Source organism: Doryrhamphus excisus, chromosome 6, assembly GCF_030265055.1.
Source record: "Doryrhamphus excisus isolate RoL2022-K1 chromosome 6, RoL_Dexc_1.0, whole genome shotgun sequence".
In the NCBI taxonomy this organism is placed as follows: domain Eukaryota; kingdom Metazoa; phylum Chordata; class Actinopteri; order Syngnathiformes; family Syngnathidae; genus Doryrhamphus; species Doryrhamphus excisus.
The window spans coordinates 13012257-13156435 of NC_080471.1; the positions used below are offsets into that span (position 1 = coordinate 13012257).

A 144179-nucleotide genomic window follows, 5' to 3' on the forward strand; every position below is an offset into this window, starting at 1 on the left:
AGTACCCGGAGAAAACCCACGCATGCACGGGGAGAAAGAACATGCAAACTCCACAGCTAGAGTTCCTAGCTGTGTGGCCTGCACGCTAACCACTGCTCCACTGTGCAGCCAGTTCAGTGTCAAAAATAGTTAATTTTTTTTAATACATAGTAAATACATGTTTAAAAATATTGAAAAAGTAGTTTATCAAGTTAAAATTCATTTTTTTAAGATCTAGAAGCTTTACTCTTGCATGATAAAAATCTTACTTACAAAACTGCCTTTTCAGTTGCTCCATGCATACTTTGTGGTTTTTGAGCTGACTGGACTAAATGAGGATATAGTAGGTGACATTAGTGTGTGACAGACCTGTGCAGATGAACGGTGGTAGGCGGAGTAGTGTAGCGGTGCTGGGATGGTGGTCTCATGGGCAAGGCCCGGGTACTGGCTTTGTATGGCGTGAGGATGCTGGTTGGCGTAACTGCCATAATTATAGCTCCCAGTGTATCTAAAACACACAAGTACATTTGAAACCGGCTCCCATAATGTCATAGAAATGTACAAGTAGAGATTTACGTCCTAATTACCCGTGTTCCTCTCTGTGGGTGTAGACAGGCATCCGATGGGCGGAAGGCGGCGGCGGTGGCGTGCCCGCAGAGCTGCTCCTCATGCAGGACAACTGCTGGCCGGCGTCGGGAGCGGAACCTCCAGCTGTTGTCACTGTGTATGTAAGGGACCAGGTATATGACTGAACGGCGCCTGCCAGACACATACACGACAGCACGGTAACCAAATGTCACGCTGGCCCTCAAAATCGACCTAAGAGGGCGTGACTGAGCAAACTGTGTGACCTCTCACCTGTGGTAGAGGGATACTCCGGCGATGTGTCAGCTGTGGGGGAGGCTGACGACACGGCGGTAGAGTGGACGGACCTGGCGGGCGAGTAGGACCCAGGGGAAGGTGAGGAGGTGGCGGTTATTTCTGTGAGAGTGAACTCCTCGTCTCGCTCTGTAGGAGGTGACAAGATTATTTATTATTATTATTATTATTATATATTGTCATTCCACCCTCGGCCATCTCTGTGTGGAGTTTGCATGTTCTCCCCGTGCATGCGTGGGTTTTCTCCGGGTACTCCGGTTTCCTCCCACATTTCCAAAAACATGCTAGGTTAATTGGCGACTCTAAATTGTCCATAGGTATGAATGTGAGTGTGAATGGTTGTTTGTCTATATGTGCCCTGTGATTGGCTGGCGACCAGTCCAAGGCGTACCCCGCCTTTCGCCCGAAGACAGCTGGGATAGGCTCCAGCACCCCCGCGACCCTCGTGAGGAAAAAGCGGTAGAAAATGAATGAATGAATATATTGTCATTTAAAAGGTTTTCCACAAAAACAAAATCATGTGATATCACAGAATAATGTAGAATAATTTAACGAGGACTAAAATTATAAAGAAGACCGCAAAATTATTAGCCAACAAATAGCAACATTCCAAGAAAATAAGTCTGACTATTGAGAGGATGGATCATTGACAAAACTTTCATCCAGAATTTCACACACCTAATTTTTTTTTGTTTATTTTTTTCTTAGAAAACAGGCAGTTTAAATCTATTCACCCTAAATATAATAATAGAGGAAAAATATATAGCTTACATGTACCACTGTTACATTCTTCTTACACATTTATGCTTAACTGAAAATGTTTTTCGTCAAGCGTTACAAAATCGTAATTTGTTCAGCGGCCTTCGAACGCACCATAACCAAGTATCACCAATTTGCAGGGATGTTCTGAGCAGGGTTTATGCTGCCGATACCAATCCCGATAATCCAAGTGAAATCGTCCAATACCAACACCAATACAGATCACATACATGCATGTAATGTTTAAATGTACTACTAGCTATTTTAGGGGTCACCAGGGGTCTCCTGACTGTGTGGCCTACATGCTAACCACTTCCTAACCACCGCTTATCTACATTAGGGTCGCGGGGGTATGCTGGAGCCTATCCCATCTGACTATTGGGAGAGGCGGGGTACACCCTGGACTGGTTGACTCCATGCAGCGTGAAGGTAATGTAATGTAAAGTAATTTCTCATCATTGTAAGATTAGTGACCAGAATACTACATAGAACTTGATTTTCAATATTTTTAGCCGAATAATTGTCAACCATGAAACATCAGCCATTTATTACATTTCAAAACTCAACAATGTATGAACCGCAATGTATTTTAGATAGAATATATAAAATTACGGTATAAAGCAGCAATATTATGAGATGCAATATTTTCTGGAGAAAAACATTGTAAAATTACATCTAAAATGTAATACTATGAGATGTAATGTAATGTTACGTGATTAAAGCCATTTTTTTTAAAACAAGAAGTAAAGCCAGGTAAAAAAAAATTATTATGATTTTTAAAAAGTTATAAAAGTCATAAAAGTTCTAAAAGTTATAATATAAGTAATATATTACAACAAAAAAGCTGTGATATATGTTGTAATATCAAAAGAAAAAAATCAAAAATCAACAAAATGTGTACAATTAAGAGAATATATGTAAAAATATATAACAATATTACACAATTTAAGTTTGATCTTTGGTGAAAAAATGGTAAAATTACAAAAAAAAAGTTGGAAAATATTAGAAGACAAAAGTTTTGACTGTTTTGATATTGGGAGAAAAGGTTATAAGGAAAAAAACATTTTCCTGATGAACATAAACGCAACAGCCAAATCAAATCATCACCTATCAAGCCATAAATATCCATGGATTGCTATAATATGCTGTGATGTACATACCGGTGCTGCCTTCACCCTTCATGGCTCTCAAGAGATCGTTGGCCCTCTCCTGGCAGTGCAGCGACTCCAGCAGGTAAAGGACGTAGTCATCAAACATGAGATGAATCAGGTGGAAGGAGCCTTCAAGGACAACAAGCGTGTGTTATCATTATTATCATCATCATCATCACCATGGCGATGACATTACATCCTCCCAACTCTAAACGGAATGTACTCCTGACTTTTCCAGTGCCAGAAATAGGTCTGTTGACCTCTGGGTCCGGGTCAAATAGAATTGAGGGTCACAATTGTGTCACTGTGGCTGCGTGATAAACACTTGCGGCTATTCAGCGGAGAGCTGTCATAAAATGGAAAAGACGGACAAACACGTTGAGGGGGAGTCTTTTGTTAATTAGCTGTTTGTGCACATAAAGCTGCTTTATCGGAACACAGCGACCAGCTGTGTCTTTGATATTCAAACACAGAGCCCAAAAGAGGTCGTTTTCCCCTTTTGCTTTTATAGCGCCTCTATTAACATAGCCGCGGCCACTTCACCTGCACACCCGCTTCCATCATATCACCTTCTAAAAACATATTTCATTGATTTTCTTCACCTTCAGTAACATGACCAAGTGTAGGAATTATCGTCCATTTGTAACAGGTCAGAAGTCGTTCGGAGATTCTGCAGCCAATGAAACAAAGGCTCCTTCTAGTTTGCAGCGTAGGATATAAATCAGAATGCCAATCACTTGAGCTCTGTTGAAGTTAATTCCAAAGGTATTTGATGGGGTTCTTCCACAGAAGATTAATGGTAATGGTAATGGTTTTATTTCATTTGAACATGCATCAGATTACAATTGAATGCATCACATAATCAGTTCACAGTTCCACATGTCCAAAAGGAGTAGGAAGAAGCAAAGCTTATTAAATCCTACTCCTCCATCTGGTACTTTTACAATCAGTAACTGTTACATTTGTTCACTTCCTGCTTTCCATAATACATTTTAATCTACGCATAACTTCATGGACTGTTTTTTGCATTGGGAAACAAGAAAAAGGCCTTCTCCAAATTCTTTTCAGAGAGCATTGAATTATTAAAAAAATGTATTGGTAAGACAGGTAAGTAGAAATAAGAATTAAGAAACAGGGATCCTAAACTTAAGACTTGAAGGACAATTAATTAAATTTAAAATGTAAAAAAAAATAATTAAATTAGATTTTAAATAGATTTTTAAAATTAATTTGTAACTTTTTTTTAGATGTTTAGATTTTCGACCTGAAGAAGAATTTCATTTTTATTATTATTTTTTTTAATTATTTTTAGGTACCATTCATCTGTCATATTTTTGGTGGTATAAAATTGTACAATTTGAATCAAATGTATACTTTTGAGAAAAATTTTGTTAAATAATGAGTCAGAAAAAATAACCATTGCCAGAAATGTTTTTTTTAGGAAAAGGAAAAAAGAGAAAGAAAAAACGTAATATTGGTAATATGGTAATATTACGAATTAAGGACATTATTACAAATTAATACACATATTACTTAAACGTGGTAGTATAATATTATATATATAATAATATAATATAATATTAATATAAGAGGAAAATATAATGTCAAATTTTAATATTATGAGAATAGAGTAAAACATTTTATAATAATAATAATACATCCCTTTTTTCATTTTTCTTGCTGTCATTCAGCTGTTTGAACAAGGTCACATGGTCAACACAAACTCTGAAATTCAATCAGCTGGGAGGGAGTGGATAACCTAATTAGTGGTCACGTTTGTCAAGCCATTGGTGAGACGGGGTATCTCTCAGCTGGACCATTGTGTCGCCGTGTAGGGCCCGTGCTGTGAGGGATGCCATGGCAACCCTTAACTGCACTTCAAATCTCCCATCTGATCCGACAGGTGGTGTTTTTTTTTTTTCCTCCGTGTTACGGCTCTATAGGTGTAGCATGCAACATCGGCTCACCAAAGCTGGGGGCGCTGTGGAGAGTCATATCCCGGATTACTCTGGTCCCAAAGCAGGACCACATGAGAAGGAACTGTTGAGCCACCTTCTTCAGGCAGCCGGGCCTCTTCCCTGACACCTACAAGAAGAAGAAGATTTCCATGAGAAAAGAGGGTGGGAGGGCTCAGGATGCCAGCATTAACCCCTCGGCCTGTGTTTGGGGCTTAACCCTCTGGGACCAGAAAACATGTCAACAAGTCAACTATTTAATTTGCCCCTGTGGACACGCCTTCCTATTGACCCATTGTCTGGCCCGTCCAAGACGTTGCCGGGGAAACCACATTTTACAAGGCCCATATCGGGCGCATAATGGGCGCAAATGGGACGCTTGTAGACATCATTAACTGGGAGGATTGCTGCATGAGTGAGAGAGCAGCTAGCTCTGAGCCACAGGTGTCTTTTTATGAGGAGAGAGCTTCTGCTTTGCAAACGCTTCCTCAATGATTTGACATATTTCCACCAACACAGCACTTTTCAGCATGCAATTTGTATGTTTTTCCCTGCGCTTGTGTAGACTATGGCCCTACTCCAGCTCTCCTCCCACAGTGCAAAAATTTTTGTGTTGGTTTAAGAAAAAGAGTCAGAAGTGCAGAATGGCTATAGTTTTCAAGATACAGTATTGGGTCAAAACAGGGAATTTATGCAAAATAAGGCAAAAAGGATAGTTTACCAGAACGTACAGTGTTTCTACAAGCAACCAGTTCGATCTGAAAGCCTGGTCGCACATTCCAATACATTCATTTTAATATGTCTAGAATCGACATAAAATTATTTTATTTGCAGAAATCTCTCTTTTGGAAGTGTATACAATGTAATTTCATGAATGGTAGTAAAAATTGACTTATGCATTCTGCATGCAGATCGAGTCCAGAAATGTGTAGACCAGTGTTGTCACTGGTGTGAATTTCGTCGACACCTACCAGATTAGCTATCAACATAAACAATTGTCAACGTAAGTGGAAATAGCCAGCGCTTGCACATGGACTTGGACCATAATAAAGGATTCTTGAACATAGGACAGTTTGTTGACATGGTTTTCCTCTATTTGTGCAAAATAAAAAACTTTTAAGGTAAGTGTCAATTCCTTTTTATCGATTTTGACATTAACACAAAACTGCTATGGCAAAAACACCGAGCTATAATGATGAAGTGAACAATATTGTAACATACGTTTACATTGACAGCTATTTTTCGTAGAAATTACCCCTTTGTTTGTTGACATAAACATTTTGTTTGTGGCTGAGGAGACTGAGGGCATCAAGAAAACCACACCCTGGAGACGGTGGAGTAAATACTACGGAGTAGATACCATGCATTGGAAAAGGAGCACAAGTCACCCTGAAAATGTGATGTTCTGTCTGACCTTGACGACGCAGCGGTCCACCATGGAGTCCAGCCACTCGATGTATGCCTCAATGGGTGACTGCTCTTCCAAGAGGCGATCAAACTCCTGGTACACTGAAACAGAAGAGCGACAGTTTGTTACTTTTTTAAACACACCCCCCCCCACCACCACCACCACCACCACCACCACCACCACCAAGTGAGCTTACAGTGGATGATGAGCTGCCGGTGCTCGTCCTGTGAGTCCTCCATGGTGTAAAGCGTCTGCTTGGTGATGCTGTTCAGGTCCACATTCCTCCAGTCTTCTAACATTTGGAATGTGATGTCAGCGCTGTTTATCACAGTCCGCGATGCCTGAGGACATGGACACTATGAGCACACGGGCATGCAAGTTGGCCGTTTGCTCATCAGGATTTTATTGAAATGCTCCCAGGCCGCACCTGACACAGATGGTTTAACGATGTCTGCCGCTTTAGAATCTGTGCAAATCTCCTGGACACTAAAAAAAAAAAATACACAGATACAAAAATGTGTCAAGATAATATCTGTAAGAAATGTAGACTTTGTATTTTGTGAAGATGTGATCTAAAATGATGACATACACTCAAATTTGATGTTCCTCAAGTTCTCAGGCAGGTCGTGCAGGGCGATTTTGAGCCACTCTTCTAATTGTTTGGCAAATTTTCGGATGACCTGAGTCAAACTGTGTCAATGAAGAAAACAATTGTAAGACCACAAACAAAATGGACCTTTTAAAAGTTAAATATTATTATTAACAGTTTATTTAATTCAATTAAATAATTTCTGCTCTTTTATAATATACTATATTGATGAAAAAGAAAATAAAATCTTAGTTACTTTACATTAATTCATATAAATCAGGAATAATTATTTGAATTATAGAAATATTATCTGAAAACCAAATTACAATTTTCAAAAGATCACACTGGATTATTTAATATAGTTAATTTTCACACCAAAAAAGTGAATGAATCTGGCTCTTTTTATTTCTTTCAAATTCATACCATTGTAATTAATTAATTGCAATGTCATTGTAAAGCATGTACTGTATGTCCATATAATTAAAAAAAACAAATTTTGCCAAAATGTTCTGATTTTTCAAAAAAAAAAAATCCAAAATAAAGTATATGTTTCTAATTATTTTATTATTTAAAATTATTAACACATTTTGGCACCAATCTGAGCCAAATTCATGTATGGCCACATTTTAAACATTTTGGGAAATTGTTTTTTAAATGCTTGTCTTAATTTCAAAATCAAATTTGAAAAATTTATACAAAGAAAATATTGACAAAATCTGACAACAAAAAAAACTCACAAAATGTGAGATACATGCTTTACATTGGATATTTACATAAATTGTGGAATATAACATTATTGTCCTATGTACATTCTGAACCAAATTTATGAAAATTCCGCAAATAGTCCGCTTATAGTTGTCATAAAGTCCATAAAAATCTGTTTTCTCAGGTATGCCTGTACAATCCAATGACTATTTTTTCATCAGCTTTTACATAGATAAGAATATTACTTGATTATTGGATATTGTGTTGTATTGTGCTATTGAGAGCTGGTCCTTATTCCACTGCATGGCAGTGTCCAAATACTCTATAGAGATCTCACTATGGTGCACTGCAGCTGTACACCACTGGCAAGTTCTCACCTGTCAGGCAGCGCTTGGAGAACGGTGGGCATGAGAACCCCCGAGATGGCCTTGTAGAGTATGGAGTCGCACACGCCGACGATGTTGACCACGGTGGGGGAGCTGAGGACGGGTAGCATGTGGGGTGGCATGCCTTGCCAAAAGTGCAGCAGGAAGCTTTGGACCTGCACACAAACACAAAAAAAAAATTCTAGAGAGATGCCTGATGATATGTTAGGTTTAGTCGGTTAAAAACAAAGCCTCGCCTCGTCAAAGTTGGCTCGGATAACCGTGTCCAGGATCCTCTGGCAGTGTGTTCTGTACATCATGATGAAGGTTGACACCTGTGGGTGACAACGCAGTATTGATTGAACTGCATCACCCCCCCCCCCCTCTCTCTTCCCGGTCCCCACCCCCCACCCTGAAAGGAAATGTGCTAGCAAAACAAGAATATAAATCCAGCAACAAGCATGGGAACCACTGAATTCATGTTCCTGCAGCAAAGTCATATAAAGCAAGCTTTAGAGATCAGAAACACAAAACATTTAAAATCACAGCCCCCCCCTGTGTAAAAAGGCGGACAGCTAGTAGATGGCCTTTGTCCACGGCCAGATCTTATTATCTCCCCCAAAAGATTAAGAGTTAGTGAGGAGCCAGCGTATAAATCCTCAAGGTCTTTAGTCTTAAGGTCCAGGGCTAGATAAAAGGCTGGAGTGGCCGGGGGGGCGGGGGGGGGAGACACAGGGATGTGACATGGCAGCAGTGGAGTGGCGGGGGTGGGGGTGTTGTACATGTAGAACTAAGGATGGACATATAAAAGTGCTGTTTACCCTCTCTTCTGGCAAGCTAGCGGGCAAATTTAGGTCTTTGACATTTGGGAACTCTGGCAGCAGCGTCCCCAGCTTGGAGCGCGGTGAATACGCCACTGTCTGCTTGGTGACCTCCTTCTTGCCCGCCTCGTTTACCCACGCCGCACCCTTCTTGGAGTACATCACGTCGTAGTACTGAGATGACTCCTTCACCGCGATGCCATAGTAGTGATATCTGCAACCACACGTTCAGAAATACTCTATATTAGCGGTCACACACACATATTATTACACTTGAATAACATTTATAGCCAATGTATTACTTTATTTCCTTCTGATTGCATTTTACACTTTATGTGGCACTTAAAAAAATAGCAATAGAGACACAAAATTAGTAATGCTCAGTTTTGATTGACACAGTCAGAGAGATTAATTTATTATAATAGTTGAGTGATTTGTACATTTAATTTGCAGTGGTGTTAAAATATGAATAAACCATGTAAAAACATTATGTACATCATTGATTGATTGATATCATTGATTGATTGATACATTATTCTAAAAAAAATGAATAAAATATATGTAAAAATAAACTATATACATAATATGTGGGTCACTGGTTACTGTTTTAATAATTGAAAAATAGTCAAACATATATAATATATATATATAAACATATATAAATATGTGCATCAATTGTTTGTTTTAATTGCTGTATTTTAAATATTAAAAATGAAATGCGTAAATATGTACAGTATTTGTTTCCATTGTAATTATTATTGTAATTATTATTTTAATAAATTGTATGCAAAAAACATAAAACATCCAAATATGTGGATCAATTATTTTTATTTTAATGTCTATAAATAATAATAAAACAAAAAAATAAAAAAGTGATATAAAATACATAAATATGAGCATCAATGTTTTCTGTTGTTTAAAAACATTAATAAATGTATCTAAAAATATAGTAAATATATAAATATTATGTGCATTATTGGCTTTGTTTTACATTATTCTACACTATGAATGAAATATATGGAAAACTATCTACAAAATATACATATGTGCATAATATGCTTGTTCTGTTTTGTTTAAAATGTATGTTATTGTTCCACAATATGTTTTAACATGCAACTCACTTGGACTGGCCTCTAGTTCCAAGTCGTCTGGTGGTTAATGCTGGAAATTGTTGCCTTATAATCTGTAGAGTAAAAAATAAAAGATTCAAAATGACAGCGAAAAGAGTTATTCCATACATTTCTTTTATTTTTCTTTATTTTTCCAAACAAATCTCTCCCCCCACATCTTCTTCTCTCTCCTCATCCTTTCTTTTTTTTGTCTCCCGGGTCGAGTTCCTGGTGCAGGAACTTTAGCAAACAGTGTCGCTCTCTATTGTGTGCCATGAAAATAGAGGCCAAGCTGTGAAGTTTCTGTCAGGCCCCCGCATGATAAATGAGCAGACAGGGAGGCAGTGCGGGCCCGCTCTCCTTTTTTTTGTCCTGAATCAATGAAGCCTTCCTAAAGGACACCCCACACCGCTCCAGCCACTGATCTAACATTCCGCAACATCTCACCCTTCCAAATTTTCTTTAATTACACATTAATCCCGGCCCCTTCTCTTTTTCAATATCTTCCGACAGGAGCAGGCGAGAAGGGGGAAAAGCGGGGAGGGTGTGTTTTTTTGGGCTGGGACAGCCGGGGGTAGGCCGGCTGAGGAGCTTTCTCAGGGTTGTGGGAACTCAGCAAAGTCTGTCTCTTGTTGGCTGGATTGGATTCTGTGCTCATGGCTTCACACTGAGGTGGGGCTAAAGCTGCAAAAGGGAATTATTACTGTCGCCATTTAACGCAAAAAACTAATAAAGCATGAAGTTTTACGTCTTGTTGGCAATGGGCCAGGGAAAAACACATTTTAGTTTAGTGCGGATCTGAATAAAAGATACTGATTCTGAATGTTAACTCGTTCTACTGAGTAATGTTCTAGTTTAGAGTCACACTTAAACAAGGAGGAAGCCATGATAATTTGGTAAAGATCTGGATGTTTTGGCCTTTTTGTTTGTTTTTTTCGGCTTTTTCCTGATTATGGAGTCTTTTTGATCCGCATACTGATTTTGGGCTTGGGCCTTTTAAATTCCGGATGCCATTCCTGGCGAATACCGATAATGCTTACCGATAGTGGAGATTCAAACCTGTGGAGATTCAAACCTGAGACGCCCAGCCTATTCATTTTTAAAAATTAATTTATATCTATTTATCAAGCAAAAATGTGAAAAATTGAGCAAAAAGACACAATGCAAAGAGAAAAACATAAAATGTTGATATTGGCATATTACTTTTTGTTTTGTCTTTTTTTTTAGCAATTTTACAAAATAAAAAAATACAGAGTGACTTTTCATTACCTGACATAAATGTTTTAAAATATTTTTCTAAAATTTTTAAAATTTCTAAAATAAACTGCAGCAACAATCATTAGACATGAACCTGGACATACACAGAAGGTGCTTTTCTAAGAATATGTAAATGATTAGGAATTCAGAAGAGTGAATCCACCCCCGAAAAAAATCAATTCCCTTATTAATCATTGATTTTGTCAATGTTCAATCAAGGAAATGTAGTCAAATGTTCATCCTTAGTGATGACCCAACTGGTTTGACCTTGGCAGAGGTCTGCTCTCTGCTCAATAATCACATATCAGCATATTTCCAGTTTATTTTTTCTTACAAATAATTGGAGATGTGAGTCTTTGGAAATGTGACCATTAGTTTGTATTTCTTACGGAAAAAAACAAAACATTCCAAAGAAACTATTATGTTTTGGTGCAAATCTGGATAAAGATGCAGATGTGTGATTATTCCACCCTCCCCTGCTACTGTTGTTAATGTTGGTGCTGTCCAATGAAAAGCATGTATTGTTTTGTATTTTCATTCATATTGTGAATAGAAATCAATGTACTTTTTCTGATTAATAAATGCTTTTAAGTGAACGTAAATGTTATGTAGGAGCCAAGGAGGAAGCTATTACACTAAAGGTGCTGATACAGAATACAATATTTATATATTTATATTATATTTATAATAATTATAAATATATATAAATATATAAATTTATAATAATTATAAATATATAAACATATTTATAATAATATTTATATTATATTTATACAATATTTTATTTATTTATATTTAATGTTTCCCTTTAGTTGTCAGTGAATAACTAATGCTAATGAGAACATTCAAGCCAATACAGGATGTGTGTATCTATAGGGTGCATAATTTGGTACAGATCCATCTTTCCGTCCATCTGCTCTCTACCCAGCGCTATTCTATTTTTTTGTGTGTCTGTGTGTGACAGTACCTTCCCAAAGCTGGCTGCATTGACAGGCTGTGTATCGTGCTTCTCGCTGAAGTCCAGGTAGTGCATGTAGAGGGCGCTTCTTGGGATGCACACACCTTCTGCTATCTCGTAGTTCTCCTCCAGCCTATACAAAGACAGCCATGTTCATTCAAATAATTGACATGGATGGAAATTAGACACAGAAGTTTTTGGAGGCAGAAATTAAGCAAAATATCTGATGATGACCAATTAATAACCATATATAAATAATTTGAAATTAAACATTTGAAAAAAATGACATTTTTCGTTAAGCCATCCATTCAGCTTTTATGATGCGTATCCTCACTAGAGTGGTGCATATGATGACTTCGGGTGAGAGGCGGGGTACACCCTGGACTGGTCGCCAGCCAATCATAGGGCACATATAGACAAACAACCATTCACACTCACAATTTAGAGTCTCCAATTAACCTAACATGCATATGTTAGGTACTCCACAAATCGTTAATATGTACTTTTTTGTGCACAGTTTAAGATTTCAATTGTGAAATTAATTAAGAAATTCTTAATTTCAGGTGTATTTTATTCAGGGACATTAAAAAAAGGTAATGTTGACAATTGTTCATACCCTATGTTTACTAAATCCAGTGTCTCTCTTTAAGAGTCAATAGCATAGCATAGCACCTAGCAGACCTCACAGCTAGGAGACCAGGGTTCAATTCCACCCTCGGCCATCTCTGTGTGGAGTTTGCATGTTCTCCCCGTGCATGCGTGGGTTTTCTCCGGGTACTCCGGTTTCCTCCCACATTCCAAAAACATGCTAGGTTAATTGGTGACTCCAAATTGTCCATAGGTATGAATGTGAGTGTGAATGGTTGTTTGTCTATATGTGCCCTGTGATTGGCTGGCGACCAGTCCAGGGTGAAGCCTGCCTCTCGCCTGAAGACAGCTGGGATAGGCTCCAGCACCCCCGCGACCCTTGTGAGGATAAGCGGTAGAAAATGAATGAATGAATGAATGAATGAGCATAGCATTTATTGCTAATGGCTGCCTCTGGATGAATCTTGTAGGTGGCCACAAGCTTTCTGTATGTTTCCTTTGGGATCTTGGCCCGTTCTTCTTTGGCGAAAACCTCAAGCTGGGTCAGGTTGGTTGGTTTCTCTGCCATCACTCTGGTGTTCAAGTCTTGCCACAAGTTCTCAATAGGTTTCAGGTCAGAACTCTGACTAGGCCATTCTAGAATGTTGATTCTAGACGGTATGTTTGGATCATTGTCTTGCTGGTACTTCCAGTTGTGGCCAAGCTGAAGTTTCTCAGCAGATTACTTCATGTTTTCATTAAAGGACCACAACCAAGGCTCTATTTGAAACGCCTGACCGGGCAAAGATGAAGGTGCAGCAGTCCACCATCGAGCAAGTCTTTCACAGAGGAGGTCTCCATGGCGCTGCTAAAGAAAAAACATATGGAGGCTAAATCTGCTAAATCTGCTAAATCTGCTAAACGTCATCTGAAGCAAGATCTCAGCTTTTGGTCAACCATCCTGTGGTCTGATGAGATGAAGTTGGAGTTATTTGGCCAAATAGATGTTAATACATCTGGAGAAAGAAACGAGAAGCATACAATCCAAAGAACCCGGTGCCCACCGTCATGCATTGTGGTGGAAACATATTGCCACGTCTCTTCCAGATCGGCCTCAACTGAAGTAGCAGCAAGACAATGATCCAAAACATATCACCATGGAACTAAAGGAATGGTCAAGGACAATGATGTCAATGTCCGACAATGGCAAAGTCAGAGTCCTGACCTGAATCCAATCGAGAATTTGTGGCGAGACTTGAGGGCCAAAGTGATGGCGAGGAAACCCATCAACCTGACCCAGCTTGAGGCTTTTGCCGAAGAATGAGCCAAAATCCCACAAGAGACATGCAGGAAGTTTGTGGCCATGCACGAGAATCATCTAGAAGCAGTCATCAAGAAGGACACTACCAGCAACCTTAGTGAGGACAAGCGGTACACAGAATGGATGGAGGAGAGATTAGCCGTACTGTGCTGTGGGTGGGTTCTTATGAGCAAATCAAGTGCTCCTTTTTGGTGACATGCTGCAAATGTACTTGTAAATTAACACGTGTCCGTTGTATGGGACGTCTCACCGTTTCAGAGGAAGACATTTCAACAAATGCTCTCCAAACATTCCACGATTAGGGAATAAAAAACATTTGAGTTTCAACACATGAAACCCTATCAGCCACCTTACAATGCCCAGGGCTTGTTCTTATCGCTAAAACGATCTGTGAGGGCTAAAGCGATCTGTGATTTCATCATGGAAATGATGGCACTGGACAACCAGGTCTTCACCATTGTTGAAGATATTGGCTTTGTCAGCTAGTAAACAGCCTGGGGGGCCATAATTTGTGCTTTTGAGCTGCCACTATTATTTTTCTGTTTGTTAATAGTAATGATATCATAATACAAATCTAATACAAATAGGACAAATCTACAGGTACAGTTTAGCAAATCCAACTTCGTTTGAGTCATTCTTACATCCAAGTGTACACAAACTACAGTTCAATCAAAATAAAATATATAATAATATATATAAAAATGTATTAGCATCGTTTTTTGGAAGCAGGAAGTGATCTGTATTGCTTTGGAAAAAAAACGTACACCCCTAGTTAAAATGCATAGAAATGATTAAGCATGTCTGATAATATCAGCATTTGTTATATAAAAATAAGACATTGGATCATATCGATTTAGGGTTTTCTGCCGATAAAGATATCACTGCGCTAGTGACACCTCACCAAACTGAACCGTGTCCACAGAGCAACAAGTTAGCTTTTGAGAAACCGAATAAGGCCCTGTGATTGGCTGGCGACCAGTCCAGGATGGACCCCGCCTCTCACCCACAGACAGCTGGGATAGGCTCCAGCACCCCCGCGACCCTCGTGAGGATAAGCGGTAGAAAATGAATGAATGAATGAAACCGAATAAGAGCACAAAACAGGAAACAATGTTAAAACTATGGAAATGAAAAGCTAAAGACCAACCTGTAATACGGAACATGACATAAAAGCGCTGATTAAGAGTGGCACAATGAGTGGCACTTTTTCTATAACTTATATTGCATATTGAAGTATTCGTCTCAAATTAAGGAAGTGGATTTTTACCTTTGCAAGGTACCCAAAGGGTTTCACAGTGAAGTGAACCCAATATTCATCCACTCCTGAGTCCCACACTGGTGGTGGTAAACTACATCCGTAGTCACAGCTGCCCTGGGGTAGCCTGACAGAGACGTGGCTGCCAATTTGCGCCTACAGCCTCTCCGACCATCACCAAATATTCAATATTCAATATGCACCAAAGTGTTTTTTGCCATAATAGTAATAATAGTGAATGGTTTTATTGTGTGCAATACAGTACACAGCATGTACACAACATTTGTTTGAGGAAAGAGCGTCTGCCAATCTCGGTATGGTTAATTAATGTACAAATACATTGTTGTTGTGCGTCATGCTACATTTGTTCAGGTCAGCAAAACCTGCAAAGAAACTGGTACTAATGTAAAACTAAACCTAACTTTTTGGCATCTAATTTGAGTCACAATTAAGTGGGAAATACTTGCATTAATGACCACTTTCAGACATGTAAAAAAAAAAAAAAAAAGGAACTGGACTAATTCCAAAACCCCCGTGGTGAGCTAAAATGAAGCCAAGTCTTCAGCATTGCTTATGATAATAATGACAATAGACAACCTTTTATTCATCATATAAAGAAATGACATTTTCACACATTCACACACAAAATAAGACAAAAACGTACCATTCAAGTGTCGCTGGTGTAGAATGTGGCTTAGAGGCTCTGTTGTTTTCTTTTTCTTCATCTGAAACAATCAATGCAATGTTGTTAAAACACAATAATATTTACATTTACATCTTAAGTCAGTGTATTATGGGATATGATGCCAATAAAGTGTACAATACATTTTTGGAGTGTTGCTTACGTTCGTCGGTGGACATGTTGCCCAGAGACATATGGCTGGAGAAACGTTTGCTCTCGCTCTCATTGAGGCATCGCTCAATCCAGCTCTCTGTGCAAAGAAAAAGACAACAAAAATCACCTTAAATATGACAAAAATATTGAATTTGTTGGGATAAAATGCTAATTAAGCATCAGCATAACTTTTATCACCAGTTTTGCTCGTGTGCATATACGCACACATTGCACATGTGAAAAAAGTATCAGGGCCACTGGATTGTGTGGGCAGTGGTGCGGCCATGGCTCTATTTGAGGGGGTCTTTCAGCCGCACGGCAGGAATCCGGCCAGTACCCCCCCTAAAAAAAGCTTCACAACACACGCACCCTCCCCCGGGATAGACAACGACGAGGGTGCACCCCGGCTTAAAAGAGCATGTGCACATTTAGTAGTGAGGTGGCCATTGTGCCTGTTTTAATTTCGCCCCCCCCCCCCAAAAAAAGAGCTGGCGTGTAAAGTATTAAACCAACTGGAGACTTCTTGTTGATGTGCAACGAGCATTCTAATGAGACGCAAATGTTGCAAAAGTCCCTTTTCTCTCATGTTGATGCGATGTGACAAGCAAAGCAGCTATTGGCAGAGTGGGAGGTGGGAAGGAGGGGGGGGGGCACTCGGAGGGTCAGTTTTCTAGGTGGCGTGAGGAAATGTAAATATCCATAAATGGCACGTGCACCAGCAGCCAAGAAGGAGGCAATTAGTATTTTTCTTATTATTGTTATCACCCATTAGCACAGTTTTGGGACACATTAGGTACACACGCACCCAATCCAATACAAGAGGTGCATCAAAACACCTGTTATAAGCACAAAATGCATGAATGCAGAGGACCACAATGTATCCCCCTGGGTATTTTGCAATATTTCTCAGTACATGTACCACAAAATGTATTCTATGAGTCATTTAAGTTATTTGTCATAGAGATATTAATTTAACAATATGTTGTGCACAAGTATTCTGCATTTCTTGGTAGTCAAAATATTAATAGATATCAGTATGATGTCATGCAGTTATACATATATATAATAAGCGTTATCGTCTTTATAAAGGTGCTGTCTTATATTGGATCTTACTGGTACGCACTGTTCACCACCAAAAAAAACACATATACTGTATGTACTGTAATACTGGATACCGTAATGCACAATGTGACACAATGCATTGGAAATTCTGAGTTCTAAAAATAACAATGCGCTATATTTGATTGACAGTTGTCACAGTGATATTCATTTAACAGTGTGTTCATTTTGTGTTTGTCATTTCTAGATAGCCCAAATATTATATATATATATATATATATATATATATAGTTTTTGATAGAAGTCTTGTATTGGATCTTATTAGTGTGCAAGTGGCCTTCCACATGCTAATATGCTAATTGCAGTTTTCCGCCCACACAACCCGTGTTTTTCCATTGAAGCGTTCACCAACAAACAAACAGCTGTATGAAACTGTGACATTGTATCTTATCATTATTTCCATTAAGCTGTAATAATTTTTTTTTAAGTCTAGAGGCTAAACAACAACAACAATAAAAAAAAGAAGCCTCTGAAGTGAAGCCAATTCTCCACAGAGGCTCTCAAGCTTCATTTACCACGGGGGAGGAAGATACAGTGAAGAAAATAAGTATTTGAACACCCTGCTATTTTGCTATTTCTCCCACTTAGAAATCATGGAGGGGTCTGAAATTTTCATCGTAGGTGCATGTCCACTGTGAGAGAGATAAACTAAAAAGAAAAATCCAGAAATCACAATGCATGATTTTTTTAACAATTTATTTGTGTGATACAGCTGCAAATAAGTATTTGAACACCTGAGAAAATGAATGTTAATATTTGGTACAGTAGCCTTTGTTTGCTATTACAGAGGTCAAACGTTTCCTGTAGTTTTTCACCAGGTTTGCACACACTGCAGGAGGGATCTTGGCCCACTCCTCCACACAGATCTTCTCTAGATCAGTCAGGTTTCTGGGCTGTCGCTGAGAAACACTGAGTTTGAGCTCCCTCCAAAGATTTTCGATTGGGTTCAGGTCTGGAGACTGGCTGGGCCATGCTAGAACCTTGATATGCTTCTTACGGAGCCACTCCTTGGTTTTCCTGGCTGTGTGCTTCGGGTCGTTGTCGTGTTGGAAGACCCAGCCACGACCCATCTTCAATGCTCTGACAGAGGGAAGGAGGTTGTTCCCCAAAATCTCACAATACACGGCCCCAGTCATCCTCTCTTTAATGCAGTGCACTCGTCCTGTCCCATGTGCAGAAAAACACCCCCAAAGCATGATGCTACCACCCCCATGCTTCACAGTAGGGATGGTGTTCTTCGGATTGTACTCTTCATTCTTCTTCCTCCAAACACGCTTATTGGAATTATGACCAAAAAGTTCTATTTTGGTCTCATCTGACCATAAAACTTTCTCCCATGACTCCTCTGTATCATCCAAATGGTCATATGCAAACTTAAGACGGGCCTTGACATGTGCTGGTTTAAGCAGGGGAACCTTTCGTGCCATGCATGATTTCACATCATGACGTCTTAGTGTATTACCTACAGTAACCTTGGAAACGGTGGTCCCAGCTCTTTTCAGGTCATTGACCAAGTCCTGTCGTGTAGTTCTGGGCTGATTCCTCACCTTTCTTAGAATCATTGAGACCCCACGAGGTGATATCTTGCATGGGGCTCCACTCCGATTGAGATTGACCGTCATGTTTAGCTTCTTCCATTTTCTAATGATAGCTCCAACAGTGGACCTTTTTTCACCAAGCTGCTTGGTAATTGCTCCGTAGCCCTTTCCAGCCTTGTGGAGGTGTACAATTTTGTCTCTGGTGTCTTTGGACAGCTCTTTGGTCTTCGCCATGTTACAAGTTAAAGTCTTACTGATTGTATGGGGTGGACAGGTGTCTTTATGCAGCTAACGACCTCAAACAGGTGCATCTGATTCAGGATGATACATGGAGTGCAGGTGGACTTCTAATGGGCAGACTAACAGGTCTTTCAGGGTCAGAATTCTAGATGATACACAGGTGTTCAAATACTTATTTGCAGCTGTATCACACAAATAAATTGTTAAAAAATCATGCATTGTGATTTCTGGATTTTTCTTTTTAGTTTATCTCTCTCACAGTGGACATGCACCTACGATGAAAATTTCAGACCCCTCCATGATTTCTAAGTGGGAGAAATAGCAAAATAGCAGGGTGTTCAAATACTTATTTTCTTCACTGTAAGTACGGGACGGAAATAATTGGATTAAAGTCGATCAACAAGTGGCACGGATGTTCGCACATTTATGAACACACACTGTGAGCTAAGTGAACCCCGCACTGCAATGCACCTGCATGTTGAATACATGTGAGTGGATGGCCACTATACTACTTCGACACATAATTACACTAAAACGCACTACAGAAAACAATTATCCTCATTGGAAACATATGAAGTGATAAAAAGAAGAACTAGAAGTAGAATTTTATAAAACATGTGCCTCCTTTTTGGTCTACACTTTTGGTCATTTGTCACATCCTACTTTGAATTTTTTGGGGGGTATATTTTTCACTCTAGTTTTAAACTTTCCCATTAATAAATTAAAGTAATGGACACCTACTTCAATTTTTTCATAAAAAGTCACTAATAAATTTTGACCTTTGGGGGTAATTCCTTCCCATCAATTTAACAATATAAAGAAAAAATCCACAAATAATAATTTAGCTAAAAAATAGTAGTGACACATTTTTTTTTAAAAACTTACTCTTAAAAAGAAACTAACTCTATCTAATAGATATCTACTTCAAGAAAAAAATATTTTTTTACTTTCACAAACTGAATTTTTCCAACAAAAGTACTGAAATAGTACAAAGTAGGATAGGATATTTCTGAGTATTTTTCCAGAATTTTAAACTGAAATTATAACATTTTAAATTACAAACTTACAATAAACAGTTGCACCCCACTCTGTAAACGCATTAGCTACACGGACAGCTAATTAAACAATAAATCAATCAGGTTTTACATACATAAAAAGGTACGAAAAAAAATCTGTGATGAATTTAGATTTAAATTTAGCTTAAAACAGGATCACCCTACTCGTTATGTAAAAACAGCTACTAAGAAAAAAAAATCTCTTTCTCTATATATATATATTTATCTACACAAAATAACAGACAAATTTAAATATTTTTGCTTTTTTGTAATTCTAAACTTTTAAAATAATTATTTAGCTGAAAACAACAGAACTAGAAAAAACATAACTAGATGTAACTACCAGTTATATGTAGCTAACATTTACATTTACTAGCAAAAAATATATTTAAAAAAAAATACGAATTTAACTGAAAACAGCACTACTCCACTCTTTAAGAACATACAAAAGTCAAATACCATCCATTTAGCTTGGCTACTTCAAGAAAACTATTTATAAAATTTAACTGACAAACAAGACTTTTTTGGGGGGGGGGATTTTTGAGGCTATTCCAATTTCCAGAAAAGTAAAACTACTTTGCAAATAAACTGCAAATGAAAAGGCCAACACCCTCAACTTTGGTTGAGTGGTGCTAAAGTGCCTCCTGCTCATCCTTTGGGGAATGCTGCATCCCTCCAACTTCCCAACTCCACAAGAGGACCGAGGCCCAGCATTCCAGGCAGGACTGACCTGTTGAATCCATGTCCGGCTCCTCCAGCAGCCCGCAGTGCATCCTCTTCCCATCAACTACGCCGAGCGGCTCCTTCCAAGAAAATAGCTCTATGTTCCCGTCCTCCTCCTCCTCCTCCTCCTCCTCCACCACCTTCTTCACCACCTCTTTGGCGGTGTTCGTATCCTCGACTCGCTCGCCGTCTCCGCGACCACTGGCCGTCAAACGGGAGATGCTGAGGGTGTGAGTGGAGGAGAGAGAGGGTGTGTGTGTGGGCGGGTGGGAGTAAAAGAGAATGGTGGGATGGTTGTGGTGTGGGTGGGGAGGGGGGTTAGAGAGTCCTCCAGAAATCCAGCGGGGGCAAAGCCAGAGCCGTCAAAATGTTTGCTGATGTTTCATGGGAAAGGGGGCTGATTTTATAGGAGCCCTGATGGGGACATGTCATTGATAGGCTTGGAAGGCTGATGAATGGCCCCAAGTCAGATGGGGATGTGGCAAGGCTCACTGGAAGTCTTTTGTGGGCCTCTTTTAAATAAGAAAAGCTCCCCTCCCAAGAAAAAAGAGGAGGAGGGAGGGGGGGTAGAGCTAGGAACCCTAACATTGAGGCCTCCTCATGCTCCATGATGGCATTTCATATGTTCTTACACCTCCAGAAACACTTGTTGGCTCCATCTCTTTACTGAGCCTGGAGGGTGATGCACACTATTCCTGTTGGGTTTTAGCACCTTTTTTGTGTGTGTGTGTGGTGCCCCTATTCTTACTTTGGGGGAGCAATCACAAAAGAAGAGAAAGTGAGAGTGAGAAAGGAGAGGAGGGAAGTAAAAAAAAAAAAAAAAAGTGCAAAGCCCGAGGCTGCTCTGATGGAGTGCCTGAGAGTTGGAGAAGGGAAAGCTGTGATTAGAATATGAATGGAACCACAGGAGAGAGGGGGAGAAGGAGGAGAAGAAGAAGAAGAAGAGGAGAAAGGAAGGAGGATTATGGCTGAATTACTCACTGCACTGACGAGTGGGACTTTTGCTGGACGTCGCCGCCGCCGCCATACAGAAACCACCAGACAGGCTGTAACACATACCAGCAAACAGTTAAAAGTGCATTTTCTCGACTTTAACACAAGCAAAAAAAAAAAAAAAATAGAGAAAAGAGGATCTAATTAATGGTAGCCAATTAACAAGAACAGGTGCAGTCTTCCTCTTATATACATGTGCAACCACACAAACGGATGTCCTATTGTCCTATTGCAAAAGTCCCCAATTATGTGTGCGTGTGTGTGTTGGGTGGGTGGGGTGGGGGGTGTTGAATGGGGGGGGGGGTGTATTGAGGCTTTGATGGGAGGAAATCATACGTCTCAAAAGGGATTTACGCGACTTGACACGGAATGATGCTGAATACCAAGAAGGTTATGACATCATCAGGGTGAAAAAAAGGGCTTGGCTTACGAAATGAAAACAAACATTTGCCTGAAAATGAGGGATTTAAAAGAAATATTTGTCATATATAGTGTATATAGAAAGTGTATTTTTTAATTATTAACTTAAAAAAACAGTTGAAAAACAAAAACCATACTCTTAAAAAATTAAGTACTGTATACTGAACCAATGGACAGCTATATAAAAAAAAAATTCTTCTGGAAAACTTCACTGAAAAATTGAGTTTTTTTTGTGATCATTTTCCCACCAATTAATTTTTTTTCAAAAAAAGATAAATGATACAAAAGTATAAAAATTACTAAATATACCAAAATACATTGTTAATTTGTATTTTGTCATTTTAAATGAAAAAAATAGCACAAAATTAGCACCCTAATTCAAAAAAAATAATAATAATAAAAACAGCAACAAAACCATAATCTTTTAAGAATAAGAAAAAGTAATTACGCAACTATAAATGACTATTAGAGAAAAACACCCAATAACAAATATTTTTAAAAATCTAATAATTGCAATTAAAAAAAAAAACACTAACGTGAGATAAGAAGGTCAGAAACCTCATTTCAGATTTTTCCACAAGATCTTTTTTTATGACTGTGGAAAACTAATGAGCAGCTTTAGGTACAAGGGGGGAAATTATACAACACAAGAGTTGAGAGAGAGCGAGAGATATCATTCTGAGAGTTTATTATTTACACAAACTGAGAGCACAATGGTGACAAACTCAAGATGGAGAAAATAACCAAAAAGGAGAGCATGTGGAAAAAAGAATTGTTCATCTTTTGAACGCTTTTACTCATGTTTTAACAGTGTATAAACAAATTAATGTTGTATTTTAATGTATCTTTTACTCTTTACTTGTTTTTATTTAACTCAAATTTTCTGTAAAGTGTCTTTGAGTATTTTGAACAGTGCTATACAAATAAAATGTATTATTATTATTATTATTATTTTGCCTGTTTGATGCAAAGGAGAGGCGGGTCACTCGTTGTAGCGTGACAGTTTGAGTCGGGGGATGATGTTCATGGACTGCAGCTCCTGGAAGAGCAGCTTGCAGGCGTACGGGATACGCAGCGAGGACACATGACATGATGACTTGCAGTAGTGACACCTGCAGGATGAAAAAAAAAATCATGGTCAGACTCACCAATGAAAACATTCATAGTGACAACTCATCCTTGGCAAAAAAAAAATGGCAACAATCCAGTTCTACGTACCAACAATTCAAACTCAAAAGGAATGACAAAAATAGAAAGTGTGAACTTCAGCCACACAAGACAAGACTGCTGGGCTGGGATTTTAGTTTCAAAAACCTATGTTGTAGGTGTGGACAAAAGGCCAAAACGCATAGAAAAATGTATATTAAAATATCAGTGCATGTGGCTATTGCCTAAGTTACCATTGTAGACGTTTATTATACGAGGATATAGTAGATATCCATCCTACCAGCCTGAGTATCCCAGCAGACCACACTGCCCGCACACATCCACCTCAAAGGCGTCACTGGAGATCATGAGGCGCTCCAGTAGCAACATGCTGGCGCCGTAACCGATCAGACAGTCACGTTCCATCTCGCCCAGACGCAGACCTCCGTCTCTAGAGCGACCTTCTGTCGGCTGCCTAAGACGCAGGGAAATCAAAACTTTTCAGTGGACATGTCTTCTTCCGGCTCTAAAGCAGGAATGGGAATTTTTTGACTTGCATTGAGATAACAAAATAAAATTTATATATTTGATACATGCACACTAATTTCATGTTATAAACTTTTGTATATGTGCTTGTGTGCACTTTAAACATCAGACCACAGCAAATGTGTGATATACAATATGAACTAAGTAAGCTAAAAAAATGACTATTAAAGAGTATGTGATCATCCCTCCTTTTTTAATTCCCAGACAATGAGTGAAGTGAGTAGGTCAAGTTGTGGTGACATACATGTATATGTTGACTTGTGTTTCTTTGGCACCGTGGGTAAGGTGGTTGTTTGGATGGCTGCATGTGAAAAACTACTTACACTCTGACTACTTGCAAGTCATTTTGTCAGTTTGTATGTTCATTCATTCATTCATTCATTTTCTATCGCTTTTCCTCACGAGGGTCGCGGGGGTGCTGGAGCCTATCCCAGCTGTCTTTGGGCGAGAGGCGGGGCACACCCTGGACTGGTCGCCAGCCAATCACAGGGCACATATAGACAAACAACCATTCACACTCACATTCATACCTATGGACAATTTGGAGTCATCAATTAACCTAGCATGTTTTTGGAATGTGGGAGGAAACCGGAGTACCCGGAGAAAAACATGGGGAGAACATGCAAACTCCACACAGAGAGATGGCCGAGGGGGGAATTGAACCCTGGTCTCTTAGCTGTGAGGTCTGCGCGCTAACCACTAGACCGCCGTGCCGCCCCAGTTTGTATGTTAAAAGTTTAAATTAAAAACTCCAGAAGCAAATGGTGGGCCGGATTCAAACTCTTGGCGGGTCAGATGTGGCCCCTGTTTCCTGTCTAATTACAGGAAGATGCTACCTGGTGAGAACAGCTCGGGGTCCCCGCGCCCTGGCGTGCATCTTGTCCAAGACCATGTGCTTCAGTTTTTGGTAGTACACTGGTCCAAAGTAGATGTAAGCCTCCAGAGGTTCTCTGATGGGGAAACAACATTAATGTGAGATTGCTGTAACAAAACAATGCCTTGAAGTTGTCATGTCTTCAGCCCAGTGAGCACCTCAAGCTTTTTTATGACACTTACCACAGAATGATGCCAGACAGAGCAGAAGGGTGAATTTGTGATGATTATCACAGAAGCAACCATATGTACAGTATGTTATTTTTCTTAATTAATATCAGCAATACCTATAAAAGTCCACTGGGTGACAATATTTTGTGTCTTTAAAAAGGTGAGTAGTTGTAATTGAATTTTTAATTAAATTTTTGTTTCATAATCCAGTGGCTTTTTAAACTGCATATTTACTGTACTATATGACCGGGATAAAAAAAAAGGAATATAAGGCTGACAACAGTAAAACATATTTGAAAACATAAAAAAACCAACAAAAAAAACAAAGCAAACAAAAATTTCAAGATTCTAGAACAGGGGTCTCAAACTCAATTTACTTGGGGGCCCCTGGAGCTAGGGTCTGGGTGAGACTGGGCCGCATCAGGTTTTCCAAAAAAAAAAAAGCGCATTTATTAAAAATAAAAAAATTAAAAAAACTTCACTTTGGTTCCAATTTTCTACCATAAAAGCTCTGATAAAACATTCCACTGTTCTCAAATATCTTACTTTTTATTTTTCTACACAAAATAAGATGAAAAATAAATAAACAAATCAAGAATAAAGAAAATCAGTAATAAATAAATAAATATAATAATAATAAAACTGCAAATAATAAAAACTTAAGAAACCACATATAGTTGGTGGGTAGACAAATTAATTTTTTCAGATTAAAATTAAAGCATTATTAGAGCCCTGTAGACATGACAAAACACGACTATAGTCACATTTATACTTTTTTTATTTACAACATATTGCGCAACTGCAGGGTCTTGAGACACATGCTAACTCGCAAACTAGAGAGCTAGCGACCTAAACGGTAGCCTTCAAGTTATTTCCTTTAAACTTAAATAGCCAAAAACGTACCACTTCCACACGGATAGGGAGGATAACTATTAACAGTTATTTAACCTTTAACATGAACATTAATCAAACGTAATAATTTTTCTGGGTACATGATACCATACAGCATCCATATCAAACTTGCACGGGCCGCACTAATATTAAACTTTCATATCAAGGCGGGGGCCTCAAACTACTGTCCTGCGGGCCACATTTGGCCTGCGGGCCGCATGTTTGAGACCCCTGTTCTAGAAGGAAGCTTTCTGCGCTGTTGTATAGGAGTCCACATCTCCTATACAAAATTAGCATAATAGATCCCCTTTAAATTATTGGCTGGCCAGTTAAAGGTTTTGATGGCCACAGTTTAACCCTGGAACAGATTTCTAATTACCGGTACATGACTTCCAAGGGGAACATTTGTGCAGTACTGCAGGGCATCATACTGTGATCTGGTGCTAATATATTACATATTTTGTCAAGTGTCTTGTAGCTAAATAAAGACAAAATATGCATGCAAAGTATATTAACTATGATAAAACATATTCATCATCATGGTGCATTACCCAGTGATGCCAGAGGTGACATAGTCCTTTCCCTGGTAGTTGTATCCATAGCGGATCAGGTCCTCACACACATCCTTCACCTTGCTGCCCCCAAAGGCCGTCCCATAGTGAAAGCGTCCGTCCAGGACTCCCGCCTTCCCAGCCAGCAGCTCGATGAGCTTCCCCACCTGAGGGGCAGGGCGGCACATTAAAAGGTTCATAAGCACCCTGTGTGTGATTTATGCTCTGTCCACATTAGATAACACATGTAGGCCTGGCGCTGACACCGGCCGTGTAAGGATGACTGATTCCAACCATTCCAAATAAGAGGTCACACCCGGGCGACCCCTGACCCCCACCCTGGCCACATAAAAGGCCAACACCTACTTTCTTTGCTGGGCTCCTCGGCCGCAGACAAACATTGCTGAGTGTTTGCTATGGCGACGGCGGATAGCAGGCAACCACGCTGGCACCGGGAACTTGAGCAGTAAAGATCACTTGTGATTTTTTTTTACTGGCAGAGACGCTGGGCTCCTTTTGGAGTCTTCTGTGCATGTTTGATAAAACTTCAGCACCCGTCTCCGTGGCAACAGCTATCTGTTTGTGCTGCGCTGTCAGATTGTCGTTTAGTCAAAAGGACAAGCGCTCTGGGAGCCAATGATAACCTCAGGAGGAGATAATGAGGGGCTTGTCACTATAGTTAACTGTCTAACTCCTCACCAGGCGGGAGGGGTTTCAGTGGTGGGAGAATGAGGGAAGATGAAAGATGAGGAGGAACACTAAGCATGGCAATGCTGTAGTACATTTCATTTATTACATTCACCTCATACTATACCTAATTACAGTATGTGATGGATAGAAACAGGGGGGAAAACATCATACCGTCATTCTGGAGGGGTAGCCGTGTGGGTTCATGATGATGTCAGGACAGATGCCCGTGTCACAGAAAGGCATGTCCTCCTGTGGGACGATGAGGCCACAAACACCTGAAACACAGACAGTTACATAGGTAGAGTTCAGAGGTCAACACATCATTCCAATTAAAGCAATTTTAAACAAAAAGAAGTAAATGAGGGTTTATCCGTCTCTAGAGCTCCGCCCACAGGACAAAGGTGTAAATTACTTTGGAGCCGCAGTGTTTATACTCATATAAGTGGTTTTGATAATGCTGTTCTACTATTTACTGTTGTAATAAGGCTAAAGGATATCATCTAGGTGAGTGTTTTCATGACATCCATTGGTGGAAATGTGCTCTATGACAAACAAATTAGCGGTAAACTGGTGGGTGGACATCCCACGCTCATGTGGATCGACAGAATCCCTCTTTTTTTGACTCATCAAGCCCGGTAGCTGAGAGTTTAAGTGCAAGTGCAAATGTTTGCTGAGGGGACCACAGCACTCTTGCCTGGCTAGGGCAAACAGATTGTAAGGCCATTTGCAATTGAAAAAAAAATAGAGAAAAAGAAAGCGAGCAGGAAGCGGAGAAAGGTGCTTAAAGCTCGACAACGAGAGCAGGATTACACATGGCCGACTCCCAGCTCAGAGGAAGTGGAGCGGTGGGGGTGGTGAGATTATTTGGAGAGGAGATATTGAAACCTTTGCACATGGGGAGAAAAAAAGAGACCACCACCACCCCCTAAGTCGGCCTGGTCCATGCCCCTGACTGCTAATGTCGGACAGGATGTTGACAACAACAAGCGGTGGCCAGGTTTGGGAAAGCGTTCCAACAGCAAGCGGGATACTGAATGGACGAAACCAGGATGAATGTGGGGCGGGGGAAATAAACAGCGGAATTAAAACATAAGGTGGGATAAATTTGTGAAGTCAGTGAGTGAAGACGAGGCTTGGGCAGTGGTTCCCAGGGCAGACGTGCTTGGTGTTGTTTGTTTTGTGTGAAAGTTGATGATAAAAGAGGCATGAAATCAGCAAAGAAAGGCAGGACAACAGCCAGGGTCCAGTGCCCTCCATCACAGCTCTTACAGCTCCATGCTGGCGGTTTGCACAATGAACGACCCCCCTTGGACACGCCCTCCTTCCTACCTCCACACACACATCTGTGGTGTGTGTGTGTGTGTGCGAGCGGTAAATAATTAACTTATTCTGCTCTGCTGACCAGGACTTATGGGACCAGTCATGAGAAGCTCACACTCACTTTCTACATAAATCACCGAACGTTGAGGATCCTACGTTCTACCTTAAAAAGCACCATCATAGAATATCAATAAGATTCATGCATTATTTGCTGAGAAATAATTCAAAAATTATGTGCAATTGGTTGTACAAATTACAATGCCTTTAGTGGTTAATGCTGCAAACTATCAGAAAGTGAGTGTTGTTTCTCTACTGACCAGCCCCCCCCCCAACTCTCCAGTGCTCGCTCCGTCACAACATGTTACAGAAGGCATTGTCCTGTTCTGAGCTGACCTCCCTGTGTCCAGTGCCTTTAATGAAGAGAGTAAATTATGCACGGCGCCAGTTAGCTTTTTGATTAAAACATCATAGCAGCCCTCCATAGGGGAGGGTGACGGACAACAATGGAGGTTGTAAACACTCCTTTTTTTTAACCCAGCAGATTACTGCTGGAGTGTAATAAATTTGCATAGTCTGGCACAGGACAAAGAGCCAATTAATTGAAAAGAGCTCTTGGAAGATGACGTGGAAGGGAGGAGGGAGCGGGGGGGCCGCTAAGAGACGTGACTCAACAACCTGTTGTCAGGATGACGCAGAGCTTGATATTACGCCGTCACCTTTCTGTCCGTGCCGACTGCTGAACTTGTCCCCGATCTCGGGCCTCCTGGTTTGTCTCAGCAGGATCTTGATGAGGAAAGCGTCTTCGGCATTGGATGAGATCATGACCTTCTCGATGTAAGAGTCTGTTGAGCCCTTGTAGCTGCAGAGCAAGAGGCAAAGTGTTTTAAGTTCCACCTATTGTGCAAAATTGAGTTTTGATATTATAACAGTAATGAGTATCGTATAAGCACCAAATGTCTGAAACATAATCACCAATATCATCTCCCTCACATCTTTGGTCCACTTTTGAGAGAAATGTACAGTGTTCTATCATTTATTGTGAGAGATAGAGAGATTTCCAAAATTTCCTAAATGAATTTTAATGATCAACCTACAGGTTGGAGACAAGAAATTAAGTAATTTGCGCATTACTTCACTCTTGTAACGATGCCTTTTCATCCTGGGACTGTTCTGCTGCACTGTAGTGTTTTTGTATCCTTGTTAAAAGATACCATTGCAGTCCACCTTCAAACCGAAGATGCATTCACAGTAAAAAGTATTCCATAATGGTGCCATATAGCCACCAGAAGTTTGTGTAATGGTTAGCATCCACATCTACCTTTTGAGCGCAGGACATTTTGTCAGGGAGAATATTGCAATCATACAAAAACTGCAAGCTATTAAGCCAACAAGACACAGCAGTCGGCAGGGCAGCCCAAAGGAGATTGACAATGGTCTACAACCAATCAGAAGGCATAAGACAATGGGCGGTGCAGACAGATCGAGAGAGAGACTCAATGTCCCACAATGCAATTATTCTTAAAGGGCCAGGCTCAGCCTGTAACAGCGTTCATATGCTGTAATAAAAAAATAATTGAAAAAATCTGCAAAAGAGCAAATCCGCAAAAGGTGAACCGCGATAGAGCGAGGGAACAATGTATGCATCTTAAAATAAATACCAATAAAGTCAGTCAGCTACAGACATGGGTGGAATATGTTTGATCATTCAGCAAACAGGCTAACTTGGCATGATGTTGTAAAATTTGAGTATAATGTAAGCACTGTAGCTCACATAGCTATGCTATTGTTGCTAATGTTTATGTCCTCCTGTTTCCGTCCACGGTGTGTACTTATGTGTGAATGTACACACTCCCTATACATTATTGTGGGCTCTCTGAGAGTTACATTTTTTCAAAAATTGAAAATGTTATATAACACAGTCGTTTGCAGGTTATGCAGGTGTTATCACAGTGAACCAACCTGATGGGCACATCTCTGTACTGCGGCTGGCCTGGCTGGGTGCTGCCCTCCAGTGGCGTCTGAGTGACAGTTGGCATATACTTGTTCACCAGAACCTGCTTGTTCTCCACTCGCTCACCTGCAGCATGTGACACAGTTCAGCTCTGTTTACATGCAAATTACTGGGGAGTTGAGATGTTGACACACAGAACTGAAACACTGACACACTGAAAGGCACTATCATCATCTCGCATTTACACCCTGTACACCCTGGACTGGTCGCCAGCCAATCACAGGGCACATATAGACAAACAACCATTCACACTCACATTCATACCTATGGACAATTTGGAGTCGCCAATTAACCTAGCATGTTTTTGGAATGTGGGAGGAAACCGGAGTACGCATGCACGGGGAGAACATGCAAACTACACACAGAGATGGCCGAGGGTGGAATTGAACCCTCGTCTCCTAGCTGTGAGGTCTGCGTGCTAACCACTAGACCGCCATGCCGCCCTTTGTACAGATTCATGAAAAGATTTTGGTGACATCCAAAATACTCACCAGGCGAACAGATACCGTCAGAATCCAGAATGTTGTGTCTCCAAATGGGCTCTCTTGTAGTGGCGTCCAGCATGGGGCCCAACACCTTGTCAAATGTTTGATTAGTGTAACGCTTCAGCGTGCACTTGGCGTTTTTGTACACCAGACAACGACCAAAACCTGGGATGGACAGTCAAGAGCAGAGTTGTCTAGTGCCAAGACCACTATATACCAAACCACCACATTTTCAACACACTAGTTGAGCTTCCGCTCACCTCTGTCAAGGGAGGCCTTGTTGAGTACAAGAGCGTCTTCAATGTCGTAGCCGCTGTAGCTCATCACAGCCACGGTGGCGTTCTGTCCAGCGGGCAGCTTCTCAAAGTCGATCAGCTCGATAGTTTTAGTTTTGACCATGGGCTTCTGTGGGTACGCCAACAGGTACATCAGCGTGTCGATGCGGTTCCTTTGGTTGTAGCCAATTGTACCTGGAGGCCACAAGATCATTAATAATGAGTTCCAATACAAAAGATATACCAAAATTCTGTCTCTAAGTTGCAATGAGGTACAACTTGCAAGGCATTACAGAAAAATGTTATTTGTTCAAATATTTTGGTTACTTGATTTGGCTCAATTAGAAGAAAAAATATAAAAAAATGCTTCTAAGTAGTGCAAACTAGAGGTCAACTAGTTACTACCTCAATCATATTTTTTTATTTAACAACCCATTACAATACACTCATATGTGACTTTACTCATCTGTATACACCAGTCATTATTTGCACTATGACCCATTTATCATTGCACTAAAATTAATATATCTGCTCCTGCATATGCTCCTGTGCAATACTATGTGTATATTGTGGATATCTTGTTAAATTGTCTTTTTTACTCTAGTTTTATATACTTTTTTTTTGTTTGTTTTTTTAAACTTGACTACTGCACTGGAAGGAGAAGCTCTCCAATCTCGTTGTACATCTTGTATAATGACAATAAAGGCCATTCCATTCCATTCCATACATGGCTGTGCTTTTCCTTGGCCGCCCCGCCCCACAGCCGTGGCACGACAGCCACAGCCGTCCACAGCCGTGGTGAGATTTGAGCGGCCAGCCGTCAGCCGGCCGAACAAGCGCAAAAATTAAATTACCTCTTTTCAGCTCAAGATAGTATAAATTGTGTGAAAAAAAGATGATTTAAGGAAGGATTATGGACAATATAGGTGACCTTTCAAGAAACAAATGAGGCTATCAATATTTTTTTATATTAGTTTTCCATAGCTTGAGATTTCTTCAGCCCGCCCCGCCCCGTTAGCCGAGGAGTCCGGCCAGCCGTTGGGCCAACCGCTCCGTGTAAACCTCTATTGCAAACTACAACAATAATAAAGACATTGTTAAATCAATGCCACCGGATGTCAATCAAAACTAAGCATTGCTACCCCTGCCATTGTTTTGCCAGCATTTGTATATACTGTATGGAATAAAATAAGTATAATAAGTTATAGACAAGATCCATTATTGTGAAAATCCTGATACATAAAAGACAAGCATTATTACCTCCTAAGGTACACTGGTATCTTTTGTGTGTATCAATAACTTGCTCAAAACGTTTTAGAGCATCATATGCTCTAAAAGCATCACTTTCATTGCTGTTATATATATTATGCATAAGTCACCTCCAAATTGCTGATTTGGGGGATTTTGGGTGTTTACTCCTTCAGTGAGGCGGAACAGGCAGAATTATGGCATAATGAATGGCCTCCCTGGGAGCCTGTGACATTTGTCACATGCTATTACTTGACAATCAGGCTACAAGCGCAGAGGCTGTGATAATGGGCTTGGGCCGCACAAACAGATTTGCACATGTATAGGCTTGTCCACACAAAACAGACAAGGCAGAGGATATTGGGCCAAATATAGTTCCAGTCTGTGTTTTTGTAAAGATGGGGGGGGGGGGGGGGGGGTAAAGAGTTTTGGGGGGGTGAGCGGTGGGGGAACACGGGCTCGTACAAATGTTAGCAGGGCCGTTTGGGGAAGTTGTGGTTACCTAGGAGCTGCGGGCACACACTCTGTGGTCTTTCGCAGCTGAGCACACTGACCCCCCCTGAACACAGCCTGCGCAGACACAATGAATTGCTAATGACACTCTGGGTGACTGGCAGGGAAAGGGCCACCGCACACACACGGCACAATGAAGGACCTACGCAAGCACCCCATGTTTGATGTCCGTGCGCAACCACACAAGCACACACATACACAGCATGCATGTGTGATTGAGTGTTTTTTTTTTCTTGTGTCACTATCTGTCATTCAAATGTGCGACTGACGGGATTCTTTTTTTTTTTGTTGGATTTCAATTTGTGTTAAGATTTCACTGTGTAAAAAAGAAGATTTTGGGGTTAACAAAGGTGTTAAGATTTAAATCATGAGATTAAATTGATTGTAAGTGTAGGAGCCATGAATGAATTTGGATTGATTTTTGCAGGCGGGCTGCACGGCGGTCTAGTGGTTAGCGTGCAGACCTCACAGCTAGGAGACCAGGGTTCAATTCCACCCACGGCCATATCTGTGTGGAGTTTGCATGTTCTCCCCGTGCATGCGTGGGTTTTCTCCAGATACTCCGGTTTCCTCCCACATTCCAAAAACATGCTAGGTTAATTGGCGACTCCAAATTGTCCATAGGTATGAATGTGAGTGTGAATGGTTGTTTGTCTATATGTGCCCTGTGATTGGCTGGCGACCAGTCCAGGGTGTACCCCGCCTCTCGCCCGAAGACAGCTGGGATAGGCTCCAGCACCCCCGCGAGCGACCCTTGTGAGGAAAAAGCGGTAGAAAATGAATGAATGAATGATTTTTGCAGGTGCATGATAGTTTACATTTGAATAGTGGTGTTTGTTATTGTTTATGATATTATTTAGATTTGTCGTGATCACGTGGATAAGGGAAGTAGGTCAAACGGTTATGGGCGGTGACGTTTCATTAATATAGGCACCTGTTCAGGTGTGCAGGGTTGCCGTATTTTTTGTTGACCGCTAATTCCTTTCATCTCTGTGATTACTTTGATTATGAGTTTGTACACGGTATCATAAGTTGATTATTATTTTTCTTCAATAAAAGGTTAAACTCATTTTTTGTATCTCATAGATTTTTTATGTGCAGCGCGTCAGACAAAGTAAAGGCCCGGCTTCAGCCTCTCCGTTGCGGCTCCGGCTTGCCGCAAAGTGCCATTCACACCGACTCTGGTAGGCACTGCAGCTAGCCTCTGCTTTGGCTGTGGAAACTACGCTCATAAGATGTTCACGTGAAAATCGCCTTGTATACAGGAAGTTCTTGTAAACAATAGCCGCTGTGTCGTACATTTTTGTGTTGTTGTTGTTGGTGTGTGTTCGTGCCTTATGACTTAATGCAACGAGTAAGTACATAACTCATAGCTTCGAACCTGGGGAGACAGAGCCTTCTCCATCGCTGCCCCCACCCACTGGAACTCTTTGCCCCATTCACTCTGTGCTTGCCCTGACCTTACCAGTTTCAAAAAACAACTAAAAACCCACCTCTTTAAATCTGTTTTTAATGTCTAACTTTTTATATCCGACTCCTGTGCCCCGCCCCGCTTTTACTCATGTTTTAACTGTGTATTAACAAATGAATGTTGTATTTCGGTGTGTCTTCTACTCTGTTTACTTGCTTTTATTCAACTCCATTCTTCTGTAAAGTGTATTTGAGGATTATTATTATTATAACCGTATCAGTTTCTTGTATTGATATGATGATGATATGAGAGTCTACGATGTCTGCAGCATCCGAAAAAACTGCCCGGGGTCAGTTGAAGCCAATAGGCTACCACGTTTGCGGTGGAAGAAGTCGAGAAGGAATAAGCAGTAACTCGGTAATATGGAGGTACTTTGAATTCAGAGCATTAAAGAAAAAATTTTACCACCTTAAAACTTGACACAAACTCCAATATGAGGAATGTGTGCGATGTCCGCCGCGCTCCTGTTGTTTCCCTCATGAAAAGAAAAGCAACCTATTCCATTGCTTACAGTATATAGTCCCAGTTGCAACAGTGGAAAAAACGGCTTCAAAAACCTGCTGAAAACAATGGACTCGCCATGTCCAGGCAGGTTTTCAAGTCACAATTATTTACTCTAAAACAAATGTACAAGGAAGTTAGACAGCTGCTAAGCCTGATGCAGTTGACAGGTCGTTATCCCTGTATACCGATATTCAACCTAAATAAATGCGGATACGAGTTTTTGGTTCATATCGCCAAGCCCTACCTACCACGTGAGTAAAGCTACACGCTCAGCTCAGGCTTTCTTACCCATGGCCTGCTTGCCCATAGCGCACTGGTATGTGTTCCTGGGTGACTGGTTGTGGTGGGGGTAGGGAATGAGGCCAGCGCACACACCCAGCAGTGTGAAGGGCTCAATCTCCAAGTGCGTTGTATCTCTGCAAAGGTAAAATAAACAACATTAATATTAACAACACTGCAGGTATAATCTTTTATGAATTGGCTCTCCTGTGAAAAAGTATTTTGATGCAGTAGAACAAATGTCCCTGAAGGTGTCCATATCGGAATTCGGACAAAAAGGCTTCCTGAGAGTCACACACAACATGGGAATTCCTTGTGTAGCTATGTCATGCCACATGTAGTGTTTCCCAGAGTTTCCCAGACTGCAGTTTGTGGCGGTTGCAAAGATGCCATTGACTAATTTGCATAATTGTCCATAATGCATTAAAAAAAGACTGAAAAGCAAAGCAAATAGGTTTATAAATACAAATGAACTTCTGTACCTTCTTTTTGTCATATTTATTAATGTCCCAAATGAGATTTTTGATCATTTTAAATGGGGGAGGGGCCTGTAGCAAGACTTACTGCTCATTGAGCAATTTGTGCTTTCATGTCAGTCTCCAAAAGTGTTTAATAAAACCAGAAAAAGTCCCTAGATTTGTCGGTAGTCGGCTTTTCAGGTAAAGGGCAGTATGATATTTAGACGTACTCGCTGATCAGCAAGCATCAAATCATCTTTGAGTCAAAACTTGCTTTTCTGTTTACATTATTTCCTGTAGGAAATAGACTGAAAACAAGAAGAACCACTCACTTGTTTATCATGTGCTCATAGAGGGCGATTTGACAGTCGTTCTCTTCATTGACATCCAGGTACTCCACCAGACCCTCATGCAGAAAGTCCTCAAAGGTTCTGGAGACAATAAAAAAAGTTAATAGCTAAATAAGCGCCATCAAAGTGATATTTAAAATCTGTTGGCCCTCACCTGTAGCCCTGGGACAGATCCTCAATGTGTTTGTTTTTCACCATGGGCTGACCCTTTTTCACAATAATGTACGGCCTACGAGGAGACCCAACAAGCATTGTCAACCCGCTAATTAATACTACAAGGAATACGAAGTATGCATGACGCCGAACGTCCTACCTGCAGAGGCGTCCTCCATCCGATGAAATGTAAACGCAACGGTCAGCCATGTTGGTGGAGATGGAAACAAACTCGTTGATAAAACCTGCACGGCGCATCAACCTGAAGGTGCTGATCAGCTTTTGATGGTCTCGAATGACACCAAGAATGTTTCCTGTGGATGCATTACCGAAATTAATTTGCTTCAAACTTTTGACAGTGATCCAAATTTGGGTTTGTAGATGCTTCAAAGCTCTCACTATGGTTCTTGAAGTGGAATTAAGCCACTGGGGCAACAACATGTATTTGTTCCAAGTGCACAATAAGACCATGTTCTGAAATAAACACATTATTAGTGTGCAACAAAGTTTGCACAATATTGAATTGGAACATTAGTGCTAAGAGGTGGTGCGTCATTATCAAGGACCGCTACTATGGGTCAGCTAATGTCGCCATGGCAACAAAGGAGAGTCTATCCTATTTTTTTAACGAGCCAGTACATTATTTTTCTAATAATGCTTTGTTAATTTTAATCTGAAAAAAATAATTTGTCTACCCACCAACTATATGTGGTTTCTTAAGTTTTTATTATTCGCTGTTTTATTATTATTATTATATTTATTTATTACTGATTGATTGATTTCCTTTATTCTTGATTTGTTTATTTATTTTTCGTCTTATTTTGTGCAGAAAAAATAAGATATTTGAGAACAGTGGAATGTTTTATCAGAGCTTTTATTGTAGAAAATCGCTGGAAAAGCACTGAAAAAGTTTGTATATTTTTCTGCTTTTAATAAATGCGTTTGTTTTTTTTGGAAAACCTGATGCGGCCCAGCCTTGCCCAGACCCTAGCTCCAGTGGCCCCCAGGTAAATTGAGTTTGAAACCCCTGCTTTAAATCATCCCTTTTCTGTCGAATCAGGTTGTGTAATGCTTGTCGAATACACCCAGAGGCAAAAGCAGTCTATTGATAAAGTGTACCATGTGAATATTTCACTTCCAAAAAGTAAAAAAATGAAAAGAAAAGCATATATAGTGGCCAAGTACGCTCCACTCTCGGAGTGCCTGCTGAGGTTCTCTTCATATCACGTCAAACATGTGAGTGAGTGTACAACAGAGGAAGCTGTGTGTGCACTGAAAACACTCTTAAGGGCTTTGACACCTGCTGCTTGCCGCTAATTAAATATGACGCCAGCTAATGTCATGTGACACTTATCAGTGGTCACACACACGTTTAGTAATTAAAGAATGCTACTGGCATGAAATTACAGACTTATCAGCCCTATTGGCCCTATGCAAAAACTGTCTTTTGGGTTTACGTGTTTATGAGCAAAGCATTAACATACAGAGGATTAGTGTTTGCTTTTGTGGGATCTTAAACAAATAAAAAAAACATGTGATGTTATTTCCATGGGAGTTATGAAGCTCTGAGGGAATGTTTACCGTTCAGGAAGACGAGGAAGACGCTTGGGTAGGCGAGCTCCTCTCCACACAACAAGTTGACGTCTTCCACGCCAAGGTTAAAAGCCAGCTTGATGATGGGACTGTCTTCCATGTCAGTGGTGATGTGGGTCATTAGGGCCAAGTTCTTCACCAGTCCGCAGGCCTACGCCAACACAAACAACGGGGTATTGTGTTATTGTTCATAACTTGTATTAACGATAATATCCCCTCAACTCACCTCGCCCTCAGGTGTGTCAGATGGGCACAGCATGCCCCACTGGGACGGCTGCAACGAGCGAGGACCACTGACCTTCCTGGTCTTCTCAAATTGGGAGGAGATTCTAGTCATCATGCCGAGAGCAGAAATATAGGAAAGACGAGACAAGACCTGCGTAACCCCCTGACGGTCCATCTTGAATCTCTTTAGAGACCAGTTGCCCTGACAAAAACAAAACAATAGATGTGACTGTCAAACAAGAGGTGTGCTTTAACATCAATAATAATAATAATACATTTTATTTGTATAGCGCTTTTCAAAATACTCACACTTTACAGAAGAATAGAGTTGAATAAAGCAAGTAAACAGAGTAAAAGATACATTAAAATACAACATTTATTCGTTAATACACAGTTAAAACATGAGTAGAAGCGGGGCGGGGCACAGCAGTCAAATATAAAAAAAGTTAGACTAAAAAGATTAAAAACAGATTTAAAGAGGTGGGTTTTTAGTTAATAATGTTCTTGCTCTGACATGTAGTGTCACATAACATGTCACATCTTGTGTGATGTGTCACATAGCGCTCAAAATCATCTCTCGGGATTACAGGATATTCAGCACAGAAAATTGTGAGTGATGGGCGACGATAGCTTCAAAAAATCATTAGGGCGCTTGCTTACATACAAGACAATTAATTAGGAGCACTTGACAAAATGCAAAATCAGACACCTTGGCAATCTGCCAAGGTAGTTATAATTAAAATCAACAAGTTTCAAATTTCCCCACTGAGGGACGAATAAAGGCATATCTTTCTTGAGCGCTTGTGTGTGTGTGGCCCTGCATGTGTAGAGACAGCTATATTCTCTGATATTCTTTTTGCGACCAATAGTAGCTTGTTTTGTTCAGTGACGCAATTGCCGAGTGACCACTTCACTGGTATTGAAGTAGTATGGGTATCTGCAGATTCAGCTATTGGGATTGTCTCTGTAATAAAAACTGTGGATCCAGGCATCCCTACTACATATCACTACCACAGTCTAAAATGTATGTTATTTTCCTGCAGTTCATTTAAAGGGGACCTATTATGCTCATATTTCGACCCCTTTGTGTTGAGTTGTGGACTCCTGTAGAGCAGCTACACACAATAACCCGCACAGAAAACCTTTTAGATCTTCCAGAATCTGCACCTATTCCAGCTGTATTTCCTGGGATTTGGGCTTCCCACCAAAACTGTCTGTTTTAATTTATTCCACCCACGGCCCGCCTCCAGGCACAACCCACTCCGCTATGATTGGTCACACACCCAAAGTACTTCTTAACTAATATCTAATATGGTGGGTATAGGAGTTAATAATAAATGAATAAAGTATTTGGAGAGCTAATTGAAAAGGGTTTAGGACCAACTGGTAGCTCATGATTTACTGGCAGGAGACTCATGGCTTACCATGTAGGAACTAAGAACGGTAACGTAGCATCGCTGGTGCGGTGGAGCTCAAGCGAAAGAGAGTGCACCGCTTCTGGCTCCAGCAACAATTTGGCAAATTATTATTTATTAAATTATTTTTTATCTTGCTGCAAATCACCAATTACAATAACTTTTGCCTAAGCTTGTTTCGTAAACAGAGTAGTAGAGCTTGGGGGGAGGGCAGTGAACTTATCTGGCTTACATCCACGCCTATGTAAGGAAGTCGGTCCCTCTGTGATATCACAAAGAGGCAGTTTTACCATGGTTTTTGAAAGCAAGCGTTTTGAGCCATCCCAAACTTCTTTCAGCTCACTTCCAAATGCGCAAACCTCATTATCTGAAACTGGCATTGTTTAACATGAGAATAAAACATTCTAACTACATTTATAGGTCAGAAAAGTGGAAAAAAGCATAATAGGTTCCCTGAACTGAAAAAGGAAGTTGAATCTGTAAATTAATTCATCATTATGTTTTAAATATGACAAAACCAATTATTCATGGTCGCCATGATAGTATTATACACTCACAGTGGAAATGGCATTGATCATGCCGTTTGTGATCTGGTCCTGCCTCATGTGCTTGACCACATCAAACTGAGCCGCTCGCTGCTTGGGAATGATCTGGTCAGCGATCTTCTTCAGCTCTGAGTTGAACTTCTTGAAAAGGTCTTCAAAGAGCAGAGACAGGAGCTGCAAAAGTACGTAAAAGTCAAATCAATGTGATCCAAGGTTATGTTTCATAAGCAGGGGTGCCTTAGTTTCCGGTTGTGGTCCTGCCCCACTAGGCGGCTGCCTCCCAAACATCCCCCACCATCAGCCTGAGCATTAACATACAGTACATCACAACATAGAAGGCGGCGCTGTTTGAAATTAATTAAATTACAGGCCAGGCCAATTAGTTGAATGTCAGGAACGCATAATTGGAGAATGAGAAGATTGCTGTTGTGGTAAGCTCCTATTGAAGGAGCACTCCCCCACCTCCTCCCATCTCCTGCTCCTTGTACGGAGCAGGTCGGGGCGGTTAGGGTGGGGGAAATTAAAGGCCTTAAGACAGCAGTAATTACATTATCAGAGCCGGGGGCCAGCGGATTAGCTCAATCGCTCCAGTCAAGGCACAGAGTCTATTGTCAGTGCACTGAAAAAAAACCCATGCTTCCACAGCTTTGGGATTTTGGTGCCACACCGCCATATCTCTGTCCTGACAAAGCCAGGCTGGAATACAAGAAGGGGATGGGGAAGCGCTGAAGAAAACAAGACAAGGAAAAACAAAGCGGCGGGGAAACAATGAGTCTTAGTAAATGGAGCAAGCGGAAACAAAGATGCAGGTGATGGATCAAGGCTTGGTTCTGATGCTGTGATCTAGTGCATGCGACTTAGTGGGGCCTCTTTATAGAGAAGGCATTATTTGGTCTCTGGTGGTTTTAGAAGCTTCTCGTCAGTCTGAAAATGAACAACAAGTTGCAAAGTCTCTTTTATCATCAGATGATTTATAACACAACCGATCGTAATCTCTTCCACAACTCTGATCGTCTTATGATTTGTTCAAATTGGAGACATTTTTCCGAAGGAGATAAAGGAAATACAAAGTCGGGTTAAAATGTCCCCATAATATTAATAATGTTACTTAATGTTTAAAATTTCATACAGTAAGTTAACTTGCTGACACCCCATCCATCCAATTTCTACACTGCTTATTTTCTATGAGTAATAAGAAAATAATAACATTTGAATTAAGATTGACAGGAAGATTATGTCAATATGTACAGGGAAGCAGATAGGGAGGTCAACAGGATAAAGACTTCCGAGGTTACACTTTTTAACATTATTGACAGCTATACAAGTGTCAAAATATGTTAATTGTTGGGGTGTCACAAGATCTTGCAAGATTAAAACGTGCCGATATTTTCATTTTGAGAAAACAGGGAAAACTTGAGAACAGGGCAGCTAGAAGGCAATCAGACCGAACTATGGTATCACTACTGTGATTGATAATACATGAAATATGGAAGTTTGTCCCAGCTGGGGGGGGGGGGATCTGGACCTTCCTGCGATTGGCAGCAACGGCTTGGATATGAAGAACACATAAGTGCTGAAATGCACGCTGAAAGAGGGAAATCCACAGAGACTAAAATACAGGCAGTTTATACTGGCATAGAGTGACGCCATTGTTGTTGTTCGTCTATAACACACTAAACGCTACACAGCCCCCTCCCTACCTAAACAGGTTGATATAGCAAAAACACCAGGAAAAGCTGGTGGAATCTTTTCTTACAGGGCGTGAATGGAAGCTAGTGGGGGTTAGCTTAGTTTAGCACACACGAGTGGTTGTGCTTGCGTGACTTGGCATGGTTGAGTATATTTTAACCACGTTGCGTTTTACGGCTTTAGTGTAAAGAACATTTTACAATGCCCGATGAAGACGTGCAAAATATAAATTCTGTACATTTTTCAAATTTTCAGGAGTGTCATGGCACAGAAGGGTACCATGTATGGCTTAGTTCCTGTATTTCGGATGCTCTTCTTTGACAACGGCAACACAAACATTGGACTCCATGACAATAAAGTCAGGCTTACCTGCCCAGCCAACTCTAAACGTTTGTTGCCATAGTAATCTCTGTCGTCCACCTTATTGTCCCCTTGAGCCAGGATAACCCTGCGCACCATCACTGCCAGGTAAATACACTTGGCCCTGAAGTTAAACTCTTTGACCTGAGGATCAACAATAACATAATTACTGTATTGAATAAGATTGTAAGGGAGCAGTCAAAAGTGTCAGGTATAAAAAAAACTCTGATCTGTAATAAGAACTGTATAAGAACCTCATTGGACTATAATTACTGTATTATCATGTAGTTACTGCATTAAGAAACAAGTTTACGTACGGGCACGTGAGTGAGAATAAGTGATGCCAGCAGCTCTCTGGCCTCCTCCATCTTGGTCTTCTTGGGTCCTCCCCACATACGCTGCCTGCGGACTTTATTCCCAAGATATCGCAGAGCCTGAGAACAATAACAAAGACCACCACAAGGATTTTGATTAAGCATATAACCTGACTGAATACATTAAATTAAGTATAATAATCTCATAAGTTGTAAGTATTATTAAATAAGCATTATCTGCCTTTAATTACTGTATATAGTTTAAGGCCTCATTGTGCATCATACAATGGACACAATCAATACCATGAAAAGACATGGTGAAGGCAGCAATACAAGCGCTGCTGTAGGCTGTTGCTAGGAACAACAACAACAACAGGACTTAACAGGCTAGTGGAGACAAAAACAAGTGTCTCCATTTTTGTTTTGTTTTTTGCATCATCTTATTCAGTTCATTATCCTCTTTTAAAAGAAGAAGATCCTCTATCCTCTTTTTAAGAATTCTGGAGTGCCTGAGAAAGTGGTAATAGCTCTCTTTAAGGATATGGTCATTCAATAAGTATATGGCACAACACAACCAATGTTGTAATAGCTTTAAGGAGTAAACTGCTCAGTCTGCATTAATAAAACAAATAAGTTGATTGTTTTGCACCAACAGTCGTAGCCCCAATACACCTTTATTGTGCATACAGAGGCAGCTAAAGATGCTACTGTGATCTTGTGAAGTTGATAAGGAAACCATCAGGGAGTTTCCTATAGCCACAACTGTTTTTTACAGGGAACGAATTAGAAACCTATGAGCAGACCACTCACCTATGCGACTAAATGAAAATTGTCTATTAATTAATTCAGTGTTTTTGTTTTTAACTAAGACTTGGGAGCAGTGGGCGACACCTGCGTCTGTGTGAAGATTTGAGCTTTTTGACACTCCTCCAGACTCGGGGCGAAGCTGGCCATGACGTGCTCCTCCGTGCCGATCATCTGCACAATCTCCTGGTCGCTCTCCACACCCATACCCTGTGTAAAAGACAAGTGGGTGCATACACATAACAAGCACCCTATGGTACAGTGAAGAGGCGGGTACACCCTGGATTGGTCGCCAGTCAGTCAAAATCAAAGGGCACATATAGACAAACAACCATTCACACTCACATTCATACAATTTAGAGTAGTCAATTAACCTAACATGATTTTGGAATGCGGGAGGAAACTGAGTATGCACGCACAGGGAGAACATGCAAATTTCACACAGAGATGCCCAACAGACATTTGAACCCAGGTCTAACAGACATGACTATGTGGCCAACATGATAACCACTCAACCATTGTGCAGCCCCTGGTATATTACATACTACAATACAAACACATGCGGTCAAAGAGATAGACAAGATACTATATGCTACTATTTAACCTTTAAAAAAAGCAACATTATGGTTAAAGTTTTCCAACATTTTAAGCACCTGCAGGAGAATCTTAGGCCTGAATGAATGAAAACCATTTGCTGGCCATTGTGCGTGTGTGTGGGCGTGAGTCTTGACACAGAGTGTCTTGACATTTGCTTATGGAAATGCAAGGTTGTGGGAAACTGATGTGCTTCTCCCGCACTGGAGCCAAGGTAGTTTTGGGCCACCGCCACCGCCAAATCCAATAGGATTCAGTTGGGACAGAGAGGAGCACATGCAAACAAAGCGAGTACACATCAGTGCCTCCTCCAGATAATGACTTTTACCCGAAAAAAACACTCGGTGTTCAAACTGGGACGTGAGATTTGTACTCTGAGGGTAAATAACTTAATAATGATGCCAGCTGGCTAACTGACATTTTCTTTTGCATTCAACATTTGCAGTATAAATTCAGAGTCCAGGGTTATGGCAGCACTACTTTGACACAAATAAAGAAGAGGTGAGCTATTGACAGCCAACATTGAAATTGCACTTTTGCACTTCTTCACTCAGTGTTCTCATTTGTCAGTAAAGGGGAACTGCACTTTTTTGGACTTTTGTCCATCATTCACAATCCTGAGCAGGCAACAACGGACGTAATGGGAAATACCTATTTTGACGCTGTCGCTCTTCAGCGTTCTTTAAACGACTCAAATACTTTAATTGCTGTCATCAGCCTTGTTCGTGGTTTACATTAGACTTTGAGACTATGTTGCATTCATGACCACTGGAAAAATAGCACACTTTGTGAGAATTCAAGCATTAATTAAATAAAGTGATAATTTGACAGTAGTTCTGACGAGAAACTTCACGTTAATCTTAAATTTAGCATAACACAAATAAGATTTCTCCACGTCTCAGTGGGCGCCGCCATTGCTGTTTGAGAAACACATCTGGTTGTGTATTTGCGCCATCTAGTGGACATCTCAAGTACATACCTTGAATATAATGGCTATGGGGGCATCCTCTGTCAGTGTGTTGTGTTTCAAGTAGAATCTGCCTTGTTTCACAATCATGTTTGTCCTGCTTTTCTTCTCATGGGTGGAGCTGGGTTTTAAATAATAAAGTGGGAGTGGGATAAGAAACAAGATAAGCAAAGGAAAATGTGTGGTAGCGGGGTAGTGATGGTTTTATGCCGGTGGTGTACCTGGTTACTGAGGCTCCTACTGCACCTTTCCTGTCCTGCTCCACAATGATTCTGTTCTTGGACAGCTGCTCCTGAATCAGAATCACTTTTTCTTGACCTTTGACAATGAAATAGCCCCCTGCATGCCAAAAAGGTGAAATCCAACCACTATTGTGAATAAACAATGACACATTTTTCCCCTCACAATCACTGTAATTATGTAAGATGCTTATTACCTGGATCCAGGGGACATTCATTGAGTTTTGAGAACTCCAAGGGTGTCTTTCCTGAGAGGACACAGTTGGAACTTCGTAACATAATGGGCATCCTGACAAGACAAAAAAACAAAATAAGATGATTTATGATTAATAATGTTGTATCAGTAATCTATGATTTCCCTCAACTGTTCGCTGAAATGATGCTCTCGGGTGGCTTGCTGTTTTTGACGCTCCTAGTAGGCTTCGCTACATTTCCTAAAATAAAGCCTGGAGCTCTGCCAACTACGTGTCAGTCAGCTACAGACGTGGGAGCTGAAAGTTTGATCATTTTGGTTTTATGCAGCCAGTAGGCTTACCTAGCATGATGTTGCTGTTAAAATGTAGGTGTAATGTCAGTACTGGATATGTATAAAGTGGATGGTAATCTCCTTGGAGACAGACTCGTTAGCATTAAAGCTACAGACACAAAGCAGTGTGTTCCCAGTGGGGTTTTACATAAAAGCAAATTCTAGCATCAAGATTAGATTTCATTCAATAAGGTAGGTAGGTACCTTCCAATAGGCAGGGCATTGCGGATGATTCTCTGACTCCCACGGGTGTACTCAATGTCCACGGTGATGGGCGCAGAGTAGGTCATGTCTCTGAGACGACACTGGTACAAAAACAAAAGAATATTGTTTCTTGAGTTTCTTTTTAGACATCACACAATAACAGACACCAAACAGGAGGTGTAAAACTTAAAAATAAAGTCAGTATTGTCACATTTCCATATGGTTCCAACCATAACTTAACACCATGTTCGAACATAGGGATGTCCACAAGTGCACGTAGAACCACAACACGTCTGCATATTCGAGAAACGTGATGAGGGGCTGAGCTGTCAACTGATCACCAACTGGTTATAAGTTGGATTAGATGGCGGGGGAGGATCCAGACAGACCTGGGAGACCCAAACATGTAGTGAAGGTGTGCTAGGAATGTCTGACAGTCTCCTGTGATACACATCTGGTGTGGATTGCACCCGGCTTGTGTATCATCAAACTCTATCACTCCTTTTTGGAATACAGCTGTATTTTACTCTTTTGTCTTCTACAACAAAACCAGATAAACGTAGCATTGGGTACTTGTGCTAGTGAAACAAAAGGACACATGATTATGTGTAATTAACTTGCCGTCAATATCTAAAGTTGGTAATGTGGGGGGTCTTTCAAGCTTTAAAAAAAAGTTTATTTTGACACTTAATAGTATGCTGCTGAATTTACGTGTAAACGCATCAAAATAAACTTGAAGTCCAAGTTCTCAACTCAATGTCCAAATAATGTAAGTGATGATGTAAAACTATGTTTGAAAACTACCACAACCAAGCCCTCAGAGGTGACCCAAGCCCCTTAGTACAGTATAATATAACACCTAGTGTGTTGTAGTATGACTTTGTCCAACAATTTTATATTACTTGTATGTAAACAGCAAATTAACCCACCGTGCAGACCAAAACAAATGTTGTGCTGCGTGATTTGTGGGTGTCAGAAAGATATTAAATGTATTTAATTATTTTGTATGTGGAAAAATTGATTCAGTTTACGATGGACTGTTTGTAAAAGCTAAATACCAAAAACCAACTTATCATTGGATATATTTTTATATATATTTTGTTCCGCACAGACTGCCCCATGAATAGCCAATAAAATGCCGTCCACCCCCGACCCCCAAAATCGGATTACTGTAAAAGTAAAACAGAGGGCTCGTCCGGGATTTGAACCCGGGACCTCTCGCACCCTAAGCGAGAATCATACCCCTAGACCAACGAGCCATATGTTCTTCAAACTACGAGTAGCCTGAGAAAAGATTGGTGATGTGGCAAGTCTCTGTGGACGCAATCTGGTATTGCGAAACAGCGACCCCAAATGGTCTCAACTATATAATGCACCTTTCAAAGCCCTTGGCACTTTCCATTCACTCCTACATGTATTGAAACCGACCTTTTAATTAATTACACCCACTTTATTAAAACTGATACTTTACTAGTCCCGGCTACAAAGTTACAATATCCTCACCTCATGAGGAGAGACTGGTCGAGTCACATTGAAGCTCTCTTCCACATCAGGCATCCCTATGTAGATATTGAGGTATCTGCAACAACACAAATGATTTGCGATGGACTATAAATGTTATAAGTCTCAGCAATTTTATGACTTACTTGATGTACCACATAGGATCTGCGTCACTTGTTATCTTTTCGTTTGCGCTCATGATTTTCTTTATCTGTGGAGCGGGATTTGTTTTACATACACCATAAACAAACACACAAACTAGTCACAAACTAGTGCCTTACCTCCACGTTGATGAAGTAGTTGAACGAGTCGATGTGCTGCTTCACCAAGCCTTTCACCTTTAAAAGCAATAAAGGAACGATTTGGAAATGTTAGGTTGAAATAATTGTTATACACAAAGCTAGACCCATTGGTTTGTTACCTTTAAGAAGGCAGGCAATAGTTTCCATTTTTCCTGTTAAATTAAACGGAAAGGAGGTAAGAAGTTATTGGAGAATATAAAATTAAAATGTGCTTTTTTGTAGCGGTGCTACTTAAATAGAGAGTGAACTTATTTCAAATACCACTACCGGAAGTCGGCGTTAATTACTGTGACACTAGTCATAGCGTGTAAACACACCAGATCATTTACACATAAAATCAATTGAATACTGCATTAAAAGCCCACACGAAAGAGAATATCGATGGTATTACACAGTGGTTATTTTAATACATATTTTATATGAGGTCTTGGTATGACCATGTCGGCGTTCGACTTACTGCGATTGTGTTGACAGGAGCTGCCAGTTCCTGCGGAGACATGTTACAAAACTCGCCTCCAACCACCTCCATCCTTATTTTACTATTATTTAGTCTTATTTTTAAGTATTAACATTAAACTCTGGTCATTATACGAGAGTTGATTTGCTGTCGGCAGTCGCAGCAACATGCGACTATCAATGTGTTTCACACTAAGAGTTCCGGGTACATAGGAACAAAAAAATCCTGTTCTTCGTTTGATATTTATTGGCGGTTGACAAGCAACTAATGGTGTACGTTACCGCCACCTTCTGAAGTGGAGTTATTTACTACCATTATTTAATATCATTTTGATATTCACTGCCTCCAATTTCTTCTGCATGTGCTTTCTTTCATTATTATATCTTTCAAGCTCAATGTTCGTGTTTATTTTCACAAACACTGTATCTGTGTGTTTTGAATATGTTGTGATAGTTACATATTGTTATGTGTTTTCAAACATAGGGAAGTCTTTGGACACGGGAGGGTTTGCTGACTCATTTGTTAGTAAACGGGGGGGGGACAACTGAATGAATAATTAATGTTAAACATTTCCCTGTGCTGATAGTTAAAAAGGGTGAGATTCAGGCTAACACAACATTCTAACACTCTGCTAGCTTATTTCATTGGCAACGTTAAGCTAACAGGTTCGTTTCCACGGCACGCAGAAAAAATGGTCACTTTCCCTTTCTTCGCTTACCATTCTTTCTTTCCCTTTATCAATCTCAAACATTATTTTAGTGGGCACCGGTAGCATAGTTTCTTTATGCTCTGCTGCAACTGCCGAATGACTTGCAACACCTTGCGGCTACGACTCAACGTGAAGACTGTAGTGGACCAAACCATTTCATGTAGTTATGGGGTGTGCTCAGTGAATACACAAGTATAATTTTGATCAATGTGGATATTTAACTACCAAATACAAAATATAGCTTTAATGTTTCTCTGACTCTATAAAAAAACATCACAACCAGATAGCAAAATTATTTACCCATTGACTGTCATGGGCCCTCTGAATTGTCCTAACATTTCCCCCCCTTTACGGCGCCCCTGTACTGGACACCACTCAAAGCTAGTCAGACAAGAATAGGACAGCCTTTACCATCAAGAGTCAGTTTACCTCCTCTTCCAGTCAAGAAAAATAGTCTGACCCCATTATATTACACAGCTTATTAAAAAAAAAACGAAAAAAAAAATAATATTTTTAAAATTTCAACTGTTACAACATGCATATAGGGAGTTTTCCTGCAGAAACAAGTCTGGTAAGAATAAAAATGAAAGCACATATTGTTCTGTGGTTGATGCCAAGAATGCAACTGCAATTGCCTCTTTTGATGGTAAACGTTGCCTACCCCTGTGCTAGGACCGCCCCCTTTGGATATGGTGCAACCGTACTTCCAGGTTTCAGGTGAATTAAAAAAAAACTGATCTGGTCTGTACAAGACATGATATGGTGCCACCATGCAGCTGTGGTTCCAATATTTTGGAGAATTAGCATTTGGAAAAGTTATGCTTGACAAAAAGCATTTTGCATAAAGAAAATGATATTACGAAACAACATAAACTGAAAGTTGTCGGCAAGCCTTGGTACTTGTTGTGGAATGGTAAACTTTCAAAATATTCTAATAAATCGAGGTGTGCTCTGGGAGGCAATGTTTGAATTCCTCCTCTTGCTCACGCACAGTTGCCAAATCATCAGCTTTGTATGCTGCACACAAATATATTCCTTTCTGTCTGGCAAAGTAATTCGCCATCTTCCACCCAGTACCGTCAGCTTCTTTAGCTTTTCCATGGCGTTTTTATAGCCAAGATATAAGTTGGGTTTTCAACAGAACAAAGCTCACCATTCCTGCCTGACAAAGGAATAACCTCACACTTTCGGGCCAACCTGCACCCTGGACTGGTCGCCAGCCAATTACAGGGCACATATAGGCAAACAACCATTCACACTCACATTCATACCTATGGACAATTTGGAGTCGCCAATTAACCTAGCATGTTTTTGGAATGTGGGAGGGAACCGGAGAAAACCGGGTACACGCAACAGGGAGAACATGCAAACTCTATCAGAGATGCCCGAGCAGGGAATTAAACCTGGGACTCCTAGCTGTGTGACCTGCGTGCTAACCACTCGAAACTGTGAAGCCGGAAGTAGGATTTCTCGTTTATTTAGAAACCTGTTTAGAGCCTTCTAGACATGAAACAACACCCAAAAAATTACCTTTACATCCGTATTACCCGATATAGTGCACCAGGGGTCTCAAACTCGCGGCCAAATGCGGCCCGCGAGACGCTAGTTTGAGGCCCCCACCTTGATACCAAAGTTTAATGTTGAAATGACAGCTTAAAGCTGTGTGCACACCGGACACAATTAACATGATTTTGCCCCGCCCATACTGTTACCCTACCCTGTTACCCCGCCCTGTTTTGCTTTGGATTAGCAATGAAGCTAAAGGCTTATGACGCTGGGTACAAATAAATGCAGGAAATGATTTGGAATAAAAGGGAAAATACACGTCAAGAAAAAGCATCTCATCAAACATGTTGTTAAAGTTACGACTCTGTTCCCAGATGGAACTGAGTACGATGCTAACTTGCTAATTGGGTAAAATTATTAAGTTTCATTAATGTTCATGTTAAAGGTTAAATAACTGTTAATACTGTACATTTGAATCTGAAAAAAATAATTTCTCTACCAACTGTATGTGGTTTCTTACGTTTTTCTTATTTGCTGTTTTATTATTTTACTTATTACTGATTGATTTATTGTCTTTATTCTTAATTTGTTTATTTATTTATTTTATCTTATTTTGTGCATAGAAAAATAAAAATTAAGATATTTGAGAACAGTGGAATGTTTTATCAGATATTTTGGTGTGGAAAACAAGAACCGAAGTACTGAAAAAGTGTAGGGTATAGCAGAAGCAAAAGCATTGAAGATAGTTTTTTTATTGATGTTTTTTTCATTTTTTAATAAATGCGTTTTTTTTTTTTCTGAAAACCTGATGCCGGTGGCCCCCAGGTAAATTGAGTTTGAGACCCCTGTAGTACACATAATAGAGACACACACTGTTCCTTGTTTTTGTACTTTCCGTAATTTCCGTACAGTACATTCTGTGGTGGATCAGTGTAACATCACTGAACTGACACCTGTGACCAGGTTAGGAAACTGTACATCATCACATCTTTGAATGCGTCTCCTGAATGCCTTGTATTTGTATTTTAGTGCATTTAGCCATTTTTATGCTTGAAAATATTTCATTTAATCCACAAATATGTAAAATGTCACTGTGTGGTTTATTAATTTTGAATAACCGTGACAGAGTGAAGCCATTATGAACATATCTAATACAATGTGCTGGAAGATCAGAGTGTGTCCATGATAATTTAAACTGTAGGTTGACTGTTTGATGTTATTCAACATTCATTCCTATTGTCCTTTCAGTATACTTTACCTGCCTCTTGTTGGTCTTCATTGCTGAGATTGTAGCTGGTGCCCTCGTCTACCTCCACAAGGGTGTGTTCAGGAACATGTGATTATTTGGTGTCCACACCCGTTGCAGAAACAACAGGGATTCAATCATTCATTCATTCATTCATTTTCTACCGCTTTTTCCTCACGAGGGTCGCGGGGGGTGCTGGAGCCTATCCCAGCTGTCTTCGGGCGAGAGGCGGGGTACACCCTGGACTGGTCGCCAGCCAATCACAGGGGATTCAATCAGCCAGACAATTTTGAGCCGCCGTGTCGTGAAACAGCCTACGCCTCAGTGAGATAGGTGCCATAAACATTGTAGAAACCTAGGCAGAGCATCTATAAATAACCAATTCATTAAATACAGTACATTCTTGCAAGATAGGAATTATTCAGGACATGTTAAATAGATTTTCTGCATGTATTAGTTAAGTTAATTTGTCGAATTATTATTTGTTGCTAATTGCTTGTTGCTACAACTTTGGGTGCCTCCGCAGGGCAGTGGTCAAGGTTGTACAATTTGTTCAACATGCGTGGCTGATTTACTCCAATTCCTTTTCTATGTTACCAGTTGTTGGTCATGGTCCAGGGAAAAAGGTGGAGTGCCATCTCCGGGTGTGGGGGATGAAATGCTGCCCCAGGTGAAGGCGTCTTGTTCCGGAGTGAGGGGAAGTGATGGAACGCGATATTGACATGCAGATTGGTGTGGCATTTGCAATGATGCAGACCCTGCATGGTGAAGAGGGACCTGAACCCTTAGGGTAGGGGTCTCAAAAACGCGACCCGCGGGCCAAATTTGGCCCGCAAGACGCTAGTTTAGGCCCCCGCCTTGATGAAGTTTAATGTTTGTGTGGCCCGCGCAAGTTTGATATGGATGCTGTATGGTATCATTTACCCAGAAAAAATTATTACATTTGATTAATGTTCATGTTAAAGGTTAAATAACTGTTAATAGTTATCCTCCCTATCCGTGTGGAAGTGGTAAGTTTTTGGCTTTTTAAGTTTAAAGGAAATAACTTGGAGGCTACCGTTTAGTTCGCTAGCTCTCTAGTTTGCGAGTTAGCATGTGTCTCAAGACCCTGCAGTTGCGCAATATGTTGTAAATAAAAAGAGTATAAATGTGACTATAGTCGTGTTTTGTCATGTCTACAGGGCTCTAATAATGCTTTGTTAATTTTAATCCGAAAAAAATAATTTGTCTACCCACCAACTATATGTGGTTTCTTAATTTTTAATTATTTGCTGTTTTATTATTATTATATTTATTTATTACTGATTGATTGATTTTCTTTATTCTTGATCTTATTTTGTGTAGAAAAATTAAAATGAAGATATTTGAGAACAGTGGAATGTTTTATCAGAGCCTTTCTTGTAGAAAATCGGAATCAAAGCAAAGTTTATTCATTTTTCTGTTTTTAATAAATGCGTTTTTTTCTTTTTTTTTGGAAAACCTGATGCAGCCCAGTCTCACCCACACCCTAGCTCCAGTGGCCCCCAAGTAAATTGAGTTTGAGACCCCTACCTACCCCTACCAAAGCTCTCAATTTACCAGTCCATCTGTGTTCCTTTGGGTAGTGATAATTAGGGATGTCCTGATCCGATCTTTAGGATCGGAGTCCAATCTGCGGTATTTTTGAAGATCGGATCATATCAAGAATGGGCCGACTCTGTTGCCGTATCACGTTCGTGACTTTGGGCCACACACCAACATGCTGGGTGTGGTAATGCACCTCAAAGAAGAAAATCCAACATTACCATGCCGATATGTCCATGGTGTACATCACGTTCTGTCAATATTTTTCACAGGAAATTGCGACCTTGATCAGTATGCACAGTTTTAGGTAGACCAAAGGTCGAGAAGAATTTTGTCAAGGCCTTCACCACAGGTTTGACCTTTAAACTAAGGAGAGGAATGGCCTTAAGGTAGCGCGTTGTGGCACACATGATGGTCGGTATGTATTGATGTCCAGATTTTGTTTTTGTTAATGGACCTATACAGTCTAAGACTGTGGTTCTCCAACTACAGGAATTTGGTACAAAGGTGATTGAATGGGTTGGTTTGGCTTACATACTTGTTCTTTACCTTCCAAAGAGCCATTTTGCCTCCTCTTCCAATGCAGAACAGTCATTCAAACATTACAGAGCTCATATACCTTTAAGGGTTTTAACCTTTATAACAATAGAACACAACAAACAGTGCAGAGTGCATTTGTAGGGCCATTCAGAATTAAAATCTCTATTTTTAGGGATATATTCATTGTTATGGATTACTTACATGGAGGGTAGGTAGCACACTCAACAATGTGCCCTCACCGAATGCAATTAAATTCATTCAGCATGCATCGTCTTCTTAAACCTGTATTAATTATGCTCAATTAAACTATTGTCTCTATTGAAATGTTTTCTTTGTTGATTTAAAGAGACGCGCCCTGTGATCAGTACGTCATGTCTATATACTTTTGTTTTTGTTTCTTTTGGTTTTTTCCAGTGTTTGGCTCCTTCCTGGTGTCCATTTTATTTTGCATGTCTGTCAAACTTAAATGTTACAGATCGTCAAAAAAATATTAATATTAGTCAGTGCCAGCATAACTGTACACAAAATACTGTTTTTCAATGATTGTTTTTATATTCTCCTTCAGGATTTGTTGGTAGACAGTAGAATTCATGGTTCATTTATCACAGCAAGTCTTCCGGGTCCTGAAGCAGCGACACAGCCCCAGACCATTACACTACCACCACCATATTTTACTGTTGGTATGACGGTGTTACTTTTACTCCTGATGTAATGGGACAAACCCCTTACAAAATGTTCAACCTCTGTCTCGTTAGACCACCTCGTATTTTTCTAAAGGTCCTGGGCATCATCAAGAGGTTTTCCTGAAAATAATGAGATAATTTTTCTACTTTTGTGACCTATAAATGTAGTTAGAATGTTGTATTCTGGTGTTAAACGATGCCAAAGTTTCCGATAATGAGGTTTTCACATTTGGAAGTGAGCCCTGAAAATAGTTTGGCATGGCTCAAAACGCTTGGTTTCAAAAGGTGTGGTAAAACCACAGCGGAAATACAGAAGAAATACAGCTGAATGGGTGCAGATTCTGGAAGAACTAGAAGACGTTCTGTGCTGGTTATTGTGTGTAGCTGCTCTATAGGAGTCCACAACTCAATACAAAGGGTTGAAAAATGAGCAGAATAGGTCCCCTTTAAGGCTCTTTCTTTCTCAGTGGTTCTTAAACCTAACCAAGGGATTTTAGTTGACTACCCCTGATGTAAATCCTTGGTGGCCTGTGAGGGGGCCCTCAAAAAGCGAAGGGGTTCAGGAGTCACAAATTTAACGGACTGTTTCCACTCTTCCTTTGTTGTTCTGTGGTAGGATTTAATAAGCTTTGCTTCTTCCTGCTCCTTTTTGGACATGTGTAGTAATGAGGTGTTGTGTATGTATGTATGTATGTGTGTGTATATGTGTGTATGTATATGTGTATGTATGCTGCATGTATATATATATATATTCATTAATTCATTCATTTTCTACCGCTTTTTCCTCACAAGGGTCGCGGGGGTGCTGGAGCCTATCCCAGCCGGTGAGAGGCGGGGTACACCCTGGACTGGACAGCCAATCACAGGGGACAAATATAGACATATAGACAAACAACCATTCACACTCACATTCATACCTATGGACAATTTGGAGTCGCCAATTTTTGGAATGTGGGAGGAAACCAGAGTACCCGGAGAAAACCCACGCATGCACGGGGGGAACATGCAAACTCCACACAGAGATGGCCGAGGGTGGAATTGAACCCTGGTCTCCTAACTGTGAGGTCTGCGCGCTATCCGCCCGTATATATATATGTGTGTATATGTGTGTATATATATGTAAGTATATAATCAGATATTGTAAGTGTATTGTATTGTAAGTGTATATGTGAGATACATTAATGTAACATAGTATGCATGTCTGAAATAAATTAAGAAGAAGAAGACTGATTGATTACTCGGTGGTATGGGCCGTATTGTTAAGGATCAAACACAATTAATTAATTATTAATGAATTATTAATTAATAAAGTATTCTGTCTGTCAAACAGAAGTGACACGTAAGACGTTGAAACATGTTCGACTGTATATACCAATTAACACATGACAGTTTATTGATGCAACATTAAAAAAATCCATTATTGGCCTGAAACACACACTTATCGAAATTATTTGAACATCCATCCATGTTCTATTCCGCTTATCCTCATTAGAGTTGTGGGAGTGTGCCGGAGCCTATCCCAGCTGTCTTCGGGCGAGAGTTGGGGTCGACAGCCAATCCCAGGGCACATATAGACAAACAACCATTCACACTCACAATCATACCTATATGGACAATTTGGAGTCGCCAATTAAACTAACATGTTTTTGGAATGTGGGAGGAAACCAGAATGCTTGCAGTGATGTGTCAACGACTGACTCATTAAAACACCAGTTGTTATGCAAATTCAGGGGGCGTGTTTTTGTTGATGGCCCAAGGGTTAAACATCTGCAATTATCCGCAATTAAAATGTTTAATGCCTAAATGCTTTCTCTGGTGATTGAAGCACGTCAGCACGTTGTTATTCTATATAAAGGCTGCTCTTTGCTGCTTCGAGGCGTAGTCTCATCATCAGACAGAACAGCAGAAAGGTAAGTAACATTGCGCACAGTTTAGATCCTACTTTTTAAAAACATGTGGCATTTGCAACCTTGATTTCATTTCCTTGTACAACTTTTCAATAAATGGCCACTTGTAATCCATTTTTGTGGCACTGCAGAGATGGCATTTGCTCCTCGCTTGTTGTTGCTCCTGTGTGGCATCAGTGGGCTGCTGACAGGAAGTGTAAGTATAATCATTTTTATATATAGCTTTCAGCTTCTCTTTTTTTGCCATTAGAATAACTCATTTCTTTTCTTCTCCACAGTGGCCTTTTCCATCAGAGAAAGGTTCAGTAGTCCTACTTATTTGTTGTTTCAAATTTCAGAGCAATTTCATGACTGAAAAAAAAAAATCAATTCTTCTATTAAAAAAGTGACATTTGTTTTGCAGATGATTGCTGTCCTAAGGGCTGGACTCAGTTGGACAATCGCTGTTTCTTCTTCCAAAATGTGGTTGTTAACTTTTATACCGCAGAGGTACGGGAAGAATTTCACTCTGATGGTTTGTTGACTATAGAATCAAACTCAGCTGGAATATTCTCACTGAAGACGCCCTGATGGGCGCCCTGATTAATATATGAGAAACTTGAGTGGTATTTTTGGCAGTGAGAAATCATGTGGAAGGGTTATGTGGGGACACACTGCGTTTAGCGATGTCACCGTGGTAACATCATTCATTCATTATTTGTGTGTTGCTTTTGGCGTTTACAAATAAAATTCATTATTATTAATAATATTAATAATAATATTGTTAATAATAATTATTGTATAATAATAACAATAATTATTATTATTCATATTGTTATTATTAATATTAATAATAATGATGAATTTTATTATTATTATTTTATTATATTATTATTATTTGACCTGTACCGGTCCAGAGACCCCTCACACCCCAGACACAAACTGTAACCACAAACTGTACGCCAAAGCTTAACCTCTGAATGTAAATCTTCTTTTACATTTTAATGTACTGTCTTTTTGTATAAATGCAGTTAATGTCCCGATTTATGAAACGCACACCCACTTACTTTATTTTTCCTTTCTACATCTCAATAATACGATTTAATTACTACTTAACTATCTATATATATATATATATATTTAACCTTGTTTGTGTAAGAATACTTGGCCAATAAAGTTGATTCTAATTCTGAAAAAACACATGCTGTTGTCCACCCTCGCTCTATTGGCAGCAACAGTGTTTTTAACTTCTAATAATGCGCTATTGTAATTACTTACTATGGGATCGCTTTCTTTTGAAGCAGAATAATATGACCTCTAATGCCTCCATTTATGTGAACACCCGATTTGACAAAGTCCGTTGATAACGACTGTTGGAGTACCGTTGAATTCTGTTTGTGTCATTTAGGATTTACTGAGCTGCATATTAAGCCTGTGTTTGTTAAGCCACTTTGGCAGAATAGCCCCTTAGTCATGGCCTAAGTACCCTTAGGACAAGAAATAAAAACATGTTCCAATATTCTTTCCATTTTTTTGTGCTCATTAGACCATCTGCAATATTCTTGGCGGGAACCTGGCCTCCATTCACAGTAATCTGGAAAATGAAGTCATCAGACAAGTGATATTGCAAGGAGCTGGCTTTACTAGACATACCTGGATTGGATTCAGTGATGCGATACAGGTAAGATATTTCCATCCATCCATCTTCTGTGCTGCTGATCCTCACTCGGGTCACGGGTATGCTGGAGCCTATGTAAAATATTTACAGAAAAAAGTTTTGATCGCAATGAAAGACATTATACCCCAAAGGTGGCATCAAACAACTTCTCTCCAAGGATGCAAGAGCTTTTCTTCTTGTTCCACACACATACACCACAAGCTAAAAAATATGATATAACTGAATGTAATGTGGCCGAGTGGCCACAATGCTAAGAGACCCAAGTTCAATTCCACCCTCGACTCCAAATTGTCCATAGGTATGAATGTGAGTGTGAATGGTTGTTTGTCTATATGTGCCCTGTGATTGGCTGGTGACCAGTCCAGGGTGTACCCCGCCTCTCGCACGAAGACAGCTGGGGTAGGCTCCATCACGCCCGCGACCCTCATGAGGATAAGCGGTAGAAAATGAATGAATGAATGTAATGTCCACCAGTCCAGGGTGTACCCCCCCCCCCCCCTTGCCTGAAGACAGCTGGGGTAGGCTCCAGCATACCCGTGACCCTCGCGGCATGGATGGATGAATGTTTTTTTTTAATTTATTTTTGTGGCTTAGTTTTTTTTTGTTTTTTTGTTTTTTTTTTTTCAAAAAAAGGATCCTCTAACTCGAAAAATATTGACTTTATATATAAGGAATCCTACTTCACATATACTCATTTATCTTGGTCGGATCTGGAACCAGTTAACTGCGAAAAACGAGGCATTGTATTTGTCTCCTGCAGGTTAAATAAACGATTAACACTGAGCAGCAAATGGCAACTCAGAGTTATTGTGATTAAAATCTACCTGGGTCTTCTAGGAGGGAAACTTTGTTTGGACTGATGGCTCAGAGGTAGATTACACCGACTGGGAAAATGGCCGCCCAAACAATAGAAATGGAAACCAACACTGTGCAGTGGTCAACTTCAACAACGGTATGAATTCAGCTTCTTTACATTGTTATATCCTACAATTAACACTTTTTTTGTATTTTCTTACAGTTGATAACTGGAATGATATCCGATGCCGGCAGAGGAGACCTTTTATTTGTGCCAAAGAATTGAAATATTAAGATGTGTTTTCCACAGTCTAGGTTACACCTCGTAGTCAATATCTTTCTATCCTTTAACATTGCATACATATTCATGTAATATGTTTCATTTGCTTGGAAATGTGTTAGCTATTTGGGTTTCAAATCAAGTATTTCTGCATTAGACCACAAATTATTTATTCCTTTTGGATTTGGCTTGTCTGTATCCACAGTGGAATATGTCCATTCCACAGGCACCTGCAGGGAAGTCGTAGTGTTCACAGAGTCGTAAGTCAGTGTTTAAATTATTTCAAAGTATGCATTCTGCACTTCTGTTTGTTGAATCCAACAAGGAACAGTTAAAAAAAAATAAAATTTTTCCAAGTTTATAATCTGGGTAATGTTTTGTGGCATTTGTTTTTTAAGTGATTAACAAGAATGGCACAGCTACTCTGTAATTAGGAGGTTTGTTTTTTTTTTTTACTATTATCTTAAACTTTTGATCAGTTGCTGAACAACCTAGTTCAGTTTAATGCTTGTTTGCAATAAATTGCTTAGTCCAAGATCCATTTTTGTCTCACTCCCATTTCTTCTTTTTGCATATTGAAGCTTGTCTGAAATGGTCTTAAATCTAATTTTGATCAGGAATACATATCTGAGGGGTCCTCCCCTGATAGTACCGCCTAATCCTGCAGTGCTAGAGAAAGCAGACTCCCTCTGCATGCATCCCACTCTCGACCAGCAACATACCAGCTTGGGCATGTACATTATCACATACTACAGTATTAATTGTCCCTGTACCCAAGAAACCGCCCATGAATGATACGGGAAAAGGCCGAAATGATACTGTGTCAAGGCCCAGGGCAGTGATACTGATAAAATATAGAGTTTAACCATGTCCAGTATCAGCCCCCGTAGCTGTCCACTCAGAGCGCGCTGCTCTGGTATCGTGCCCGTGAAACAACCAATCAGAGAACAGCACACAAGTGCTTAGTGCCTAGTGCTTCTCCAGTCACCAAAAAACCCAAACTTGATTAATGGAACTTTAATTGTCAGACATTGATAAAATAAGACTGTTGATAAAATATTATTGTTGAAATATTTTTGCAATTGTTGTGTTTACACTGTTTAGATATAATACATGTAATAAACTGAACATTTTCTGGAAACAAAATGGTCTTTTGATTAAATAGTACGTGATAATAAGCTCATGATTAAATAGTATGTGATAATAAGATCATCACATGGTTTGTCTGGTATCAGGCCCAGTATCATGCCCTCGCGATACTGACACTTGGGGGCATGATGCCTGACCTGATACCAGACAAACCATGTGATGACCTATAAGTATATCAAATGAAAGATGGACACATTCCCAAGGACATCCTGTATGGCAGGGGTGGGCAAACTACGGCCCGGGGGCCACATCCGGCCGGCCAAGTGTTTGAATATGGCCCGCCTGTTCTTTCCAAAGTATTTCATTTAAAGTCAACATACAACCTGGCATCATGGCTTGATCAATTTCGTTATTTGATGTGGTCTGTTGTTTACAAATGCTCCTGAAAAAATGGACACAAGCACATAATAATAATAATAATAAACCAGTCCAGGGTGTACCCCGCCTCTCGCCCGAAGACAGCTGGGATAGGCTCCAGCACCCCTGTGACCCTTGTGAGGATAAGCGGTAGAAAATGAATGAATATTGGTACATGTTTGTATATTTCTCAGTTATATCTTTTCAATCGACTCTAAATTGTCCATAGGTATGAATGTGAGTGTGAATGGTTGTTTGTCTATATGTGCCCTGTGATTGGCTGGCCACCAGTCCAGGGTGTACCCCGCCTCTCGCCCGAAGACAGCTGGGATAGGCTCCAGCACCCCCGCGACCCTCGTGAGGAAAAAGCGGTAGAAAATGAATGAATGAATATCTTTTCAATGTTAGGTTGCTGTGTGATGAGTTTAGTGTTATTTGTAAGATGACAACGTGAGTCAGAGTGTTATATATAATGACCTAGATAGGTAGAAAATGAATGAATGAATAATAATAATAATAATTTTAATTTATAACGCACTTTACATCAAATAAATGATCTAAAAGTGCACATATAGCAGATTGCATGACACTTTTACGTGTAAATTATGTGTAAAAATATACGTGTACAAATGGACTGTTACGTGTAAAATACTATATAGTCCGGCCCCCCCGTCAATTTTGTTAAATCCATGCGGCCCGCGAGTCAAAAAGTATGCCCACCCCTGCTGTATGGTAAGCTAGCCTCGGGTCACCGTTCAACAGGTCACCCAGTACCACGCTTGAAGGATGTTTGTTAGTTATTGAACAAACAGTTAGGAAGTAGTGGCAGTGCATGAAGCAGTCATAGAACGTAGAAAACAGAGACAGCAGAGCCAAGCCTCTGACCAACCGTGTGCCGCACCTATGGAAAGGATTGCTGAGTCACAACAAAACTGATGATTGACCTACCGGGCGATACCATTGTTAAAAAGAATATCACAGAGCTTGGCGTGAGAACCGCAACAAGGTGGCTAAAGAGCTGCAGGCTGCCCTGGTTAATTAATCCACCCACCCATGGGTACAACTTGCAAACTACACAGAGAGTTGTTAAACCAGCGATAATTATTCATTCATTCATTCATTCATTTTCTACCGCTTTTCCTCACAAGGGTCGTGGGGGGTGCTGGAGCCTATCCCAGCTGTCTTCGGGCGAGAGGCAGGGTACACCCTGGACTGGTCGCCAGCCAATCACAGGGCACATATAGACAAACAACCATTCACACTCACATTCATACCTATGGACAATTTGGAGTCACCAATCAACCTAGCATGTTTTGGAATGTGGGAGAAAAAACACACATGCATGGGGAGAACATGCAAACTCCACACAGAGATGGCCGAGGGTGGACTCGAACCCTGGTCTCCTAGCTGTGAGGTCCGCACGCTAACCACTCGACCGCCGTGCCGCACCTGTGATAATTATCTCCAATTAAAATGTCTTTTATGCACACACTATGTTGACTGCGGATGTAAAATACACAGATACACCAAGAATGATTCACACCTGGATCTGCCCTCACCTAAGGCAATTAAATTCACTCAGCATGCATTGTCTTCTTAAACCTCTTTAATTATGATCAATTAAACTGTCTCTATTGAAATACTTTCCTTGTTGATCAAAGAAACCAACCTTGTGACATCACAGTAGCCCGTCATAGTAGCTATAATACTACGTACAGTGTTGTGATAAAGTGTTTGGTCCCTTCCTGATTTATCACACTTATATGTTTCAGATCATCAAACAGTTTTAAATGTCAATCAGTGGCAACACACTTGAACACAAAATGCAGTTTTTAAATAAAACTTGTTATTATTAAGGGAGAAAAAAAATCCTGTGTGAAAAGGTGAATGTCCCCTAAACACAAATGACTATTTGGGCCACCATTAGCAGAAACAACTGCTATAAAGCGTTTGCAATCGTGGCAGAATTGTTCTAATTCCGCCACACTGGAGGATTTTTAAGAATGATTTAAGCATTATTTAAGGTCATGACACAGCTTCTCTATAAGATTCATTCATTCTAGGCCACTCCAAAGTCTTTATTTGTTTTTTTTTCTGCCATTTTGTGGTGGACTTGGATTATTGTCCTGCTGCAGAACCCAAGTTCATTTCAGTTTTCTTCTCTTAATTCTCCTCTTTAGGTAGACAGCAGAATTCATGGTTTAATTTATCAGTCTTGCAGGTTCTGAGCCAGCCAAACAGCCCCAGACTACCACACTACCACCGCCATATTTTACTGTCGGTATAATGTTATTTTTTTATGTTTCACATAAGGATTGTGAATGATGGGCAAAATTCCCAAAAAAGTGCTGTTCCCCTTTAAGAAAGTGGTTGTCCTGTTGTTCAGTTTTTTACGTTAACGTTAAGAAGCCCTGGGTTCGAATCTCCACTTAATACCTGTGTGGAGTTTGAATGTACTCCGGTTCCCTCCCACATTCCAAAAACATGCTAGGTTAATTGGCGACTCCAAATTGTCCATAGGTATGAATGTGAGTGTGAATGGTTGTTTGTCTATATGTGCCCTGTGATTGGCTGGCGACCAGTCCAGGGTGTACCCTGCCTCTCGCCCGAAGACAGCTGGGATAGGCTCCAGCATACCTGCGACCCTAATGAGGATAAGCGGCACAAGGGGTGGAAATTTGTGCTTTAGTCACGCTCACTTTTGGGGTGAAATGTGGAGCAGGGTAACAAACAGATTTATTCAAATATTCCATAAGTAAAAAAAGAGTGCAATAAAGGGCTCGTCCGGGATTTGAACCCGGGACCTCTCGCACCCAAAGCGAGAATCATACCCCTAGACCAACGAGCCACTATGGGACCGCTGATATGTTTGTGTTTTCATCGACTGCAACATGTGATATAGACTTGACGACTGCCTACGAGCCATAAATCAGGGTTCAAATTGTTCAATTTACGTGTAAATTCAGTCTGCTGTGGACAACCACTTGATTATGTAATATTTTATATCACGTCTTATGGTCATTACTACCATGTCAGTTACTACCATGAGTTATATATAATATAATCTTATTACAGTTCAAGACGTTGGCTAGCTGCCTCCAAGTCCGCAATGAGGGTCAGCAATGTGTCCTTCGGGTCCAAATGCTTAAACTGCTCAGCCATGCGGCTTGTCATCTAAACTGTGAAGCTTAATCAAACCCCATTTTGGCAACCACTGGGATTCATTTAAACTCGAAAATGGCATCAGCAGCCAAACGACCAAAGGAAGGTTCAATTCTAATAATTTCCGTTCCAAAATAACATGGATGAAAAAAAAGCTATCGGCTAACGAGGAGGTTATTCCTACGAGCTATTCTGACTTTACTAGGATTACATCAGGTTGTTGTAGCTTTTGTAGACCGTAGTGATAAAGAAATTTGACTGCATTTACCTGAAGTTATCATACGTTCAACTCAAACGTAGCATGTGTCTTGTGTGGAATACGCTTCACATTCTTCCTCGTGCATTTTTTTCAAAAAAACTTTATTGTTCCAAGAGTTGACAAAAGGCTACAAGTTGCATACTAACACACGTTAATGTTCAATTCTGACACAGCAAAATGCTATATTTGTCAAATGCCACGTACTTTACACTTTGTTTACAATACTAGTTTTTGACAAAATGGCTTTCTTACAAAATAGGTAGATGATATTCCCCTGCAGAACTTCCTTCAGTGGTGTGATCGTGTCGGATTGGTCCTCAGCAGTAAGGTAGGCACAGGTTGTGTATCAATTTGGGTACTTCTGTACTTGCACTGTAGAGCTTGGTGCAAGAGACAATCTATTTATCCGTCAAATGACGATCGTTATGATACAATGGATGAAATGCCCGCCAACCAATGTCGTTTGGGTGGTATCACCTTTGTTGGCATCCCATTCAGATGTAATTAATGAAGGTGGCTGTGACTAAATGACAAAAGAAAGGGCCACATTATATGTGAGAGAAAGATGGTGTTTGTTTGCAAAACTTCCATCTTCCAATTTGTTAGCAAAATTGATTAAAAAAACGTTGGTGTTTAGTTAGAGGCTAACCAATGATGATCCATGCTCCTGTCTGCAGGTTTATGTGAGTAAAGAGGGCACGGTGGCAGACTATGGGATGTTTGCTGGGGACCACATTGAGGAAGGGGAGGTCTTATTCACCATTCCCAGGTCTGCTCTTCTTCACCAAGGGACGACAAAAGTCGCTGACTTGCTTGAGCGAGGTGACTGTCAAATATGAAGTCTGCAACACGAGAACAGGAAGGCCTCACACAATGCTCCTTGCAGAGAAAGGGTCACTGGAGAGCTCGTCAGGCTGGGTGCCCCTACTTCTGGCTTTGCTGTATGAATATATGTCACCGCAATCTCACTGGAGACCTTACCTGTCGCTCTGGACTGACTTTAAGACTCTGGATCATCCTATGTTCTGGTAAGAAGCATGACAAAGTTGTTGCAGATGGACTGTGTATATTTATAAAAAATATTATTACTTGTGATCCACTGTTGCTATTGCAACATAATATCTGCAGATATGCAGAGGCGCCTCACTAATGTCTGTTTTGTAACATTCTCACTTGTCATACAAGTGTAAGAATAAATTAGCCTCTGTAAAATGTAAAAAAAAAAACACAAAACCTTTTGCCTTCTATTTATCCACAAGTGACAATGTGAGGTTGGACACAGGCATGGGCACATGGCGAAAATCTTACTGCCCCTTAAAAATCATTTTTTATCTTTTCTTCTCAGTCATTTTCGATTCAGAATCAGAATCGCCTTTATTGTCATTATATTGCATACAACAAAATTTGAGTGAGCCTCCAACCTGTAACCTCGTGGTTCCCAAGTCACATCATACTAAACTTGATTCAAATCTCACTTCTGGATTAGTGATCAAGTGAAACTTTTGTGGTTTGTTACATGCTATATTAAAAAATATATAGTCCAAAAACTAAAACAAGGGCTCGTCCGGGATTTGAACCCGGGACCTCTCGCACCCTAAGCGAGAATCATACCCCTAGACCAACGAGCCATAGTATAAAGCCTATACCTCGACAAAGTCAACCCCAAAAAAGGTGATGATGTGGCAGACTTGCTTTCTTCATTTGAATGTCCAACAGCGCCCCTCGTGGTCACCACTGTCAATGCTCCACATCTAGGTCTAAAGAGGACAGAGACATTCTGTTGAGAGGAAGTGGTGTTCCAGAGGCTGTGGACACAGACCTGACCAACATTCAGCAGGAGTACAAGGATATTGTCCTGCCCTTCATGGCCAAGCATCCTCACCTGTGGAGTCCTGACACACACACGCTGGACATGTACATGCAGCTGGTGGCTTTTGTCATGGCCTACAGGTTAGACAAGAGAAACACTGTCTTTAAATGTTTGACTTTAAGTATTGTGCTGTTTAACTTTAATTTTAAATGTGTAGTTTCCAAGAGCCACAAGAAGAAGAGGAGGATGATGATGATGATGATGATGTTAATCCCGCCAATCCACCAATGATGGTTCCGATGGCCGACATGCTCAACCACGTGTCCAATCACAATGCTAATCTGGAGTTCACACCAGTAAGGAAAAACTTTAATGAACAGTTAAGACTTTTTGTTACACGGTCTTGTCCTTGTAGGACAGTTTGAAGATGGTGTGCGTGCGTCCTATAAAGAAAGGCCAGGAGGTTTTCAACACATACGGGCAGATGGCCAACTGGCAACTCCTGCACATGTATGGCTTTACAGAGGCATATCCTAGCAACAGCAACGACACAGTGGACATCCCCGTCGCCAACCTGCATAAAGTCGCCACTCAAGGTTCACATCGACCACTCATACTAACATTATTAATGAGGTACACTAGCGTGTCAATACTAATAGACAAGTATCCATCCCATTATCTGGAACTTCCTAAGTCTGCGCTTTACATCTTAGCTCCACCCACCAGAATCCTGATTTTATTAACCAATGGTGGAATGCAGGGGAAAAATGACAGTGGATTGAGGGGAAACAATATCAAATTGACTTTACAAAATATAAAAAGGTGCATAATTTGAATAGGATTTTAATGTAATGATATGAATGAACATGAATTATTATATTTCCTATCTAAAACTATAGGCCTACTCGACAGTAAACATTTGTTGCTTCTTTCCAAGACCCAGACATGGACCAACAGCTGTTGAAGAAAAAGTGGGAGATGCTGCGCGAGATGATGCAGGAAAAAGGAGCAATTGTTTTTGGCAAACATGGCTGCCTCACTGACACGGAGTTACACACAGTACTGAAGGTGTGTGTGTGTGTGTGTGTGTGTATATAGTATGTAGGGTGGCAAGTGAGCTTATACAATTTGTGGGTGTGTTCAGGTGCTGTGCATGTCCAATGAGGAGTTCTCAGACTACAGAGACAATGAAGGATGGGAGGAAGAGAATGAAGATGAAGAAGAGGTTTTCACCAACGAGGGGCTCTCCAGGTTGAAGACGAAGTGGAAGTGGCTCATCTATGAAGCGGCCTGCTTGAGCATGAGGTCCTACAGTGATGAGCTGAAGGAAGGAGAAGGTGAAAGAAGCCTGGACAGAGATCAGCGTCTAATGGAGGACAAGGCTGCACTGGCAGGGCTGAACAGCAGGCAGAAAAATGCACTGCAAGTCCGCTATGGACAGAAGAGTATCCTGTACAAAGTCATGGAGCTCACAAAGGCATGAGAACTGAAAGGAACTTTCACATTCATCAATATATTGTTCAACTTTTGGGGTATTCCAGTGCTACATATTTGTGAATTGTCACGGTGAAGCTGCAAAAACATATTAGGAACATAGTAAAGATAACTCATCACTTCAAAGTGTGTCTGGACTAATTTTCTGGAGAATAATTTGGTGTGTAACTAGCTGATGCACCTCCTTGAAAGGAAATAGACAAGGTGCAACGTTGCAGTTTGAATGCTTTATTAACTGTATGTACGTATACTGCAATTAAGTAGCAAGAACTAAAGCCAAACTAGGAAAAAGACTACAAAATACACATGGACCAATACATTTACAAAACATTCAAAATGTTACAAAATGGGCTGTATTGGTCCTTCTATTCTTCAATTTGGAGCTTTGTACATATTGTCAAGATACAATTCCAACCACTCTCACTTTGCACGATTTTACAAGTGCCAGGGAGAGACACCTTTCAAATGGACCGAGCATCAGTAAACCATCTCCATGCACACGCGCCACATGACCCCCCTCCCCCTCCCCAGGAGAGACTAAACTATATCTTCGTGTCCACTCGAAGACAAAATAAACAAAAAAAGCGAAATAATTTCTTCATTTAGCTTTCAGCCTTCGAGAGCAAACAAAGTGTGGAAAAATGATTTGTAAGGGAAGCAAAGCAAAAACTTTGGTAGAGTGAAAATATGTTCAGATGTTTTTACATGTCAGTGTACATTTTGACATGTTCGCCACCCTCCATTTTTCGACTCTCCCTTTTTTCCATTATTTACATCAAAAAAGTATTTAAACAGCATTCCTCACTCCATTCTCTCCATCGCAATTCAGGATCAACAAAAATGTAAATCTTTCAGAACCTGGAGCAGTAGTTCCTTACGTCCACATACCAAAAATGACTGTAGTTGCCAGTTAATCCAGTGCTGCCAAAAGTGAAGGGGGAGGTGTGTGTGTGTGTGTGTGTGTGTGTGTGTTGGGGGAGTGGGTGAAGGCCTTGGTGTCTCTCCCGAGGGCTACAAGTTGACTGCTAGCCAGGCTAGCTGGCACCCGTGCCTTCCATTACTTGCTGGGCCTGCTTCTGTCCCATGCAACACTGGGCCACCGACTGGAACAGCCTGGAGGAAAACGACAGGATTAGATCTTTTAACAAATGCAAGCAACAAGTGCTCCAATGAAAGCACTAAGACTTGAGACGTATCACATGTTCTCCCTCCCTGCTGACTAAAAATCTGATGCGTCTGATGTGCATTCTAGCGCAAGAAAACAAGTTATTATGAGCTAAAAATGGATACCTAGCTCTCAATTTCGCTATGAAGACTCAACAAGATGCTCGTTTGCTGTCAGTAATTTTTTTCCTGAGGACTGGTGCACACCTCTTGTGCTGGAACACACAACCATCGTAAGGAGAGCGGACATTGGAAGTGTTGCTGTATCTATGCTGCTGCTGTTGCAAGAAGTAGCGTAAGCTATATGCGCAATGTGAAATAAATGCACCTCAAAGAAGTTTTGGTAATGTTTTAAATCATCTAATTACTGCCAGATACTGCAAGTATTACATGTTATTATCAATGTACTTGTTAATGCAAAATTATAAAACGGTGTTAGGTTTTTGTTTAGAGGGCTTAGTAGTCGAAGTAGGTGTGTCCCAATGATGTGCATTGTTAGCTACCTCATTAACTCATTTTCTGTCATTATAATGCACATTGACCTCAACTCCAAGTCATTTTACAGGCTGCAATTACAGTTCATATCAGAGCCATGCCTTTCAGGTGCTTGTAAAGATAAGTGCAGGTTCGCAGAACATATGTGATATGTGTCATAGACACAAATTAGCTTACATACTGTATTACTGTAGCTTTGTAGCTGGTGCATTCCAAAAAGTGTTTGGGACTTACTTTTCAATCTCTGGGGCACAGTGCACAAAGTCATGGCTCCAGAACTTGAAGGCTGGATTCTTGATCAGCTCGATGAATGTGATGAGGAGACCCCACGGGTGAGGCCTGTTCACTATCAGCCGCTCCAACAAAACCCTGAAAGGAGGTGGTGGCATTAATGGTAATTCTACCTAGTGATGACAAAGTTACATCAACACCAACCTGGTGATCTGCTCCTGAATGGCTTCGGTGTTGGCCTCAGCAAACAGGTAGAGCATGGTGCAGCTGAAGTAGTGAGTGTGACTGTTTGGGTAGCGTAGCTGATTGGCGATGGCATTCAAGAACAGGTAACGCCCTAAAAAACAAAAACATAAAAAACATTGGATTACATTAGTACAAGTCACAAGTTCAAAGTAAAGACAACATTTTAGTATTAGTTACCTTCGGTGTCCAGATCCACAGCCAAGTTCTGGAAGATGTCCATGTGTGCAGAGTGTGTGATGGTGCTCATGGAGGGGGTGCTGCCCTTATTGTGGATGTGAGCAATAGCCTGTGTACCCACATACAACACTAAAGCATTGATCAGCTGGATGTTGTAGCGGTTCCCTGGCTCATTTGAAACCTGAAAGACAGAAAAAAGATATACGCTGTTCATAACAGCTGAAACACAAAAGTGCTTAGGTCCTCTCATGATGAATGAAACCTACCTGTAGATTGCTACGCAGCTCAGAGAGGAATGTAACCGGTGATCGTGTTTTGAGATAGGAGTCCAGATCCTTCTTGAACTGGGAAGGCATGACGCTTGTGAAGTTGGTAAGGATACGGGGAGCAATGTTGATCTCACTCAGCATGTCCACCTGCAGTGGCGGTGATAAGATGGGAAGCTAGTTTGATTTAGACAATGATTTAGAGCAGTGGTTCCCAACCGTTTTGGACCCAAGGACCACAAATCTCCGATGCACAGTGTTTGGTGGGTGGTTATGTTGTTGGGGTGCTCGTAGATTATAGCAATCTAATTCATCTTATTTATTATGTATTGTGTAAAATTGAGATGGGAACATCAAATTAAAAGAACAAAATCATCATCCACCAGTGATAGTATGGAGTTTGTTTTTCCAGAGAGAAGATTGCTGTTTGATGTGTGGAAGGGGCACTGTGCTAGCAGGATTTAAGTTGAGGTTGTGACCCTAACAAAAAATACTGCATAATAAAATCCATCTATGTAGAGTGAGAGAATGTTAGCACACGTGCAACGGTGTGTTCAGAGACTGTTGAACCAACTGTTGCCAATCACAACAAAACAAGCAGAAACAAAGATTTCTTATTTTTTTAAAATAACATTGCCTTTTCCAATTGATACATACTTGATTTAATATGATGAAGTTATTTACAAATGTGTTTTTTTTTTAAGTTTATTAATCATTGCCTCAAAGTTTCCCGCAACTGCCATGTGGAGGATCCCTGGTTTAGTGTGTGCCTGCAAGTGTTTGTACCTTGAGATTAGGCGTGAAAGGGTCAGGGAGCCTCATGTTGCGTGGAAAGGCACTCAGGATGAGGTTGCGGAGCTGAATGCAGTTGGGAGGGATCACGTCACAGAAGCCATAATGGTAATCGCACAAGAACTCGGGGAAGTCATGCAGCAGGACCAGTAGTACTCTAAGTGTGCCCTGTAAACAGACCATTAAGAGAATGGGAAATGTTGACAGTTGGCGAGGAGCCTCATGGCAGCAATATAGATACATTGGAATAACAAAGTGATTACAAGCAAGGAAAAAGAACAGTAATTGATCACAAAAAAGTACCTTGTAGAGGATTTGCATAGGTTTGTTGAGCTCTACATTCCTCAAGAAAGGTGCTAGGTACTTGAAGAGATCAATAAGCAATTGTGCGTACATGGGCCAACCCTGCAAGACAATCAATTTAACAGACAATCAGCTGATATTTTAACTTTGTGTGTCTAAAGCGTCAAATGCAAACCTTCTGTTGTGGTGTGTGTGCAAGCATGCGTGCGATGAAGATGCGATGGGAGATGAGTTCAAGCCAGGCGTACACAAAGCCAGGAGCCTTCGTTGGTCTCAGGATGTGAAAGGTATTGCTGAAGGAAAAAAGTTACATTTTGTTAAGGAATGCCTGCCTTGGCGGGAAGCATCCCGACAAGGCAGATGCATGTCTTACCAGAAGGCAGTGAGCGTCTGGAAGTTGATGGTCTCCAGGACGTGTTCTGGAGCATTGAGCTCCAACAGCAGCATAATGAAAATACGGTGGTAAGGCAGCTGCTGGAATTCTGTCTGGCGAACATCATGGTCCTGGATCAACACGCCGACAACAATACCCAGCACCTATTGGGAGAATAGAGTCGGTAACTATCAGTTCCAACTGCTATTTGCATCTGCTAATACGCAGAGGGCTGTTGTGTCAGGACAACGTTATACCTTGTTGAGGAGGTTGATTTTTGTCACTGTGTTGGAGGCCTCTCCAGAGTGCTTGACTAGCAGGGCTATGAGTCTAACAAATGCATCCAGATTGTGGTAGCACTTTGCTCTAATGATGGCTGCACTCGCTGCTGGGTTGTGCTGCTGTTCAGCCTGTGCCCGGTAGCTGATCTCTACACACATTTCTGTGCACAGCCGGAAAAATCGTGTGATCAAGTCATCGGTTTTCAAAATCCCTTGCTGGTGCATCTGAAATGGAGAATGAGCAAAATAGCTTGATGATGAGATAAGTCACATTAAAAAGTAATAACTTTTGAATGACTACCTGGCCGACAAAGGCAGAGAAAGCTTTGGTACTATCCCTGCCGGCAGCAGCTGAGTGGTACAGGTTGACCCATTCCCTCAGGAGATACTCTGCCTTTTCCCTCAGGCCTGGGGGATCGTCATACTCAGAAGCCTGTGAAATCCCAGAGTGCATCATGAAGTTCGGTCCACCATGAGCTCGGTCAATCATGGCCTCATAGTTGGAGCGGACGACATCCATCAGCTGAGGAAGACTAGATGAAAAGAAAACAACTTAAAACATCAAGTGTGCACATTTAAAGTAAAGCTTTTGCATCTTCAGCACTGTGTGTACCCTTCAGGTGCAGTGGCTCTGGAGTGTGCACAGGTCCTCATTAAAGTCTCAATTGTGTGGAAGAGATCAGCTTCTGTGACATGGCTAACACTGCGCTCATCCACCAGCAACAGCTTCACTAACTGCATCGCAAATGCCACTGCCATGTAGTGCAGTCCATTCTCCATTGACTGCAGGAAAACAATGCAATAAGCTTGATTATTAACTTAGGACATGAACATGTTAGTATTAATAAACATTAATGTAGCTTATGTGTACCTGAGCTAGGTGTAGATCATACTGCTGCATGTTCACAAGGTGGTTTTGGATCAAAAGCTCCACCGCTTCCACATTGTATTTGTACTCGTCCCGGCATTCAATGAGACACCTGCCAATCAAACATACATTGAGCAGTTAAGACCGTTTTAGTAACCGCTATATCATATCACTAATGGTAAAAACACTAACAAAAGTCAAGGCATTTTAAAAGAAGAATGAAGGGCTCCCCGAAAAAATAAAGTTTAAAAACTGGCACCACAAGATCATGAAATAAATGAAATGAGCACATACCTGGTGATCTGTTTGTTGCACCACTGTGGCCCATAGGCACGCCCATCCTGGAGGGCTTTAAGGACCAGAAGGTGGCACTGCCTATACCGGAGAAGCAAGTCATTATCAGCACCGCTAGTGGCATCTAGAAGACCTTCCACAGCCTGTGAAAGAGAAAATTAGACATTTAGCCCACAACCTCACACAACTTGGAAAATCTGTCTCTCTTACAGGGAGAGGCATAAAATTCTACCTTCTGTAGCAGTCCAAGTGCTGCAATACCATCTCTGGAGTTCCTTGCCAAGGCCACAGCCTCTAGCAGACTGCGGAGGGCTTGTGTCAGGGGGTTCATGGAGTGAGCTGGAGGGATGGCGTGAAGGTGCTGCTCCAAGTCGGCCATGCACTTATCATAGATTTGTGCAACATCGTCTGTGGCCCATGCTTGTTGCTGTACAAATATACAGAAAAACAGTTATGATAAAATATTCAACTATTTTCTGATTAAGTAAAAGAAAAAGTTACCTTCATTGGCTGAGCCAGGAAACCAGTTGGCTGAGAAAGATCATTACTGGGTAGAAAACCTGGAACGTTCCTGGCAAACTCCTCATACACAGCGAGTTGCTTGGGGTCCACGCCTCCCACCTGAAAATAAAGCACAATCGGCATTATTCACCTATATTTTCCCAAGAATCTTAATAGATTTTCTCCCAATATCTTAACAATCATAAGATTTTCCCTGAAGCTGTTTTTAAAGGGGAACTGCACTTTTTGGGGATTTTGCCCATCATTCATAATCCTTATGTGAACCATGAACATATATTTATTTCCCTTTCCTTTGCATTATAACAAGAAAGCAAGTTAATTTGAGCTAGCTTACAATGTGGCCATCGGGACACACCCATTTACTCTAAGTAGCTCTGTAAAAAACAAACAAAAAAAAACAACATTGCATCGTTTGATATACATGTGATCATGCATTAACACGTACAGTGGCAGTATCTTGCCCTATTTTGATTATTTAAAACACTACTGAAACTTTTTCATTTTAAAAGATACTGCAACTAATACATACTCTAATGTGCATCACAATGCACAGAAAGGGGTAAGAAATATGTGTTCATGTTTCACATAAGGATTGTGAATGATGTACAAAATACAACAACAAAAAACAAAAGAAAACTCTAAATGAGATACATCAGATTCATCAATAGACCAAAGCCAATAGCCAAATTGACATGTGATTAGCATAGGTAACAGCCCATAACTTTGGTGACAACTTGAGTCATTTTGAGGGCAATTTAATTCATTTCTTCAGGAGAGCAGTATATATTATTTTCAACATGGTGTTATTTATTCATTTAAAAAAAAAAAAATAATTTACATCTGTCGGATATGAAGTGTATGTCTGTGACACTATTTTTAACTTTAACATTAAGCAATACACCATAATTTGCGGTGTGTTTTTTTTTTTAAATCCAACTTTAATTATACGCCTTACGCAAAAGGTGCGGCTAATATTTGGCTGAAAACTACTATTCTAATCACCTGACATCTCCTATACATTTGAACTACTATTAATCGTTTAAATATGCAATTCGGAAAAGTCCATCATAAGGGCTCAAAAAAGTACAGCAAACAACCAAAAACCGGCGGCAAAGCCACCATTGTACTATAACCAAATGTAAAACATTGGGGGAAAATAAGTGCTTCTCATATTTTTTCCCCCCACTCAGAACCTGCACGTTGTCATTGGGGAAAGTAAAACGTTCCTTACATTAAAGCTATAAAACAACGTGGTGAAAATATACTCATTGAGTCCGAGTCACACACACACAACCACCACCACTTTTGCTGGCGTTTATCGCCATTACAACCCCTTGAAAACCTGTTTGCTCCTGATTGCTCAGTGTTTGTGATTATGTGCCACGACTGAGCAGTCTGCCGAGTAAACACGAACGTTACATAGTACATACACACATCTCATATATCCATACTGACACTAAAATTAGTCCCATGTTAAAACATTTACCTTGAGTCTTATCTGCTCTGGCATACGTTCAGCCTGGTAAGTCAAGACAACTGGATCACAGTAACGGCGTCCTTCTTGGCGTGCATGCTTCCTGAGCTCAAATTCCTTAAAGAGAAGGTCCACAGTATTAGCATAGTATTTACTTGTAGTTTTAACTACATGTTAATCTTGCGTCGATGAGGTCGGTTCATGCATAAGTATGAATTGTTGGTTGATTTAGTACACAAATGCCCAATCCTCACTGTGGCAAGTCTCTTGTCCATTTCAGGGCCAGCCTTCTCCACAGCTGTTTTCTGAATAAAGCAGCATGCCAGTTCACAGTTCTCCTGAGCAACCCTTGCTGCAGCCTCCTCCATCATTTCCCTCTGTTGGGGAGTTGGTGCCTAAAAATACAATATTTTGTCAATAGGATGGTGTTATGCATAAAATAAAATATCACCAGAAGCCAGCTTACCCTCAGTGCAGCAGCAAAACTGTTTTTGAGATTAGCAGCAATGCTCACGAGCAGAGGTTCCCGGCAGGTGATCATGGCCATACCAGCAGTCAGGTTCCTCATCATGTGGTGGGCCGCCACACGCATGCGGGACTCCTCTGAATCCAGGGCAAAGTCCTTCCTGATGATTTGCTCACATGTTGTCATTGCAATTTTGATAGAGCGGTCAACCACAGGGTGCACCAGCTCCTGGACAGCCCGTTCAACTGACTGCCTCACACACTGCTTCAACTGAGGATGGGCCTGCAGTAGAGGGATCTAAAGAGAAAGAAAAGTAGAACCATGAGATAAAAGTGAAGGAAGTATTTGAATATACAGAGTGTATATATGTGAAATCAACAATACATACGTTAGCATTGATATTAATGTGTGGTGCCAGGCCTGCCAAGGCATACACATTGATGTCATGGTAACTGAACTGTGGGGTGGGGGGCCCTGTGGTTGTGCAAGTCGTGGTGGTGGCAGCTGGAGTTGAGGGTGGAGCTGCAAATGGAACAAAGTCTCCTGTTGGTCACAAAAAGCTATTTTGATTAAAATCACAGGAAATATGGCAGGTAAACAGACACTTCGACTTCAGAATTTGATTGTGAAATTAAGAGTTGCATGGTAAAATAAAACAAAAGCCGTATGAACATAGATTTTACCTGATGTAGTAACAGGAAGCATTTCATCTGGAGGCTTTGCTTCTTTCTTTGGTGCAGACAACTGCTCCTCAAGACTCTTAAGCTTCTCCTTGTCCTTCAACAAGTTTCCTGGCTTCAGGTCATTAATATCCAGAGACAAGTTCTTACACAGAACTTCAATCTCAAATTTGAGGTTAAGCTGTAAGAAGTGCAAAAATAAGTGAACAAAATGACCCCCAAGCCTTCAGGGTTCACAGACATTGTTAAAGGGGCATTTTCAACAATGCGGACAATTTGTCTACATCAAAAACAGTTTCTGTAAGTAACTTAAAGTTGAAGCGGACAACGCCAGTTGAAATGTTCACTTGGTGAATGACTTAAATTGTTTAATTTTGCACAAAAATCTATAATATCTTCTGTACCCAACTTGGATCATCAGTTCCAGACCTTAATTTCAACTGAGCCATTACAGTAAGAGCTCAAACAAACGCCGGTATGATGCTCAATGTGTTCAACGTTTCAGGACACCAACGCACTATGGTCAGGTCAGAAAGTGGTAGCACTGGGTCTAGAACAGCACTGCAAAGAATTAAAAACATTAAAGAAATTCTGCTAGCATAAAGGATATCAATATTGATTCTCTGCAAAAGGAAATTCAACAATAAAAATGGGAGTGAAAATAGACAAGATGCTAAAGAAGCGATTAAGCGGCTGAAAGACAAAAGCACTGTTTAATGCCACCACTTGGAATGTATCACTAACAACTGAAAAAAACGCTTGACTATAAAAGAGAGGAGATGAGTAAAAAGAAATCAGCTCATATGAACATTAGAAAATGCAAGTACATGAATCAAGAAGGCCAGATTTAAAGCAAACAGACCCGTCGTCACTTGCAGACATTTTGGAAGGAGGGAAATCAATGACAAACTCAGAGGTCATGTAGCAGCACGGCTGACCTACAGAGAAAAGCCGATCCATGTGATGCAGTCACAAGTGACATTCAAAATGATATTGTAATATCAGAATCAGAATATTTAGTGGCATTGATGACTATTCTGACGCAGAGCATGGAAAACGTGCAAATATGCAGCTCGACTACAGCTATGCCCTCTATGGGTCTACAGCTGCATCATCCCAGTCTAACAATTGCAACAAAGGAGGTTGAGATGAGGATCTCGGAAGACTAATGTAAACAAAGAACAAGTTCTGGAAGACCACAAGAGAAAAATAGAGCCAAAAGGTGTGAGTTGGAGTTGGACGTAGAAAAGATGGGGAAGCAGCTAGAACAAGTAGACAGAGTTGATACAGATGAAGAGGTCCCGTCTGTCAAGAGTGAGCAGGTGAGCTCCAAGGCTTTATCATAGCCTCCTGCAATGCACCCACCCTTACAGTCATGACACATGCACCGCTAACCAGCACAGGTTCTTCAAGATAATATAAAACAGCAAGAGCTGTTTTTAGTCGTGATCCATTCACTTGAATGAAAACCATCTTTCATTTCATTGACAGACCCAAAGAGTTTACCTGCTGCTAAGAAACCGTTTTACCTGAAGAAATATGTCGGTACAGCTTGCAAATACATTGAGGGAAATATCTTCCGAAATGACAAAGAAGCATGCGAAGATGCATGGGAAAAAAAATCAAGAAATATGGCCAGATATTTGTTATTCAAAGGGCATTTAGAGAAAAGTTATCTAACTGGCCAAAAATAACAGTCTATAGATGCAGAGGCCAAAAATACAATCTAGAGATATAGAAGGATTCAAACTCTGCCGACTTTGTAAAAGGCTGCCTGCTCGGTGCTTGTCTGCTCCTTATGTAAAGGGCTTTGAACTACTCCACGACTATGAAGAAAATCAAAGACTAATATAGAAATTGCCAGAATGGGCAGCAACGAGATAGATCCACCAGATTACAAAGACAATGCTGGAAGGGAAATGTTTTCCCTATCTTGAAAGATTTTGCAGCGTTTATCACTAGAAGCTGAAATTGCCTGCTATCCAGTCACATGCTTTGGTATTCACAGTAATTTGGAGATAAAGGAAATTGAAAGGACATTAAAAATGGACAAGGCAAGTGCAGTGGCAGACAAATACCCAAAACTAATCAGGGATCAACATGTTGTGCCAGAGCATACATCAGCATCACATGTGCCCTCACCTGATGAAAATGTCACTAGAAGAGAGGACAAATGTTAGACAACACCGGGCCACATCACCTGTGACAACAGCATGAAAACACCCATCCTGCATGCAGGACTACAATTACACAAAAAGGACTACGAAAGGAAAGACATTCGAGTCCAAACAATGCATTACAAAACACATCAGAGACAATGGCCATCATGACCCTCCTTGTCTCAAGACAGTCCGTCAGTCTGCCCTCCAAACTGGAACATTTAAATGTTTCAGTTTGGAGGTCATCACCAACAAACCCACACAAGGAAAATATTTATATGCTTTAACAGCCACTAAAGGTTAAATGGACAATTGGGCCGATTACAACGTTATTAATTTGTTCCAATGTGTGTCTGTGTGAAAACCTGCCCGAGTACCCGGCCCCTTACACACAAACTGAGGTGCAGCTCTGACTGCCACACTCACTCAGCTGCAGCAGAGAAAACCACATTTTTTTTACACCGGTAACCTGTGACTTTGTCGCATTAGAATACGCTTCAAGGAGAACGATCAATTATTTTTTTGCCATGTGAGTTTTAGATCGTATTACAGCATTTTAACATTGTGCAAGTCGCATTTGAAGAGGCAAAAATAAATCCAAAACTGTGTTCTGTTGTCATTGACCAAGCTATACAGTTGTTTGATCTGAAAAATTTACCTGTGAAAAAAAATCAATAAATAAAAGGGACAAACACTGACACCACTGTACAAGTCAAGTTGATGATCATGTTAGGGACCTTAAAAAGAATTCTAGCAAGGTTAATGGCTTAAGTTGCATATATCAATATGTAAAAATTTTTCTTCTGTAGACTTTTTGGCTCTTACATTAGTCATTGGACCCACAGATGTTTTAAAAAAAAAAAAACCTTTGATCATCAGTTCTGACCATAATTTCAACTGTGCCACTTTGTGCAAATGTCTGATCATCATATCATTACCTTGAGGTCATGTTCTTGATGTAGCTCAGCAAGAACATTCATGATGGCCATGGTCCATGGGTTCTGGGGCCTGAAAACCTACAAAATCAGAATAAGCAGAGAGAGCGGAAGATCAGGGCATGTATACATCGAGGCACATATATATTTCTCTAAATCCATGTTCACCATGCTTCGCAGGCTGGACTCCAAAACTTTGGCCACAAAAGGAACAACATAGAGTAGCTCCTGCTGGCCCTTCACATAGGCTTCCAAAAGCAGAGACTTAATTTCCAGATCCTGGAAAAATGACAAAAATCACCTTAAATTTTTAAAACCTTTTTAAAATCAGCTTAAAGTGAAAACATTTTCACACAAAGAAAATTCTGACCGTGTAGAGAATAGGCTTGTTTTTAGCCAGTGTAATCATGCCCAGCCAATGGCCCAGGTTCTTCAGCAATGAGCGATCAGAGAAATTGGCTGCAGCCTTGTCAGAAGTCAGTAAAACCTAAAATAAACCACAAAGGGAGGAAGCAACTTTTGTAGCAGGCGACTCACAGGGAAGAGAGGACGCAACTTAAGAAATTTGCGTAGATGACACCTGACCTTGATATTCCTGTAGGTCTCAGTGAGGACCATTTTGACAAACTCCGGATTCTTGAGTGTGTCCAGAAAGTTGGAGTAGAGACTGTGGAAATTGGGCTCAATGCTGACACGCTTCATCACCAGGTATTGAGATACCCATGGCATGAACTCTTCCTTCACAGTCTCTTTCAACTCCTCAACCTATTACAGCAAACAGACTCAGGTCAGCTTCTCTCAATATGCCAGAAGGTATGTTTCACTAATTATGTTTACCTTTTGTGTCATGTTTGACTGAGAAAGGTTATTGAAGATAAAAGCAATCTTCTCCTGGATATTCTCTGGAGGTTCTACAATCCTTTCTGTTTGGTCAGTGGCAACCAGCAGGGTGTCAATATTTGTAGTGTTAATGGAAGGCTGCAAGTATTTAAAGAAAAACATTAATCTTACCATACCAACAGCTTAGTACAGGTTGTGCAAGTTTAGGACTGTCATGATAATGAAACGATTAAAAAAAATAATCCAGCAAAATGCGTTATCGTGACAGGCCTATGCAAGCTACACATTTGTGAACTTTGACAAGCACATGTTATGTCAGAAAGAAGTCCAACTTACAGGCACATCCTTCTTGAAACCGCTGGGCGTAGGTCTTGTGATGGTAGTGGTCTTGGCAACCGTGGTTGTCGTTGTGGTGGTGACAAGGGTGCTTGTCTGTCCTGGCTGTGGCGCTTTAGGGACACCGGGTTGCTGTGACTGGGCTTGAACTTGTGCCAGTGCTAGACTGCCAGGGGTGGTGATGGAGCCTTGCATCTTCACCGGAGGGTCCCGTGACTGTTGGCCATACTCAATATACTGCACACACAGGATATTGGAAGATGCAGAGTGGAGGATTTAATTTATCTGTCAGTATTCTCTCACTGCAGACAATTCTGTAGGTCAAAGTACAACTCCAAAAATATTTCAAGATAAATTAGGGAAACCTAGTTACCTCTTGTAAATGGTGGGGAAATTGTAAGAAATGTCCAATTGAAGCAAGATGTTGACAGTACTGAGGGTAGTCCTTCAACCTAGAAGTACACAAGTAATTTTTTTCCCCATACACAAAACAGTGATAGATATTAAATGCACTCCCAACGCACAAAAATCAGAATACCTGTTTTTGAAGCGGTCTAGGGCTGCAATCCCAAAGTAATACATTTTGGATCCATAAGGTTTTCTTAAGGCCTCAAGAACATATCGCAGTGCCAGGCCAAGGGCCATGTATGTGACAAGCCCTTTTTCAATGATGCCACCAAAGAGACAGGCTGTGATGTGCAGCTCCTTGTCCGGGTACTGGGGAAAGAAACGGTACTCCTCAAACAAGTTCCGAAGCATGCAATTGAACACCTCCCGCTCCCGCTTGATGGTTGAATCTTTGAACCTCTGCAGCATCTCCAGAACCTGGAAGACGACAATTGTTTTCATTACTCAATCAATACATGGTTTACAGTCCATTTGTTTAAGTTACAGTCAAACACATATTGCTACTCACTTCATCCACAGACATAGTCGGGTGAGGTGGGTGGTTGTAGATACGCTGGAAGTAACTGTTGGCTTCATCATCTATCTCCTTACTAAAGTGCTGGTTTGCTTCAGGCCAAACCTGAGAAAGGTCAGCTAGTAGGAGAAGAGGACATCATGTAACAGACCCATACAGAGAAAGGCAAATCAATAGACGTGAAGCATAAGCCAAATACTATATCCAGTGAGTTGAAAATGCTTAATGCCTTGATATTCTATTTTCCTGGCGAAACCGGGGTTCTATGCTGCGCCCTATTTGCCTTCCTAGAAGTGTTATGCCATTGGAAAGTTTATTTCACTGAGATTCAACCATTTCAGGATACAATTATAACAGCAGGCTCTGTGAATAGAATGTTAGACAATAAATCCGGTTGTGTTACGTCTGCAATGGCCAGGCCAAGACTGGCATTCATTGTGATCAATTTACAGAAAATCACAAGTAAGATCCAAGAGGCTACAGAAATTACTAATTCCGCGGCATGCCTTGCACACAGGCATGTGGGAGATACAGGGCAAATCCGGTCTATAGATAAACTATAAAAAAAATTGATTGGGCCACAACTGGAGCAAATCGAAACATGGACTGTGCATTTTTTTCCAGAAACTGTCTGATAAAGTCTAAAATGCACGGCATAATAGTATATACATCATACATGTACCTGTGAAGCCAGTGCAAGATGGAGATGATGCCCTGTATGGCAAAGGAGCTATAGCTTACTAATTTCTTGCATTTTTTGCCATTTGTGGGTGGTCTCAGAACAACTCCATAAACAGCGTGGCTGTACTGTATTCAAACTATTTGTCAGTAGCACTTAGAATCGACCTGCTGGTGACAAAAATTCAGCTTGTTTCCTTTCAAAATGTGTCTCTACTGCAAATGGTTCGATGACAGCACAGCTTTATATTTACATCAGGTATGACTTGTTTTTCCATTTGTTTTAGCAAATTGAAAACAAATTTCAAAGACAAATTAAAAGACTAAAGTGGGGCTGTCAGCTTAAGCAGACAAGGAATGGAAGACTGGACTGTATTTCCTCAACAAAGTATTCAATACATTGAATGACATTTCAGAGATGTATGAAATGTCTGTTGGAACCCTGAAACCATAGTTGCCATGGACAAAAGAGTCCTATAAAGGATGCATCTGCAACACTAGCTGTAATCATACAACAATTGCAGAGGAAATACAGTGCTGAGCAGCGCAGGGCAGGCTCACAGTCACACCACTACCACCACCACTTACAGGCCGTCATCTTACTCTGCTGAAAGGTAGGTGGGTTCAAGCTCGGTGTGCTCATCTTCCTGGTGCCGAATGGATCAGTGCTTACTGCCGGCATTCCTAGACTAGAACCAATACCAGAGCCAATGCCCGATGCCAAGGAACCTGGAAGAAACATCAAATCTTTCATTTCACTGCCTCTGTAAATACAGCTCCCATTTGTCATGACTTTCCCCTTGTGATATTAGTGTAAAATTTATATATATTAAAAAAGCATAGTACCAGAGTCCATACCAGGAAGCTGCGAGGACAAGCTGCCAATGCCCCCAAATGGTGTGCTTGTATTGGTGTTAGAGAGAGGTGGAAATGCCTTTGCTGGAGATTGGGGATTACTGAAAGCTGAACTTAGGGAGGTGGGGAAACCCTGCATGCTCTGAGTGTGGGAGGTGGCTGTGCCGCCCAGGTTCAACGAGCCCATACCAGTAAGAGGGTCCACCTAAAGGAAGTGACAGAAGGGATATTGAATGAAACATCAACTGAAAATGAGAGAGGAAGTGCTTCTACTAATAAGACTCATTGAGGGTTCTGTATAATTACAAGTTGAATTTGATTGTTATGCCAAAGTGTGTCTTTTATAGCTAGATACCTGAACAGGAGAGATCGCATCCAGGCTGCTGGTGCTTGGGGCCCGACCTTTCGGCATGACTCCTGGTGGTGGCTGCCGGGCTTTGTTCATAACGTTGCTGCAGTTGGCAACCATGGTCAGGATTGTCTCTGACAACTCTTGCAAAACACTCCTGAGGGTTGTTTGAAACAAACACTTCAAAAAATATTGTTTTTGATAAGGATTCAAATAAAACAAAAATTGGTGCAGCAAGTTTCATACCCAGCACAAGACTGAAGACATGCCAGCATGGTGGCTAAGGTCTCTGGAGGCAACTGAGAGCTTTTAGGCTGGTCCTTATCAGGGGCCAGACCCCCCATTATGGATGGGCAGCGCCTCTTTAGGAATGTTACACAAGCTTGGATAAAAGGTTCCTGACCCAAAGCAAAACACAATTAATGCTTAAACACTGACAAAATGTATTCATCAATTCAGAAGATGACATACCCCATGCTCTCTAATTTTGTCAGTCAGCCATTTATCAAGTTTGAGGTATTCACGGCGAGAGGCAAGTGCAGCAAGGTCAATAACAAAGGCAAATGGAGTACCATTCAGCAGCATCGATAGAGACTGGAGGACAAAAAAAATCATATTGGCTAGTTGAAGATAGTATCTTATTTAAGTTCGGTATAAATCTTACAGCTTTGTTTGGATAGGCAAACGTAACTGTATACCATACCCACATTACCAGACATATTTCAACGCACCTTCAAGTCTTGGGCCACATCCAGAATGCGAGACAACTTGGCCTGGTCATACTGCTCACCTCTCATATACCACTCGGCCATTGAACGCATAATTAACTGACGGATGGAGGGAGACTGTCCCTGAAAAAATAAGTCAAGTTTACATACGAGATAACACAGCATACAACATTAGCCAGAGATTAAGGTAGAAAAAGTGCACATCTTCCTCTTCCTTGCTTGTTAAGACTCATAACTAACCTGTCCATGCCAGGCATAGTGCAGAATAATAGCAGAGTTGGGGTGGTTGCCCAGAAAGATGGGCATCAGGGTAGAGATGAGCTCATGGCGCAGTGTATGCCAGGAAGTGGAGATCTGCAGCAGTGCCAGAACCAGCATATCTGGGCAGTGCTTGATGGGGAAACTGAAGAGCTGCTTCACCTGCTCATACTGGCCAACCTCTGATAGCCGAAGCAGGCTTTCCACCAAGTCCAAGCTTTTCCTGTAATGAGTTCAGAAGTGTGAAACATAAGGCCAAGGCCAGAGGAAAACACAATTTGTGTCATCCTGCAAAGAGATTGTTAGCCAAGAACCTTCTCTTGGCATAACATGTTTTGAGGTGACCAGTTCCATACCATGTTGCAATCTCCCTGTTGTCATCCTCTGGTGGTGCTTTTAGGATGTCAATGGCTACCGTATGGCAAGGGTAGTCAGCAAAGCAGAACACTTCGGGGCTCATTAGAGAGTGTTGAATGAATGATAACTGAGGAAAGAAAAACAATAAGTGGTTAAAGGGGACCTACTTTGCCTCTTTCCACTTTTTTGACCTATAAATGTATCATGAGCTACCAGTAGCTCCTAAACAATTGTCAATTTGCTCTCCAAAGACTTTCTTAATTTATTATAACTCATATACCCACCATATTAGAAAGTGGGGTTTGTTTGTAATTAGGAGGCACTTGAGTGTGACCAATCACAACAGAGTGGGCGTGCTCAGAGGCAGGCCATGGGTGGTATAAATTAAAGTGGACCATTTTGGCGGGAAGCACAGATTCTGGAAGAACTGTAAAGCTTTGTGTGTAGCTGCTATATAGCTGCTACATATATCTGCCTCTTGTCTTGACATAAGAATAGGCACACATGCATTATCAACCTTTTGACCATATTAACAAATGTACACAAAAGCATATTCTGAATTTAACGTGTAAAACCACATGAACTAATGGCAAAGTACTGGTACCTGTCCCTCTGCGTGTTTCCATGGTCGATATATGAGATCAACAGGAAAAACCTCCATGCCCAAACCCCGCTGAATGCCGTACACCACTATATGCAGGCCCTTACTGTCCCGTATTATGAATCCTGTGTGATCCAGTTCATATGTCACCTCTTTGAAGTTCAAGTTAGGATTCTAGAGGATAGACAAAGTGAAAACTTTAGATTGAGTAAACAGTATGGCAACAGGTTGGTTTAACAAAATTGAAAAGACAAAAATATTACAACAACAATACAATGCAAACCAAGTACATCATTTATACGAGGACACAAAGGCGGTATCCAACTGCCAGGTTTTATTTCACTTAAAGCAATCAATGTTACTCTGCATAACCATATAAATGCAATTGATAGCAAGCAGATATATGTATTTAGATAGGGTGCAGAAAATCAAGAGTACTGTAAAAAAAAAATGTATAGAAAAACATGAGCATAGACTTACAGCGTCTTTGACTACGTCGATGAGCACCTCGACATTCCACGTGTGTGCCTGTGAGCCATCGTTCTTATCCTTTCCATCGCTCCAGATACCACTTCCGGGTGCAGTGATGGACTGCAAAAGAACCCCAGTCAGTCAGTTACGACAGCCAACCCTTGCTACACTGCGGTTCAAACATCTCTCCCTCACGCTATCACCGTTTTCCACACATTAATGATGGACATTTTGTGGTTGACTCTTTCCTATATTAGTCAAAAACAATTGAAAGACAAGCTGTATGTAGTGTAATGGTCGGGTCTGGAACCAATTAACAGTGATAAACGAGGGGCGACTGTATTGTCTTGGCAAACCCTGTCACCTCCAGCTAGCACAGGTCCTAACTCCTCTTATACACACCTGTACAGGAATACCATCAGTTAGGCCAGAGTGGGTACGAGCCATCATGCCCAAGACCCTGGCTACCTGGCTGGCTGTCACCTCCCTCACCCCATACTGAAGGATAGTGTTTCTGCACTCGTCCAGACTGAGAACAAAGGGCAAACGGGTCAGTACTGATGATGAGGTGCCACATGAATTAAAAATTTTAAACAAAAAAATCAACCACAGTATAAACATACCTGGCAGAGGAACTGTAGCCCATGTCCTGCATGAACTCTGCTAGAGAACTCTCCATTATGGTCTTAGCTAACTCCCCCGAGTCAGGCAGGATCCTATCCATGAGAATGTCCCGTTTTTCAGGGTACAACAGTGGTGCGAGCACCACAGGGCAGCGCTCCTGCGGGAAATCTGAAATAGGACACTCAATTGTACCATTTCCAATCAACACAATGACATGTTCAAGCAAAGCTTCAAAACCTACCCCGGATTATAGGCTCAACGTACCTCGGCAAAGTGTCTTCAAGAAGGCGTCAATCTGCTCTTGTCCCACCCCGATTGCTCCCTTCTGACCAAACAGTAAATGGGAGAGCAGCAGGTGCAAGACCTCTATAGCAATGTCTTGGAAGCCACCTTCTTGGTTTCCGCCAAGATCTGCGTCGATGTATGACCGCAGGAGGTCGGGAAGCTTCTGCTTAATGAACTGCGCAGCTGAAATAAAAAGAAAGGGTTGAGGTGAGAGAAAAACTTTTTTTTTTTTTTTTTTTTTTGAATGAAGCGCTTCGCTAAAAGTGCTTACCAAATCCACGGAGGTCTATGTTGCTGGAGTTGAGCAGAGCGAGGCCAAAAATCACCTACAATGTCATTGAATGAGGACGACTCAGTCAAACATGTTCTTCCATTTCAGATAGTGTATTTACAATTGATATGCACGGCAACAGTAAACTAGACTGGCTTACCTCTTGGACCTTGCTGAGCTTAAGAACTTTACTTAGTTGGGTGAATAAATGGGTAGATGGTTTCAAGCTCTGAAATTTAAAACAAAACCCAATATTTTATTATTAAAAGTTTCAAAGCTATAGAATAGATTTAACAATTGTCTTTGCAATTTATCAGCATTTCGATATATTGCACATTTACAGGCTCTTTTCACAAGACCAAAACCAGCTCCTTACCTTCTGGTAGTGCAGGGGATTGTCAATGGCGTAGCATAGGGTAGAGATAAAATTGGGCTTTGATATCAGCGACACACACTCCTGAATCAGAAACTGTGTCTTGGGCAAGTGGAAAACAAAACATACCGGGGAGGAAGAGAGCAAAGAGAACAGAGGCATATGAAGGGCAGCATAGGAAAAAGTCAAGAATTAAAGCAGCATTCTATAAGTGTATGCATTGTATATTTATAAACAAAAAATTTTTGCATTTTAGCGTGCTGTATAATTACAGTAGATGTGAAGCCGCCAAAAATAGGGTAATACAAAGACCATGTTCCTTCAAAAAAATAAGTGCGTAGACACCTGGTAAAAATAAGTACCTGGTGAAAGTCCTTGCCACTGCTTTTACCATCGCCACTGAAATCCACATGTGAGAAAAGACAGCGAAAAAGATGCCTGTCTGCCTCAGGACCGTGACGATTTACAATCTGGGGAAACGGGATTGACACGGTGAGATATCAAGACAACCCCTTCAATGGACAACATGATAATCACAATACTTACATGCTGTATTTCTTGCTGGCTGGCTCTGTAGTTTTTCTTTGTTAAATTGTCCACCAGATAGCTGATTTGAGACAAAGCCAGCGAGAGCGAGTCAAGATTCATTGCTGGTTGGGGCGGAAGCAGGCGGCCGAGCACGGCGCAAAATCACCATTATTCCCCTTTAGTCACTTCAGTGATAGGTTACTTTTCCTCCCCCCCCCCAAAAGGTGAAAAATGTTGGCGTCCAAATGAAGCTTTCTCTCAGTGGCTCCCGGTGTTACGTAGAGTCTTTCAGTTTAAAATAAGGTTCAGCATCTGTAAGGATGGAATACAAAACAGATTTTAAGTGAGACTGCTGCAAGACATTGTGTGTATTATTGTGACGAGATAAGCATGTTGCTATTCAAATCCTGTAATCATGCAGTACAATATTTACCCACTCTTGTCATGTCAAAACATTACAGGCTTTTGAGGCCTACATGGATGACAGCTCAAGTATTCTCATTACCATTATTAATTCTCATAACCAAACTATGACGCCCATTTCAGCAGTTTAAATGTAATAATAATATACTTTTTGACAGAGCTACTTTTTGAAAATGTCATACACGAAATGAGGCTGCAGTTAGCTAGGACTGGGCCTCACTTGTGCTAATCACACAGATGCACAATCGGTAGCTCGTTTCAGTAAACAAACCTTTGCTTATCCACAAAATAATTACACTATACAAATTAAGCAGACGTGCGAATCATACAAGCATTTTCTCTGAACGGGGTGAGTAATGCGAGGGGAAACAACCCAAAAAAATAAAAATCACCGAAACAAAGGGCCAGTGCATGCACTACAGTAGAGTCATAAACAAGCAATCGAAAAATCGCTGGAAATATTAAACATTCCCATCGCTTGTTGACTTCGCAAATATGTCAGATAAACCCAAGAGCCTAGTAAACTTTTAACCAACTATACGGTGTGTTTGCGAGCGACGAATGTGAGCATAGCTAGCATTCAAGCTAGCAGCAAATTGCCTACACTTGAGTTCGTCCTAGTGTCAGGTCATTAACTTTGCTTAATCGGTTATATAACCCGTCTACATTACGATTTATTGAAAATGGTCTTATAGGCACTTATAATGGCAAATATGTAATAACATCCGCCCTTGAGTATAGTGTAAACGACAAGTTAGCGCTGTTCGCTACACAGCGACTGAAGCTAACGTTGCTGGGGTGTCGCGGCCCTGCAACCGATAGCATTTATTTTTCTTATTGCTCGTCATTAACTGACCGTTTAGCAAGATGCGAAACTATCAAGGGGTCTATCAAAGGTAACGCAAACGGCACAGTAGCAATAAGTTTGATGGTAGCTGGTAGCAACCCATAAATGTGGAGAAAGGCTAGCATTACCCTCGTTAGCTTTGTACGGGCTCCGTCTAATCTGTGGAACTGCAATCCATTAGTTGAAAATAGCCTGCCACTTTATATCAACGACTAAAAGGTACATTGGCTCTATTACCCTAAAAATAACAGCTAAGATACTACAATTAACACATTATATACTACCAACTGTGCAAATTCATCAAAATACTTTCATACTGTTGCCAATGTGACAGCTCATTTCCAATAAATAGACACCTCCCGGCTGTGGTAGCTAACCGCGGTTTTCGTGACTAATATAGCTCCATTTCCGCTAATATTAACGCGAGCTAATTCGGAGTTGCGCGGCAGATACGTTCTACATCTCACCGTGCTTCCACGAAGGTGATTCAGTAGCTCATTCCTCCTCGTTTCTCTCGACAAAGTTGGCGAAATGGAAAGGGTAGCGGCGCCTCTAGGGGAGTTTGATTTTCAAAATAAAATGGCGACTGTCACCGCCGCGGCGCGCTCGTGCTGCAAGGAAAGGTGCGCGAGGGGCGAGCGTGCGCGCGCTCACCTGCTCAATAGCAGATGCCAGGTCAATCAATTAAATTTTTGGTATTATTACAACTACTACTTCTGATACTTATAATAACAACGACAGCACAACCATGTCTAAATTAAAGCATCGTGTAAATATAAACATAATATTTGCAATATGTATAAACTGAGCTTCACAATAAACATATATTTGCAATATTGCAATATACATTTGAAACATTTTAAAGCCTTTGCTATGCTGCCAGTATTTGCAATTCAAACTAATGTATCTAATTTACATACTATTTGAATATGATTTGTAAAGCGCTGTAGGAAAAGCAAAAAGTGAGTAAAAACACCATAATTGCCTGCAAATAAACGTGATTCTTGGTTTATTAATTTAAATGATAAAATAACTTTAATATTTCATCTCGGGAAGCGCCTCTCAAAGTTCTCCCATCATAAGTTGGCTATTGAGAAGTTATTTTAAATCAGCACATTTGCACAGCCAATAACATATTATGCTGTGTTTATTATGTGGCTCACATTAAAAGGGACCGATTATGCTTTTGAAAAGCCAAAGCATCAGATAAGAAGTTTTGCAAGGGTTTACAGAGTTTTTTCTAGCTCTGAGTTCTGCTCATGGCACTGCAATCGGACTTTCTTATATGGGCATTCCCGGGTACATGCTGTTGGCCTGCCCTCTCCCCACTCTGCTGCCAATAAAAGCAGGAAGTGAACAAATGTAACGGTTACTGATTGTAAAAGTACCAGATGGAGGAGTAGGATTTAATAAGCTTTGCTTCTTCCTACTCCTTTTGGACATGTGGAACTGTGAACTGATTATGTGATGCACTTAATTGTAATCTGATGCATGTTCAAATGAAATAAAACCACAGTCACAAAATCTGGGTTTGAGTCTCTGTTGGGCATCTCTGTGTTCAAACCCAAACTCCAGACTGTGAGGCTAACATCACTAGGCCACTGTGCCTAAAGATAAACCTCTTCATGAATTATGTGTTCTGAATGTTTTGAATGCCAATAGATGGTAGGGAAATAATGCTTGTCATCAACTACAGTCCCAATGTTGCACTGTTTATTATTGTATCTTTTTGTCTGCTGCACTCTGGAGATTCTGTGGAATATAACAAATTAGTCACTAAGACTTCACAGTTACGATTGTACCCACATTGCATGTTGTTACCTGGAGCTGATGATGCTCATTCAGCAGTCGGTCGTACTCCTTAGCAATCCCTTTGGCCTGCCTGCTCATGGCTTCCACCTCAGCATGGGACTTGTGCACCGCTGCAAACACATGTAGTACTACAGATGAGTTGCTTTACCCAAGGCTCACACTGGATCCATCACGGCTGTGGTCCTGATCCAATCCGTCCTGCTGCAAAGTACTACTCATACTGACTCCGGTAGGCACTGCAGCGAGAGTCCGCTCTGGCTGTTCATGTGAAAACTAGTTCTTGTAAACCATAATCGGATTTGCCTGCAGAGCCGCTATGTTTTTTGGTGCCTTTTGACTTCATACAATGAGTAAGAACAAAAACTTCATGTTTGTTATTATTAACTTGACCAGAAAGTGCTGCAGCGTCTGTGATGTCTGCAGTTAGAACCTGAATGGATTCTTTCCGTTTTGCTGGTGTGAGCCTACACTAGGCATTTCAATCATACGGAACACTTCCAGCGGCCGCGACGGATCCAGTGTGAGCCCGGGGTTAGGGTGCTCTATCTTGTACATCCTCGTGTTCATTTTTTGAAGGATTTTTGGCACAAAAAAAAGGCTGCACAGAATACATGTCCTCACCCTCCTCAGCCACCTTTAACTGACCGGACAGGCTCTCAACCTCAAGCTTGAGTTGCTGGTTTTTTTCTGAAATTGCCATTTCCTCATCCAAAAGAGCCTGGAGATGAAGCATTGTGTTCAAATGCTGCATTAACATGCATGCGTATTTTGACTTTAGGAAAATAATTTGATTCAGACTTTTTCGAGTATGATGTTGTCCTCTTGATACCGTTTGGCTGCTTTGGCAGCACTCTCCATTTGTGCCTGAAGGCCTGCATTGTTCTCCATGGAGACGGCCATCTGGTTCAGCAGCGTAACCACTCGCCGCATGACACTGTGACATAAAATGTACAAAATCACACAAGGTTACTGACGTATCTCTGCTTGCATTACCCAAACAGCCATCAACTGTACAGGAGATTAAAGGCCATATATGTACGTATGAACATTTGCCAACCAGATACTGCAAAACCTTCTTAACAAGCAGGGGAAAGCAAATGACTTAGAGTGCATGATAAAGTGGAATCCCAAATGTAGCTAACAAAGATACTGAAGAAAAAAGTAGTAACAGAATCAATGTTGTAATAGTGGAAAGATGCAACCTGCTCAGCCAGCATTTTCACCACGACATTTGTCGACTATAGATGTGTTAATTGGAGCATATAAAGCAGGGGTCTCAAACTCAATTTACTTGGGGGCCACTGGAGCTAGGGTCTGGGTGAGACTGGGCTGCATCAGGCTTTCCAAAAAAAAAAAAAAAACACATTCATTAAAAACAAAAAAATTAAAAACTTTGCTTTGGTTCCAATTTTCTACAAGAAAAGCTCTGATAAAACATTCCACTGTTATCAAATATCTTACTTTTTATTTTTCTACACAAAATAAGATGAAAAATAAATAAACAAATCAAGAATAAAGAAAATCAATCAATCAGTAATAAATAAATAAATAAATATAATAATAATAATAATAATAAAACGGCAAATAATACAAACTTAAGAAACCACATATAGTTGGTGGGTTGACAAATTATATTTTTCAGATTAAAATTAACAAAGCATTATCAGAGCCCTGTAGACATGACAAAACACGACTATAGTCACATTTATACTCTTTTTATTTACAACATATTGCGCAACTGCAGGGTCTTGAGACACATGCTAACTCGCAAACTAGAGAGCTAGCGACCGAAACGGTAGCCTTCAAGTTATTTCCTTTAAACTTAAATAGCCAAAAACTTACCACTTCCACACAGATAGGGAGGATAACTATTAACAGTTATTTAACCTTTAACATGAACATTAATCAAGCGTAATAATTTTTTCTGGGTACATGATACCATACAGCATCCATATTAAACTTGCGCGGGCTGCACTAACATTAAACTTTCATATCAAGGCGGGGGCCTCAAACTAGTGTCCTGCGGGCCACATTTGGCCTGTGGGCCGCGTGTTTGAGACCCTTGATATAAAGTAAAATCGCTCTCCGAGAGTCAGTCAGTACTGATAATTTTGGTCTTTGTAAAGGCAACACTTGTTTGGGTCTCATGTGATTGTTTCTGTTTATACCTACAAATTTATGTTATTTGTTTTTTATTCTATTTCATACAGTACCTGGTTTGCAAAACTTCCATATGTGACCTTTAAATAGCAAAATAGGAGCTAAGACTGACAGCCATAGGAAGAGAGAGAAGCCAGAGATGTAGAGGTTCCTCTGAGCTCTGAACAGCTTCATGTGAAGGTGATCGAAGAGATTAGAGTTCACCTTGGCTTCACGCATTGGCTCTGGGCTCGAATACTTGTGCACCTCACGGGCAGCATCTGAGAATGGGACAAGAGACACGTGACTTGTCTCTGGGTCACTATCATGACAGGAGACACTTTTCCCAGCTCTTACCAAGGAAAAGAACAACGAGGACCATAATCATGGTGAAGAAGCACTTGTTCCAGTAAGGTGATAAGCACTTCCATATTCTCCAGTTGAAAACCAACCGCCATCTGCACCGAAAGGTTGTCAGACATTCAGTTTTGAAGCACCATGACATGATATTGAACTCTCGTGGTATTGCATTTCACCTCTGTGCTGATACGAAGGGGATGCACAAAATGAGGTTGACTGCTATCTCTGCATAAAGAAAGAAGGCCACAGCTGTCCACTGAAGAGTCATTGCGACCTACAGTACTGCAAATCCTACTATGTATCAGGGAGAGGAAACACAATGTGATATATTGACAATATGATATATTACTCACTCTTTCATTAAGAAACAACAATGATGTGCAAGTTACATAACTTCAGGTTATGTGGGATTATTTGGCAACAAAATTAACACTGGTTTACAGAAGTTTTCCTTAAGACTTTGAATGTGAGTTTTTTTTAAACCGCTTTTCCTCACGAGGGTCGCAGCTGTCTTTGAGCGAGAGGCGGGGTACACCCTGGACTGGTCGCCAGCCAATCACAGGGCACATATAGACAAACAACCATTCACACTCACATTCACTCACATTCATACCTATGGACAATTTGGAGTCACCAATTAACCTAGCATGTTTTTGGAATGTGGGAGGAAACCGGAGTACCCACACAGAGATGGCCGAGGGTGGAATTGAACCCTAGTCTCCGAGATGTGATGCGCGCTAACCACTAGACCGCCGTGCCACCCACCAATCATCCATATTTTATGGAAATGAATTAGGTATAGCAGTATCAGTAGTTGGCACTTCAGTAAAGACATGTAATTATATAAACTTTTTAGCCTATAAATGAGAGTTCATTGATTACATTCCACACTTCATAGATTGTTGAAGATCCCAATCTGGTAACAAGCAACAGCAGAATGTATTTACAGCCTTTTGCTATTAATAGGCTCCCCCTGTACCAGTATTATATTATCATTACACATAGAGTAGGGCACATTTAAACAGAACCATATTGTATACATTTATATTGCGTTTGACTTACCGGACAAAATTGTGTGATCACGTCCAGAAAAGTCCACACAAACACACACATGCGCACAAGCTCATGTGCGCACACCCAACGACAGCTGCGTGTCTGCTGGATTGTATATAGAGCGCAACAGTCTCACATATCAGTCCACTCAGTCCTACTAAAGTTGAGGCCGAGGCAGCAGAAGACTTCAGGGGAATTACAGCAGCTTTAGAAACGTGAAAAAAAAAAAATTCAAACCTGCTTCATCCACACTGGTGAACAAATGTTCGGACTCAATCTGCTTCTGAGATTAAAAAAAAGGCTAAATCTCATTTGTTTTGATAACTGTACTGGTTGGCTAATGTATTCAAGATTCATTCATTCATTTTCTACCACTTTTTCGCAGGGGGTGCTGGAGCCTATACCAGCTGTCTTTGGGCGTGAGGCGGGGTACACCCTGGACTGGTCGCCAGCCAATCACAAGGCACATATAGACAAACAACCATTCACACTCACATTCATACCTATGGACAATTTGGAGACGCCAATTAACCTAGCATGTTTTTGGAATGTGGGAGGAAACCGGAGTACCCACGCATGCACAGGGAGAACATGCAAACTCCACACAGAGATGGCTGAGGGTGGAATTGAACCCTGGTCTCCTAGCTGTGAGGTCTGCGCGCTAACCACTTGACCGCCGTGCCGCCCTGTATTCAAGATATTTAATGATATTGTTTTCCATCTAAATCACATATTTTATGCAATAGATTTAGGCATTTTTGCTCAAAAATAATATTTATATTTTGAAAATATTTAAGTACCAGTTCTTTATCTGTCAAGAAATAAACAACAAATATCTTAAGACATCAGGTGATTGAATATCTTATGAAAAATAAAGTAAAGAATCATTTAAAACAACAAAGTTTCCTTTATGTCAAGGTCTTCGGTGACACAGGTCTGCCTCTGATGACAGTCACTATGTTTACATGCAGTCAATATTCCGGTTTCTGAAACATTCAGAATAACCCATTTACATGCTTGAGCTTTGTTTCTGCTTTTTCCTGATTACGGAGTCGCTACAGCACATATTTTTGACCCGCATACACTTTATATTCCGGATGCCCTTCCTGACGAATACTGATGGTGCTTACTAGTGGAGATTCGAACCTGAGGCGTCCGCCCCAAAGTCCAGAACACTATCAAATGGAATGTGCACAGAACACAAATCAATATTCCTTTTGATGGGGATATCCCAATAGGCGTATACATGACCCAATATTCAGGTTAGAAAAGGAGTAACCCAAGGGTAATATTCTGGTTTTTTTTCCAAAAGGGTTATTTTTGTGTGAGTGTGGACAGAGGGCCGAAGCACCTCAGGTTTTCTTTCCAACCAGTGTGATTTAATTGACAGCTCCTTCCCTCAAACCAATGGAAGGTTAATCATTAAAATCACCTGCTTTAGCGACCAGCTGGAAAGAAAATCTGTAGTGTCTCGGCCCTCCATGGCATGAGTTTGACACCCCTGCTTTAACACCTCCTGAGCTGACCAGAGCTACTGGGACCTTGCAGCTCTTCCTAATTAGTGCCTTTCTATAACAAAGCCCGCTGCGTTTATAATTTATACTGGTATTTTCTTATAATTGGAATAATCTATACCGGTATATAAAAAATGTCGCCCAACCCCAGTATATTTCATTTTCTACCGCTTTTTCCTCACAAGGGTCGCGGGGTGCTGGAGCCTATCCCAGCTGTCTTTGGGCGAGAGGCGGGGTACACCCTGGACTGGTCGCCAGCCAATCACAGGGCACATATAGACAAACAACCATTCACACTCACATTCATGCCAATTAACCTAGCATGTTTTTGGAATGTGGGAGAAAACCCACGCATGCACGGGGAGAACATGCAAACTCCACACAGAGATGGCCGAGGGTGGAATTGAACCCTTGTCTCCTAGCTGTGAGGTCTGCGCGCTAACCACTCGACCGCCGTGCCGCCCCCAGTATATATATTAAGCCCCCTTAACATTTCTAACTGTCCCCCATTAAGTGCAAGCCTAGAACCTGCCCTGCTTAAAAGCTCCAAGTTACCAAACAACCACAAGAGGGCGATATTAACCCACAACGAGAAGGAAGTAATAAGTATTGTGCACTGAATTCATTAACTCCATGAACAGACAGAGATTCTAAAATGCACAGCAGTGGTCTCCACCGTTTTTTTTTTCTTGTGAGAGCTACTTTTACAAAATGTTTTTGTCAACCCAAACAAAGCAAATATCCGTGTTTTATCAGAACATCAACAAAATGCTGGTATCCACAACTCACATTTTGTATTTCATAATGCATTTCTAATGTTCTCATATTAACTGAAAAGCCAGCTCGGAGGCCTCATGTGGTTGTGGTTGTACCTGATGCCCGCTGGCGGTTGACTATAACTATATGTGCCAAGTAAATGTTTACAAAATGACCCAATAGGATTGTGGTATACAGCATCTTTTCATTGTTTTCATAAACACACAATCAGCATCGGCATCGACACATGGGACTGAAGCAATGCTTTAAGCTCTTACGCATTCTGTTGAAAAAAAAAAATATTTTTTGGGTTGTTGAAGGGATTCAACTCCCAGAACAGGTGTGCATCCCAGTGCATTCACACGAGCTTCCGCTTTGAAAGTGACAGATAACCGCCGTCCTCCATGACTGCATCTCTCAGGAGTGTTGAGGAGCAAACTGTTTCCAACTGCACCTGCCGATTGCTTTTAGCGAGCCAGCAAATGACTGTGAGTGAGTGGCTGGAGTGAATGCAGTGTGATTGCTCGCCTCCCCTCACCATCCCAGAGGTCGCTGCTCAGGGGGTGGGGGGAGAGCTCTGGAGCCATTATTGCTGTCAAACTGTCTGCCGTGAAGCGGATGGTCATGTTAACGTCTTTGATGGAGTGTTGCGACCGGCGAAGTCTACCCCTTTTTATTTTTACGTCACTCTATGATCATGCATGTCTTCAGCCAGGTCGTACACATACGTGTAGCCTGTATGATGTTGTAATAATAATATTGTAAGTGTGACATTGTTATTCATGCTAATCAGACAATAAAATAATCCGAAATGTCGTACAGTGGACGAATGGTTAGCATGTTGGTCACGCAGTCAGTAGATCAGGAAGACCTGGGTTTGATTCTCTGTGTGGAGTTTGCATGTTCTCTCCGTGTGGGGGTTTTCTCCGGGTTCCTCCCACATTCCACAAACATGCATGTTACCAAACTCACCAGGAGGTGATCAGGCTTTTACAACAAAGTAGCTAAGGAAACTAATTAAGCATGATTAATCACCATTAGGGGTGATTAAAGTTGGATTCGCAATTAGCAATCCGGAAGTCCTCATGGGCAAAGTACATGGACAAAGCACTTCAAAGCAAAGTGGAAGTGCCTGGCTGTGAGTGAAAAGAATTACAACATTTTCCACGGAAGCACAAAATCCACAGAAATACAGCTGGAATAGGTACAGATTCTGGAAGATCTAGAAAGCCTGAAGTCAGCTGGGATAGGCAGCTGGGATCCAGCATACTCCTGTGACCCTAATGAGGATAAGCGGCATAGAAAATGGATGGATAGATGCATGGAACTCATTACCTTTCATCTACTCTTTAATGTGTTGGATTTGAACATTCATGATGTGTTGGTTTGTACAATCCTTGTACCATCTCTTCATCTGCTCTGCTTCTCTCCATGGTGGTGAAGTGTGCGTTGCTGAGAGACAGCACAGTACCAGGGAATTGGCAATGTACTGTGAATTCATAATCTGATCTTTTTCCTTATTTGACTTGGCAGCTTTGATTATGCTGTGTACTGCACATCTAGATATAATCATGTATGAAATGGAAAAATTATTATAATAGTCTCATCATTAAATATCGTCAGTTTTTGATCTACGCATTTTGTATCCTAACCGGGTTACACTGGATTTGTCGCTGTAGTGGTCCAATTTAGTTTTTATTTATGTATATAAACAATTGATTAAAATATTTGATCACAATTAAACACATTTTGTCCATAGTTAACTCAGAACAAATCACATTTAATCATAGGAATCATAGGAAATACATTTTTATCTACAGTAAGTACGGGAAATCTCTTTGTGGAAAATGATTCGATGTTCAACTACAACAATAACTACATCAAATTTTATGTAAAAGGATATCAATTTTGGAAATATGGGCCATTATTTAAAAAAATAATAATATACAAGCAAACACATTTTTTAATTTACATTTTTCTTTATTATTAGCATATTAGCGCTTAAACTTGCCCACAATTGTTCAACAAATACAAAATGTTAGGGGGTTAGACCTCTCACTCTGACATTATTACAATTTCAGCTCAAAGTAAGGTTTGGTTATTTATGGTTTTAAATTCAAAATGTTTGTGATTAGAAAACCCAATTTAGGAACATTCAGAAACATTATTATTAAATATTTGCCATAATAACCTTTTCTTCATGAAATGTACAAATGAAAATACCTACAACACATTTTTATATTGGAGCAGGATAATAGTCATAAAACAATTAGTCAAAATTGCAAATTCTATGGCTGAGTGGATACCATGTTGTATGTCGATGCATGAAGGCGTACAGCTTATTCTCTTTTTGTACGAGTCTGCCTTTGATGCCTGCAAAGTAATTTTCTTGCACAGTGATTATAGGTTACCAATCAGTCACCTCTCTAATGCATCCGGCTGAATGTGTCCCATTAGCATTAGCCATGGTGCTTCTTCTTTTCTCACGATAGCAGAATTACAGGTGAATGTTGGCTGAGTTAATGTAATAGAGGCTCCATACAGACAGTGTAATGTGATTTTCGCAGGCTTCTATGATGTGGCTGCAGATAGAGATAGCTAAACCAAGGGAGAGGAGAACACAATAAAGTGCAGAAAACAGATACAGCAAGGTCAAGTGATGGAAGCCTTTTACTATTGACTGCCTCTAGTTTATTGATACATTTAGTCACCAGCAGCTCACCTGAGACAAGTACATGTCAGATATGCTAAACAACAGAAGCTGTCATTGAGGCAACAAACGGGATGGTGTCAACTATACTGACTTGACAACTTGAATTAGTTACAGAACAGAATTTTCCACCACTAATTTGACAATTTGAACTTGTCATTGAATTGGCAAATACTGTATGCCACATAGGCGGCACGGCGGCCGAGTGGTTAGCGCGCAGACCTCACAGCTAGGAGACCCGAGTTCAATCCCACCCTCGGCCATCTCTGTGTGGAGTTTGCATGTGTGGGTTTTCTCCCACATTCCAAAAACATGCTAGGTTAATTGGTGACTCCAAATTGTCCATAGGTATGAATGTGATTGTGAATGGTTGTTTGTCTATATGTGCTGGCGACCAGTCCAGGGTGTACCCCGCCTCTCGCCCGAAGACAACTGGGATAGGCTCCAGGAAAAAGCGGTAGAAAATGAATGAATGAATGTGTGCCATTACAATTTCACCCGGCCGGTGGACCTGTTTGTAAAATTGAGCTGAGCATTGACTAGGCCCTGTTCATGTTGATCACATTCTTCCATGTGAGGTGCATCGTCCACTGCAAGGTCTTGTCTTGCAGCAGGGCCAGATGATCAATGTGAGACTGGTTAGACTTATAGGTTATCACATGGTTTGTCTGGTATCAGGCCAGGTATCATGCCCCCAAGTGTCAGCTGATACTGGCACGCGGGGGCATGATACTGGGCCTGATACCAGACAAACCATGTGATGATCTTATTATCATTCATTCATTCATTCATTTTCTACCGCTTTTTCCTCACGAGGGTCGCGGGGAGTGCTGGAGCCTATCCCAGCTGTCTTTGGGCGAGAGGCGGGGTACACCCTGGACTGGTCGCCAGCCAATCACAGGGCACATATAGACAAACAACCATTCACACTCACATTCATACCTATGGACAATTTGGAGTCACCAATTAACCTAGCATGTTTTTGGAATGTGGGAGGAAACCGGAGTACCCGGAGAAAACACAAGCACGGGGAGAACATGCAAACTCCACACAGAGATGGCCAAGGGTGGGAATTGAACCCTGGTCTCCTAGCTGTGAGGTCTGCGCGCTAACCACTCTACCAATCTTGTTAACACATACTATTTAATCATGAGCTTATTATCACGTACTATTTAATCCACTAAAGACCATTTTGTTTCCAGAAAATGTTCAGTTTATTACATGTATTATATCTAAACAGTGTAAACACAATAATTGCAAAAATATTTCAACAATAATATTTTATCAACAGTCTTATCTTATCATTCATTCATTTTCTACCGCTTTTCCTCACAAGGGTTGCGGGGGTGCTGGAGCCTATCCCAGCTGTCTTTGGGCGAGAGGCGGGGTACACCCTGGACTGGTCGCCAGCCAATCACAGGGCACATATAGACAAACAACCATTCACACTCACATTCATACCTATGGACAATTTGGAGTCACCAATTAACCTAGCATGTTTTTGGAATGTGGGAGGAAACCGGAGTACCCGGAGAAAACACAAGCACGGGGAGAACATGCAAACTCCACACAGAGATGGCCAAGGGTGGGAATTGAACCCTGGTCTCCTAGCTGTGAGGTCTGCGCGCTAACCACTCAACCAATCTTGTTAACACATTGTTGGAATAAAACTGTATATATCATGTACTCACATTTAATAAGCTTGCTTCATATTATCCAAGTTAATATCATGTAATCACATTCTTCATATTATATCATGTAATCACATGCACATATTATTCTTCATATTATCCAATTCATATTATATCATGTAATCACATGCACATATTATTCTTCATATTATCCAAGTTACTATTACATGCACATAGAACACACGCTTGCATAGAGCATCACATTCCTTTAGACACTGCTTTCTCTTTGCTTTCTCTTGATGTCCTTGAACTATCTGTCTCTGCTTTGCTTTCTCAAAATATGCTTGCTTGATGTTGAAACCAGTCTCAACCGTGTGAACTGTTCCCCCTCCCTTAGACGATTGAGACCTATGTAATAGGGCACACCTAAACTTTAATAAAAGAAGGAGAGCAGGCACTGTTTTTCAGAGTAGGTTGGATGAATGTTACTGAACAGTCTCTGATCACTCTCCTTGCAAGCCTATATCTCACGTCTTTGTGTCTTCTTTCACAGTTGGTGATAATGTTTTGGGTTTAACCCTAACACACATACTATTTAATCATGAGCTTATTATCACGTACTATTTAATCCACTAAAGACCATTTTGTTTCCAGAAAATGTTCAGTTTATTACATGTATTATATCTAAACAGTGTAAACACAATAATTGCAAAAATATTTCAACAATAATATTTTATCAACAGTCTTATCTTATCATTCATTCATTTTCTACCGCTTTTCCTCACAAGGGTTGCGGGGGTGCTGGAGCCTATCCCAGCTGTCTTTGGGCGAGAGGCGGGGTACACCCTGGACTGGTCGCCAGCCAATCACAGGGCACATATAGACAAACAACCATTCACACTCACATTCATACCTATGGACAATTTGGAGTGGCCAATTAACCTAGCATGTTTTTGGAATGTGGGAGGAAACCGGAGTACCCGGAGAAAACCCACACATGCACGGGGAGAACATGCAAACTCCACACAGAGATGACCGAGGGTGGAATTGAACCCTGGTCTCCTAGCTGTGAGGTCTGTGCGCTAATCCCTAGACCACCGTGCCGCTTATCTTATCAATGTCTGACAATTAAAGTTCCATTAATCAAGTTTGGGTTTTTTGGTGACTGGAGAAGCACAATTTAAGAATATTCTTTGATTGCGCAATACTATCAACAACTTCCACACACAGAAATGCTGAATGTTTTAGCAAGAATAATGATGAAAGACATTAAACTATCATTGAGGTAAAAAGTCTGACAACCATCAGAGTTGACTGTATAAGGAATCTGCTTCTTCCTTGTAATGAAATATGATTTAGTTATGATTAAGGCTGTTTTGATTGAACTTACTCAACTGAAAATCAAACCCTGACCTGAATGTCTGCAGTATCTGTCTCTGAGAGTTATTTTATGATAGTACTCAATTTCTTTTATGAGCAGAGTGCTTATTAAGTTTGGATCCCAACCTGTCATTTGTCATCAGGCAGGCCCCGCGGTGGCCTTACAGTTCACGTATTGAGGACGAATGAATCATCTGCATATTGATACCTCCAGCAGATCGTATTTTAATTCATACGCTCGTCGAATTTAGTCAAAGGGGTCTTTTGCAGAGGTCACCTCGCCCTCCCCCTGTCAGCTAATCGCAGGCTGGCTGTCATCCACATCGCCCCTCTCAATCAGACGTGTGTACCCTCCAGGCACCGTGACATCCACCGTGCCGGTTAACAGTGTCGTCGTAAAGAAGCTCGGCTGCATCAATATTCTCAGCTGTTGCACAGACACACACCGGAGAAGCATCTGATGGATTTTGTGTAATCGCACTGATAACCAACGGCCCAGCGTTCCCAGAATCTAAAGAGTGTTCTTCAATATTCTCCTGTATTCAGAGCCAGGAAAGGACTAATAAGCTTGTTACTGCCATGTACACAGCGTGTATGATCTACTATACTATATATCATCTATCACTGGACGTCATCCTTGATCCCTGAACTGCCCCAAGGCTAACAGAGCAAGGATTCACATACAAAGATATTGCAACACTGCATCTATTATTCGAGCACTAGACAGACTGTATTCAGCATGCAGTTTTTAACCACTGGATATCCTCAGCTCTATGAGCTATGCTCTATGCCAGGGGTCTCAAACATGCGGGCCGCGGGCCAAATATAGGCCTGCAGGACGCTAGTTTAGGCCCCCGCCTTGATATGAAAGTTTAATGTTAGTGCAGCCCGCGCAAGTTTTTATATGGATGCTGTATGGTATCATGTACCCAGAAAAAAATATTATGTTTGATTAATGTTCATGTTAAAGTTTAAATAACTGTTAATAGTTATCCTCCCTATCCGTGTGGAAGTGGTAAGTTTTTGGCTATTTAAGTTTAAAGGAAATAACTTGGAGGCTACCGTTTAGGTCGCTAGTTTTCTAGTTTGCGAGTTAGCATGTGTCTCAAGACCCTGCAGTTGCACAATATGTTGTAAATAAAAAGAGTATAAATGTGACTATAGTTGTGTTTTGTCGTGTCTACAGGGCTTTAATAATGCTTTGTTAATTTTAATCTGAAAAAATAATTTGTCTACCCACCAACTATATGTGGTTTCTTAATTTTTAATTATGTGCCGTTTTTTATTATTATTATTATTATTATATTTATTTATTACTGAATGATTGATTTTCTTTATTCTTGATTTGTTTATTTATTTTTCATCTTATTTTGTGTAGAAAAATAAAAATGAAGATATTAGAGAACAGTGGAATGTTTTATCAGAGCTTTTCTTGTAGAAAATCTGAACCAAAGCAAAGTTTATTCATTTTTCTGTTTTTAATAAATGCGTTTTTTTTTTTTTGGAAAACCTGATGCGGCCCAGTCTCACCCAGACCCTAGCTCCAGTGGCCCCCAAGTAAATTGAGTTTGAGACCCCTGCTCTGTGCTCTATTATTTCTATGAATTTGCTGCATTGCCAACAGTAGTAGCCTCCCTGAAGAGTGCTTATTGGCTGGAAAAACAAATGAAGGAAGTCATTATCTGTTATGGTGTAGTGTAGAAGGAGTCTTTTAGTAGGCCTGTGGGATGTATCTTTATGGCATATACTACATATGTAGTATTGCAAAAGTACAAAGCTTTCAATAGTTCTTTTCACTGTCATTAGTGGGTAAACATTCATTATCTAGATCTAGTTTATATGCAGATATGTAATCAGGGTTCAGCTCAGGACAGATTATGAAATTTGGAGACTGTTATGTGAGAAAAATCTATATATCTCTCTCACCATTTTCTCCAGAGAAGAGGCCCACAACACTCGGCCTTAAAACTTCCCGCTTCATTGTCACGATATTGCTTCTAACCCACTCCTCGCTAGATGGGTCCTTGTATATATGCTTCCACTCCAGGCTTTGCGATTAGGGTTGGGGATTGTTTGAATTTGAGTCATTCCGGTTCGATACCTTGTTTCGATTCTGGTTCCTAACGATTCTCGATTCTTTTCAGAGGGAGAGTCCCTAATAAGTTTCTCACTTACTCCAAACTTTCTCTCTGCTGCTCATTACTGTTTTCAGCTGCTGATTTCACTACTTGCAGCCTGTAGTGCAGAATATGATTTTCTTTTTGGGGGCATTTGTGTTCTGTTGTTCTCAGTTGTCTTAGTAAGCTACTGTTTAAATATTGAATTGTTATGGAGTAGGAGATATCAGTGTCAAAGTCTAGAGCGCCCTCTTGTGGCTGTCTGTGAAATATATACATATATATATATATATATATATAGTATATAGTATAATATATATATAGTATATATATAGTATAGCCAAGTTTTTTTTACACACTGGTAGCCCTGCAAAACACATTATACCGTATTTTCCAGACTATAAGTCACACTTTTTTTTTTCATAGGTTGGCTGTTCCTGCGACTTATACTCCAGAGCGACTTATAAATGAAAATATATATATATATATTTAATATATATATATTAAATATATATATATATATATATATATATATATATATATATATATATATATTTAATATTTGTTTATATATATATATATATATATATATATATATATATATATATATATATATATATATATATATATATATATATATATATATATATATATATATATATATATATATATATATATATATATATTCATTTATAAGTCGCTCTGGAGTATAAGTCGCAGGAACAGCCAACCTATGAATGGTATAATGTGTTTTGCAGGACTACCAGTGTGTAAAAAAACTTGGCTATACTATATACATACTATATATATACTATATACTATACTAGTATATATTATTATATAATATTATATATATATATATATATATTATTATATAATATTATTATATAATATTATATATATATATATATATATATATATATATATATATATATATATATATATATATATATATATATATATATATATATATATATATATATATATATTCATATTCATTTATAAGTCGCAGGAACAGCCAACCTATGAAAAAAAAGTGCGACTTATAGTCTGGAAAATACGGTATAATGTGTTTTGCAGGACTACCAGTGTGTAAAAACAACTTGGCTGGACCCACTAATTGTGGTGCAAAAACGCTATTAACAACCCTGCTTCCTGTATGTGATGATGCTACACGCACAATCGCTTTTGTTCCATGACATACACAAAATAAACCCAGTTAGGACACTGATAAACTGACTCTGACTCTTCCACACAACCAAGTAAGATTGGAAAGGCATCATGCTCCAGCAAGTTTGTCTGCTAGTCCAGCTGCATACTGGCTTATGTTCATAAAACAGAAAACAGTCCAGTGTGAAATGCCATTGACAGATTAAAATACATTTCTTTTGCTGGTAGGGAATCAGGAACTCCAACCACTTGTGACTGATGATGGCGTCTTTAGGAATTGTAAACAAATGTGGCTTTCTCTTCCAAGGCATTGCTAGCAAATAAAGAGCAGAGCAGCGCAGCGCTTGGGGGTGGGCAGAGAGTTTATTTGGCTTACAGTTAAGCCCATATAAGGAAGTCTGCCCCTCTGTGACATCACAAAGGGGCAGTTTTACCACACCTTTTGATAGAACTTTTAAGAACTAATAAGCACTCTGCTCATTTTGAAGAGAGCCCTTCTTCCAAATGCGCCAACCTCATTATCTGAAACTTCTATATATTTCTGTATATTTTGGATATCTTGTATATATCTTGTTAAATTGTCTTTTTACTCTACTTTATATACTTTTTTTGTTTTTTAAACTTGACTAATGCACTGAAAAGAGAAGCTCTCCAATTTCGTTGTACATCTTGTATAATGACAATAAAGGCCATTCCATTCCATTCCCGTATAGGTCCCCTTTAAGTAGTATGTACTACAATCTGAGACATACTTGTTAAAATAAGCAAGATAAGGACATTTTCACCAGTCAAAAGGCAACCGTTGTAGCGCCTATCCTTGTTAAGCAGTACACATAAATCTTTCTTGCCTACAGGTTTTATGTCCGTGTTGTGTCCAAATACCTACAATTTCATTTCAGCATGTGTAACCCTCGCTCCCAGGCAATAAGGTCAACGGTCTCTAGGGTCTGTAGGGGTTTAGTGTCACAGCAAGTGGCAAGGTGATGGATGACAGTAATCTCACAGCTGTTAGAGAGTCACAACACACTTTACTTGTAGGGATAGGGGGCAGTAGGAAATTGCTTTAGGTGAGAGGACAGCAAATTTATTATAAATATACATATACATAACTACTTCCCTGTCTAAGTGGTACCATGTATGTACACAATGTGCTGTAAGTTACAAAAAGCCATGCAATACCTACAGTACAGTATATATCCTATCTATCAAACCTATCAATAAATAGTAATAAATTACCCAGCTTTCTGTAAATTCTATTGCACTTCATATTTACATGACAGCTTTGGATGAATATTATCCCTTTTTAAAAAAAATAGCCGCTTTTTCTTGACACCAAGCTCTAAAACAGCTCCTTCACTCCACATCCTCAGAAGACAGACATTTCTGCTGGGCGTCCTTGTCCTCAAATGTCACCTTTTTGTTCCTCTTTGGGTCAATCCAGGAGTTGTGAATGATGGCATTATTAGGGGTGGGGTCAGCTTCGATGATGGACACCACTCTCTTTTTCATCTTGCTTTTCAGGACCTTCTGGAACTTCTGCCTGGTGAAGGCATAGAGTAGTGGGTGAAAAATGGTGGTGCCGTAAGCCATGACCAGAAAGCCCAGTCTCAACTTGACCATCAGGTCGCTGGGACCCACGCTAAGGATGACGGTGTTGAGCACTGTGATGGGCGTCCAGCACAGCAGGAAGGTGGAGACAATCAGAAGGGACATCCTGAAAACTCTTTTCTGGCGCTCCCTCCTTTCCCGGTGACGCTTCACTGCCCTGCGTAAGGCGATGATGACAGACACTGAGGTGCGCATTCCCAGCGTCGGGTTGCGGCTGCTGCTGCTCTGGGATGCATCTGTGGCCTCCTGCTGTGTCGTCATCGCCGTCATGGAGGGACGCTTTTTTCTGCGCACTTTCTTCTTTTGAGAGGTGTGGAAGCGCGTTCCGATGCGGATGTTGAGGGCCTGCAGGATTTTGGAGTAGGTAATAAGCATGACCACGGCCGTGAAGAAGAAAATGGGAATTTGAGCCAACAGGTGGTAATAGAGGCCAAGTTCTGTGTAGTACTGGTTCGAGTGGACCGTATCCTCTACAAGGGTCTGGTTGAGCTCAGCATGGCCCTGTGCAAAGAATCCCACCTCAATGAAGGGCACCAAAAAGCTGACAAAAGATAGCACCCATATGGAGGCCATTAGTGCCAGGGCTCTTCGCATAGTCAGAACCCGGTTGGCTGGTTTCACGGAGATATCATAGCGGTCCAAAGTGATGGCGAGCACATTGGCGGCTGTGGCGACGCTGGCGAAAGAGATGCAGGCCTCGTGGAAGCAGCTCACCAACCCCGTGTCCCCCTCCAGCGAGAGCAGGACTACAACAATGGTGAGCGGGATGCAGCAAACGCAAACCAGCACATCCAAAACATGGAGGTTCATGGTGACGATGTTGCTGACGGAGCTGATGAGGTTGGACTTCATGCAATAAAGGGCCAGTACAGTAAGGTTGGAGGTCAGGCCCAGGAGGATTTCCAGCATGAGGAATCCCGTGATGGAGACCTGGAAACTAACCGGGTAGCTGTATGGGCTGGAGGTCGCCGGACTCATGGTGTGGGTGATGGGCTCGGTGTTGTCGGTGACTGTGACGTTGCTCATGGTGGCTTCTTCTTTTGGGTAGGAGATGATATGCATTATCCTGCAAGCCAAGAGAAGAAAGAACTGTGATTTTGGCAAAAGAAAATGACAGAAAATATGATAATGATTCATGGTTCATATATGGTTCCCGATGAAGAGCTATGACAAATATGCGTCAATTGGTGGAACAAATGTCTGGGATAAATCACATGGTCTAGATATGAGTCCTGCTGGGTCCGTTTTGAACACCCACTTTCTAACAGTTACTAAATATAGTTACCAGTAAAGAGCTACCACATGTCTGAGAATCATTTCAGGCCGCCAGGCTCTTATGGGAAGTGTTGTTCAATTTGAATGACAACTTTGTCTCATTATGCGCATTATGTGTGAACCAAACATTATTCCAGATAAAGAGCCGCCACAAATGTGTTTCCTTTAACAGGATCAAATGTAAAATTTTAATGCGAAATTGTTTTGGGTCGGGGGAACTCACATTTAAGTTACCAAATATGGTTCCCGATGAAGAGCTATGACAAATATGCGTCAATTGGTGGAACAAATGTCTGGGAGAAATCACATATGAGTCTAGATATGAGTCCTGCTGGGTCCGTTTTGAACACCCACTTTCTAACAGTTACTAAATGTAGTTACCAGTAAAGAGCTACCACATGTCTGAGAATCATTTCACGGGAAGTGTTGTTAATTTTGAATGACAACTTCGTCTCATTATGCGCATTATATTTGAACCAAATACTATTCCAGATAAAGAGCCGTCACAAATGTGTTCCGTTTAATAGGATCAAATGTAAAATTTTTATGAGAAATTATTTTGGATGGGGGAACTCACATTTAAGTTACCAAATTGGTTCCCGATTAAGCATTCTGCCTTAATGTTACCATGCTGCACATTGTCGAGTAAGAATGGTGGGATATATATAAAGTATTATTGATTACTTTGTACCTTTGAGTGTGTACATCTGCAGTACACCTACGCATAACACATGGGGTGAAGAAAAATGTAACAGTTACTAAATGTAGTTACCAGTAAAGAGCTACCATGTCTGAGAATCATTTCAAGTGTTGTTAATTTTGAATGACAACTTCGTCTCATTATGTGCATTATGTGTGAACCAAACATTGTTCCAGATAAAGAGCAGCCACAAATGTGTTTTGTTTAATAGGATCAAATGTAAAATTTTAATGAGAAATTGGTTTGGGTGGCGGGAAACTCACATTTAAGTTACCAAATATGGTTCCCGATTAAGCGTTCTGCCTTAATGTTACCATGCTGCACATTGTCGAGTAAGAATGGTGGGATATACTGTATATATAAAGTATTATTGATTTCTTTGTACCTTTGAATGTGTACATCTGCAGTACACCTACGCATAACACATGGGGTGAAGAAAAATAACAACATAGCATCCCATGTACAACCTTTGCAAGGATACATATTTTTAGCCCTGTTTGCTTACAAATAGAGAGACTTTGCTCCTGAATGCATCACTTGTGATTATAAATGCCAAGAACAACCCCCTCCATATGTTAAAAAGATATTGGCACATAAAGGACACAAAGTAAGTAAGTATAATTCAAATATCCAGTTGGATATTTGGATATTCACACTCATTGTAAAGATTGAATTAAGATATTACTACCATCCAAGCCCTTCCCTGGAGAAATACATGAAAATGAGGCTCAAGTTGACATGGAAATATCATAAATGGAGCTCTGGTTGTATTTACCCTTCATACCCCTCCAGCACTGCCATTTGAATGGCAGGGTAGTGGAATTAGGCCATTGAGTCCATGTGGAATCTGTCGGGAGGACCATCGTATCCAAACATAGCCAAATAAGAGTCAACTGTTTTGCAGCTAAACGAGAAAGCGACAACTTAAAGTCTCTTTATAGAATTCTTGTGATTCTATTTGACTATATCATGATATTCCCATCCAGGAAGAGACAAGAAGCAACAAAAACATTGGGATCCAAAACAGGTTTAAGAATACGAAAAGAGTTATATCCATGAGCTTGTATTATTCCAAGACTTTTGATCCGCCTCCACGATGTTCGTAATCTCTGCACAAGTGGTCCGTGCCTTCCAATGGAGCAAACCTTCACAGTCCTCTTCTAGCCATACGCTCAATTCCAGCCAGTATGACTTGCACATCCAGCACAGGTCTCCCGGCTTTGCCCATCAACATGCTTGAACAGTCAATCACAGGAGATTGCGTGAGTGCAGCAGATTAACGGAGCACATGCGCATCCAATCAGTGTGGCGTGTGACCACCATGACACTTGTGATAGCAGAATTTATCTCTTATGGAGGAGTGTGTGGGACCAGATTGGTGGAGGAATTCAAGAGAAGGTCATCCCTGGTGGGGGGAGAAGTGGACGTGAGTTCAGATGGAATGGGATTTTCACAGCGGGGCTTGTTGTCCTTCAAGCTTTCTTAGCCGGCGACCTGAAGAGAGAGGAGAAAACGAGTAAAGAGGTGAGAGAGTAGAGGGAACGAAGGTGCGGGGGGGTGTAAGAGAAATTAAATACATGCCCCAGTAGAGTGCTATCTATATGGCGGGAAGCTTCTAATGTCTTATCGTTGCTGTGTGTCGTTTGGTGCACTTTACATTTTTATGAATTCATTAACGTAAGCACCACAATTTAGCATCCCCTCCCTTTTGTTTGAGAGCAATAAATTACCACACACTTGTTATTTTTTTTTTCCATGCAAAGGCCCTAGTTTAAAATTATTGGATGACACTCTTACAGCCTCTGCGGTGATGAAACGCTTGTGCAAATTTGTCCTGATTGTAGGGCTGGCAGACTCACTAAGAGCCTTACAAGCGCAGCATGATTCCATGGGAAACTTGTCAAGCAAGACATGCACGGCTCCTTGCATGTCACTAAATATGATACATGTAATCTCCTCACCAGGTTGCCACGGACTTAAACACGTGCACATGCAGCTATTTCTTTCTCCTGCAACAGAACATTTCACTATACAACACGCTGCAGCTTTATTAGCAACTTATGATGATAAGTTAGATGACGTTTAGCATACAACTGCCTGTTTTTGTTCTCTCTCTGTAAATCAATGACATGAGTGGAGTTGCTGGTCAAAAACATAGCCAAGCTCACCATGCTGGGTAAACACAGATGTTCCAGAAAACCATGCTGTCGCCCCCCGCTTCTCCAACCTCAAAGTGCTGTGACAATCTAGGTCGGTCGCCTGGTTTAGCTCATGCCGTAATCCACATTTCCATTCTTGAGTCAGTAACAGGAGACCAAAAGAGCGTTTTCATGTCCATGTCCATGGTGGGATCCTCCTTCTCTCATCCATCCATGCAGCAGAGTGTGTGAATACTCCTCATCCTCTCTCTCTCTCTCTCTCTCTCTCTCTCCACTGGGCTCCCCTTCCCTTGACTGTCTGGATGGGAGTGCAAACCATTACACTCCTGGTATCTCTATCTCTGCTACGCTCTCTCTTCCTCCCTCCTTCCTTCCTCTCGCTCTCTCTTTTACTGCGGAGGTTTGCAGTGCTACCCCATTTCTGATTGGTCTGCTTGTAATGGGTTTAAACCCGTCCTCTGCTGCAAGGAGAGGTATTTCCTTTTGTTGCAATTGTCTGTCCAGCAGCTCATTCTTGGCATCCAAACTGTAATGAAGTCTTTTTCTTCGAATGACACTACAGGAAGAATGATGTTTTAATTACCTTTGTATGGATGAAATGAAAGAGTAATATGTTTGGATACAGGAGAGGCAGCTGTGACTGACAGATAATCACTTTCGGTACTCAGCATAGCTGCAAGAACAAGATTATACACAAAAAAAGTCATTGGGAGAAGAAAAAAAAACACACTGAGGCTCAGATTAATAGTTTCAATTAAGTTGACCACCCTCAATTTTGTTGTCCAAGCTCATTTGTCGGATACAATTATGGCGAGAGACGGCCTCCAGTCAAGAAGTAGAAGGTCGGGCTGGAATGATACATTCTAAATCATACGCATCGGGTGTCATCCGCTTCATATTTGAGCATTTTAGAATGCAGTGAATAATCAAACTTCCCTAAAGTAGTGTGATTTGGAGCATTTGGCATTTATCTCAGTGGAAAACATGACAAATATTTTAAAATTCATTCATTCATTCATTCATTTTGTACCGCCTTTTCCTCACGAGGGTCGCGGGGATTGCTGGAGCCTATCCCAGCTGTCTTCAGGCGAGAGGCGGGGTACACCCTGGACTGGTCGCCAGCCAATCACAGGGCACATGTAGACAAACAACCATTCACACTCACATTCATACCTATGGACAATTTGGAGTCACCAATTAACCTAGCATGTTTTTGGAATGTGGGAGGAAACCGGAGTACCCGGAGAAAACCCACGCATGCACGGGGAGAACATGCAAACTCCACACAGAGATGGCTGAGGGCGGAACCGAACCCTGGTCTCCCAGCTGTGAGGTCTGCGCGCTACTTCAAAAGTGCATCTGTGTGTGTGCACTGGTGATATATGAGTGTGCTTCACTCACCAATTGTGTTGGTTTAAAGGACAAAAATGTTTTATGGTTTTAATACTTTAAATATACAGAAATACACAAGTGTTGAAAATGTCATGGTAAATCATAATGAAGATACAAAGTTGGGTGAGATGAAGACTGTTGTGACCAGACAACATTAGCATGGCTGCAGTCTTCATCCATGCATTGAAACACTGCGGAACACATACTCAACAATGGACAAGAGGCAGCACACAGTGATACGAACAGAGAGAAAGTAATGCAGAGTGATTGTGAGGTCTGTGATGCAAATATATTACTCTTTTGAACGCATATTGTTTTGAGAAGCAAAAGGCTTAACTTAAGAGACCCCAGTAACTAGCTGAAACTATTTTCCTAACAACGACAACTGACTAGAATCATTGTCTGGTGGATGAAAGGCTGAAATGATAAAATGCTAAAAAAAAAAAAAACTAAAGTGGATTAGGTGTGTGGTTTATTTGTACAGAGAACGCACACAGAACAATGAACAACTCTGTGTCTGTTTCCTTCCTTTCTCATCTCAAGCAGTGCACCATGCACCGATGAGGCGGTCAAGCGCACTGTGTATTTCAGAATGTTTATTTAGGACAACTGCCAAGACAAGATGCAAACCTTGTTGTGAGGCAGTAGAAAAACAGCAGCAAAAAAAAAAAACATCCTCCTTACTGAAAGATTATTTTAAATACTGTTGCTTCTGAAACACTACGCCTCCAAGAACCCTGCAAAGTTAAATAGAATGATGTTAATATTTCATTGCCATAAATATTTAATTCAGCTTTTTCTGGCTGTCGCTGCTCTCCACTGACTGATATCCACTAGCTACTGTATTTTTTTTAACTCAGCAGACATGGATATGCTGGATGTGGCTGTCAATTCTCAAGTGTGTGTATTTCTGTGCTTATCACCTTTCGACAACCTTTTTGGCCCAATGTGTGTATGTGTGTGTGTGTGAAAACATCCCTCTCTCGGGGGGGTCAAGCACACCACATAAAACAGATGCAGATGTGCCGTCACGGGCCACCTCACTGTGAGTCCACCATGCATGCCAAAACAACCACTGGACAATTTTGCAATGCAAGAGGACCCTCCACATGGACTTTTATCTCATCCCTACAGCTGGCATCCTGGACGGGACATGTAGTGCCGCTGTGATTTGCTCCAGATTCCCCCAACAACTGAACAAGGCCAATATTAATGCTTCCAAAAACATGTTGCGGTGTGATGTCATTTTGATCTTACAGGCCAACTCGGGGAGTGCACAAAACAGAAACACAGGCCTCCTCTTGAGTGTTTGGTAATTGACTCATTACTTAAATGTCATTACTTGTGTGAAAAATGGTAGATGAGGCTCTGATTGTGTGTGTGTGTGTGTGTGTGTGTGTGTGTGTGTGTGTGTATGATTTGACCACAGGGCCGCATGGCCTCACTCCCAGTGTTCCTTTGGATGCATGCTTGGTTAGCGAGGGCTGGATTTTCACTGTGAGGAGAGAAAAAGAAGGGAAGAAAGAGCATTCACACCTCCTCCTCCTCCTCCATAAAACACAAGTAGAGATTGATGTGCAGCGCAGCTCGAGATGAAATGCATCCTAAATCATAGAGGAAATGTTCATGTTGCCTCTTTCATCCCCATACAGCAACATTAATGCTCAACTGGCCTCGCTTTGAACAAGATATTTCATGGAGTATAATTTCCTCTAAGGTTTTTTTTTTCCTCCACACCTCTATGAATATATAACTCAGCTGAAAATATTATGAGCCTTGGCGTTGAAAATGATTATCAGTTGCCCTTGCTGTTTAAGTATCATTAACAAGACCAGAAGACTCTCCTTGTTTGTGTTGGTTTGTTAGCCTGCAGGCTATATCCTAGCCCAGGGGTCTCAAACTCAATTTACTTTGGGCCACATCAGGTTTTCCAAAAAAAAAAAAAAAAACGCATTTATTAAAAACAAAAAAAATTTTTAAACGTCGCTTTGGTTCCAATTTTCTACAAGAAAAGCTCTGATAAAACATTCCACTGTTCTCAAATATCTTACTTTTTATTTTTCTACACAAAATAAGATGAAAAATAAATCAACAAATCAAGAATAAAGAAAATCAATCAATCAGTAATAAATAAATAAATATAATAATAATAATAATAATAAAACGGCAAATAATAAAAACTTAAGAAACCACATATAGTTGGTGGGTAGACAAATTATTTTTTCAGATTAAAATTAACAAAGCATTATTAGAGCCCTGTAGACATGACAAAACACGACTATAGTCACATTTATACTCTTTTTATTTACAACATATTGCGCAACTGCAGGGTCTTGAGACACATGCTAACTCACAAACTAGAGAGCTAGCGACCTAAACGGTAGCCTTCAAGTTATTTCCTTTAAACTTAAATAGCCAAAAACTTACCACTTCCACACGGATAGGGAGGATAACTATTAACAGTTATTTAACCTTTAACATGAACATTAATCAAACGTAATAATTTTTTCTGGGTACATGATACCATACAGCATCCATATCAAACTTGCGCGGGCCGCACTAACATTAAACTTTCATATAAAGGCGGGGGCCTCAAACTAGTGTTGCGTGTTTAAGACCCCTGTCCTAGCCTATTGAGAATGAACCCAATTTGCGTTTGTTTGCTAGCTTATTCTTATTCACAAATAGTGAAAAATAGTGAAAGCTCAGAGTCAAACAGCTTTGTGTGTGCACACTTTTGCGAGTAGGATTACATTCCTACATACCCAGGACTCAGGATGAGACGTGTTTTGAAGAGTTCTGCTGTTCCAGGACTACAGGTAAGAACTAGCTAATTTGTACCGCCCATTAGCACCTTGTTGTTGTCACTGAACTCCATCTGACGAAGTCCGTCATCCGTGCATTCCGGTTCATAAAGATATCCCTTTGGCTTTGTGGTAAAAGGAATGTCGTCATTACTTATTTTGTAGTCAGACTTGTTTACTTTTGTTATCGCAACAGTAAACACTGTGAAAACGGTGTAGCAAATATACGTAACAATGGTCAGGTGGGAGCGACGGCAGAGAAGGAGGTCTGAAGGAAATGTTGTGATGCAAATATATGACGCTTTTGAACGCATATTGTTTTGAGAAGCCAAACTTTTTACTTAACTGTACCTAACTGGAACTACTTTCCGACCAGAACTCGGCTCGGCTCGCTGTTGGCGGACTTAACTGCTTATCATGTCCAAAAAAATCAGAACTGTCCATTTTAGAAAGGTTGGTTTTATCCCTAAGGCAGAATGTGCAGTTCAGGGGTCCAATTCTGATGCCTGATCTAGGAATGCTTGAATTGCCTTTCAGCGCCTGGCGCTCGGCCAGGAAAATTGGTTCCAGCGTGGCACCAACACTGTTGGCCTGGAACAAAGAGATGCTCATAACGGGCCATGTGTGTGCTTAGTGTAATGTCCGCTCCGCCAAAGTGTGAAACAAGGAGCAGCAATGTGTTGGTGGAATGAATTCTGGTGGAGGCGCTCACCAAGCCTGCAACAACAATGTCTTATTGTCTGCCATTCTTTACATCTGCTATTGTACACGTAATCCTTCTACCAGCCTCCCTCCCCATGCATATTATATGTAGAACATCATGATGTCCATTTGTCAAAAAAAAAAAATGGCGTGGTGGCCTGAAGAACAAACACAAGACATATGGTGTCACAATACTGCCAATACTGCAATGTACTTATAGTGTACTGAGGTACGTATACACATGACATACACATGATAATAATGCTAATAATGTGACGGACGTTATTTGGCTTAAAATCATCAGAAACAACTGAATGCTCACAGTACTTAGAATAGCATTGTGTTGTTGTCCATGTAAACAAAGCTAGTTTTCTTTTTCTCTACTCCTGAACCACTGCACACAAAATGGTGAAAATGTGTCAAAACAGGTGTTGTTTGTGCTATTATTTTTTTGGCATATTTCTGTTATTTAACTCCAAATTTTGACACCTAGAAGTCTGATTTCTACCACACTTTAATGCACACTTCAAAACTGTATCCACTGTAACCCCGGGCTCACACCGAATCTGTTGAGGCTCCATTGCGGTCATCGGAAGCATTCCGCAAGATTGAAATCTCTGTTGTAGGCTCACACTAGCTCCGAACAGAAAGAATCCATTTGGGGTCTAACCCTTTTACCAGAGTCAGTGTGACCGGCACTTTGCGGCAAACTGGACTGGATTAGGACTAGATCTGCATTCAGTGTGAGCTGGGGGGAACTGCAGGGGTGTTTAACACAATTACCATCAAATTTAGGGCAAGTTCTTAGGGGACTGCACTGACGACTAAACAGGCATAAAATTTGAGTAATATTGGTTGAAAAACATGCCGCCATCAACCACTATGCTTTTCTGTGTGTCCAAGTTTTTCCACATGAAGTTCTTTTCTATCCTGCTGGCAATGGGGTTAATTATCGTATATGTTGGTAACCTGAATTATTCATTAAAATTCAACAAAATAATTAATCCCATGCATGCACGGGGAGAACATGCAAACTCCACACAGAGATGGCCGAGGGTGGAATTGAACCCTGGTCTCCTAGCTGTGAGGTCTGCGCGCTAACCACTCGAACGCCGTGCCGCCCCTGATCTTTATATTATGCTATAATTTATAGTGTAAATGTTACCGCAGGTCTGTGAGGTGAGATCCGTCACCTAGTTAACAATCACCCTTACTTTATGGATTGTCAACATACTGTATATACTGTAGTATATTGGCGCCTTCATTCACCAATATGCTACTGTAAATACAGTATATATTTTTCTTTATACCGCCTAAATTTTTGCTGCTGTACCCTGAACTCCTCGCCTGTTCTCAGTCTCGCCTCTCAGAAGTGGTCCACTTCCTGTCACGCCGCCACATCTGTTTATGCTAGCCGTGTCATGCGAGGCGTGGGAACACAAGACAGCACGCTGGGGATGCGACACTCACGTAGCACATCTAGAACAACCACACATACACAAACACAGTCAACAGTTGGACACAGATGCAAGCATGTACGCCTCCTCCCCAAGGGGCTACGAGCCATCAGAGGGTTCAGCATTAGACGTCTCATTTCGGACACGCTCTTTTGGGGATTTGTTGTTCCTGCAGCTGTTCTGCTTTAACAGTCACTTTCATAGCGACAAACATGGAGAACGAGATTGACTAATTACTAATTACCTGCTTCATACAACAACAAAATTGATTTGTCTTTCATGTTTTTTTTTTTCCAACTGTGTAGAGGTCACGTCTGCCCGTGAGGCTGTCTACGTCTGTTTCTGTTGCACTCTGTTTTATTAAGACTTGAGTGTGACATGATGTCCGTGGATTAATCCTGGCTGAACACAATGTCTGTGCCACTTGGGACTGAGCATAGACAGACTCAAAAAGGAATGACCTGCCAAGGAATACAAAGACCATTAGACCAGGAAGGCCATTGTTCAATGGACACTACATCTTAGTGGAGTACAATCCCATTTACTGCCATTTTATGCAATTGTCACAGAATATTATAACATTATAGAGTCCACATTGCTATTTCCTTCTACACTCTTAAAAATGCTGAGTTGTTTTTTTGACCCAACCGCTGGGTTGAGCCTGTTGGGTCATTTAATTGGGTAATTTTTTATTGAATTGGGTATTCTGAGAACCCAATTTGCTGGGTTATCTCTGTTGGGTGCTCAGTTATTTACTGCTGGGTTGTGATTTCCATTATGTAAAAAAATAAATAAATAAATAAATATATATATATATATATATATACACACATACATATATATAGTATATTGGCAACCCAATTTGCTGGGTTGAAATAACCCAGCAGTGTAGTAAATATGAACCCAGCGTATGGTCATATGAACAACCCAATGAGCAACCCAATTGTTGGGTTAAGATAACCAACCCAACTTGTTGGGTTAAAATAATCCAATGCGAGGTTGGTCCAATATTTAACCAGCGCTGGGTTGGGAAACAACACATATTGGGTTGTTTTTAACCCAGCATTTTTAAGAGTGTACTAATACTCTATGCCCACGTTAACTTGGGCGTACAACATGGATGGAGCTAGATGAAGTCGCCAGGGAGAGGAAAGTCTGGACTTCCCTGTTTAGCGTGCTGCCTCCGTGACCCGACCTCCGATAAGCCGTATAAGACGGATGCCATTAAAGCTAATTCATGCCTGGTACTCTCTGCAGTTTAGTTAATTTGCCCATCTACTATATGAGTAAACCCTTTATAGGGCACTCACTGAAATACTTGGAAATTTAAAGATTAAATCCTTCAGTGTTATTGGGGGCTATAAGATATGCCTTTAAGATATGCCTTTATTCGTCCCTCAGTGGGGAAATTTGTAATAAGAAGACATTTTTTCTCTTTTTACTTTTTAAAAAAGTTTCAGGTTTTGGGTGCAAATCAAGATTAAAGATGTTACCATATACGGTTCCTTGCCCATTTAGGGTATGGAAAAAGGGACAGGTCAAACTGCACAAGGTGACAGCAACAGAGGTACTGTAGTTAGAGTGACTGTGATCAACTTATCATGGTTACACTCTTAAAAATGCTGGGTTAAAAACAACCCAATATGGGTTGTTTCCCAACCCAGCGCTGGTTAAATATCGGACCAACCTCGAATTGCATTATTTTAACCCAACAAGTTGGGTTGGTTATCTTAACCCAACAATTGGGTTGTTCATATGACCCAACGCTTGGTTCATATTTACTACACTGCTGGGTTATTTCAACCCAGAAAATTGGGTTGCCAATATACCATATATATGTATGTGTATATATATAAAAAAATATATATTTTTTTTAATTTTTTTTTATTTTTTTTATTTTTACATAATGGAAATCACAACTCAGCAGCAAATAACCCAACAGAGATAACCCAGCGAATTGGGTTCTCAGAATACCCAATTCAATAAAAAATTACCCAATTAAATGACCCAACAGGCTCAACCCAGCATTTTTAAGAGTGTAGTTTTTATGTTTGGGCCAAGAGTGTCGGGCCCCAAGCGTCAGAAAATTGCAATTTCCGACTTCTGAATGAAGAAGGAAGTTTGATACTCTCTGGCTCACTCCTGATTGATCACATCCCATGATGTCACTTCCTGTGACATTGTCTGATTTTGGCTGATTGGCATGAGAAAGTCACATGACTCTGTTGCCTTGCTGAGACATAGGGAAACCCTGTTTTTTTTAAGTTACCATATATGATTACTTGCCCTATAAAGGGTTAACAGGCCAGTTAGGTATTGACACTGGAGAAGACGCTGACTACTGATGACTGCTGAGTACTCAGGCAAAAGACTTGTCTTGTGACCTTTTAGTTTCAAATTAAAATGCCCTTTTGAGCTGCCACCAAATGTAATGATGAGGGCAATGTATGCCCTTTTATTGGGACACTTGTCATGGATCTTGTGCCAATTGTTGAGGAAAATACATGTGGTTGCTCCTTTTCCACAGTTTTTAGTGTGTAACCCGTCTTTAAATAAACATTGCCTGATAATTTTGTGTCTGGCACACCTTTAAAAGGTAACATTAGCACAGATGCTAATAATACCGATGCGTGTGAGTGGTCCTGGCTGGTTCACGCCAATAATAAAGTGTACAGGGGCACCATGGCAACCACTGAGACCCTAATGTCCCTTTTCTATCAATAATACTGAAATAAATTGAAAGTGATATTTTATATTGTATGTATTGTTGCCTTACAGTTTTCCGATTGCGTGCAGTTTGTGGTTAACGTATGCAGACAGGAGGTCAACACTTGGGTGGCTGCAAGGCTGCATAAGTATGATTGCTGTTTGTTTTTTCTCCCCCGTCTACCTCCTTTGATTCTGGTCTTTTGGGAGATGGATGGATCAACCGCAAAACTCAAGCCTGTGAACACCACAAGGAGGCCATCTTTAAAGGAAAACTGCACTTTTGGGGTAATTATGTCCATCATTCACAATCCTTATGTAAAAAATGACCACACGTCTCTCAGTTTATTGTGCTTTCTAAAAAGAGAAAAGCATGTGGAAGCTAACAAAGCATGTAACAGCTCACACCTATTTTGACATAAAGCCTTACAAAAGTAAAAAAAAAAAAAAACTCCAACAATGTTCTATTTACATTACTGGATAAACCAAAGCTACAACAACATTGTTATTGTAGCTGCTGACACAAATAATTATTTTTCTGTTATAGTGACGCCAGCCACTATGGAGCGGTATCGAGCCCACTCCAAAATGCAATAGGACACCAATCTGTACTGACTGGGAAACAAGAACAAGCAAATGAACAAATCTGAACAAACAACTAAATCGTCTGTAAAGTATTAGCCAGCATTCCATGTTTTTTTAAAATCAATATGGACAGCTCTGTTTGTCTGGGCCAGCTGTGATTCAATCTCTTGGAGCATTGTCCTTGTCATATACGTACATGAAGTATTTCCATCAATGGTAACACTGTATGCCACTCAGTACAGCAAAAACACTCCATTTCTATCTCCACATTTACACCAAGACGTGCATTCATGTTTCACATAGGGTTTGTGGATGATTCTCCCAAAATTCTCCCAAAAAAGTGCAGTTTTTCTTGAAAGGGGAGCTATTATACTCACTTTTCGTCCCTTTGTATTGAGTGGTTGACTCCTATAGAGCAGCTACACACAATAACCAGAAAGCTTGGTAGATCTTCCAGAATCTAGCTGTATTTCTTTGGATTTTGTTTGTTGTTACAGTGCTGCTTGTAAGTTGTTTATTATTTATTACAGTTGTTTGTCATTTTGCAATAAATGTTACAATTTGTAAAATGTGTAGACTATACATTGAAATAATGTAGAAATATATACACCTTACATTCTGGAAAGAAACATTTATTATGAACAATTTAATTATAGCCAGCAAGCGGTGAAGTGTGATGATATAATGACAATCAAGTGGTGTGCCTTTTCTTAGTGGCTTCTTCCCCTTGGCCCTCGGTAAGTGAAGGGGAAAGGCTAAGGGGTGAAATGGGGACTCATCCCGAAATCCTTCACAAACAAATTACAACAGGATCGGATTACATATGAGAGTCTGACCATACTAAATGTGATTTTTCAGGATAAATATACACTGACTGTTGTCAAAAACAGCAGCAGATTTGGTTTCAACTTATTTCACCACCCTGCAAAATGATTTGACATGAGTTAGGTTGGTTCATTTACATTTTTAGGGGGTATTCTGATTACTCCATGCATGGATTGTCACCAATATAAAATAGGAACATCCAGTTACGGATGAACATTGGTGTGCCACAGTCAAGACTGGGATGTAGGCAACAATGCAATGGAAAGTGTAAATCTAAAAATATGTAATAAAATATAATATTGGAAAAATATAACAGAAAATAAATGAAATAAAAATAATATTTAAATAACAAGAACTAATTAAAAAAGTAGTGCTTGCAATGTAGGTAGAGGCGCTCAGTATGTGACTGGCCAATCACAGAGTGTGAAGAGTGAATACATAATGAGCATTTTATTTTAACACAAACACGGATAATGATGAAATGTACTAGTTACATACAAAAATTGCATTATCTGTAACGGATACTCATGTATAACGAGTATCTGGCTCATTCCGAGTGTACACATGCTAAATTTCTCACACTTGTGTTCATTTTCTTCCCACTAAATTGCAGTTATGGACCAAATTAGCATATGTAGAGTACTTTGTTGTGGTTCCCCCCTCAAAATACCCAGTTTTCCTAGCTCCTCTCATATGCCTTTATCGCCCCCCCCCTTTTAACACTTCCCTGTATAGTAGCTATAATAACTATCCACATACCTTGTGTAATTAGCAAGCACTGCCTGGGCCTGCTCACACCCTGTCAGCGAGACCTTTCCTGCCAGGGTGATACAGCGTTAATGGGCCGCCGCCTAGGCTCTGACAGGCGGTAAGGGCCTATCTACCTTCAGATGTTGGCTCTTCATTAAGGCTACCACCGTGCAGAGACCAGCAACCGGGAACCAGCTGGGAACTCTAAGGGTGATGTTCCTGCTCCTCCCTGAAGCCTGGTGGAGAGAAGTGAGCATCAAGCATTCATGCCCATCCTCCTGTAAATGTATCGTCTTCAGACATACAAAGTTTGGAGTGTGTGCTACACAATGTTAACCGTGTGTTCCCAGGTCCCAATCACAGTTAGAACGCGGGGGAGATGTCAATCATATGGAAGTTAAATATAGAGCAGTGCTGCTCAGTGTCTGTCTGTAGTGTAGTCGTACAAGCAGAGCTATTCTGTTCTATGAACAACATCCGTATTTTTCCACCATGTTCTGGCAGGAAAATGTCAATGTTTTCAGATGTAAGTTACAATGTTAGGATCTGTTGTGGTACACTGTAATTATCACAGCACATCATAGCGAATCTAAGCTCACATGAAAATACACAGATCTTCCAGATCTCCTGACTGTGTGGCCAACATGTGCATAATGACATTTCCCTTTTTGTAGATGCCAAATGTCCTGTTGTTTTAGTTTTGTTGGACCTGACAGCGGCATTTGATACAGTGGATCATTCAATCCTCTGTCTTGCCTCAATCAGTGTGTTGGTATTCGTGGTACAGCACTGAAATACTTTGAATCATACCTGAAAAACAGAAGTTTTTTTTCTGTAATGATTGGCGACCTGTCATCCTCTGTTACTCCTTTGTTCTGTGGTGTGCCACAAGGCTCCACACTGGATCCTTTATTGTTTTCACTTTACATGACGCCTCTGGGCTCTATCATAGCCAGGCACAACCTAGCTTTTCACTGCAAATCTATCTTCCTATGTTCCCAAACAAAGGTGGTGCTCTACAAACCATAACAGACTGTATTGCAAACAATAAAATGTGGTTTTACTCTTGAACAACGATAAATCCATATATGTTGTATTTGGTGATTCAGCACACTCTGGTGATCTATCTTTTAAATCTACTGGGGTTATTTTTGATAACAGGAGGAGGAGAGCATATCTGGCCTACATTGCACGCCCATAAGTAAGCCCGGCACACTGTGATGTCACAGAAAGAAACTGAAACAGAGCGTTCAGAGCCATCTCAAACCATATTCAGGGCTCATTTCCAAATGTGCAAACCTCATTATTTGAAACTTTGGCATCGTTTAACACGAGAATACAACATTCTAACTCGGTCAGAAAATGGAAAAAGCATAATAGGTAGCCTTTAAGACATCTTTAGTAATTGCATTGCAGCTAAAATATGAAACATTGTGCGTACATTTTTCATTTTGCAACCAAATAAAAGTACACCCGCATTTTGTTTTTTACCGTGAGAATGAAAAACAGTCAATGGACGACAGCTTGTCCCGGTCTAAGCCTATCAATGCCGCCGTTTCAATCGCATTCAATCAACTTTTCTATCATCTTTGTTTCACATTCCCAAGGACTTTGTCACGGTTCAGCATGTCTGTGTTGCGGTGCGACCCCAGGATGCAGAGAGCAGAACCGAATGCAGGTAAAAATATTTATTTTTTGCTATAATTGCAGCAGCAGGAAAAAGGCAACTCAGGCAGCAGAAGGACAAACGATAATGATCCCACACAGGGAGACGTACACACCTGAACTAAATAGACACTGAAATTAGGGACAGGTGTGGGTGACTATGACAACGGAGGCAGACGAGGCAAAACAGGAAGTCAAAGACAAAATAAGAGTGTGCAAAAAGGAAACCAAAGCCCAGACCGGAAACTCAAACCCAAACTGTCACTTGGGAACCCACACAGGGCGTGACAGACTTCCCGCTAAGTAGCTCTGCATTTACTAATTGATTTCATTGAACTAAAACAACACTAGAATTTGTTATGGTATTTGTTTGCAGGGAGTGAAGAAATAAACATGCATAGGCTGAAAAGCATAAATAAAGAAAACTATTCAATATTGTCAATAATACATAATTGTAAACAGTGGACACGTTTTACATGATGGTGATTGATTTTGATTGTTTTCGTTTAAAAATAAGGTCAATCTTTCACTCACTTTTCACCTAAAAAAAAATTGAAATGAACTGAACTAATTAATGAGAACTATGAACTCGGACAACACTTACGACAACACAGGATACAAGCTGGTGTCGTGTTGAGACGAAGAGGTAGAAGAAATCGTAGAAGAAGCAGCAGTGTTTTAGCCCCTTCTATCACCAGGATCAAGGTCATGCAATGTTATGACATCACCAGGAAGTGATTTGATGTTATTAGCGTTGTGTGTGAGTCACATTAAAGTAGATTGCATGAACCAATGTCATATAATCAATGCTGACTCATAAACTGTGCAGTACATCCTGATGTGTATGTACTGCAGTTGCATCCTGCCATCAAACACTCATTTACTTCCAAAATGAGGAGGGGGGAAGGAAATATTTTTTTTACTATCATTGAAATCCTTTAGTGCAGGCATTTTGTTATTTAGTATTTCCCATCAAAAAGTGTTGAATTAGGAGGATGTGTGCCTGCTCACCCATCTACACAGAATGTGAATTGATGGCATTTCATTAAAGAAAAGCAGGCAGCTTGGAGCTGCAATATAACATACAGGATAGAATGTGTGTGTAAAACATATGTCTTGTTATCAAAGGTAAGTTTTACTAAACTAATACTGTTTAACTTATTTTTACACTTCAGACAAAAGCAAATGTAAAAAAACCCTCTTTTAAAATTCCATCTATGCTGCTTACTATGGTCCCGGGTATGCTGGAGACTATGCCCGCTGACTTTGGGTGAGAGGCGGGGTACACCCTGGACATCCTAGACCAGGGGTCACCAACCTTTTTGAGGCCGAGGGCTACTTTGTGAGCACGGATAGTATGAAGGGCTACATGACCTGTTTGCGGTGAACTTCCAAAATGACAAAACTGCTGTGCCTCACCCCACTTTTACTCCTGTTTTAACTGTGTATTAACCAATGAATGTTGTATTTTGGTGTTTTCTGCCATGTTTTTGGGGGCTAAACTGCACGAGTAAGCTAACTCCTCATCACCGCTGCACTATATCAGAAAAGCACTGAGCGGACGCGTGCGCACACATGAACTTTGACTTGAGGTAAGAGTTTGTTATGAAATATTTTAGTTTTAATTTTTGATGTTATAAGACGATTAAAAAAAATACATTAATGTAAGCAATTCTGATTCAGGCGGCACGACGGCGGTCGAGTGGTTAGCGTGCAGACCTCACAGCTAGGAGGACCAGGGTTCGATTCCACCATCAGCCATCTCTGTGTGGAGTTTGCATGTTCTCCCCGTGCATGCATTGGGTTTTCTCCGGGTACTCCGGTTTCCTCCCACATTCCAAAAACATGCTAGGTTAATTGGTGACTCCAAATTGTCCATAGGTATGAATGTGAGTGTGAATGGTTGTTTGTCTATATGTGCCCTGTGATTGGCTGGCGACCAGTCCAGGGTGTACCCCGCCTCTCGCCCGAAGACAGCTGGGATAGGCGCCAGCACCCCCGCGACCCTTGTGAGGAAAAGCGGTAGAAAATGAATGAATGAAAGAATTCTGATTCAAAATTTAAAGCACAAAATAACAATGATCTTCTATTTTTAGAAGATGCCTCGCGGGCGCCTTAAGTGGTCCACGTGGGCGCATGGGCGCCCGCGGGCACAGCGTTGGTGACCCCTGTCCTAGACAGCCAATCACAGGGCACATATAGACAAACAACCATTCACACTCACATTCATACCTATGGACAATTTGGAGTCGCCAATTAACCTAGCATGTTTTTTCTATACCCGGAGAAGGCCCACACACGCATGGGGAGAACATGCAAACTTTTGTATGAAAGTGGTCCACTTTGTAATGACATGCAGTCCCAGAATGAGACCAGTTGGGCACCCCTGCTGTTGAGTGAAGAAGCCATCTTCCACTGTGATGTGAACCTGACCAAAGTGATGGCAATATGAGCATGAGAATGAGTGACTACCTGCACGACTTTTCCAAGCAGGAAGCACATGTTGGTGTGCCAAAGATGACAAGCAGATGGCAAGCAACAGGCTCCCGTCAGGGCAGCATTACAGCATTGGAGAGTCGGTGGGGCGTGCATTTAGACGTGAGATGGATGAGATCAGGCCATCTGTGTGCATAACAACAAGGTGTCATTTTCAAGAGGCTGGGAAACTCACGCCTACGCTCTTTCTTCAAGTTTGTAGAGAAGACAGCACACAACACAACAACTGCGCTTTTGCCTCCTCTGAATCTTTATGCAACCCATCCCACAGTGCTTGCTTTATAATGCTGATGCTTTAAAAAAAACACTGTTACTATCTTTCCATCGAGGTACCTTCTCCATGAGTTTGCTTTTATAACACGCTATTTTCAATCACCCCCTCCTGTGATCCTGCAGTGCGGTCGAGATGCAGTAACTTTTCAAGCATGCACACACGCAAACATTACAAGGAATTTGTGTTGGGAGTTTGTGTGCCTACACACTGAAAGGAGCAGGCAGTGTGTGTATGTGTGTGTGTGTGTGTGTATTTGTATGTGTGTGTCTGGCTTACATTCTCCTTTGGCTCGCTTCACCATAGCAGGTGGTGCTCATTTTTCCATTTACAATAAACCGCCAAGCGGAGGCATTTTTTTTTTTACAGCATCCAACATTTTATTGGTAGAATGAATGTCCAAAATGAATGTGGGCGGGGGTGCACTTTATTATCTCAGCACATTGTTTCACTCAGAGACTGATACTACAGTGGTGACGGGGGACTTTACGGACTACCCTTATAGACAGTAAAGGGGATAATACTCATTCATTCATTCATTCATTTTATACCGCTTTTTCCTCACGAGGGTCGCGGGGGGTGCTGGAGCCTATCCCAGCTGTCTTCGGGCGAGAGGCGGGGTACACCCTGGACTGGTCGCCAGCCAATCACAGGGCACATATAGACAAACAACCATTCACACTCACATTCATACCTATGGACAATTTGGAGTCACCAATTAACCTAGCATGTTTTTGGAATGTGGGAGGAAACCGGAATACCCGGAGAAAACCCACGCATGCACGGGGAGAACATGCAAACTGGGTGGAATCCTGGTCCTCTATGCTGTGAGGTCTGCCACTTGACCACCGTGCCACCGCCATAATACTAGTTGATGTAATTATAGTCTTTGTGGTCTTACAAGAATTTTGTAATGAATCATACAAAATAAATATATCAAAAACAAAAACAATCATTATTCCATGCATAAGTACAGCAGTGATGGATTCAATATTTTCAAACAACAAATTACAGCAAAATAGGGATAAAGCATAACATTTTTGGTTTAGGCTACTTTTGCAGGTTTCAGTGTATTTCCTGTGATTTCCAAGTGTACGTGAATGGAGTAGCAAATTGTGCTTCTGCCCCAAGAGTGATATGATGCGCCTGAATGCACCATTCTTCAAAAAGCGCGAGCTCAGCACTGATAGCAGTTTACCAGTTTGATCCTATTTCAAACGCGGAGTACAAAGTGTCCATCATTTGTGTGTGTTGTGTGACTAGACAAGACCACACACAAACCTTTGGCCAAACACACACATATTGTTGAAAGTGCATAATAATAATAACAATAATAAAGATAATTAAACAATTCTCGAAAATCTAATTCCATCTAAAATAGAATTAAACTTTTCTACATCTGTTTTCTATACTGCTTATCCTCATTAGGGTCAGGGGTATGCTGGAGCCTATCCCAGCTGTCTTCAGGCAAGAGACAGGGTACGCCCTGGACTGGTTGAATTATTATTCATATATTATAATTATTATGAATTATTATTTTCATGCAGAAAGAGGAGGAAAGTCCTGCTCGGGTTGTCATGGTTACAGTAAATACGAGGAAAAGTGTTCTGGGTCCATGATCAAAAATTATTAACAATGTGCAGTGGCTGTTAATTCCAAATCTTTGTGCAGATATTTGGTGGACACTTTCTCACCAGTGAAGATCCAACAGTGGTGCAAAAGCCCACACGCGGCAGCACTCCATAATGTCAGCCAACTCTGATCAAGCTTGGTAAATAATTAGCATGTACACTTTTTTCCCCCTTCATTTTGATTGGTTTCCTTCGTATCTGTAAGAGAAAAAGAGAATGTTGACGGTTGAAGAGAGAAGGTTGTCTTTTCTTAGCCAATTAACACGTGTCTAACAAGATGGTTTATTTTCTTACTGGTGGCTATATGCCATGTACACAAAGTACAATTCAGTCTTTGGAATCCAAATAGGATGGACAGCAAGAAGATTTCTTATAATCACTGTTGATTGGTTTGTTATTGCAGTTACTTGGAATAGATATCCCTTTACAGTACTGTAGCCTTTTACACACAACCCAACAGAGGCGGAACATTTCTGCAACGGTGTGTGTTTTCAACATTTCCAATTATAACTAGTCCAAACAAATCTCTAAATGATAAGAGCCTAAGATACTCCATGTTTTGATTTGATGGATGGATGGATGGATGGATGGAGGGATGGATGGATGGATGGATGGATGGATGGATGGATGGATGGATGGAGGGAGGGAGGGAGGGAGGAAGGGAGGGAAAGATGGAGGGATGGATGGATGGAGGGAAGGAGGGATGGAGGGATGGATGGATGGATGGAGGGAGGGAGGGATGGATGGATGGAGGGAGGGAGCGATGGAGGGAGGGATGGATGGAGGGATGGAGGGATGGATGGATGGAGGGAGGGACGGATGGATGGATGGAGTGATGGAGTGATGGAGGGTTGGATGGAGGGAGCGAGGGAGCGAGGGAGGGAGGGATGGATGGAGGAAGGGAGGGAGGGAGGGTTGGATGGATGGATGGATGGAGGAAGGGAGGGAGGGAGGGAGGGTTGGATGGATGGAGGGATGGATGGATGGAGAAATGGATGGATGGAGGGATGGATGGATGGAGAAATGGATGGATGGATGGATGGATGGATGGAGGGAGGGAGGGAGGGAGGGAGGGAGGGAGGGAGGGATGGATGGATGGATGATGCCTACTGCCTCCTCATCATCAGAGTGTGTCCTTCTGATTGTCGCTAGTCCCAAAGTGGTTGGATAAACAAAGTATAGTACTCCACAAACTGTTTAGAATGCTCTTTTAGTCATTTTAGAAGATGTTCTCTTCCTTTTTGTGTTCTTAATTCTGTGCTGAGTTTTCCATTTCTGATCACATGCATGTAAATGTGCACATGCCTAAATGTCATTGGCAATTTCTGGTCCCTCAACTCTATATTAGGTACATGGGCTCAACGTTATCATCATGACCCAGAAAAGTCCAAGAGAATTCAGGGGGGCCTTGCCCTCATTCAGACACATGTGAGGATTTGATGGAATGTTAAAAAAAAAATGATGGAGATGATCCCTGCCTGCCTGCCTTCTATTATGCAAATGATAGAGATTATTCACACAACCATTGGTTTCCGCAATTATGATTAGGGTGGAGCACAAGTCAGGAATTTACTGACTTTGGGCTGCAATCAGTTTCTTGATTGGAATGAACAGAAATATCTCAAAGTGCACTTGATGTGGAACATCACAAACATTGTTACCTTCAATTTTCACATGGGTTTTATACCTTTAAATTTAAGGGTTCATACTCTCAATAACCACTTAGAAATGGCTGCACAATAAGTTATCTACTGACTCTATATTCAACTCCACACATTTCCATTCCATCCAGCCCTCGATGCCCTGCCGCCGTAATAATAATATTCCATCGTTATTTTTGTCAAATGCAAATGAGGCATCCCCAGGAGAGCGGCAAAGAAGGCTTCGCGGCCTGCCCTCCCAGCTGATATTTACACTAAACTCCACGCTGGTGTGGAGAGATGTTTAATGATGTGCCAAGTTTGTCCAAATCCAAAAAAGTATGTTGGTTTGCTGCAGTGGTTCTGGATGCAATGATGAGGTTCAAAGATGGAAATTCCTGAAAAAAAAAAACAATGGAAGCAAGCGTTCTCATTACAGAGGTCTTTAAATTAATTAATTAATTCATTCATTCATTTTCTACTGCTTATCCAAACAAGGCTCACGGGGTGTTGGAGCCTATCCCAGCTGTTTTCAGGTGAGAGGCGGGAATGTGGGAGGAAACCGGAGTACCCGGAGAAAACCCATGCATGCACGGGGAGAACATGCAAACATAGAGGTGGCCGAGAGTGGGTGTTGAACTCGGGTCTCCGAGCTGAGGGGTCTGCGCGCTAAACACTGGTCCACCATGCAACTTTAAAATTAATTAATTAAAACTGAGTAAGGTCCGTTTATGTAATTTATGCAACCTTATTTTTCCTTAAATTGCATCAAACTATAGAGCAGCTACACATGACAACCAGCACAGAAAGCTTTCTTATTCTGCCAGAATCTGCACCTATTCAGCTGTATTTCTGTGTATTTTGTGATTCCCGCAAAAACGGTCTGTTTTAATGTTAATGTTATCTTATTTTGACACATTCTTGCAGGATTAACATGAACTTCTGCAGGTTCGCTATTGGCGCATTCAGGCACCTCCAGGACCTGGGGGTCACTGGGGGGTCTCTGATCAGGGTCACGGGAATATTTCTTCTTCAGCACATTCAACACTTCAACACTTTCTATTGTCTAAGCAAATGGATATAAGGGTGATAACTAACGCTATATTCATTCCATTTACATTTTATTCTAACACCCAAGCACAATAATAAACAGAAATTTAATGGAGCCTTTATATTGATCCTGATCTCATTTGGCATGTGTACGTTCTGTACAGTGTATCTAATTCTCCATTGTGCGAGTGCAGTTTTATTTACCCTGTGCATCTGTTTTGTTTCCAGAAATAAAACTAACCTCATAATATGACCTTAAAAGCACGTTTGATGAAAATGTTTCTCGTTATTTCTGGAGTGTCAGATTGTGGCAGACACGCAGGTGGGCAGGGAGGCGGCCGTCGTTCAAAACAGTGACACATCTCTTTTGTTTTGCATGGCTTTCTCACTTTCTTTTTCCACCCCTTCCCAGCATCCTCCCTCTGGGCAAAAAGAGAAAGATGGTGTTGGACTGTGACACATCTCCATTTTGATCACTTCATGAGTCGACCATGGCTATATATATATATGGAAAGTTATGCATTTTAATGCTGCTCTTTAAACCCTCCAGTTCAAGGACCAGTCAGTTTACCAGAAAGGTAAATAGAGATAAATGTGAACATTATTGATTTCAACAGTGTCATATCTCTCCCTCTCTCCAACATGCCTAAGTCTCCTTGGTAGCCTGTCGTGATATTAACTCCATCTTTCTTCTTTGGGATCTAGTTGAAAATCAATACGAAGCAGTGAGGCAGCTCACTTACACTCGATGAGACAGTACTGGACAAATAGTCTGCAAACACACAGAACTACCTTGTCCATTTGGTAATGCATTTGACCATTACATGTGCTTTTAGTTGTGCGGTACTTGTGTGCTATGGTGGAGCTTACAGTGCTGTTCAACTATCCAGAGCAGGAGCATAGGCAGAGAAAAAAAAACAAGATTAATCATGCAGGGAACAAAAGAGAAGATTATTGATCTTTCATAGAATAAACTTGTGATGAATATTGCATGAATGCAGGATGCACATTAACACAAAATGTATTGCAGATGTTGTGTTTATATATCGATAAACCATTTCCTGAGCCACTGCCTTATTACGGTGGAGGAGTTTGCATGTCCCAATGATCCGAGGAGCTAAGTTGTTGGAATCTTTCGTATCCCTGGTAGGGTCACCTATGACAACCAGATTCTAGCGGAGGGATCAGACAGAGTGGCTCAACAGACCCCATCCAACCATCCATTTTCTTTGCTCATTGGGGTTGTGGGGGTATGCTTCAGTCCATCTCAGCTGACTTCGGGAGTGTGACTAATGACAGCAGAGTGGGCGTGCCTGGAGGAGGGTTATGGGTGGAATAAATTAAAACAGACCGTTTTGGCAGCTGGAACAGTTGCAGATTCTGGAAGATCTAGAAAGTTTTCTGTGCAGGTTATTGTGTGTACCTGCTCTATAGGAGTCCAGAACTTAAAAAAAGGGCGGCACGGCGGTTTAGTGGTTAGCGCGCAGACCTCACAGCTAGGAGACCAGGTTTCAATTCCACCCTCGGCCATCTCTGTGTGGAGTTTGCATGTTCTCCCTGTGCCTGCGTGGGTTTTCTCCGGGTACTCCGGTTTCCTCCCACATTCCAAAAACATGCTAGGTTAATTGGTGACTCCAAATTGTCCATAGGTATGAATGTGAGTGTGAATGGTTGTTTGTCTATATGTGCCCTGTGATTGGCTGGCGACCAGTCCAGGGTGTACCCCGCCTCTTGCCCAAAGACAGCTGGGATAGGCTCCAGCACCCCCCCCCCCTCCGCGACCCTCGTGAGGAAAAAGCGGAAGAAAATGAATGAATGAATGAAAGGTAATAAAAAAATCAAGAGGTTACTTTGGCCACTTTGTTATGTGAAATACTGCCCCCTACTGGAGTGGAGGTTTGTTGTAGACTAGCACAAGGAATTGTGCTCCAGACAAATGCTAAAATGTTGCATGGCCTCACGTAGGAGTGACAGCATGAGGACATAAGTAGAATGACAAGGCTGTGAAGGGAAAAAACAGACAGCAGCCATTAGTATGCAGCACAGGAACCATCATGCTGTTCTGGACCTTTGCAGAAACGGTTTACCCCCCCAGAGACGCTGACAAATTGTACTGAATAGAGCAGCCAAGGTAACCGCGTGCCCTTTTCTATGCGGCGACAATTCTCAACAGACGTCGGATCATCTTAACGCACCGTGGTTTTAGGACGAATAGGATCAAAGTTCATGTTCCCACTTGTTGTCTACAGCGCGGAGAGAAGCTCAGAGACTTTAGCGCTTGAGCGGCTTAAGCTCTCAACTCCTGCATGACTTTTATCAGCCACGGCCCCTCAAGCATGGCCACGGTAATGAAGCCATTAGCCACAAAATTGACTTTGGGATAAATAGGGAACATATGAGGCTTTAAAAGGGCCCAATTTCGCAGCCTAGCTCCCTTTGTTTGAAATTCATAATTACATTTGCACGCAGGCACTTTTTCTCTCCTCACCCCCCGTTCTCTGCGTAGCATCAGGTTTTCTATCAAGTTGCGTTTTTAGTATGCAGCAGAATATTAAGCGCACCAATTTTCTGGGTGAAAACTTTTGCTCTGGTTAATAGCTTTCAGAAGGCGTTCAATAAATAATGCTGTGGTTATATTTAATGCAGTGCAGCCATGTGTTAATCAGGAAAATGTTAAGAGCTCATTGTGCAGATATTTTTAAACATCACTAGAGGTCCTCCAGTAAGAGTAACCTACCACTTCCACACACATGAGAAGTAGAACTTCATCATGTCGGACATGCAGCATACACGCAGTGTCAATAATGTGATGTGCAACGTCATGTCTCATCAATGTTTTGTGTCATTACTGACGCCTCGTGGCCAGAATACTACATATAACTTTTATTTCAATATTTTGGATTAATAATGGGCTATGGTCAACCACAAAACAGTGATCATTTCTGAATTAATTTTTTTAAATGCTCCAGTAAGAGGCGTCAAGCTTGGAGGAAACTACACTTCATTAGGTACACTTGCACATTTTAGTGACATTTAAAACAAAGAGCTTTTCAAATTATTGCATGCTCAGTTTTTACTCACAGAGTCAGAGATTGTGGATGCACTGGAGCAAACAATCTCTGACAGGACCAGGAAGTGATATGCATGAGTGTGAAACTCATGCATGTGACTTTAGTGACACAATACAGTCAACATGTTCATCCACCAGCATGCTATAAAGTAAGAATGTTGTCTCATGTATTCTGTGGATGAAAACAGCCATCTCTTTAAAATGAGAATCACGTCCAGACATGGCCCACATTTCAGACAAGTACAGAAGAAAATTGAAGAAGAAGAAATTGATCCATTCTCACCTCCAGAAACTTCCAGACTCGGGATGATACTCGTTATAAACAACTATAAATCCGTTACGGATAATGCTTTTTTGCCAGATATGAGTATGAAATGAGTATGTTTTGTCATTTTCTATATTTGGGTTTAAAGAAAATGCTCACTATGCATTCAATTTTCATGGTCTGTGATTGGCCAGTCACACACAGCGACCATCTCTACCTAGCCGTGTCTCATTCATGTACACGGTGCAATTGGCAAGTTAAAAACGGCTCATGTTGCGTTGGTCACATATCACAGGTGATGTACATATTAATACTTCCTAATACTTGGGAAATTGGTCCCATAATTAATTGTTATGTTCAACACCTGAACTGTTCAATTTCATTGAGCTAGACTTAGTAGTTTTTAACATAATTGCTTTTAAATTGGAATATATTGACTTCCGTTGCACAAACTTCCGTACCTACAGATGTGACGTCATGCACGTCATTTCCCAGATGCTTTGCGTTCACAGTGACAAGTCGCATTTTCCATATCCAACAGAAACAATTTTATAAAAAAAAAATCCAAATTGGGTTGGGCGGCACAGTGGTTTAGTGGTTCGCGCACAGACCTCACAGCTAGGAGGACCAGGGTTCAATTCCACCCTCGGCCATCTCTGTGTGGAGTTTGCATGTTCTCCCCGTGCATGTGTGGGTTTTCTCCGGGTACTCCGGTTTCCTCCCACATTCCAAAAACATGCTAGGTTAATTGGTGACTCCAAATTGTCCATAGGTGTGAGTGTGAATGGTTGTATGTCTATATGTGCCCTGTGATTGGCTGGCGACCGGTCCAGGGTGTACCCCGCCTCTCGCCCAAAGACAGCTGGGATAGGCTCCAGCAGCCCCCATGACCCTCTTGAGGATAAGCGGTAGAAAATGAATGAATGAATGAATGAAAAAATCCAAATTGGCCATCACACCCTGCAGTATGAAAGTGGCGTATGTCTCGCAACTGTTCTGGGAACTGTTGGGAGGATCTGAACAAAGTCGCTGGGGAGAGGGAAGTCTGGGCTTCCCTGCTTCGGCTGCTGCCCCTGTCACATGACTTTGAACAAGCGGAAGAAGATGAATGGCATTTTATATACAATTTACTTCAACAATACGGTAATAAATAAATTACAATGACCTAAACCAGAAGGGGAACATGGAGCATAAGGTGTTCACCGCTGTTTAATCACCTTGTTTTCAACAATGTCATGTTTTTATTCAACACACCACGCACACTCACAGTTTTACGGCTAATCATTTCAACCAAGTGCACTGTTATTGGTCCCCATTCCTGAGCTTTGGTTTTCCCTTTCTAGTTTGTGTTATTATAATTTGCTACTTTTTTCCGCTTTGGTTAATTTTCTGACCACTGTTCCGTTCATGTTAAAAAAATAAAACAAAGCACTGAAAAGCTATGCTAACTCCAGTCAACCATGCTCTCTATATAGTACTCTGCTGCTTTTAATAATCTGCTGCAAACACACCAGTCAACATTCCTTTATATGACAGGAGCACTGCTGTTTTACAGAACCGACTCCAAACACAAATGCATCACGATGAACTTGCAAGTGGAAGAACAGCACACACACTCCACACGGCACGTGTTTTATATTTGCATCCGTCCAATTAACATATCCCATTGTGTTGCACGTCTGACCCCCGTGCTTGATTGATTGTAGTCGCTGCTTTGCACCCTGTGCTCCGTGCACGGCTCAGCAATGACAGAAAGGACACGAGGATGAATAATGCATGTCTCCCTTCATCAAGCCATCTCGCGAGCACAATGCAAGTGTTGGATGGACACAGTGGGAGCAAAACAAAGCCAGCCAGTCGTCAGTTAAAGGATATTTTAAAATGGTATGACACAACCTTGCGGAAAATGTCCATCATAATGCATGCATTGAAAACATTGACTGTGACACACTTAAAAAGAAAAGCACTCTGTGGCTTCCTTCCTCACTCTGATCTGAAGTGTTCGCTTGGTCGAGTGGACAAATTGCAGGGCAAAGACGCGCCAATGTCTGAATTAATTCTTGGGAGTCTTGGAAGGAGACGGTAAGCAGGAGAAACATTTATGGAGCAGAAATTGATAAAAAGGTCTAGGCCAGGGGTCTCAAACATGTGCCCCGCGGGACAAATGTAGGCCCGCAGGACACTAGTTTGAGGCTCCCGTCTTGATATGAAAGTTTAGTGTTAGTGCGGCCCGCGCAAGTTTGATATGGATGCTGTATGGTATCATGTACCCAGAAAAAATTATTACGTTTGATTAATGTTCATGTTAAAGGTTAAATAACTGTTAATAGTTATCCTCCCTATCCGTGTGGAAGTGGTAAGTTTTTGGCTATTTAAGTTTAAAGGAAATAACTTGAAGGCTACCGTTTTGGTCGCTAGCTCTCTAGTTTGCGAGTTAGCATGTGTCTCAAGACCCTGCAGTTGCGCAATTTTTGTAAATAAAAAAGTATAAATGTGACTATAGTCTTGTTTTGTCATGTCTACAGAGCTCTAATAATGCTTTGTTAATTTTAATCTGAAAAAAATAATTTGTCTACCCACCAACTATATGTGGTTTCTTAAGTTATTATTATTTGCCGTTTTATTATTATTATTATATTTATTTATTACTGATTGATTGATTTTCTTTATTCTTGATTTGTTTATTTATTTTTTATCTTATTTTGATAGTTGAGAACAGTGGAATGTTTTATCTGAGCTTTTATTGTAGAAAATTGGAACCAAAGCACTGAAAAAGTTTGTATATTTTTCTGTTTTTAATAAATGCGTTTTGGGTTTTTTTTTTGAAAACCTGATGCGGCCCAGCCTTACCCAGACCCTAGCTCCAGTGGCCCCCAGGTAAATTGAGTTTGAGACCCCTGGTCTAGGCCAAGCCATTGAATTTGTATCAGTAGCTCCTCTTTTTGGAAGCAGCTTCATGTGTCTGCTGCATTCTGTACATGAAACTGCTGCAATGCTCAGCTTACACTGATCAGATTGCTTTTTTGTAAACATCCTGTTGTTTTTGACTGCTATTGTTCTCTCTGCAGCACAATGCGGTATTTGGGGAGAATGGCTGACAATCCAGGCAATTTCCTTAGAAATTTTGAAGTAAAATGCCATAAAAGGAAATGAACCATAGAACACTGACTGATACATCACAGCATATAATAATTCTAATATATCATTATTTGTTACACAACTACAAATCACGCTGCACGGCGATCAAGTGGTTAGCGCGCAGACCTCACAGCTAGGAGACCAGGGTTCAATTCCACACTCGGCCATCTCTGTGTGGAGTTTGCATGTTCTCCCTGTGCATGCGTGGGTTTTCTCCGGGTACTCCGGTTTCCTCCCACATTCCAAAAACATGCTAGGTTAATTGGCGACTCCAAATTGTCCATAGGTATGAATGTGAGTGTGAATGGTTGTTTGTCTATATGTGCCCTGTGATTGGCTGGCGACCAGTCCAGGGTGTACCCCGCCTCTCGCCCGAAGACAGCTGGGATAGGCTCCAGCATGAACTGCAAATCACCACCATTTGGAACTACTACATTTGAAACACATAGGTGCCTGCAGTGATCCTGTAGCTGCACAAAAAGTTGCACAATGTTGAGCTTTCAGAAATTAAAACACAAAGTATTCAAAGTATAATAACCAGTGTTAACTGGCACATTACACACTCCTCAATTTCATGCCAGCAGTCCTCCCTCGCTCTATTCATGGTGACAGTGTTTGTTTTGGCAGTGAGCTATTTGAACTCCTCATAATGCTCCATAATAATTGTGTAGAATGGCTGGGCTCAATTTTTGCGTAAAAGTAGAATGGTATTTTTTTGTGAATGCCCAAAGTAGATTATAAACACAGTCGCTGTTACCATTTAACTCTATTTGGGGAATGTAGTTTTTGTTGAGCATCATCAAAAGCACAAAGCCTCTAAAGTTCTCTATAAAAATAGTATATAATATAAATATACAAAAAAGGAATCATACTTAGCAGAAATTGACTTATCTGGAACCAACCGTGATAAACGAAGTATTACTGTAATGCGATTTTTTGTCACGTTAGCTACTAAATTGTGGTATGAACACATTGAAACACAACATGGACTCGAGTAGGTGCAAGAAGTAAAATCTGCCCAAGTTGAGACAAGTCGCCCACTCACAGCTGGCATGATCATACAAGCTCTTATTTGCCACAGCCTGGACTGGTGGTCGGTGTAAGGAAAAATACATCCAACCATATGACAATGTATCTCTCTGTCTTTTGGCTTGGTCATTTCAACTAAAATATGGATTTAATGATGAGAAAAGGAAAGTTTTGCCAGAATGGTGTAACTTCTCATGTATCTATAATCATTTAAATCCTAATATTAGTTACACTAGCTGCTATGCAGAGAGATGTGAATATGACCCACTTTGAGAAGATTATTTTGATTCTGCTGACGTCATTGTCTCAGAGGCTGACAGCTTCAGTCTAGACCAGACTAGAAAGTGTGGAGAATTGAAAGTGTCCATGTTTGATGTTCTAAATCACATGTGTCAAATAAGGCCCACGCTGCAAATTTCTTCCTGGAATCCAAACTGTTTGGAAAGTAGTAATGTAGCACATACACGGACAAAACAATGCACTGAGAGCGATTCCTCCGATATAAACTGAAATTTTGATTATAAACGTTTTTCATTCATTCATTCATTCATTTTTTACCGCTTTTTCCTCACAAGGGTCACAGGGGGTGCTATCCAAGCTGTCTTTGGGCGAGAGGCAGGTACACACTGGACTGGTCGCCAGCCAATCACAGGGCACATATAGACAAACAACCATTCACACTCACATTCATACCTATGGACAATTTGGAGTCGCCAATTATCCTAGCATGTTTTTGGAATGTGGCAGGAAAACCCACGCATGCACGGGGAGAACATACAAATTCCACACAGAGATGGCCGAGGGTGGAATTGAACTCTGGTCTCCTAGCTGTGGAGACCACTTGACCACCATGCCGGCCAAAAGTTTTTCATATAGCACAAAATTTACAAGTTTTCTACAGATACTCCGGTCTCCTCCCACATTCCAAAAACATGCTAGGTTAATTGGTGACTCCAAATTGTCCATATTGACCTAGGAGACTAGGGTTCGATTCCACCCTCGGCCATCTCTGTGTGGCGTTTGCATGTTCTCCCCATGCATGTGTGGGTTTTCTCTGGGTACTCCGGTTTCCTCCCACATTCCAAAAACATGCTAGGTTAATTGGTGACTCCAAATTGTCCATAGGTATGAATGTGAGTGTGAATGGTTGTTTGTTTATATGTGCCCTGTGATTGGCTGGTGACCAGTCCAGGGTGTACCCCGCCTCTCCCTGAAGACAGCTGGGATAGGCTCCAGCATGCCCAAGGACCCTTGTGAGAATAAGCGGTATAGAAAATGAATGAATGAATGTTTAAGATTAGTTTAAATATTGAAATCTATAAAAAAAATACACTGTGCTTGCATTCCCATGAAGCCAATTGGTACATACTACAACAGTATGTTGGTCTATTTGGGATGAGACGAGGAATAGATGCCACAATGCCATAGAGTACAGTTGACGTCGTGTATTCTTTCGCTGTAACAAAATTAAGTTTTCAATGAAGCTATTATGTTGATATAATATAAAATAAAGCTTTACACGCAGTGAAATGAAAGCAATACTTCCACACACAGTAACCCGACTAGAGTGGTGAAATGTGAGAATGATGGATGCCATGGAGAATTATTCTTGTTGCACAGGAAAACGTGTGAGTCCCCCCGAGGCAGCAATTAGACCTTTTGTCTCCAAGTGACTAATGGCTTTCTAATTGCATGTCTACAGGTAGTGTGTTTTTTTTTTTTGGAGAGGGGGGTGGTTACATTGTGCGCGGAATGCAGACAGTTGTTGTTTTCTCCTTATTTACCATCTTATTGTGAGCGGGTGCTCAGGAGGTGACATCTTTGTGACTTTAGCCCCAACTGATTCACATCCTGCTTGCAGTTATGTCCTGCTGTTTGCTTGTCTCTATTCATTTGACAGTGTGTTTATTATTGTGGTTGCTGTACAACTGCACTGCATCCTACTCAGAGATACTTGTCATATTGCAGTTCTACCATTATCAGTGATGGGTCGATTGATACCAAAATAGCACTACTTAAGTATCCGATATTGGTATCATTCCAGTGGAATGGAATGGAATGGCCTTTATTGTCATTATACAAGATGTACAACGAGATTGGAGACCTTCTCCTTTCAGTGCAGTAGTCAAGTTAAAAAAAAAGTATATAAAAGTAGAGTAAAAAAGACAATTTAACAAGATATATACAAGATATATACAAGATATCCAAAATATACACATAGTATATAGTACATTGCTGCCTCAATCTATTCAATGATCACTGTTTTGTGTTTGACTAAAGACAAGTTATATACTGTGGTCGCTAGGCATCAGTGATGTTACATTGACGAGACATAACATTACATTACATGTGCTCCATACATCATGGAGTCATCCATAGCATGTCTGACATGATAAAGTTCTCCTCCCATTAAGTGTGAAAGTGGTAAGCTTATGTTTTCTTACCTTGTCCTATTTTCCTGCTCTTTTTGACATCCTTTCTTAAGTTTACAATAGGTAAATTGAAGAGGCTAACTAGTAGCTTGCTATGCTAGCGGCAGCCAGTGACATATAATAATAAGACTGTAACGCTGAGTATAGGGGTGTTTTTTCATGTCTACAGGGCTGTAATAATAGTAAAAAAAACATATTTGAAAAGTTGAGGGGCAATACAATATTTATTTCCCAAACCAGTATCAGTAACCAGGGTTCAATTCCACCCATGGCCATCTCTGTGTGGAGTTTGCATGTTCTCCTCGTGCGTGCGTGGGTTTACTCCGGGTACTCCGGTTTCCTCCCACATTCCAAAAACATGCTAGGTTAATTGGCGACTCCAAATTGTCCATAGGTATGAATGTGAGTGTGAATGGTTGTTTGTCTATATGTGCCCTGTGATTGGCTGGCAACCAGTCCAGGGTGTACCCCGCCTCTCGCACGAAGACACGACCCTCGTGAGGAAAAAGCGGTAGAAAATGAATGAATGAATGAGTATCAGGATTGATAATGGTAATACATTTACTGGTATTGTCTCAGTAAGAGTGGTTGCTCGGTATGATGCAGTGCAGTTTAACATTTACCTTTTTATCATGGATTTTATTGGCTCTCATTAGATTATGTTTATCTTTATATTAATGTTTATTTTATGTTGAGGGCAATATGTGTAAATACAAAGAATTTGACTTCAAACCGAGATGCAATAATTTTATATAATGGAATTCTGAGCCTTTTACTTTTTCCACTATTCTTTTTTGTCATATTCTTCCCAAGCCGCTCAATCCTCCGCACCACACCGCCTACATTTCACCAGCTTCAATCTTCTTTCCAATATCCCTCCTCTCATGTCCGTATCCTAGTTTTTTTTCCACCCCCACCCCTCCACTCAGCCATTAGTATTCCCTCATGCTGCCCTCACTTTTTTCCAACTCGTATCTACACTGCCCCTTTTAAAATCTCCTGTTTTGTTGTTTGACTTGATCAGCTTCCTGATGATCACTGCTTTTCTTTAGTGTTTACATCCCTCAAGATGCGAAGCAGCACAGAACCCTAACCTGCTTTTGCCCTTTTATCCAAATCAGCTGTTGTTGTATTGATTGGCATTTCAGTGCAGCTCTGTGTACTCGCTGGCGAAGCAATCAAAGGTCACGCTGCTCACCTGCCTGCATTCTGCTTGCATACGACTTGACGTGTCGCCTTGAATAACACCTCCAACACCCATTACCGAGTCGATACCCTACTTCCCGTATAACAACATACATGCTAGACACCTGATTGATTATTTCTTCATCCTGACAAAACATTTGGCCAAAAATGTCCCTCTGTTCCAACGCACAAAGCCAGGTAGGAAGCCCTCCCTCAAGTTTAACAACAGCGACCCCTGACCTTACAAATGTACTTTTGGATAAACGGACACAAAATGCCACTGATTATTATCATTATCATTATCATTACGTTATTTCTCAACTGATAATGATATGAGTCTAAAAAAAATCATTTTGAACACAATCCTTACCACAATTGCCTATACCTTGTTTGTGGGTGTTGTAATTGTGATTGTCTTCCTTTGAGCTCAATTCAAATTCAGGGGTCTCAAACACGCGGCCCACGGGCCAAATGTGGCCCGCAGGACACTAGTTTGAGGCCCCCGCCTTGATATGAAAGTTTAATGTTAGTGCGGCCCGCGCAAGTTTGATATGGATGCTGTATGGTATCATGTACCCAGAAAAAATTATTACATTTGATTAATGTTCATGTTAAAGGTTAAATAACTGTTAATAGTTATCCTCCCTTTCCGTGTGGAAGTGGTAAGTTTTTGGCTTTTTAAGTTTAAAGGAAATAACTTGAAGGCTACCGTTTCGGTCGCTCGCTCTCTAGTTTGCAAGTTAGCATGTGCCTAAAGACCCTGCAGTTGCGCAATATGTTGTAAATAAAAAGAGTATAAATGTGACTATAGTCGTGTTTTGTCATGTCTACAGGGCTCTAATAATGCTTTGTTAATTTTAATCTGAAAAAATAATTTGTCTACCCACCAACTATATGTGGTTTCTTAAGTTTTTATTATTTGCCGTTTTATTATTATTATATTTATTTATTTATTACTGATTGATTGATTTTCTTTATTCTTGATTTGTTTATTTATTTTTCATCTTATTTTGTGTAGAAAAATAAAAAGTAAGATATTTGAGAACAGTGGAATGTTTTATCAGAGCTTTTCTTGTAGAAAAATCGAACCAAAGCAAAGTTTTTTAAATTTTTTGTTTTTAATAAATGCGTTTTTTGGGTTTTTTTTTTTTGCAAAACCTGATGCAGCCCAGCCTCGCCCAGACCCTATCTCCAGTGGCCCCCAGGTAAATTGAGTTTGAGACCCCTGATATAGATGAATAGAAATGACTGCAAAGTGAAGGCACAGATTGTCATTTAGGTCAATTTCAATGTTCACGCTGGTAGATGGCGTCTTGGAGACTAATTGCCACAGACATGGTTGTCTCCCTAACAACCATTAATATGAATAAAACAAGACTTCATAATGTCGCCACTGCAATTGATTCCCCTCCTATTCAGACCATCCTGTCCTTCCGGGCTTTTGTTGACATGAACATTCCTGTGTGAACATTCCTACATGTTTCAATGAAGAAAATTAGATATTTTTTGCATGTACCTTGTGACTGGATAGGGAGGGTTGGAAATGGGATGTGCAGATTTTCACTCTTTTTCCTCAGAGTGTTGGAGCAGGAAATGGGTTTTGCTGTATTTGTATTTGCTGTATTTGTATTTAGTGTATTGTGTGTGTGTGGATTTCATTCATTCATTCATTTTCTACCGCTTTTTCCTCACGAGGGTCGCGGGGGTGCTGGAGCCTATCCCAGCTGTCTTCGGGCGAGAGGCGGGGTACACCCTGGACTGGTGGCCAGCTAATCACAGGGCACATATAGACAAACAACCATTCACACTCACATTCATACCTATGGACAATTTGGAGTCACCAATTAACCTAGCATGTTTTTGGAATGTGGGAGGAAACCGGAGTACCCGGAGAAAACCCACACCTGCACGGGGAGAACATGCAAATGCCACACAGAGATGGCCGAGGGTGGAATTGAACTCTGGTCCTCCTAGTTGTGAGGTCTGCACGCTAACCACTCGATCACCGTGCCACCCATGTAAGGATTTAAGTCTACAAAATTGATTTTTAATGAATATTGTGCGGGTTTTGCAAAGGGGAATTGAATATATATTATTTCCTATACATTTCGGCTTTTGTCAAACCTTCTGGAACAACAACAACCAACACAACCCCAGCGGAAAGCATCACTAAAATGTCACAGTCGGCGCTAAACAGGCCTCTTTAGTGATATTGTGCATGATGGAAAGGAGGAGCAAACCAGAGATACAGGAGGCAAAGTAGAGAGGTAGTAGTTCTGGATGGATGTTATGTGTATGTGTGTGTGTGTGTGTCTGGGGGGATTAATGCAGTGTTGCCCTTGTATCTTTGAGAGAGGAGAAAGAACGGAGGTGAGCCTTCCAATATTAACATTCCGCCTGTGCACCTGGAGCAGTCGGCTATGCCCCGTTGCAGATGCGCCGC

The 144179-nt window shown here is 40.9% G+C and overlaps 7 protein-coding genes and 3 non-coding genes across 23 annotated transcripts in view; 2 read left to right on the forward strand and 8 right to left on the reverse strand.

Annotated features, from left to right (window-relative positions):
- The window catches only part of rfx4 (regulatory factor X, 4), a 24382-nt gene extending 3489 nt beyond the window's left edge, over positions 1-20893 (reverse strand). Inside the window, exons 1-17 of one of the 2 annotated variants that reach the window (XM_058075293.1) lie at positions 20596-20893; positions 15924-16010; positions 15743-15803; positions 11945-12068; positions 9733-9794; positions 8612-8825; positions 8048-8125; positions 7803-7966; positions 6721-6821; positions 6559-6617; positions 6328-6472; positions 6138-6232; positions 4736-4853; positions 2778-2897; positions 838-987; positions 567-699; positions 349-487 (exon numbers count right to left, since the gene is read on the reverse strand). In XM_058075293.1, the coding sequence (XP_057931276.1) occupies positions 349-487; positions 567-699; positions 838-987; positions 2778-2897; positions 4736-4853; positions 6138-6232; positions 6328-6472; positions 6559-6617; positions 6721-6821; positions 7803-7966; positions 8048-8125; positions 8612-8825; positions 9733-9794; positions 11945-12068; positions 15743-15803; positions 15924-16010; positions 20596-20638 (1893 nt within the window). In that variant the 5' untranslated portion in view covers positions 20639-20893. Of the gene's footprint in view, positions 1-348; positions 488-566; positions 739-837; positions 988-2777; positions 2898-4735; positions 4854-6137; positions 6233-6327; positions 6473-6558; positions 6618-6720; positions 6822-7802; positions 7967-8047; positions 8126-8611; positions 8826-9732; positions 9795-11944; positions 12069-15742; positions 15804-15923; positions 16011-20595 lie in introns of both variants that reach the window. The other variant, XM_058075292.1, reaches the window with a different exon arrangement.
- Positions 20894-22683: 1790 nt separating this feature from the next.
- On the reverse strand, positions 22684-48508 carry polr3b (polymerase (RNA) III (DNA directed) polypeptide B). Of its 2 annotated transcripts, none has more exons than XM_058076322.1 (28): positions 48389-48508; positions 47333-47365; positions 47193-47249; positions 47058-47122; positions 46915-46990; positions 45412-45512; positions 44879-44970; positions 44664-44781; positions 44455-44563; positions 42969-43091; positions 42081-42197; positions 41773-41907; positions 39727-39888; positions 37756-37956; positions 37518-37680; positions 36097-36250; positions 35938-36012; positions 35766-35864; positions 34985-35112; positions 30946-31155; positions 30692-30850; positions 30149-30266; positions 28906-29048; positions 27041-27144; positions 26180-26346; positions 24530-24643; positions 23449-23622; positions 22684-23113 (listed from the first exon to the last, which is right to left on the reverse strand). In XM_058076322.1, the coding sequence occupies exons 1-28, from the start codon at positions 48443-48445 to the stop codon at positions 22984-22986; spliced, it is 3384 nt and encodes a 1127-aa protein (XP_057932305.1). In that variant the 5' UTR covers positions 48446-48508; the 3' UTR covers positions 22684-22983. The 2 variants fall into 2 exon arrangements, with proteins under 2 accessions (XP_057932305.1, XP_057932304.1); XM_058076321.1 differs by lacking the exon at positions 48389-48508 and adding an exon at positions 47671-48367.
- Positions 46599-46670, reverse strand: trnap-agg (transfer RNA proline (anticodon AGG)). The gene has a single exon. It is a non-coding gene; the product is annotated as a tRNA-Pro (tRNA).
- Positions 48509-55720: 7212 nt separating the features above from the next.
- Positions 55721-58570, forward strand: LOC131131436 (galactose-specific lectin nattectin-like). The gene is made up of 6 exons (XM_058076150.1): positions 55721-55827; positions 55956-56020; positions 56228-56313; positions 57350-57484; positions 58319-58433; positions 58500-58570. The coding sequence occupies exons 1-6, from the start codon at positions 55721-55723 to the stop codon at positions 58568-58570; spliced, it is 579 nt and encodes a 192-aa protein (XP_057932133.1).
- A 4268-nt stretch (positions 58571-62838) lies between these two features.
- trnap-ugg (transfer RNA proline (anticodon UGG)) lies at positions 62839-62910 on the reverse strand. The gene has a single exon. It is a non-coding gene; the product is annotated as a tRNA-Pro (tRNA).
- Positions 62911-63160: 250 nt separating this feature from the next.
- setd6 (SET domain containing 6, protein lysine methyltransferase) lies at positions 63161-67550 on the forward strand. Of its 2 annotated transcripts, none has more exons than XM_058075526.1 (9): positions 63161-63330; positions 63747-63811; positions 64161-64305; positions 64370-64511; positions 65239-65433; positions 65511-65649; positions 65709-65889; positions 66231-66361; positions 66438-67550. In XM_058075526.1, exons 1-9 carry the CDS (start codon positions 63300-63302, stop codon positions 66774-66776), a joined length of 1368 nt encoding a protein of 455 aa, XP_057931509.1. In that variant the 5' UTR covers positions 63161-63299; the 3' UTR covers positions 66777-67550. The 2 variants fall into 2 exon arrangements, with proteins under 2 accessions (XP_057931509.1, XP_057931508.1); XM_058075525.1 differs by lacking the exon at positions 63161-63330 and adding an exon at positions 63348-63397 and having other exon boundaries at positions 63743-63811.
- trnap-agg (transfer RNA proline (anticodon AGG)) lies at positions 65040-65111 on the reverse strand. The gene has a single exon. It is a non-coding gene; the product is annotated as a tRNA-Pro (tRNA).
- On the reverse strand, positions 66996-88876 carry cnot1 (CCR4-NOT transcription complex, subunit 1). 10 transcript variants are annotated; one of them, XM_058075523.1, is made up of 49 exons: positions 88727-88876; positions 87008-87301; positions 86824-86931; positions 86465-86557; positions 86249-86317; positions 86089-86143; positions 85797-86000; positions 85532-85700; positions 85311-85437; positions 84918-85028; positions 84441-84611; positions 83836-83963; positions 83462-83702; positions 83225-83344; positions 82965-83087; positions 82740-82891; positions 82500-82650; positions 82136-82349; positions 81893-82018; positions 80606-80730; positions 80228-80514; positions 80063-80141; positions 79690-79926; positions 79351-79491; positions 79099-79278; positions 78884-79000; positions 78682-78792; positions 78517-78594; positions 75423-75600; positions 75128-75261; positions 74740-75036; positions 74528-74668; positions 74286-74390; positions 72779-72898; positions 72510-72704; positions 72278-72420; positions 71987-72095; positions 71729-71898; positions 71417-71648; positions 71092-71340; positions 70835-70998; positions 70637-70754; positions 70462-70563; positions 70153-70326; positions 69367-69516; positions 69101-69281; positions 68882-69014; positions 68681-68815; positions 66996-67900 (listed from the first exon to the last, which is right to left on the reverse strand). In XM_058075523.1, exons 2-49 carry the CDS (start codon positions 87107-87109, stop codon positions 67822-67824), a joined length of 7128 nt encoding a protein of 2375 aa, XP_057931506.1. In that variant the 5' UTR covers positions 87110-87301; positions 88727-88876; the 3' UTR covers positions 66996-67821. The 10 variants fall into 10 exon arrangements, with proteins under 10 accessions (XP_057931506.1, XP_057931500.1, XP_057931507.1 ...); XM_058075517.1 differs by having other exon boundaries at positions 75128-75282; positions 79690-79935; XM_058075524.1 differs by having other exon boundaries at positions 82148-82349; positions 86465-86563.
- Positions 88877-89975: 1099 nt separating this feature from the next.
- LOC131131635 (B-cell receptor-associated protein 29-like) lies at positions 89976-93689 on the reverse strand. 2 transcript variants are annotated; one of them, XM_058076505.1, is made up of 8 exons: positions 93633-93689; positions 92747-92864; positions 92568-92668; positions 92344-92491; positions 90870-91005; positions 90693-90789; positions 90081-90181; positions 89976-90011 (listed from the first exon to the last, which is right to left on the reverse strand). In XM_058076505.1, the coding sequence occupies exons 2-8, from the start codon at positions 92836-92838 to the stop codon at positions 89976-89978; spliced, it is 711 nt and encodes a 236-aa protein (XP_057932488.1). In that variant the 5' UTR covers positions 92839-92864; positions 93633-93689. The 2 variants fall into 2 exon arrangements, with proteins under 2 accessions (XP_057932488.1, XP_057932489.1); XM_058076506.1 differs by having other exon boundaries at positions 92747-92861; positions 93633-93669.
- An 11525-nt stretch (positions 93690-105214) lies between these two features.
- On the reverse strand, positions 105215-111026 carry LOC131131634 (G-protein coupled receptor 22-like). Its single transcript, XM_058076504.1, has 3 exons — positions 110653-111026; positions 109260-109978; positions 105215-107575 (listed from the first exon to the last, which is right to left on the reverse strand). Exons 2-3 carry the CDS (start codon positions 109283-109285, stop codon positions 106255-106257), a joined length of 1347 nt encoding a protein of 448 aa, XP_057932487.1. The 5' UTR covers positions 109286-109978; positions 110653-111026; the 3' UTR covers positions 105215-106254.
- Between the last annotated feature and the right edge of the window lie 33153 nt (positions 111027-144179).

Coding starts and splice junctions, on each gene's coding strand:
- polr3b (XM_058076321.1), bottom strand. CDS start 47,742: ATGGAGGTGGTTGGAGGCGAGTTTTGTAACATGTCTCCGCAGGAACTG. Junction 44,782..44,878: donor TGAATGTCCCCTGGATCCAG/GTAATAAGCATC, acceptor TTTGGCATGCAG/GGGGCTATTTCATTGTCAAA. Junction 30,267..30,691: donor TGACGGTATCTGTTCGCCTG/GTGAGTATTTTG, acceptor CACATGCTGCAG/GTGAGCGAGTGGAGAACAAG.
- LOC131131436 (XM_058076150.1), top strand. CDS start 55,721: ATGCTTTCTCTGGTGATTGAAGCACGTCAGCACGTTGTTATTCTATAT. Junction 56,314..57,349: donor TTAACTTTTATACCGCAGAG/GTACGGGAAGAA, acceptor TGTGCTCATTAG/ACCATCTGCAATATTCTTGG. Junction 58,434..58,499: donor AGTGGTCAACTTCAACAACG/GTATGAATTCAG, acceptor ATTTTCTTACAG/TTGATAACTGGAATGATATC.
- setd6 (XM_058075525.1), top strand. CDS start 63,368: ATGAAAAAAAAGCTATCGGCTAACGAGGAG. Junction 63,812..64,160: donor GATTGGTCCTCAGCAGTAAG/GTAGGCACAGGT, acceptor TCCTGTCTGCAG/GTTTATGTGAGTAAAGAGGG. Junction 65,890..66,230: donor GCATAAAGTCGCCACTCAAG/GTTCACATCGAC, acceptor CTTCTTTCCAAG/ACCCAGACATGGACCAACAG.
- cnot1 (XM_058075515.1), bottom strand. CDS start 87,109: ATGAATCTTGACTCGCTCTCGCTGGCTTTGTCTCAAATCAGCTATCTG. Junction 86,318..86,464: donor ATCCCCTGCACTACCAGAAG/GTAAGGAGCTGG, acceptor TTTAAATTTCAG/AGCTTGAAACCATCTACCCA. Junction 83,345..83,461: donor ACTATGCCTGGCATGGACAG/GTTAGTTATGAG, acceptor TTATTTTTTCAG/GGACAGTCTCCCTCCATCCG.
- LOC131131635 (XM_058076505.1), bottom strand. CDS start 92,838: ATGACTCTTCAGTGGACAGCTGTGGCCTTCTTTCTTTATGCAGAGATA. Junction 91,006..92,343: donor TTCTCTCTCTTCCTATGGCT/GTCAGTCTTAGC, acceptor TTTATGTCACAG/TGTCATGCGGCGAGTGGTTA. Junction 90,182..90,692: donor GTTAAAGGTGGCTGAGGAGG/GTGAGGACATGT, acceptor ATGTGTTTGCAG/CGGTGCACAAGTCCCATGCT.
- LOC131131634 (XM_058076504.1), bottom strand. CDS start 109,285: ATGGCAGTGCTGGAGGGGTATGAAGG. Junction 107,576..109,259: donor GTGCTGGAGGGGTATGAAGG/GTAAATACAACC, acceptor CTTGGCTTGCAG/GATAATGCATATCATCTCCT.